Consider the following 132,520-nt stretch of genomic DNA (forward strand, 5'->3'; position numbering starts at 1 on the left):
TCTGGCTCAAGTGGTAGATTGCTTGTCTTGAGCAAAAAAGCCACACCCAAAGAGAGAGACTCAGTGTTTAAGCCCAAGTACCAGCACACACATACTCACAAAGAACCAGCTAGGGACTGAATCTTGAGCTTATAATGCTCTGAAGGATATTTCATATTCAAAATGTAATACTGGGCATTATATTCCAATTTAGGAATTGTAGGGGTGGGGGACACTAAAGCTGACATTCTACCACTTAAGCCACACTTCCACTTCCATCTTTTTGGTGGTTAACTGGAGATAAGATCTTATGGACTTTTCTGTCCAGGCTGTCCTTGAACCACGATCCTCGGATCTCAACCTTCTGGGGTTGCTAGCATTACAGATATGCGCCATCAGCTTCCTTTCCATAAACTTCACTGGTGTGGGACACTCCACACCCATTTATAAGGAGGCTCCGCAGCTGCAACCTTGGATCCAGAATGGGATCCTCTGGAGTAAAAAAAATGAATAAAATCCTCCTCAAGACGGCTGGTGACAGGCTTTGATGTTGGGAATCAGATTTACTCCAGCTAGAATCCTGGAAAACAGAAACGGCTGTTGTGCTGTCTACCGTCCCCACACCCAGCAGGGGGCGCGCGATCTCCCAAGGACAGGTCTAAGAGAAGTAGGATGAGCAAAGGTACGGGAGAGATGACAGAGCTAAAGAGAGACTGAGCGAGAGAGCTGGCGAAGGTGATTTACACCTCCAAGACATTCGTTTCTTTACTCATTCTTTAATCATTCCTTCTGTTCTGGCAGGTGTCAGGTGCCAAGACCGGCTCGCAAAAGGATCGCACATCTCCTTCAAGAACGAAGGAAAGGAGAGCCGCCTAAGGAGTCACAAGACAACCAATCATACATTAGACGCGGGGTAGCTGAGAACACGGCGCTGCGGCCCCGCCCCGCCCCGCGCCGGCGGCTCCCGCAGGCCTGAGGTTGCGCAGGCGCATGGTACCACGTGACTACCGAAGCCCCGCCCCGCCTCCGCCTCCTACGAGAGCGGCCTCAGCTTGCGGCGCCACCAGGTCAGCTGCGAGGCTTGGGCCGTGTGGGCCGGGTGGGCGGGTTGTGGTGAGCTCGGGCTGCAGGAGGCTGGAGGCAGGGTGATGGGTGCGGGGTCCCGGACCAGCGAGAGGCGTGTGAGGGCGAGCGCGGGCCGGAGGCCCGGGGGGCAGCGGCCTGACAGGAGCCCGCGGCCTGACGTGGCGGGGGGCGCGGCAGGAGGGACCCCCGGGCGCGTTCTGTCCGGGCTGGTGCTTTGCTGGGGGCTGGGAGTCTGAGGCTTCCGTGCCGCTGCAGACAGACTGGCCTTGTCGCCTCCGGTCAGGTCCTGTCGCCTGTGGCGGGTCCGAGTGTGGCCTTACCCGGCCGCGCAACGGTAGGCGCTGCTGAGGTGGGACCTGCAACAGGCGGGTGGGTCTTGTCCAAGCTTGCCACCTGGCCTGACTTCTGACCTTGGCCTGAGGAGCCTCAGTTTCCTCAGCCGCGCGTCAGAACTGGGGGTGGTGGGGCTAAGGGCTGCAGACGCAGACGCCAGGCCCGGCTGTCTTTCCCGGTTTTCTGAGTGACGACAGAGATCCAGAGATCCCTCTGTCAGTGCAAAATCACCTGGTCCAAAACGCTGACGATAGATCCCTCCTCCAGTGCAAAATCGCCTGGTCCTGAAGCATCTGGCGTTAGGGTCCCAGTTATTTTAGATACTGCACGAGTTGAACAAACAGACCTGGGCCCTGAAAATGCAGGGGGCATCACTACCTTCAGCCCTGGGCTCCTCCCTGAGCGCCCCCCCCCCCCCCCCGCGCTTTTCCAGGCCTCTGAGGGGCCTGAACCTGAGTATTTAAGATGCTCCAAATCTGCTGTCTGTTAACTCATTCAATTGCAGACCATCGCTCCCTGTGGAAATTAGAACCCACCCTCTCTTTCTGCTCTTCACAAACTGTCTCCATTGCCTTGATCAAGACTAGTCCAGGACTAGGGGGCCTTGAGAGCAGACTACTCAGTAAATGGTAGAGTCGAAAATTCCTTAAAATGCATTTGATTTTCATTTCTACATTTATACGAAAAGTAATTTTACCTTCACGTTGTAACTATTTGGGATAGAAAAATTCCTTTCTGTTTTTCCCAAAAGCTTTAACTGTTCAGAATGGAGGGACCTTGCTTGGAGATGTTACAGATTTGTGGTTGGGGAAGGACTTAGGAAAGGCCTTAAAGATAGAATAAGTCTCTGACAAATGAAAATGTAGATGAGAATGTCAGGGAGTGAGATTCTAAGAGCATTTTATTATTATTATAGAAGGACAGGCATAATCTAGAAGGAATAAAGAAGGGTGTGATATCTTTCCACTTAATGCTTTATTTTACAAAACCTCATTTATTATAAAAATGTACTACTTTAAAAGATAGTTTGTCTAAATTAGCAAAGATATAAAAGAAACATTTCTTAGTGAGCTAGAAGTTGCCCAAATATTTCTATGATTTTCTGGTAGGAGAATAATTGGCACAACTTTCAGGGAGGATAATTTAGTAGCATTCGTTAAAAGTGACAAATACACATTAAAATTAAAATGTCCCAGCAGTTCTGTATCTAGGAATTTTTTTCCTTGGGTATCTGCTGCAAATATGGCACTTCTAAACTTTAATGCAACATTTACTTGTAATAACAAACTATTGGAATTAATCCAAATGACTCACTAGGATTGTTTAAATACGTCATGTTTATCCAAACAATGGGCTGTGGGAGGGATTTGTGGAGGAATGCAGTATGTCTACTGTTAGGTAACAGTTATACTGTATGTAGATATACTGTATCTATACTCCATAGATGCCCTCTGGACAGGTGTTTTGGAGGGTGAAATTGTAACTTTTTTGTGTACCTTCCTTTTTTTTTTAAGTCCTGGGACTTAAACTCAGGGCTCCAACACTGTCCCTGAGTTTTTGTGCTCAAGGCTAGGTCTCTACCACTTGAGCCACAGCTTTACTTCTGTTTTTTTTTTTTTTTTTTTTTTTTGGTGGCTAATTGGATAAGAGTCTCATGGGCTTTCCTACCTCAGCTGGCTTCAAACCATGATCTAGGATTATAGGTGTGGCACCCAGTGAAATTGTAACTTTCAATAGGAGAAGATCTTGTTGGGGCAAAAGAGGGAGGCAGTTAAAATGTTTTAATATAACCTTCTTTGCCTTTTGATTTTGAATCCTGTGAATGTATTACAGGTTCAGAAATATATATAAGAATTTCACTTGGGGGGGGAGGGGAGGATGGGAAGGGGAAACAAGAGGAGGCTACAATGCTTGATAAGAAATGTACTCATTGCCGGGCGCCGGTGGCTCACGCCTGTAACCCTAGCTACTCAGGAGGCTGAGATCTGAGGATCGCGGTTCAAAGCCAGCCCAGGCAGGAAAGACTGTGAGACTCCTATCTCTAATAAACCACCAGAAAACCGGAAGTGGCGCTGTAGCTCAAGTGGTAGGGTGCTCGCCTTGAGCTGAAGTGCTGAGGGACAGCACCCAGGCCCAGAGTTCAAGCCCCATGACCGACAAAAAAAAAAAAAAAAAAAGAAATGTACTCATTATCTTGCCCATGTAATTGTAACCCCTCTGTAAAGTATTTTCACAATAAAAAAAGAATTTCACTTAAATAGTTTGCATTTAGGAACTAAATCAGATAATAATTAGTCTTTTTCTTTAAATTCCCTTTTTCTTTCCTGAAGATAATTATGACCTCAAATTTGGCTTTTATTATTTTAAAAGATTTTGACAACAATAAGGTTATACTATACATATTCTGCAACTTGTTTTCGCTTTCTGTGTTTTCAACTTTGATGGCTAAATCCTGAATTTGCTCATTTTAATTGTTGCCTGTGGTTTGGTTGATGTTGTTGTTGTTGTTGTTGTTGTTGTTGTTGTTGTTGTTGTTGTGTGGCTTGAACTCAGGGCCTGGGCACTGTCCCTGAGCTTTTCGGTTCAAGGCAACTGCTCTACCACTTGAGCCACAGCGCCAGCCACTTCCGTTTTTCTGAGTGGATTATTGGAGATAAGAGTCTCATGGACTTTCCTTCCTGGGCTGGCTTTGAACCACGATCCTCAGATCTCAGCCTTCTGAGTAGCTAGGATATCAGGCGTGAGCCACTGGCACTGGCTTGGTTGACTTTCTTGGACCTAATATGTGTCCACTCAAGGACAGATGTTTTGGTGATGATCAGTGCATTGTACAATCTTTAAAACATCTTTTTTGGAAACAAGGTCTTGGTGTATAGCCTAGTCAGGCTCAAACTTGGGATCCTCCTGTCTCAGCCTCATAAGTGTTGGGATTATGCTCATAAGTGTTGGACAATACTTCTGGCTGTCACATGGATTAATTTTGTTGCACTCTAAGGCTATTCTCCTCCCTAGCAATGAACTTGTTTTATGCCCTACTCAATACCTAACTAAATTCCTTTAATTGTGCTTGACAAATGGTAAACGTGCTTTGCATGCCCAAGGAAGTAGCCTTTAAAAAAAAATAGTATTCATCTTTTCTGTGTGTGTGTGTGTGTGTGTGTGTGCGCGCGCGTGCACACGCATGCATGTGCATGTGCACTTGTGCATGTGCCAGTCTTGAGGCTTAAACTCAGGGCTTGGGTGCTGTACTTGAGCTGCTTTTGCTCAAGGCTAGAGCTCCACCACTGAAGCCACAGCTCTACTTTCTGGTGTCTAATTGAAGACAAGAGTCTCATGCATTTCCTGTCCAAGCTGGCTTTGAAATGTGACCCTCAGATCTCAGCCTTCTGAGTAGCTAGGATTATAGGTATGAGCCACTGACATACTCTCTCTCTCTCTCTCTCTCTCTCTCTCTCTCTCTCTCTCTCTCTCTCTCACTCTCTCACTCTCTTATGTATGTGTTAATATTGGGGTTCAACTCTAGCTCTCCCTTAGCATTTTTGCCACAACTGGTGCTTTATCACTTGAACTATGCTTTCACTTCCAGCTTTTTCTTTTCTTTTTTGGTTAGTTGGGGACAAGAGTCTTGATTTATCTGCCCAGGCTGGCTTTTGGACCTTGATTCTCAGGTCTCAGTTTCCTGAGTAGCTGGGATTATAGACATGAACCCCTAGCACATAGCTTCATATTTATTCTTGCAATGGGTGTTCAGGGAGTAGCTATCATCTGTCCATTCCTGGGTTAGGTGGGTTGCTGTGCTTTATTATGCTCACAGATGTGACTTAGTGCCTATTGATACAATCTGTCTCCACTACATGGTTGGTTGTGGTTTGGGGATAGGAGCCAAGGGTAGCAAATTGGCCATAGGAACTTTGAGGTGTTTATTAGACAAAGCCCTCCAGAAGCCTAAATTTCCTTGTATATAGGTAAGATTGATTCCAGTGGGGTGGGGCATATTTCTGTTATTCCCACTAAGGCGATGGAGTAGAAGCTAGATCCTGACAATACAGACTTGTGTAAGAGGTCTAGGAGGGGCACTGAAAGTATTGAGGGGTTGACAGATACCTCTTTTGGTCTAAGGACTAGCTAGTGTCTGGACAGAAAAAAGATCTTGAAAGAATCCCCCCCAGGTCATGGGGCTTGAACTCTGGGCCTAGGCACTGTCCCTCAGCTCTTCAACTCAAGGCTAGCGCTCTACCACTTGAACCACAGCACCATTTCCAGTTTCTGGTGGTTAATTGGAGATAAGAGTCTCATGGAGTTTCCTGCCTAGGCTGGCTTTGAACCGTGACCCTCAGATCTCAGCCTCCTTAGTAGTTAGGATTACAGGAGTGAGCCACTGGCGCTTGGTTTGAAAGAGGTTTTGAGTGAGGTCACATGGAGGCCAGTGTCTAGGAAGTCAGATGGTATACTCCTGGGGTTGTTCTGGGATCTTCATGCAGTCTAGACAGAAGAGCTGAGAAGAATGAGGCAAGAGTTAGGGAAATCAGTTGGAGCATCATTTCTGTGCTCCTCACCCAGTGAGGTAGCCAATTGAAGAGTAAGAGGGTGGCTCTCTGAATAGGAGAGAGGAGGAGTCAGAACCAGTGGGCTGAAGAACACAAGACTTAGAAAAGAAAAATCCAGGTGCCGGTGGCTCATGCCTGTAATCCTAGCTACTCAGGAGGCTGAGATCTGAGGATTGTGGTTCAAAGCTAGCCCAGGCAGAAAAGTCTGGGAGACTCTTATCTCCAGTTAACCACCAGAAAACCAGAAGTGGTGCTGTAGCTCAAGTGGTAGAGTGCTTGCCTTGAGCTGAAGAGCCTAGGGACAGTACCCAGGCATAGAGTTCAAGCCCCATGAGTGACCAAAAAAGAAAAAAGAAAAGAAAGGAAAAGAAAATGGTAAAACAAACTGGTAGATGTGCCACCTATGAAACTAGGCCAGTTGGCTGGACTAAGGACTGAGCTGGTGGTATGCTTGGAATGAAAGGCTGGGGGTAGGGGGCGAAGGTATGGACTGAGTGGAATAGATGGATCAAAGGAAGTGAAAAGGTGGGGAAGGAAATTGCTCTGGGGTAGAGTTTCTACATAGGGGAGAATTCCAAGCCTGAAGTGGTTATTGGAGACAATGATCTTACGGACTTTCCTGCCTTGGCTGGTGCTGAATTGCGATTTTCAGATCTCAGCCTTCTGAGTAGCTAGGATTATTGGTGTGAGCCACCAATGCCTGGCTTCCAACCCCTTTTATATTTTGAGACAGAGTCTTGCTAAGTTGCCCAGGCTGGTCTCAAACTTGAAATACTCTCCCTAAGTCTCCTAAGTAGCTAGGATTGCAAGCAAGCATCACCATAACTGGCTCAAAACCCTCTGTTTTACTGCAGTGCTGAAGGAAACAAAATAGGATGAAAGCCAAGTAGGATTAGAGCTGTGAAGTAACCAGGAGCTAGAGGATTTGGGGTGATAGGGAAGGCATAGGTGAGCTGATATGAGGCATAGTAGAATATAGAACTAGTGTGTGTGTGTGTGTGTGTGTGTGTGTGTGTGTGTGTGTGTGTGTGTGTGTGTGTGTGTGTGTGTGTGTGGTAAGGTACTACCGCCTGCTCACTCCTTGTCTCTTCTGTCTTGCCAGCTGACAGGGCCGCAGTAGTGAGGGCTGGTGTGGCTGTCAGGATGGCGGAGGAACAGGTGTTCACCCAGCTGTGCAAGTTGCCTACACAACCATCCAACCCGCACTGTGCCAACAATACCTACCGAAGCACACAGCACTCCCAGGCCCTGCTCAGGGGACTTCTGGCTCTCCGGGACAGTGGGATCCTATTTGATGTTGTCCTGGTGGTAGAGGGGAGACACATCGAGGCCCATCGCATCCTGTTGGCTGCATCCTGCGATTACTTCAGGTAAGTTACCCACACCTGTTTTGTTTTGTTTTGTCAGTCGTGGGGCTTGAACTCTGGACTTGGGCGCTGTCCCTGTGCTCTTCAGCTCAAGGTGAGCACTCTACCGCTTGAGCCACAGTGCCACTTCCGGTTTTCTAGTGGTTTATTGGAAATAAGAGTCCCATGGACTTTCCTGTCCAGGCTGGCTTTGAATCGTGATCCTCAGGTCTCAGCCTCCTGAGTAGCTAGGATTACAGGAGTGAGCCACCGGTGCCCGGCTCTACACCTGTTTTTATAAGGATAGGAACACAGGTGATTATTCCTCTACTAGGCAGGTGTGCTGGCTGGCACTAATGGTAACTGATTCCCACACTTCCTGGAGCCTCTCCTGTTGCCTGCTATGGAGATGCAGTCAACAAGTGTGACACAGAAGAGTTTTTCTTTTAGCTGTCTTGTCTCTTGGGCATATTCTTTCTTCAAAAGATAATAATGCTGGGCTGGGAAGGTGGCTCAGTAGTAGAGCACTTGCCTTGCATGCATGAGGCCCTGAGTTCGATTCCTCAGCACCACATAAGCAAAAAGAAAAAAAGCTGGAAGTGGAGCTGTGGCTCAAGTGGTAGAGTGCTAGCCTTGAGCTGAAGAGCTGAGGGACAGCACCAAGGCCCAGAGTTCAGGCCCCACGACCGGACCTCCCCCCAAAAAAAGGATAATAATGCTAATATTACTAATATTATATTATAAAAAGATAATAATTACAAGTAATGTTGCATTTTATAAAATTAGTATTTTGCTGCAAACATATTTTACAAACATTTGTTTTCCTTTACTCTGGTTTCCATCCCCATTTTTATTTAAAAAAAATATGAAGTCTATGGGAAAGTCTAAAGAATAGTAAGGTAAACATGACTATGTATCAGTTGTTAACATTGCTACATTGTTTTCTCTCCACATATGCCACACATACTTTTTAAAAAGATGTTCTAATACTTTACCCCATATCTATCAATAACTCCCTCCTCTATTTATTGTAATACCACCAAAGGGGTCTATGTGAGTCCTGATCAGTCCTCTAGTAGGACTGAAATAGCCAAAACCCAGGTGATTGTTACTGTTTATATATTGTTTTAAGTCACTCCTTCCCTGGCAATGCATCCTCCAGCTCATCTCTCCCATCCTGGGATATTAGCCTCTGGTATTCCCAGTGGCCTCTCTAGCCCCTCTCAGTTGTAATCTCTCTCTCTTTCTTTTGTTGGCCATGGGGCTTGAACTCAGGGCCCAGGTGCTGTCCCTGAGCTCTTTTGCTTAAGGTTAATACTCTACCACTTTGAGCCACAGTGCTACTTCTGGTTTTTAAGTAGTTAATTGGAAATAAGGGTCTAATGGGAACTTTTCTGGATGGGCTGGCTTTGAACTGTGATCCTCAGATCTCAGCTTCCTGAGTAGCTAGGATTACAGGCATGAGCCATCGGCACCTGACATCCTTTTTTTAACTTTAACTTTTTATTATTATTATTATTAAAGGTGATGAACAGAGGGGTTACAATTATGTAAGACAGGTAATGAGAACATTCTTTTTGGACAATGTCACCCCTTCCCTTCCTCTCTTTTTTCCTTTTTAACCCACTTTAATTTTTCATCTCAGTAGGTAGAACCACGTTGAGGGATCTTAAAATTATAGAAGATTTAACACAGAAACAAAAAAGAAGAGCCTATCCAGAGTATAAAGTAGAATGAAGGATGGAGCCATTTACATGTACCACAACTTTTTTTGGGTTCTAATCACTTGAATAGTTTCAATGAAACCCTGTTCTAGACCCCACTTTATTCTGAGCCTCTCAGGAATGAATTATTTTGGGATTGGAGGCTTGACTTAGTTGGTAGAGTACCAGCCAGTAAGCAAAGTGTCAGGTATTAAGTTCAAGTCCTGGTCTTGGAATAACATCAACAAAAAAGGAATGAAGTATTTTCTCATTTACACTCTAGCAATCAGACAGACTGTTGAAAACCCTTCTATTCTAAATCTTACAGGTGGGAACAGGTAAGGAAAAGATGGATATAGACTGTATTAGCTCACAAGATTAGCTCACACTGTAAAAAAAAACTGACTCAAATTGTCTCTTAATCTTTCATATCTCCACAACCATTAAAGCATACAAACTAAACATAAAATAGTACAAAACTAACCATCAGCTTTCAATATAAAAAGCCTCAATAATAGAAAAATTTAGGCTCACTGAAAGTTTTTTAAAGGAATATTAAGTACTAGTGTACTACTTTAAAAAAATTCATAATTCAGTGTTAAGAACATAGCAAGTAACTGTTATTTGACAATTAATATTGTTGAGAGCATCAGGTGCCAGCTATGATATCAAAAATAAGAACCAGGTGACATTGTAAAGGAATCATGTGTAAGTGATATCATCAACTCTAATCAATTTGTTAATATTGATTATGACTTATAATTCATCCTTGCTTCATTATCACATGAAATACTTATAATCTCTAGGTTACTTAATGAAGGACAGCATCCACCATATTGCACAAGAAGAGATTGCCCACATAGATGCTCTAGATCTGTCTGAATTTTTTTTTTTTCCGTCGTGGGGCCTGAACTCTGGACCTAGGCACTGTCCCTGAGCTCTTCAGCTTAAGGCTAGTGCTCTACCACTTGAGCCCTAGCGCCACTTCTGGCTTTTTCTGCTTATGTGGTGCTGAGGAATCAAATCCAGGGCCTCATGCATGCAAGGCAAGCACTCTACCACTGAGCCACCTTCCTAGCCACCATATGAATTTTTTTTTTTTTTTTGGTCGGTCATGGGGCTTGAACTCTGGGCTTGGGTGCTGTCCCTGTGCTCTTCAGCTCAAGGAGAGCGCTCTACCACTTGAGCCACAGTGCCAATTCAGATTTTCTAGTGGTTTATTGGAAATAAGAGTCTCACAGACTTTCCTGCCCAGGCTGGCTTTGAACCGTGATCCTCAGATCTCAGCCTCCTGAGTAGCTAGGATTATAGGCGTGAGCCATCGGCGCCCGGCTTCTGAATTTTTTTTAAACAAGGTATTGTTAGACAGCCCAGGCTGGCCTCAAACTCGCTATGTAACCTAGATCATGCCTAGATCATGACACCCCAGGCCTGGCTATATTATAAGAGTTCTACTTAATAAGTGAGACTCCTGGTAGATGATAGGACTGGCCCTGTACATGGTGACACAAATTGAAAGTTGATGCTCTGGGGTGTTCTTAACTTCACCCAGACATAGTGAAATGGAGCCTCTTGAGTTTCTTTTGCCTAGGCTAGCCTAGAACCTCAATTCCCCAATCTCTGCCTCCCCACCATGTAGTGATTATGTGCTTGAGCCAGCATATTCAGCCCCTACTCTGCCTACTTGCAGATGTGGAATTTTGTCAGAACCTGTCCAAGGCACATCTTCTGAGGACATTTGCCTAATTGTCTCTCATATTTTCCCAGCCAAAGGAATCTCATTCTTTATGCAATGTGCTACAGGCCTCTTGAAGCAGAGAGCCATACTTTCTTGCCCTAGACAGCATGATTTAGGAATTGGATGATCACACTGAATTTTATGTCTTCTTCTGGTAGTGGCTTTCTACAGCATATCTCTCTTTGCTCCTCTGTCCTTACTCTTACCTGCTTCATTCTATGTACATCTGAGCTAGTACCTCTGGCCCCGGACCTCTTTGGTTTTTGGATCCTTAAGACCAAAAAACTCTGTCCTGTATATGGCCCTCTGGGTCATTTCTTCTTCCCTTTGTTTCATACCATTGTGAATTACACAGGACTATTTTGCTTAACTTGATGCCTGTGATTTTGAAAAACTGAACAAAATTGTTGACCACTAGAAAATTAGAGTTGACAGGACTTCACCCTCCAGTCCTAGTCCTTTTTCCTTTTTTATTTTTTGAATAGAATCTTACTTTTGCCTGGCTGGCCTGACCTATGATCCTCTTATTTATGTTTCCCATATATCTGTGATGACAGGTGTATACCATGGTTCACCTTTTTATTGGTTGACATAGGGTCTCAGGAACCTTTTGCTCTGGATAGCCTGCAACTTTGATTCCCCCATACCTGTTTTCTGTGTATCTGTGATTACAAGCCTGTATTCACATACCTGGCCCCTCTAATACCATTGATACTTTCTCAAAAAAAAAAGTGAATTCCAACCCAGGCACAATAGCTTACACTTGCAATATTGGCTACTCAGGAGGCTGAGTTCTGAGGATTGCAATTCAAAGTCAACCTGAGCAGTGAACTCCATGAGACACTTATTTCCAGTTAAATATGGAAAAAGCCAGAAGTACAGCTGTGGTTCAAGTAGTAGAGTGTCAGCCTTGAGCATAAAAGCTCAGGAACAGCACTCTAGGCCCCAAGTGAAAGCCCCAGGACTAGCAAAAAACCAAAACCCAAACATACACATACACACACACACACACACACACACACACACACACACACACACACACACACACACACACACACACACACACACACACACACACACACACACACACACACACACACACACACACACACACACACACACACACACACACAGGATTCCAAAAATTTTTACATCTTGCGTAGCAAAATTGGACAGACAATTCCACATGGAGAGATAAAACTGTAACTTATTGATTTCATTAAAATCCTCAGTGAAACTCTTGTCTTACTGAGTTCCACAGCATTTAATAGAACTTTCTGAGTAGTAGCAAGATGGGTATTTCTCAGAAAGAATGATATAGTTCCATGTTAAGAGAATCTTTCTTAAAAATGTATATTGTTAATCAACCAATAGTGACCTAGCATGTATCTACATACATCTACTGACACAGTTAGCAGGCATATGATAACCTTGAACATCCATTTCTATACTTAAAAAACTTTTTGAATAGATGAAAATATATGTTCAGGGAAGGATCAACTTACTCTATCCTTGCACCTCATTTCCCAACCCATGGTAACCATTTCAATATTATTTTACCATTGTAACCTTTTTTTTTTTTTTTTTTTGCTAGTACTGTACCTTGAACTCAAAGCTTAGGTACTGCCCCTTAGCTTTTTTGTTCAAGGCAGTACTCTTATCACTTGAGCCCCATTTCGGTGTTTTTGGTGGTTAATTGGAGATAAGAGTCTCATGGTCTTCCTGCCCCAGATGGCTTCAAACCCCAATCCTCAGATCTCAGCCTCCTGAGTAGCTAGGTTTATAGGTGTGAGCCACTAGCACCCAGCCAAGTTCTGGACCTCTTGAGGCCTGATACACAGATTTTTGTTGTTGTTTCTGAAATAGGGTCTTACTTTCTCTGGACTAGCCTCAACTTGAAATTGTCCTCTTTCTACTTCCCAAGTAGCTAAGACAATTGTGAACTACTGTATCAGATTGGACATTTAATTATTTTCTTCATTAGCAAATATTAATTTTATAAAGGGGTTTCATTGTGATATTTCTATACATGCATATGATGTACTTTAATTTTTTTGCCAGTCCTGGGACTTGAGCTCAAGGTCTAGGCACTGTCCCTGAGATTCTTTTGCTCAAGGCTAGCACTCTACCACTTAAGCCACAGTGCCACATCCAGCTTTTTCTGTATATGTGGTACTGAGGAATTGAACCTAGGGCTTCATGCCTGCAAAGCAAGCATTGTACCACTAAGCCACATTCCCAGCCCCTGTACTTTAATTTTTTTGCATATATGACTACATTTTAAAAAAATGTTGGTCATGGGGCTTGAACTCTCAGATCTCAGCCTCCTAAGTAGCTAGTATTACAGGCATGAGCCACAGGTGCCCAGCATATTGTTACATTTTTGTAACACAGAAATTATAGCAAAAAAGGTGGGAAATTGCAATATAATGATGGAATACTTGCTTGGTGTATATCCTCTCTGAGGATACTCTCTCATATGCCCATAATGCTATTATAAGTAAAAGTAATCATTTAATGCTTTCATTACATTCAGATTTTACTGGTCATCTCCAAATGTCTCATTTCTATCTCCTCCCTACCTCCTCCATTCAGGGTCCAAACAAGGTTTATTCAGTGAATCTTTTCAATTGTCTGAGATGAAGACTTGAACTCACTTTTTTTTTTTTTTGTCAGTTGTGGGGCTTGAACTCTGGGCCTGGGAGCTGTCCCTTAGCTCTTCAACTCAGGCAAGCACTCAACCACTTGAGCTATAGCACCACTTCTGGTTTTCTGAGTGGTTTATTGGAGATAAGAGTCTCATGGCCTTTCCTGCCCGGGCTTTGAACCATGTCCTCAGACCTCAGCTTCCTGAATAGGATTACAGGCATGAGCCAGCAGCACCCAGCTTGAACTCACTTTTTTTTTTTGGTCTGGTTGTGGGGCCTGAACTCTGGGTCTGGTACTGTCCCTCAGCTCTTCAGCTCAAGGCTAGAGCTCTACCACTTGAGTCACAGCACCACTCCTGGATTTTTTCTTTTTGCTTATGTGGTGCTGAGGAATCGAACCCAGGGCCTCATGCATGTAAGGCAAGCGCTCTACCACTGAGCCAACTTCCCAGCCCTTGAACTCACTTTTTGATGCTTGATTTCACTTGTTGGCTGGTGCTCTCCTACCTACGCCACACCTCCAACTCAAGTGGATCTTTTCTTAAGATGATAGAATCTGTGACAATCCATATGCTCACCTCCTACTCCAGGGGCAGTGCTTCCAGTGTCACCAACCTATGGTTGCCAGCCTGATCCTGCAGGTACTGGGCAAAGCAATTGCATAAGGACTTGTGTACACTAGCACAGTGCTGTAAGGTCTAGACCACTTTAAAGTGCATGAGGAACCCTCAAGCTGTTAGCTACATGTGGAATAAAATACCTGGCAGGGCTGGGAAGGTGGCTCAGTGGCAGAGCACTTGCCTTGCATGCCTGAGGCCCTGGGTTTGATTCCTTAGCACCACATAAGCAAAAAGGAAAAAAGCCGGAAGTGGCGCTGTGGCTCAAGTGGTAGAGTGCTAGCCTTGAGCTGAAGAGCTGAGGGACAGCGCCCAGGCCCAGAGTTCAGGCCCCACAACCGGACCCCAAAAAAAAAACCAAACAAAAATACCTGGCAATAAACTTACCACACATATGCCAGATCTGTAGAAAAATGATTTACAAGGCTTCCAAAAAGACCCTAAGCATGGCTGGACATACAGAGATTTCAAAGATGGCGCTGTACATTAATTTAGATGTTAACCAGTTCCCCACAGGGTTTATGATGAAGGTGGTTTTCTATAAACTGATTCCAAAGTTCAGATGAAAAATGCAAGCAGTGGTCGGGAAATTGTGAAGACAAAGGTAATAAAAGGAGAGTAGCAGCCAGGCACTGGTGGCTTATGCCTATAATCCTAGCTACTCAGGAGGCTAGGACCTGAAGATTGAAGATTGAAGCCAGAGGGGTAGGAAAGTCCAAGAAGCTCTTATCTCCCATTAACCAGCAAAAAGCCAAAAGTAGAACTGTAGCCCAATTACTTGTCAGTTTCATATAACCAACATAATACTAAAAAAATAGAACATGTTAAATAAATATGGTTTCTTCAATGCTTCATTCAGGATGAATGAATTTTAGAACACTGTTACACAATATAAACTTTTGAATTTCAGTAAAATGTTGTAGATAACATAAGAACAGACTACCATATACACTTCACAGCAGCTTGCCCTCAATTTGTCAGATAAGAATCTTCACAATCTACACCTTTAAAACTACTTTCACCAGGCACTAGTGGTCATACCTGTAATACTAGCTACTTAGGAAGTTGAGACCAGGTGATTGTGGTTTGAAGCCAGCCCAGGTAAGAAAATCCATGAGACTTTTATCTCTAATTAACCACCAGAAAACTGGAAGTGGAGCTGTGGTTCAAAGTGGTAGAGTGTTAGCCTTGATAAAAAAAGCTCAGGGATGGTGCACAACCCCTGTGTTCAAGCCCTACTCTTTATTGGAGATACTATGAAGCTGCAATATTTGAGACTGATTCTGGTGGAAGTAATACCAAAAAAACCTAACACCTAGATGGAGGTCTTTGTCTCTGTGGTCTCCAAGAAGGAGTCCACAGACACAGAGGAGAAGTAAAATGGCAAAGGTATATTGAAGAAAAAATAAGCAGAGCTCTCACTAGATGGGATGGGCCTTATGGGAAGGTGCATCTTAGGTGCCTGCTGCAATGGTTAATAAGGTATCTCTAGGAGAGAGGTACATGATCTTTGAGATCATTGGATAGCCTGTGGGCCATATTAGTCTCCAAACCCAATGAGAGGCTCCATGTAGCCTCCACTAGCTCTTCATGCATCATAGGTCTTTTGTGTCCATTCTAGTGCACAATTTCTGAGGGTACAACCAGTCTTCTGTTCACATGCAAGTCTTCCCAGGACAATGGGCTGGGATTCTCAAAGGCCTACATGCACAACAGCTCTAGGCCATGATGATGTGATGTCTAGGGGCCTACATACTGCACTGTTCAAGGCCATTGTGATAAAACCTCTATTAGAGGGGTAGAATCTTAGTAGTAGTCATGCTCTTTTTCTGCTCTCAGAAGAGATAGAAATATAGAGAAACGTTAGGAGGCTCAGAAATAATCACAAATACATCAGGAACTCTGTGATAAAAGTAAATCATAAACTATGGGAGAGGGCAGAGCAACATCGAGATTGCCATCTGTAAGAGCATAAAGTTAGACCCTGGATGTGAGGGCGATCTGGCTGTGACATCTGTCACCCCATTGATGGCCAGGGTTGATTCGGCTGATCTGGCTGGTTAGGCGGGTGTCCCCTTCCTCCCTCACCGCTCCATGTGCATCCCTCCTGAAGCTGCACGCTGGGTGGAAGAGGACGACCATCCCCGATACAGGAGGACCGGTCTTCGGTCAAGAGTATACAAATAGCTGTGCTCCCCTGCTAGAACCTCCAAACAAGCTCTCAAGGTCCATAAAGTTAGACCCTTCTTGCATACCTTATAACAAAATTAATACCAAGTAGATCAACAGTTATTTGTGTTTGTTTGTTTGGAAGGGGGTACTGGGGTTCGACTCAGGGCCTTATGCTTGCTAGAAAGGGACTCTACTACCCAGTCATGCCTCCAGCTCTTTTGTGCACTGATGGCTTATGAGATATCCAAGCATGTACCTGGAACATGATCTAATTATATCTTAGGAGGCTTCCTGTCATAGCTGGAGTGATAAAAGTGCCAATTTCTTTCTATTGAGATGAAGTCTTGTAGATTTTTCTCTTTAGGCGAGCCTTGAACCACTGTCCTCCCAATCTCAGCCTCCTGTGTATCTTAGGAGGACAAGCATGTACCATTGTGCCAGTTATAGGTTGAGAAGGGATCTCAATAACTTTTGTGTCTTGGCTGGCCTGGAGTTGCAATCCTCCTTTTCTCAGCTCCCAAGTAGCTAGGATTATAAGCATGAACCACTAGCCTCTCCCTCTCTCTCCCTTTCTGTCTCTCTGTCTTTGTCTCTCTCTCCTTCCTTCTCTTCCCTTTTAACAGTGCTAGAGATCAAACCCAGGGATTTCACCTATGCTTAACACATGCCCTACCACTGATCAACAGTTTTAATTGTTTTTGTCAGTCCTGGGGCTTGAACTATGGGCCTGGGTGCTGTTCTTGAGCTTCCTTTGCTTAAGGTGAGTGCTCTAACCACTTGAACTGCAGCACCACTTCCAGCTTTTTTGAGTACTTTATTGGAGATAAGAGTTTCAAGAGGTTTCCTACCAAGAGCCTCAGATCTCAGCCTCCTGAGTAGCTAGGATTACAAGTGTGAGCCACTGGTGCCTGACTTTAAGTGTTTAAGATTAAACAGTAAATTAGAAGAAAACATAAATGTTTTCTAATATAATCTTAAAAGGAAGATCTTTTCATAAAATTCAGTGGCAAGGGCACTGTTGACTCATAACTGTAAATCTTAACTACTCAGGAGGCTAAGAGCTGAGGATCATGGTTTGAAGCCAGCTCAGGCAGGGAACTCCCTGAGACTCATCACCAGAAAGCCAGCAGTGGAGTTGTGGCTCAAATTAGTAGAGTTCTAGCTTTGAGTAAAAAGCCCAAGGAAGCACACAGGCCCTGAGGTCAAGCCCCATGACAGACAAAAAAGAAAAAAGAAAAAAAAAATCAAACAAACAAACAAAAAAAACCTCAGTAGCAAGAAAAGATGCTAAACTTGACTGCATTAAAAACAAAGCCAGTGGTGGTTATGTGTTCCTACTATAATCCAAGCACTCAGGTGGCTGAGGTTGAAGAATATTGAGTTTGAGGGTCAATATTGGCTACCTGTGAGCCTATCTCCACAAAACAAAAACATCTGGGTGCCAGTGACTTAATACCCATAATACTAGCTACTCAGGTGGCTGAGATCTAGGGATCACAGTTAAGCCAGTCTGAGGAGGAAAGTACTTGAGACTTTTATCTCCAATTAAGCACCAAAAAGCCAGAAATAGAACTGTGATTCAATTAGTGGAGCACTAACCCTTAGCACAAAAGCTCAGGACAGCATTCAGGCCCTGAGTTCAGACCTCAGGACTGGTACCAACCAATAAATAACTCAGATCATATGGCAGAAAGTTTCATAAAATCAAAAATGGAAAAAAAAAAAAAAGCAGGGTGTTGGTGGTTTACGCCTACAATTCCAATTACTCCAGGGACTGATATCTGAGGCTTGTGGTTTGAGGCTAGCCTGGGCAGGAAAGTCCTGTGTAACTCTTATCTCCAGTGGTTATGACTCATTTTATGGCCTTCAGTCAAAAATGAGAAGTAGAGCTGTGGCTCACAGTGGAAGAGTGCTAGCTTTGAGCAAAAGATCTCAGGGACAGCACCCAGGCTTGAGTTCAAGCCCCACAACTGACCTTAGAAAAGTGGAAAAGAAATCAAAGAAAAGGGCAATTATCTTCCCATAAGAGTCTAATAGAAAACTAGCAAAGATTCTAGAATGTTCAGTAAAGAAAACAGAAATGATTCTTACAGACATGATGAAGTTTTTTTTTGAGTTCATATGTTCCTTTTTTCTTTTTTTATTATTATAAAGGTGATATATAGAGGGGTTACTGTTACATAATCTAGTAATGAGTACATTACATTTTTTTTTGCCAGTCCTAAGACTTGAACTCAGGGCCTGGGCTCTGTCCCTCTGTGCTAAGGCTAGTGTGCTCTACCATTTGGGCCACAATGCCACTTCTGGCCTTTTCTGTTTATGTGGTACTGAGGAATGAACCCAGGGCTTCATGCATGCTCGGTAAGCACTCTACCACTAAGCCACATTTTCAGCCCCAACATTACATTTTTTATTGCACAGTGTTACCCCTTCCCTCTCCTTCAGTTTTTCCCTCCTGTCCTTACTCACAAATTCATTTTCAACATAGTGTCTAGTCTAGTGAGTACCATTGATGCATTTGTTTTCTTCGTCCCTCCTTCTCTCTCTCTCGTGTGTTAGTGAGGCTTGAACTTGGGGGTCTTGACACTGTCCTGTAGTGTTTGGGGGTTTTTTTTGGTCCATCATGGGGCCTGAACTCTGGGCCTGGGCGCTGTCCCTCAGCTCTTCAGCTTAATGCTAGTGCTCTACCACTTGAGCCACAGTGCCACTTCTGGCTTTTTCTGCTTATGTTGTGCTGAGGAATCAAACCCAGGGCCTCATTCATCCAAGACAAGCACTTTACCACTGAGCCACCTTCCCAGCCCTGCTGTCCCTGAGCTTTTGTGCTCAAGGCTAGTGCTCTACCATTGAGAGCCACAGACCCACTTCCAACCCTTTTGATAGTTGATTGGAGATAAAAGTCTCATGGACTTTTGCTGCCTTGGTTGGCTCCAAATCACAATCATCAGATCTTAGCCTCTTGAGTAGCTAGAATTACAAGCAGGAGCCACTCATGCCTAGTCTCTTGTCCTGTAGTTGTTTGTTGTTGTTGTTGTTACTGTTTTGGTTTTCCCTCAAGGCTGCTGCTCAACCACTTGAACCACCGTTCTACTTCTGGCTTTTTTTTGGTGGTTAATTAGAGGTAAGAGTCTCCAGATGGGCTAGGAAGGTGGCTCAGTGGTAGAGCGCTTGCCTTGCATGCCTGAGGCCCTGGGTTCAATTCCTCAGCACCACATAAGCAAAAAGAAAAAAGCCGGAAGTGGTGCTGTGGCTCAAGTGGTAGAGCGCTAGCCTTGAGCTGAAGAGCTGAGGGACAGCGCCCAGGCCCAGAGTTCAGGCCCCACGACCGGACCCCCAAAAAAAAAAAAAGAGTCTCCAGATTTTGCTTCCCAGGTTGGCTTTGAATTGTGATCTTCAGATCTCTGCCTCCTAGTATTACAGGTATAAGCTACCTTCACCAAGTTTATGAGGAGATTTTTTTTTCTGTTTTTATTTTTTGTTTTTGTCGGTCGTAGGGCTTGAACTCTGGGCCTCAACGCTGTCCCTCAGCTCTTCAGCTCCAGGCTAGTGCTCTACCACTTGAGCTACAGTGCCACTTCTGTTTTTCTGGTGGTTTATTGGAGATAAAAGTTTCATGGACTTTCCTGCCCGGGCTGGCTTTGAACTGCGATCCTCAGATCTCAGCCTCCTAAGTAGCTAGGATTACAGGTGTGAGCCACCAGTGCCTGGCTATGATGAGATTTTTTTTTTATCCCATTCCTAATAAGGTTTTTTCCCATCATAGTGATAGAGTCACAGCCAGTTACCTTTCTGGATTATGAGGCTGGGGTTGGAGGCAGGTCCTGTTTTCAGTGTGTAAGGAGAGCATGTGGGCAGCACCATTTTGTGTGAATGTGTCAACTCTTTTAACCCAGTGGCTGCATTAATAGGAATTAAACCTACCAGGTATAGATAGTATATTCTGGGAGTGAGTGTGTGATAAGAAGACATTAGTAAACTGAGTGTACCCCCAAGAAGAGAGGGTTAAACAAATCCTGACAGCCTTTGCAAGAAAGACAAACTATGTACAGCTAGATGTGCTTCCAAGATGTGCTGTTAAGTATTAACAAAAGTAAAGAGCAGAACACAGCTGCCCCTATGAAGGGGTGCTGCCTTGGGAGGGAACTGACAATGTTTGGATTTGAGTCATCAGCATTTCTACCACAGCCTTTTGTGAATTTTAAATCTTGTAACATGCATGTTACCTGGTCAAAACACAAGTAAAATGTACAAATAGTACTTTGACATCTCCAAGTTGCTGGCAGTCATTTTAATCTTTGGTGTTAACCTGGGGTTGGAGGTATAGCTTAGAAGTAGAATACAAGATTGAGGCCCTGGGTTCCACCCCAGCACCATATAGTAATAATAAAATAAACCTTCAGCCCTGGTCACCTGCCCTTCCTTACCTCATAATTCCTAGTCAGTGCCTCCACTTTGTCAATGTTTCACAGATGTCTCATACTGGCTATGCCATAACACAACTCCCAACTGTCCTGTCTATACCAGTTTCTTCTGAATCTCCCCCTGTCCAGCAGAGCACCACTCATCCTGTGGAATCACCGTGTTAACAGGTGCTTTCTTTGCCTCAAGATTGTCTCAGCTGCACCTCTACAGCCACACTGTCCTCTCCAGCACCAGGTTCACCCATAAGAGCAGTTGGGTCACTCCCATATAACTGCTTTTCCTGCCCCTTCTCCAGCCCTTTCTCCAGCCCTCTCTTCTAGTCCAATAAACCATCAGCTCTGGCTACTCTGTAAAATTCCCCTGTAGCAGATTCCAGTTGGGATTTCAGTGCTTATAATATACTGAACTAGAGGCAGGAGGGCCTACCCTCACTTGCCTAGCTCTATCTCACTTTCTGCTTATGTCCTCCTGTTTTGGGTGTCTCAAGTGCCAAGTTCTTTGCCCTGAGATCTGTACACCTGTCATCTCACCTGGGATGACTTTTCCTGCCTGGCAGTAGGAGGTCCTCAAATAAATGATGGTTGCCAGGATGAGATTTGTTCCTTGTTTCCCATTAATTAACATATTATTTCTAACATACTCTGGAGTTGCTGGCTACTGACCTGGGAGCTGTTCCTGTGCATGAAGCAGCAAGCAAGCTGAGCATGGGCCTGGCTTCATAGGGTACATATGGAGCCCATGAAAAGTAGACAGGCAACTTCTAGAATGGTTGCCCAGGCTTGGTCAGACTCTTTCCACAGGCTGATTTACTCAGAGCACAGAGCAGTCAGCATTCCATCAGGCATACTTCCAGCCAGTCTATTCCCCTGCCAGCCCTGCTACCTACACTTAATCTTCTCCGAATGTTCTTTGACTGGTATAATCCTACTGCCTTGTCTCTTTGCTTTGCAGAGGGATGTTTGCTGGGGGATTGAAGGAGATGGAGCAGGAAGAGGTCCTGATCCATGGTGTGTCCTACAATGCCATGTGCCAAATTCTGCACTTCATATACACCTCTGAGCTAGAGCTCAACCTGAGCAACGTGCAGGAAACTCTGGTTGCTGCCTGCCAGCTTCAGGTAAGGCTTGCCTCATTAAGCAAGGCAGACCCATTCCTTGGAGGGCTTTTGCATACCTTTGCTGTTCACGAGCAGTTGCAGTGGCATGGGGTAGGTCAAGAAGACCAGGATGCCAAACAGAAGGAGGCTGTGAAGGTGCCTTTCTAGCCTGGGAGCTAAAGCAGAGCAGCTCCCAGCTCCCCTGGCCAACCTTCCTCTTTTGCCTCCACCCTTTACTCTTTTTTTTTTTTTTTGTCGGTCGTGGGACTTGAACTCTGGGCCTGGGCGCTGTCCCTCAGCTCTTCAGCTCAAGGTGAGTGCTCTACCACTTGAGCTACAGCGCCACTTCCGGTTTTCTGGTGGTTTATTGGAGATAGGAGTCTCACGGTCTCTCCTGCCCGGGCTGGCTTTGAACTGCGATCCTCAGATCTCAGCCTCCTGAGTAGCTAGGATTACAGGCGTGAGCCACCAGCGGCCAGGCTTCTCCACCCTTTACTCTTGTTGTGTCCTTCTGGCCTGGTTTCCCTGCCAGGAAAGAAAATCCAGAGATAAGAGACAAATGGACTGACTGTGTGCTTCTTTGAGAGATAGCTATGTGCTATGGTGTCTGGCAGTGGTGACCCTCTCTAAGACCTGCATGGCATGCAGGCCCTTTCTGCTTACTCTGTTTTTGAAACAGTCTTACTATGATATCTACATTGGCTTTTTCTTTTCTTTTTTGGCTGTGGGGCTTGAACTCGGGGCCTGGGCGCTGACCCTCAGCTCTTCAGCTCAAGGCCAGTGCTTTACCACTTGAGCCACAGTACCACTTCTGGTTTTCTGGTGGTTAGTTGAAAATAAGAGTCTCATGGACTTTCCTATCTGGGCTAGCTTCGAATCACGATCCTCAGATCTCAGCCTCCTGAGATCCTCAGCTAGGATTATAGGCGTGAGCTACTGGCACCGGATCTACATTGGCTTTAAAATCACAATCTTCCTGCCTCAACCTTCTAAGTATTTGGATTATAGCCATGCCTCACCAGATAGGGCCTATCTTTTTAAAAAAACAGTCTTCTTTTTAAAATACTTGTCTTTAACAAGTCAAAAGGTTTTTTTGAGCATTAGTGGTATTTTGGTTTTGGAAGTTGTTGAATCTTAATAGTGTGGGTACAGCCACAGAAAGCTAGGCCTGCTAGTGCTTTTGAGCTGTCAACCAGAGACCTAGTCTAGGTTGAGTTACCTCTTCTCCCTTTCCTTGAAAGTGAAAGGAAATGCTATACTGAGTTGTTCACCATTCTAACTTTTTTCCTCAGATGATTTCATGCAATCATGCTATGACTCAAGTCATAGGAAAACCTATTTGGGGGATGTCTGGAGGCACCATTTAGCACAGGGCCATAGCCCTGTGTCCTGTTTGCAGGTTCCAATAATGTGTTTGTTGAGTTGGTCTGAGCACAACTGGCCTTGTACTTGCTTGAGGGGTGGATGGCATTGAATCAGGACAGGCTTTATAACAGTAGGCTTTCCATGTTCTTGGTTCAGAAATGATCTTTTCTGTTCCAACCTCCCTATCATTGTCACTTTGGGACCCTTACCCAGTTCTCAGGCCTCCTGGTACTGCCTCTCCTTAGCTACTGCAGAACATCTCCCCAGTGCAGTTGAGGTTTGTCCTCCATCTCATCTTCCAGGCCTACCACTCTTCCCTCAGTCTTCCTGTCCTGAAACCATTATACTAATGCCCTAGGCTCAGTACCTCAGGCTCCTTAAGCCCTTCTACCATTCCCTATATCTAAGTTTGGACAAATCATCCTCTCTAGTCTTGTTTGTAGATGTCTCTACTCTCCATTTCCTTTTCCTTCTTCTTTGTCTTGGTTCCCATTTTTCCATTTCTGCCTCTCAGTTGGTCTGCCTTCTCCTCTTTCTCCATGTGTCACTCATGCACACTGACACCAAGTCATCTTTCCAACATTCCTTTCCATCAGCATCAGCTTAGAGACCTACAGGCTTTCTTTTTGGTTTGGCTATTATCTGTGAGAGTATCAAGCCATCTGCTCCAGTGCTGCAGAGGCCATCTTGGGAGAAACAGCTGGCTTCCTGAGTAGCTAGGATTATAGGTGTGAGATATATTTTGTGTTAAGAAGAAAATGGATTTTAAACCTCCCAGTGGTTACTTCGTTAATGATGCTGGGTAAGTCAGCACAGTGTCCCTTGGGATGTTAGGGGACTGGTTCTAGGACTTTCTGTAAATGCCAAAATCTGAGGGTGCTCAAGTCTCTCATATAAAATTTTTATATAACCTATATATATATATATATATATATATAGAGAGAGAGAGAGAGAGAGTTTTTAAATCATCTCTGGATTACTGTAATAGCTAATCCAATATAAATGCTATGTAAATAGTTTCCCTGTGTTGTTTAGGGAATAATGGCAAAAAAGATATCTATACATATTTAGTTAGAGATACAATGTGTTATTTCAAAAAAGATTTCTTGTATATATGTGTGTGTGTGTATACCACATTTTCTTGATCCATTCATCTATTGAAGGGGATCTGGGTTGGTTCCATATCTTAGCTATGGTAAATAATGTTGCAATAAACATAGTTGTGCTGGTAGCTTTAGTATGGTCTTGTTTGTTATCATTTGGTAAATGCCCAAAAGTGGGATTGCTGGGTCATAGAGGAGCTCTATGTGGATACTTTTGAGGAACCTCCATACTGCTTTCCAAAGTGGTTGAACAAGTTTACACTCATACCAACAATGTAGTAGGGTTCCCTTCTGGCCACATCCCCTCCAGCATCTGTTGTTATTAGAGTTCTTCATTATAGCCATTCTAGCAGGGGTGAGGTGGAATCTCAGTGTTGTTTTGATTTGCATTTCTTTTATGGCTAAAGAGGTTGAGCATTTCTTCTTCATGTGACTATTGGCCATTCTTATTTCCTCTTCAGAGAACTCTCTTTAAGTCTTTAGCACACTTATTTATCGGGCAGTTGTTCCTTTGAGGATTTGTTGTTGAGAGATTTAATTTTTTGAGTTCCAAGTATATTTTAGATATGAGACCCTTATCCATTGTATGGCTAGTAAAGATCTTCTTCCAATCCATGGGCTTTCTATTTATTTTGCTAGCTATGTCCTTTGCCATCAGAAGCTCTGCATCTTCATGCAATCCCATTTGTCCAACCTTTCTTTGATTTGTTGTGTTTCTGGGTCTCTATTAAGAAAATTTATATAATTTATACATTTATACAGTTTATACATTTGTTAGGAAATGGAAAGACTTGGAAAAAATTATATTAAGTGAAGTAAGCCAAGCCCAAAGAAACATAGGTCCTACAGTTTCCCTTATTTGTAATAACTAGCATATGTCTGGGACAAGCAGAAAAGGTCAAAAGCTATGTACATATGACCAGATAAGATGATGTTAAGCAAAATGAACTCTAAGAGACACAAGTGGTTTTTCCTTTCTTGCTATTGTTTCTAACATATTTATAAGGTACCATCTGATTTTTTTTTGTTGCTTTGTATGTTCTTCCCCCACAATATAACCCCTGTTTTCATTGTATTTGATGTTAGTATAATTTGGGGAGGGGAAGGGAAAAAACAAAATGTTTAAATAAGGATACAGGTCGACCCATTGTAACAATGAGATGTACAATGAACAATGAACTTTACAATTTAGGAGTGGGGGGGGTGTGTGTAATTGTGGAAATGGGAGGGAAGGGATGGTAGGGGAAAAACAAAGGAGGAGGCAACAATGCTTGATAAGAAATGTACTCATTGCCTTGCTCATGTAACTGTAACCCCTCTGTACAGTATTTTCACGATTAAAAAAAAAAACATAAAAGGGGCTGGGAAGGTGGCACAGTGGTAGAGCGCTTGCCTTGCATGCCTGAGGCCCTGGGTTTGACTCCTCAGCACCACATAAGCAAAAAGAAAAAAAGCAGGAAGTGGTGCTGTGGCTCAAGTGGTAGAGCGCTAGCCTTGAGCTGAAGAGCTGAGGGACAGTGCCCAGGACCAGAGTTCAGGCCCCACGACCGGACCCAAAAAAAAAAATAAAAAATAAAAAAATAAAAAAAAAACATAAAAGATTTCTTTGGGTGATACTAAAATCTGAACTCAGGGCCTTGTGCTTGCTAAGTAGGCACTGTACTACTTGAACCATACTTTGCTTTTATTATTATTCAAATATGATCTAGATTTATTCCAGGGCTGGCCTGGACTGTGATCTTCCTGTTTCTGCTTCTTTGGACCTGGGATGACAAGAACTTGATACTATACCCAGATTTTATTGGTTAAGTAGCGCCCTGCTTGCAGCTCTGAGCATATGAGTGACTAATGGCATGGAGCCAGACCTGGTAAAGCCTGGTGATGGTGTGGGGCTTGTGGCTTCAGCTACGGAGGTCTGGCAGGAGAAGGCTAGGTATATTTTTGGTTCCAATACTTCTGAAGAGACAGGCTCTTCTAGAAAGTCCTAGGGTTAGAGTAAGGAGTATTCCCAGGCCCCTTCCAAACCAGGGATGTCTGTTATAGTGATGGTTGATGCTGTTTCCTGCTTCTCTGGGAGCTAGTACTTTTTATTTAAAGGACAATTAACGTATATCAAGGGTCTGTCTGTGCCAGGTAGTTCCTGTGCCTCATTCTCAACATAGTCCTTCTACTTTATTTCTGTTTCATAGATTAGGAAACAGAGAGAGGAAAAAAATGTAAAAAAAGGAGTGGGGAGAAAAGGAAACAGACTTAAGAATATGCCACATGTCTAAGCTAAGGTTAAATCCAGTCAGTCTGCAAGGTTTAAGTCCCAGTCAGCTGTAGTGTGTCAGGACAGGCTTGGGGTGGTTGAGGAGAATTCCCCCTTCTTTGCCAGCACAGAGGCCACCCAGTTGTGTAAGCTGTGTAATAATAAGCTATATTATTGTTGTTATCCTTTCTCTTATCCCCAGACACTCTTCTCCAGCCCAGATTTCAATGACTATCCTCTTTTGCAGATTCCAGAAATTATCCATTTCTGCTGTGATTTTCTCATGTCCTGGGTAGATGAGGAAAACATCCTCGATGTCTACCGGCTAGCAGAGCTCTTTGACTTGAGCCGCCTGACAGATCAGCTGGACACCTATATCCTCAAAAACTTTGTGGCCTTCTCACGGACTGACAAATACCGCCAGCTTCCCCTGGAGAAGGTCTATTCCCTCCTCAGCAGCAATCGCCTGGAGGTATCCTGTGAGACCGAGGTATATGAAGGGGCCCTGCTCTACCATTACACCCTGGAGCAGGTGCAGGCTGACCAGATCTCCCTGCATGAGCCCCCCAAGCTCCTTGAGACTGTACGGTTTCCACTGATGGAATTTGAGGTCCTGCAGCGGCTGTATGACAAGCTGGGCCCCAGCCCACTGAGGAATACAGTGGCCAGTGCCCTCATGTACCACCGGAATGAGAGCCTGCAGCCTAGCCTGCAGGGCCCACAGACAGAGCTACGCTCAGACTTCCAATGTGTTGTGGGCTTCGGGGGCATTCATTCCACACCATCTACGGTCCTCAGTGACCAAGCCAAGTATCTGAACCCCATGGTGGGAGAGTGGAAGCACTTCACAGCCTCCTTGGCTCCCCGCATGTCCAACCAGGGCATAGCAGTACTCAACAATTTTGTGTATTTGATTGGAGGGGACAACAATGTCCAAGGATTCCGAGCTGAGTCCCGATGTTGGAGGTAAGAGGGCAATTCAGCACCTTGGTCTGAAGGTAACACTGTGATGCAGGAGTTATGAGTTAAGAGGGTTGGTCAGGGGACATGTTTTGAAGGTCATATTGTGGTTTCACTATCAGGTTTTTACATGGGAGAGGTTCACCTCTTTTGCAGGATAAAGTCCAGATAAATTCAGAGAATTTAGAACACACTAGATACATATAGGGTACCAGGATTACTTTCCAGCCTTGTGGGGGAGGGCAGTTGTCAGCAAAATGGGGCTCTCTGGCTGGCCAGGTAAAAGAACAGCAGCCCAATAGAAAGCAGGAGGGAGCTAGTAAGTGCTGCATGGGACAGGTTGCTGCTGCTTCTGTCTTGCTCTCGCTTTTTAAAATTTAATCAATTTTTTTTTGGCACTGGAATTTAAACTCAAAGCCTTGTGTTTGTTAGATACGTAGTCTACTACTGAGCCATCTTTCCCTTTCTTGAGCTCCATTGTGACTCATTTCAGCTTCCTTCCTAGTTTTCTATGTTCTTCTCTTTTAACCACCAGCCTGTGGTATAGGATGTCTTCCAGATGCTACCTGAGCCCACAGCTCACTCAGCCCAGGAGAGTGACAGGCCAACAAACATAGCTAAGTTCCTGCTAAATTTCTTTCTGGCCCTCTAGTTAGCTGAGTAGGCACAAGGTCCTCTAGAAGAAGGCAATTTTCCAACGGGATTTTTTGGACTGCTTTGGTCTGTATACTTCCAATTTTATCAGTTGGCTGGACTGTGATACCAGGGATCCATGTTCCAGGACTCAAAGCAGTGGGTCAGGTCCCCATAGCCTCAGCACAGTTGGCTTCCAAAGGCCTCTCTGCTATGTTGTAATGCATATGGGCCATATGTCTACCCTGCAGGCTGGGGGATAGTGGCATACAGCGAGAGAAAAAGAGAGTGAGGAGAGAGAAAAAGAGGAAGGAGAGAGAGAAGAGAGATTGCCAACCACTTCCAGCAGCCCTGATCTAGGTGCTGACTCAGTTCCTATACCCATTCTGTTTTTTGGGTAAGGATGGGCCTAATCATACCACTTGGAATCAAGTATGGTGATCCTTTCTAAGGAGGAGATGGCCAATCCTCAGGTAGTTTCTGCTCTCTTAGCCCTAGGAAGCAGTAGCCTTTGTTGAACTGAGGCTCATGAGCTTGCTAGTAATGTATTGTGGTTAAATATGAAGGGTGGCAGAGTTCAGAAAGGAGAAAACAACCACCTCAGTTTTCTTCCTTACTGAAAGCTGTTCCCAGTGGGTGTGGTTACACCAGGTTCAGATTTCCCTCTGGTCAAACCTTGAAGGTCTTTTTAGGTGATGTAGTTTGGTAGGTGTGGGGCCAAGGCCACACTTCCCACCTAGAGCAACTCATAGACCTACGAAACAGATCTCTCTGGGATACCAGCCTTTGTCTCTTCCCTCAGGAGAAAGTAGTGGAAGCTGTGTGACCAATAGGGAGGCTGGGCTTTTCTATGGGGTTATATCTGGAGGTGACAGCTGGGGACACCACCTCTCCCTGCACTCAGGTCTCCTGTTATAGAATATTAATGTCAATTTCACTTAAGAGAGTGGTTCAAATTCCCCAACTCTTTACAAATTCCCCTACTCTAAGACCAAAGCTAAACTCTGGATAAAGTTAATATTAGCTAATAATAGTCAGTCTTAAACTCCATTCTTGGAGCTGGAGCATCAACTCCATTGGCAAGATTTGCCTCAAAGGAGCAGGCACTAACAGGGTAAGGTGATTGGAAGGTCACAACCTGATGACCTGCTTGCCAGCTAACCCGAATGCCTGTCATCTCGACAGAATAAGAGCTTCATTTTTTTTTTTTTTTTTTGTTGGTCGTGGGGCTTGAACTCTGGGCCTGGGCGCTGTCCTTCAGCTCTTCAGCTCAAGGCGAGCAATCTACCACTTGAGCTACAGCGCCACTTCCTGTTTTCTGGTGGTTTATTGGAGATAGGAGTCTCACAGTCTTTCCTGCCCGGGCTGACTTTGAACCATGATCCTCAGATCTCAGCCTCCTGAGTAGCTAGGATTACAGGCGTGAGCCACCAGCGCCCAGCAAGAGCTTCATTTTCCAGTGGACTGAAACACTAGTGCTGGGCTGGGGTAAAAAAACACTGGTAGGGCTGGGAAGGTGGCTCAGTCATAGAGTGCTTGCCTTGCATGCATGAGGCCCTGGGTTTGATTCCTCAGCACCACATAAGCAGAAAAAGCGGGAAGTGGCTCTATGGCTCAAGTGGTAGAATGCTCACCTTGAGCTGAAGAGCCTAGGGACAGTGCCCAGGCCCAGAGTTCAGGTCCCACGACCCACAAAAAAAAAAAAAAAAACACTGGTAGTAGGTTGCTTAGCATTTCCAAGGCCCTGGGTTCAGCCTCTAGCTCTCTAAAAACAAAAAATAACTTCCACATGAAGGCAAGTGCTTTGTCCCTGAACTAAGCCCTGAATCTCAAATTTTGAATATTTTAAGAGTTTGGTTCTTTCTCCTTCCCTTTTTATAGCTTATCAGCCTTAGAACCTCTAGGCTTTCAGAATATAAAATATTAGATTTTAGTCTTTGCGTTCTGAGGAGTTTACTATGATGCATCTTAAAGCTTGGATACAGAAACTATATATAAAAATTACTTCTATTAAAGTGAATAATTTTTTGTCTTAGTTTCTATAGTTTCTCATTTATTCTCCTTCTTTGAGTTCACTAATTGCTAAAGTTAAAAGGTTTTATTTAGTTCGAGTTTTGAGAGGTTAAAAGTCCATGATCAGGCATGTATGTGTGTGAGGGTGTACCCCTTGATTTGGCCTTTGTCAGGACAATAGCAGGAGTACATATTAGATCTGGAAGTCACGTTTTGAATTAGAGAGCAGAGAAAGACAAAGAGATCAGAGTCCCATAGTCCCCTTTGAGAGTACATCCCAGGGATCTATAGATCTTCCAGGAGGCCCCACCTCTTAAAGATCCAAAATGCCTCTCAGTACTGCTATCCTACCACCTGGTATTACACGTGAACCTTTGGGGGACACTTAACCAAACTATAACATTTACCTATATCATTCTTTGTACCTTGAGCCAGTGAACACTGTGCATGTGCTGTGCCTGGGAGCCAGTCCCATGTTGCCATGTGCCCTGTCCCTACCTAAAAGAATAACTTGGCTTTTTCTTTAGGTATTTCCATGGCTCTTATTAGTATTTGAAAATACATTTAAAGTTCTAAAAAGTTTTAGTAAACTTTAAAACTTTATATCATGGAAATGCTTGAAGTCCTAGAAATACAGAAGAAAAATAATTTAACAAGAAACAAATTTAAGAAGAACCTAGCAGAACATTTTTGACCAACTTGAGATTTCACCTCCAAGTTTACAATGGTTTTGCAGTCCAATATCTGGACTAAAATGAATACCGTAGTTTATTCAGACTGTTATTACAAATACCAAAGATTGGGTGGCTTAAATACCAAACATGTATTTCGCAGTCTGGATTCCAAGGTCTTGGTTCTGGCCAGGTTTTAGCACCTTCTTTCTGTGTCCTCACTTGGAGGAAACAGTAAGTTCTAGCCTCATCTTCTCCCAAGGGCATTAATACCAACCTGGGAACACCTTCAAAACCTGATTACCAGCCAGGCACTGGTGGCTCACTTCTGTAGTCCTGGCTGAAATTTGGAAGATGATAGTTTAAGCCCAGCTCTAACAAAAAAAGTCTCTGAGATTCTGTTTCCAAAATAACCAGCAAAAAGGCCAGGCTGGGGGCATGGCTTGAGTAGTAGAGTTCCAGATAGGCAAGCAAGCTGAGTAAGTAGGAGACCCAGTATTTAAAAAAAAAAAAAAAGACTTTTCCGGGCACTGGTGGCTTATGCCACCTAGCTACTCAAGAGGCTGAGATCTGAGGATTGTGGTTTGAAGCCAGCCTGGGCAGGAAAGTCTGTGAGACTCTTATCCCTAATTAATTACCAGAAAACCAGAAGTGGTGTTGTGGCTCAAAGTGGTAGAGCACTAGCCTTGACTGAAAAAGCTCAGGGACAGTGCCTAGACCCTGAGTTGAAGCCCCAAACTCTAAATGCTGTCACACTGGGCATTAGGAATTTTATGGGATACAGTCAAGTAGTGATTAAAACTAATTTATGCCTTTCTATGTGTTACTAAAACTAATTTTTAAATATAATTTTATTGTTATGATTAAGGTATTGTACGGAGGGGTTATCATTTTTTTTGGTGGTTGTAGTTGGTTGTGGGGCTTGAAATGTGGGCCTGGACACTATCCCTCAGCTCTTCAGCTCAAGACTAGTGCTCTACCAATTGAGCCACAGTGCCACTTCCAGTTTTCTGGTAGTTTATTGGATATAAGACTCTCATGGACTTTCCTGCCCAGGCTGGCTTTGAACCGCAATCCTCAGATCTCAGCCTCCTGTGTAGCTAGAATTATAGGTGTGAGCCACTGGCGCCCAACAGATAGGTTACCATTTCTTAAGTCAGGTAATCAGTACAATTCAACTGATTTTAAACAATGTCACTCATTCCTTTGCTTTCTTCCAGTTTCCCCCTCCCATCCCTGCCTACAAGTTACATAGTTTATTTTCCACATAGGGTATACTAAATACCATGATTCAATTTTTTCACTCTTCCTCCCTGGATTTCTGTGCCCTGTTTTGCTTCCCCTAAAACAACAACAACAAAAATCCCCAAAACAGCTGGGTGCCAATGGCTCACACCTGTAATCCTAGCTCCTCAGGAGGCTGAGATTTGAGGATCTCAGTTCAAAGCCAGCCTGGGCAGAAAAGTCTGGGAGACTCTTATCTCCAATTAACCACCAGAAAACCAGAAGTGGTGCTGTGGCTTAAGTGGTAGAGTGCTTGCCTAGGGACAGGCACAGGGACAGAACCCAGACCCAGAGTTCAAGACCCATGACCGACAAAAAAAAAGAAAGGGAAAAAATCCCCAAAGCAAAAACAAATAGCTGAGGAACAGTTCGCAGACCCCGAGTTCAAGCCCCAGTGTCCGCACACATGCACACACACATGTGCATGCATACACACACATGTGGACATACACATACAATATTACTCTCTAGAAAATCACTTGTCACACTATAAATAAACCCTTGCTACCCAAAGTGTATATGAGGCATGGTGCTCAGTGTGGGGATCCAGAAAGAGTAAAGGACAGTAGGCAAAGGAGAAAACAAGTGCCCCCTTCCTTAGCTATTTCTCTCAAGGTTCACCACTGGAGCCATAACTCCACTTCCAGCTTTTTGTAGTTAATTGGAGATAACAGTCTCATGGATGTTCCTACCCAGACTGGCTTCAAACCTTGGTTTGATCTCAGCCTCCTTAGTAGCTAGGACTATAAGTATGAGACACTGTCACCCATCTCCTTGTGAGTAGTCATATCCTTTCTTTTGTAACCTACCTTTTTCCTTCTCTCTCTCTCTCTCTCTCTTTTTGGTACCAGCCCTGGGGCTTGAACTCAGGGTCTGGGTTTTGTCCCTGAGATTATTTTTCTCTAAGCTAGAACTCTTCCACTTGAGCCACAGTGCCAGTTCCAGCTTTTTCTGAGAGTGTATTGGAGATGAAAGTCTCATGGACTTTTCCTGCCTGGCCTGGCTTCAAACCACAATCCTCAGATCTTAGCCTCCTGAATACTTATGATTGCAGGTTTGAGCCACCAGTGCCTGGTTCTTCCTTTTCTTCATAGCAGATGGTGCTACCTATGTCAAGTGATACCCAGAGACCCAGGAAAGCAGAAGTGAACTCTGACCACAAGTTAACAAGGACTCTTTTTGTGTTCCTTGTCCTTTATGATCCCTCTGGACAGCTTTTATTTCTGAGGGACTTGGAAATTGTTGATACAAGATCTCTATGGAACCCAAGCTGGCCATAAATTTACAATTGTTCTGCCTTATTCATCTAAATGCTGGGATTACAGATATGTACCCCATACTTGGCTTCCTGTAGGAGCCAGATTATTTTGGGCAGGCAATGCTATCCCATTGGGCAAGTGAGGAAACAGGAAAGTGATGCCTGGGTGTATCTAACTAAACAGAGTAGGTCATAGTCACCCATATGTGGGTTTTCTTTTGGTGGCTGCATATCCTCAGATCCCTGTTTCCTGGCTACTAGGGTGAGGCCATCCAAGACACAGAGGTAAGAAGCATCAGCTACAGGGCACATCTAAGTTGTACTTTGGGCAAAGAATGAAACTGATGTATTTACTGGCCACCACTGGGCACAGGGCAAAGGAAACTCTTGGCTACTGTCTTTGGAGCCAGTTGAAGTAAGACAATTCTTTCTTTCTTTATTTTTTTGTCAGTCATGGGGCCTGAACTCTGGGCCTGGGTGCTGTCCCTCAGCTCTTCAGCTCAAGGCTAGTGCTCTACCACTTGAGCCACAGTGCCACTTCTGGCTTTTTCTGCTTATGTGGTGCTGAGGAATCGGACCCAGGGCCTAGTGCATGCAAGACAAGCTTGAGCCACCTTCCTAGCCCCTCAGATTTATTCTTACTGGAGTTGGTCTCCTATGGAGAAATCAGACCATTTGTCTGAAAGAGACTGTACCTGTAAGAAGCCTTGGTCAAGAGCTGGGCAGATGCTGGTGGCTGGACATCGGTTGTGGAGTAAGATTGGAGCACCTCAGGCTCACAGATCCTAGCACCTCATACCTTTGACTCAAAGTGGTAGAGTAGCTTTGGGCACAAAGAGCTCAGAGACAGTGTCCAGGCCCTGAGTTCAAGCCCCATGACTGACAATAAATAAATAAATAAATAATGTCAGCAAGGTCAGTGACCTCCTTGCCTTGCACCCCTTTCCTTCTCCATGCAGCTTGAGCATGATTCATTAGGCAGCTAGCCAGCAGGCTTTTTGGGCCCAGACAGACTTTTGGGGCCTCCTGTAGCCAGCTCCAAATCTGTTCCAATAGGGTCTTTGGAATCCCACAGCTTCCTGCCCTCAAGAGCCCACAGTTCACATGGGAGTTAGCCTGCCCACTTCCATAGTAGAGAGACATTTGGTGGAGAGGAAACCATAATTGTGGAGACTAGAAAAGCCATGGGGACAGGGAACAGGGAGGGTACCTGCTAATGAATAGTGATAAAACTAGGTATGGTGACACTCACTGTTCCTGGAGTGCACCTGAGCAGACCACATATGATGAAATATTATGGGAGGCCTATGTGCCTATCTGGTGAAAAGCTATAGCTAAGGAACCTTCCTGAATAGGGACAGATGAGATAAGGATGGCTGTAAGAGCAGCCTTTGGGCAGCCTGGGGTGAGCAATTGGGTGAGCTCTAAACAACTCCAAAGGGTATACCTGAAAGGAGCCAGCATCATGGGTGGAAACACAGGATGTTCTGACCACATCTTCCAGGCTGTCTGTGATTAGCTGTAGAAAACCTCCTGGGGTAGCTCTAGGTCAGTGTGTTCTTGTGAATGGAGAGGGGATGTTCAGAGTGGGTTCTGGCATGGAAAACAAAGAGGAGTAGGAAGTGTGGGCCCTGAAGATCAAGCTGCCCTCCAGGTCAGTGACATGCTGTCCTCCTGTTCCTTAAAGGTATGACCCAAGGCATAACCGCTGGTTCCAGATCCAGTCATTGCAGCAGGAACACGCAGACCTGTGTGTATGTGTCGTGGGCCGGTATATCTATGCTGTGGCAGGCCGAGACTACCACAACGACCTGAATGCAGTAGAGCGCTATGATCCCGCCACCAACTCCTGGGCCTATGTGGCTCCACTCAAGAGAGAGGTAAGGAAGCCCTCCAGGAGATGCCTTCTGCTAGGTCGCTTTCCCCAGGCTAGGCACAGAGGCTTGAGCAGAGCCCACCACATACTTCCCAAGATCCTGCACTGTGTATGATATAGAACCTACCAAGGCTCAGCCAGGAAACCAGGGGAGGAGCTGCATTCCTCAGACTGATGTTCCCTCCTCTTAAGTCTCACATGTGGAGGCTGCTATACCACCTTGGCAAAGTAAGCTGTTTAACCCAGTAGTTCCATGTAGAGAAGAAGCTCCCCCTTTACTGTCCACTAGCCTAGCTAGTCTAGTCTAGCTAGCTGAGATGAGCTAGCTAGAACATTTTCAGAAATGTCAAATAGGAGGGACCCTGAGAGAGGAGGGCTCTCAGCAGCCTGCCTCACAGGCCTGGGCTTGGACTTATGCCCCACAAGTCCTCAGAGGAGGATGAGGCCTTCTAGAAGGCATAAAAATGGTTTGAAGTTTTATCCTTTCTAAAAATTTCTTTTTATTAGCATACATTAATTGTATAAGGGGAAGTTTCATTGTATCATTCCTATATATTATATCTTGATTAGCAATTTTGACAGTTTCATTGTTCTATTTTCATACATACAAACAAACCTCAACCATATTCATCCTTTTACTCCCTTTGTTAACCTAACCCCCTCCCGCTGGTGCCACCACTGCAACGCAGTCTGGTTTACTTTCTCATCATTTTGTTTTGTTTTGTATGTATTAATTATACCAAGGGATCTTTATTTTGTTATTTCATGTGTGCATATATTATGTTTTGTTCAGGAAAAACACCTCTCCATTGCTTTCTCTTTCCTTGTCCCTATCCTCTCTTCCAACAGCTATCATTGGGATTATTTATGCCACTAAAGTTTTATTTTATTTTATTTTTTGCCAGTCCTAGGGCTTGAACTCAGGGCCTGCGCACTGTTCCTGAGCTGCTTTTACTCGAGTCCAGCACTCTTACCACTTAAGCCACAGAGTTACTTCCAGCTTTTTCTGTTTAAGTGGTACTGAGGAATCAAACAGCACTCTACCATTGAGTCGCATTCCCAGCCCTGAAATTTTATTTTTTTTATGTTAAAAAAAAATGACATGCAGCCTGTATACTACTACCTTGGTTTATTCCAATTTGGAGACCCTTAAAATTATATTCATTATCAGAAGTGATGCTTTAGGGAAGCACTTTCTCTCTCTCTCTCTCTCTCTCTCTCTCTCTCTCTCAGTTGTGGGGTTTGGGCCTGTCCTCAGCTCTTCAGCTCAAGGCAATCACTCTGCCATTTGAGCCACAGTGCCACTTCTGGTTTTCTGGTGGTTTATTGGAGATAAGAGTCTTATGGACTTTCCTGCCTGGGCTGCCTTTGAACCTCGATCCTCAGATCTAAGCCTCTAAGTAGCTAGGATTATAAGCATGAGCCACCAGCACCTGGTACAGTTCTCGTTTATCCTATGGTTCTGAGGTACTTGAACCATAGTTCAAGTGTGAGATCCTAGAAAGGAAGAAGCCTTGTTGGTCTTAGGTTTCCCAAGGCCCAGCCCCACATTCTGCTGGGGCCAGCCATGCTGTATGCAAAGCACTTGTTACAAGCAGACACCTTTGGGATCTCAAACCTTCCAAAGGCAGAGTCATGTGAGCACATATTGGCCTGCACTGACCTGGTGGCCTTTGAGAACTTTCCACTGCCTGCCATATTTCCCTCACCCTTCCTCAATTTCCTCAGGGACTGAGACTTCAATCCTTGTAGATCAGGACTGGGATCTCCCCTCACCACCCCAATGTGTCCAACTCCTCTACCTAGGTGGCTAGCCCATTCTTGCCATTCCTGCCATTCTCCCAGTTGATTCCTACCATTCTTCCTCCAGGCAGCTGTGGACTTCCAGTCAAGGCCTATCCCTTGCTCCTCAGCTTTGTCAGGGAAAGGAGGTCTTTTTGAAGGGGCACTCCCTAACCTAGTCCTAGAGAAAGGAGAAGGCTTTTCATGGAAAAGTTCAGGATACCCTTGAGGCCTGGTGGATACTATTTGGAATCCATTCGTTTTCTATGCTGAAGGCAGTTGCAGTTCTCCTTCTTGACCACAGAGGGGCAGGCGTGACCTTCAACCAGCTTCATCCTAATGGCCAGTTCACCTTCCATTAGCATGAGTTACTAACCAGTTCCCACATTTTAAATCCTGGAGATCTAATAGTGACAAAAATAACAAGCCTCACCCCTAATAAGTTTTCAGCCCTTACAGGAGATACTATCAGTAACAACCTCCAAAGTCAGTAAATTAGTTATAACTGCAGTAAGTGAGATGGGGCTAAAATAGATGGCACTGGCAATGTGACTGCTAATTCTATCTCAGGGAAACACCTGAAAGCCTTAATCCTAGCACAGGGATTTGTAAGACAGTGACTGCTCCAGGGTGGAAGGCTAGCCTTGATAAAGAAAGACATTTAATCTCTCCTTTTAGAGGGTAGATGCTAAGTGCCCTCTTTTTTAAAAAAATTTATTGTAAGGGTGATGTACAGAGGGATTACAGATACATAAGTAAGGTAATGAGTATATTTCTTGTCAAACATTGAAGATGTCCTCTTGAAAGCATTTTAGAGTTGCTCTGGGGGCCTGAGAACAATCACAGCTCAAGGAGTCTGGGAACACCTTGGCATAGAAATTGAGTATAAGTTAAAGTGAGGGAGAGTATCTCACAGGGCCCCACAGAGAAATTTAAGCTGTGAGGACCTTGCACTGACAGTTGAGATCCTGGGGTGGCTGCTTGAGACTCCTGGAAGAGATAAGTGATAGAGGCTTAGGATTCTCTTTGAAGGCATACAGAAGAGGCCTGGATATGACAGCCACTCTAGTGGGTTGTAGAGGAGTACAGCCATGTCCGCAGTTAAGATTCTGATGACTTGGACACTGGAATTGTAGGAGGTCCCAAACTCCTAGGCCAGGAGTGACTCAACACTGCTTAAAGCCAGGGCAGCAACAAAAGTTTGAAGCCTGAGGCTTGCCAAGTATTCAACCTTCAGGGACAGACCCTGACCTTCAAGTGTTGACTGTTGAGTGGGTCAGAGCTTTCCCATTCAGTTCATTTCAGTCATGCAATATTCACAGTTTCTTGCACCCTATGAAGATGTCTATATACTTATTTACACATATACATAGGAACAATTGAAAATTCATATTTTGTTTTACATAAGATTTTTGTTGTTCTTTTGATTTGGTTGTTTTAAATTATAGATAAATTTTCCCTCTGCCTTGCATTTTCATTTTAGTTCTGCTTTCCCTTTCTTTTCTCTGCAGTCATCATATCTAATCCACAACAACTGCTTTTCAGTTTTTAATCTCTCTCTTTTTTCCTCTTTTTTTGGTCAGTGGTGGCACTTGAACTCTGGGCCTGTGTGCTGTACCTCAGCTCTTCAGCTCAAGGCAAGCACTCTACCACTTGAGCCACAGTGCCACTTCCTCAGTTTTTAATCTCAAATCATAGTTTCTTCTCTTTCCCATTGCTCTTCCCCATTTTTTTTTTTTTTTTGTCAGTCATGGGGCCTGAACTCTGGGCCTGGGGGCTGTCCCTCAGCTCTTCAGCTCAAGGCTAGTGCTCTACCACTTGAACCACAGCTCCACTTCTGGCCTTTTCTGCTTATGTGGTGCCGAGGAATCGAACCCAGGGCCTCATGCATGCAAGGCAAGCACTCTACCACTGAGGCACCTTCCCAGCCCTGCTCTTCCCCATTTATACTTTCCTTCTGTGTATAATTAGAATTGTTCTCTTGGGGCTGGGAAGGTGGCTCAGTGGTAGAGCGCTTGCCTTGCATGCATGAGGCCCTGGGTTCGATTTCTCAGTACCACATAAGCAAAAAGAAAAAAGCCGGAAGTGGCGCTGTGGCTCAAGTGATAGAGCACTAGCCTTAAGCTGAAGAGCTGAGGGACAGTGCCCAGGCCCAGAGTTCAGGACCCACAACCGGACCCCCCCACCCCCAAAAAAAAGAATTGTTCTCTTGCCCATATTTTCTTACATCCATATTCCTCCATCTAGCTGGTAACTAAATTGCCCAGCCATCAGTTGTTCTTTATTTTAGTTTTTATGTGTGTTTATCTGTTTAGTTTTCTTTATTTCACTTTTCTCCTCTCTCAACATATTAACCACATCTTTTCTATTTATCTCATTCCACTTTCTTATTAACCACTTCTGTTCAGCTTAACTGCCACCCCTTCCTTCCCTGTCTAATCTAATATAGCCTAATCTATAATTATTCATTATTGTTATTCCTGCTATCCTTTCTATTACCACCTTGGTTAACCAAGTTCTCTCTAGATCATCAGGTGCACTTTTGCTTCTATATTGATCTAAAGATTTGGAGCCTTGGTGATCTTCATTAAAGATTACTGCAAACACAAGGTTATGGTTTATCAACTGTGATAGCTTTTGCAGGCAAGCTTTTTCACTGGGAGTAAAGAAGAGGTCTGCATACTACCAAGTAAACAGGGAAATACACTAGAACCAATTCACTACCCAGTCTTAGGTAATCTCCAAGAAATCACCAACTTAAAGGACATAGCAGATTTAAACCTCTAGCCTAAAATCTAGGCCCCAGATAAGTAAATCCTAGCAGGAAGTCATAACATTTTAGAATAAAAGCTGGGTTCTGGTGGCTCACACTTGTAATCCTAGCTACTCAGGAGGCTGAGATATGAAAATTGCGGTTCAAGCCAGCCAGGGCAGGAAAATCCACCAGACTCTTATCTCCAATTAGCTACAAAAAAATCCAGAAATGGAGCTGTATCTCAAGTGGTAGAGCATTAGCCTTGAGCAAAAGGGCACCCAGGCCCTGAGTTCAAGCCCTAGGACCAGCACACACAAAAAATTTATGAATGAACAAGACAACATATTCCCCTCAAAGATCAGCAGTACTATAACAAAGGACTTTAATGATAGTGAAGAAGAAATTTCAAACAATGACAAGAATGTTCAATAAAATTAAAGACATGTCTAAACAGTTGAACAAATTCGAAGGGAATCAAACATATGAGTGAACTCAAAAAGAAGTCAAACATACTGAGTATCTTAGCTCAAGTCTGTAATCCCAGCTACTTGAGAGGAGATCAGGGTATTGCATTTCAAAGCCAACCTGGGAAAAACGTTCCGAAGACTGAATCTCAACTATTGGCTGAGTACAGTGATGCATTCTTTTCATCCCCTGTGACATGAGGATGGACCAGTAAGAGAATCACTGTCTAGGCATAAGATGAGACTCTATTCAGAATATAACAATATAACCAGTGCAGCTGGTTCATGCTTATAATCTTAGTTATTCAGGAGTCTCAGACCTGGAGGATAATAATTAAAAGCAAGCCCAGTCAGGAGTCTTTGAGACTCCATCTTTAATTAACCAGCAAAATGCCAGACTGGAAACATGGCTTAAGTAATAGAGCATCTGCCATGAACAAGAAAACAAGTATGGGTCTGGGAAGGTGTCTCAGTGGAGTGCTTGCCTCACATGCATGAGGCCTTGGGTTCAATTCCTCAGCACCACATAAACAAAAAGCCAAAAGTGGCACTGGGGCTCAAATGGTAGAATGATAGCCTGAGGGACAGTGCCTAGGCCCAGAGTTCAAGCCCCATGACTGGCAAAAAAAAAAAAAAAGAAGAAGAAGAAGAAAACAAGTAAAAGTGTGAGGCCCACAAAAGAGTAATGCAAATTGAAACAACACTGAGATTCCATGTCACCTCAGTTAATTTGGTCAACATCATCAATTTGAACAACAAATGCTGATGGGGATGGGGGGGGAAAGGACCTCTATTTCCCTGTTGGTGAGAATGTAAACCGCTCTGGAAGGCAGAATTTCCCTATGACCCAGCCATACCACTCTTGGGCATCTACCCAGAACATTACAAGTCAGGATACAGTAGACACCTGCACATCCATGTGTACTGCTGCACTGTTCACAAGAGCCAACTTATGGAAAGAGCCCAGATGCCCTTCAATAGATGAGTGGATGAATAAAATGTGGTATGTATACATTACCATTAGAAAGAATAAGATTCATTTGCAGGGAAATGGATGGACTTAGAACAAATCATGTTATATGAGATAAGGCAAACTCAGAGACAAATGGTGCATATTATCTCTCATATATGGAAGCTAAATCTAAAATATAACTGGACATGATAACCTATAAAGGACTCTAGGCATTCACACAGTCAGACTAAAGGAGCATACCATTTAGTCTATCCTTAAGGAAAGATTGCAAAAGTGTAACTCCTCTGAACATTTAAAATATTGTTTTGAAAAACAAATTCCAAGTCATACACTGATGGTTCACATCTGTAACCCTCGCTACTCAGGAGGTTGAGATCTGCCAGGCTGGGCAGAAAAGTAAATAAGACTCTGATCTCCAATTAACCACAAGAAAACTGGAAGTGGCACTGTGTTGCAAAGTGGTAGAACACTAACCTTGAGTGAAAGAGCTCAGAGACTGTGCCCAGTCAAGTCCCACGACTGGAAGGGGCTAGGGGAAACAACCACAAATACCAGGAAATGGAAACATGGGCTTTTCTTTGTTGTTAGTGGTGGTGGTGGTGGTGGTGGTGGTGGTGGTGGTGGTGGTGGTGGTGGTGGTGGTGGTGGTGGTGGTGGTGGTGGTATTTATGTTTGCTTTTGAGTTTTTTTTCTTTTTGAGTGGGCTCAGAGAGGGAGGAAAGAAGAAATGAAAGCTATTCAGTATATACTATGTAGAAAACAAACTATAACTTGTGGGCAGGGACAGAGAGGGAAACTGGGGGAAGAAAAGGAAGGGGTAATGTCCCCAAAAGAAATATATTCATTACCTGGCCGGGCGCTGGTGGCTCACGCCTGTAATCCTAGCTACTCAGGAGGCTGAGATCTGAGGATCGCGGTTCAAAGCCAGCCCAGGCAGGAGAGACCGTGAGACTCCTATCTCCAATAAACCACCAGAAAACCGGAAGTGGCACTGTAGCTCAAGTGGTAGCGCGCTTGCCTTGAGCTGAAGAGCTGAGGGACAGCGCCCAGGCCCAGAGTTCAAGCCCCACGACCGACAAAAAAAAGAAATATACTCATTACCTGACTTATGAAATTATAACCCCTCTGTATAACACCTTAATAATAACAATAAAATTATATTTTTAAAAGAAAGCAAGCCGGGGGCTGGTGCCTCAGGCCTGTAATCGCTGCTACTCAGGAGGCTGAGATCTGAGGCTTACAGTTCAAAGCCGTCCCGGGCAGGAATGTCTGTGAGACTTTTACCACCAAATAACCACTAAGAAACCAGAATGGCACTGTGGCTTAATGTAATAGAGCACTAGCCTTGAGCAAAAAAAGCTCAGGGACAGCACCCAGGCCATAAGTTCAAGCCCCACTATCAACAGCAACAACAAAAAGCCCCAAATAAAACAAAACAAAAAAGTGCAGGGCCACAACATTAATACCTATTATTGAAAAGAAAAGAAACAAATGAACAAAATAAAGTAAACAATGTGGGATATAAAGGAGGAAATCACTAAAGGAAATCATGGGGGGAAAATCAAATTGAAATCTTGTAAATGAAGTGCTCAATAGCCGCATAAAAAATGGCAGGGAGGGCTGGGAAGGTGGCTCAGTGGTAGAGCGCTTGCCTTGCATGCTCGAGGCCCTGGGTTCGATTCCTTAGCACCACATAAGCAAAAAGAAAAAAGCCGGAAGTGGCGCTGTGGCTCAAGTGGTAGAGCGCTAGCCTTGAGCTGAAGAGCTGAGGGACAGCGCCCAGGCCCAAAGTTCAGGCCCCATGACCAGACCCAAAAAAAAAAAAAAAATGGCAGGGAGCAGGGCATCGGTGGCTTATGCCTATATTCTAGTTACTCAGGCGGCTGAGATCTGAGGATCTCCATTCAAAGCCAGGCCGGGCAGAAAAGTCCCTGTGACACTCTCATCTCCAATAAAGTTCTCAAAAGAAATTTGAAGTGGTGCTGTGGCTGAAATGGTAGAGCCTTGAACACAAAGAGGCTCAGGGACAGCACCCAGACCCTGAGTTCAAGCCCCAGGATTGTCAAAAAAAAAAAGGCAGGGATTGAAGGTCAGTCAATCAAAAATATTTTAAAAACACTTAAGAAAATAAGAATGGCATTTATAAGAATTTTGGAGCACCATCAAAAGACCAAATCTATGAGTCATGGGTGTCGAAGAGATGCAAACTAAAGATATAGATAACCTATGTTAAAATCATAGCAGAAGCTGGGTACCAGTGGCTCATGGCTGAGATCTGAGGATCACGGTTCAAAGCCAGCCCAAGCAGGAAAGTCCGTGAGACTTATCTCCAATTAACCACCAGAAAACCTGAAGTGGTGGTGTGGCTCAAGTGGTAGAGCTCTTGCCTTGAGCTGAAGAGCTCAGGAACAGTGCCTAGGCCCAAAGTTCAAGCCCCAAGACAAAAACAAAAACAAAAGCAAACAAAAAAACAAGACCCAAGCCAGACTCTAGTGGCTCATGCCCATAATCCTCGCCACTCAGAAAGGTGGGATCTGAGGATAGAGGTTTGAAGCTAGCCTAGACAGAAAAATCCATGAGATTTTTATCTCCAACCAACTACCAAAAAAGTAAAAAGTGGAACTCTGGCTCAAGTGGTAGAGCACTAACCTTGAGCAAAAAATGCTCAGGGACAGCACCCAGGGCTGGCACAAAAAGGGTGTGTGGGGGGAGATATTAAGGTATGACTCAGTGGTAAGAGTATCATCCTTAAGAGTGAAGCTGTGAGGGCTGGAAATTTGGCTTAGTGGTAGAGTGCTTGCCTAGCATTCATGATCCCCTGGGTTCGATTCCTCAGAACTACATAAACAGAAAAAGCCGGAAGTGGCACTGTGGCTCAAGCGGTAAAGTGCTAGCATTGAACAAAAGAAACTCAGAAGCAATGCCCAGGCCCTGAGTTCAATCCCTGGTACTGGCCAAAAACAACAACAACAACAACAAAAAAAAAAACAACAGAGTGAAGCTGTGAATTCAAACCCTACTACCTACCATGAGAGAGAAAAAGAGTGGGGGGGAGAGAGAGAGAGATCTCAAATATCTTAATGATTCACTAAAGAAACAATAAAGATTAGAACAGAAGTTAATTAAGACTTAAAAAAAAAAGAGGGCTGGGAAGTTGGCACAGTGGTAGAGCACTTGCCTTGCATGCCTGAGGCCCTGGATTCGATTCCTCAGCACCACATAAGCAAAAAAGAAAAAAACCCAGAAGTGGCGCTGTGGCTCAAGTGGTAGAGCGCTAGCCTTGAGCTGAAGAGCTGAGGGACAACGCCCAGGCCCAGAGTTCAGGCCCCATGACTGGGCCAAAAAAAAAAAAAAAGAGTGGTGTTGAATGCAGGTGCTCATGCCTGTAATCTTAGGTATGGAGGAGGCTGAGATCTGAGGATTGTGATTCAAAGCCAGCTCAGGCAAGAAAGCACATAAAACTCTTACCTCCAATTAACCACCAGAAAACTGTAAGTGGAGCTATGTCTCAAAGTGGTAGAGCACTAGCCTTGAGCCAAAGAGCTTAGGGACAGCATACAGACCATCCTGAGTTCAAGCCCTACCACTGACCAAAAAAAAAAAAATCAATGAAACAAAAGGCTGATTCTTTGAAAAAAAATAAATAATATTGTTAAACCTCTTTCTAATTTGGTCAAAAGAAGGAACTAAAAGACCCAAAATCAAGAGAAAAACAGAGAAAAAGGATGAGGGTGGTGGTAGGAAACATCACAATAAATACCAATAAAATTCAGATCACTTGGAAAAAATTTATTCAAATAAACTGGAAAAATCTAGGAAAAAAATGAGTATATTTCTAGATGCATGTAGACTAAGGAGAAATAAGTCACTTATGCAAATCTAAAATTGAAGCCACAGTAGTTTACAAAAAAAAAAAAAAAAGAATGTTCAGCCGGGCACCAGTGGCTCGCTCACCCCTGTAATCCTAGCTACTCAGGAGGCTGAGATCTGAGGGTTACGGTTCAAAGCCAGCCCAGGCAGAAAAGTCTGAAAGACTCTTACCTCCAATAAACCACTAGAAAACTGGAAGTGGTGCTGTGGCTCAAGTGGTAGAGCACTCGCCTTGAGCTGAAGAACTGAGGGATAGCACCCAAGCCCAGAGTTCAGGCCCCACTACCAACAACAAAAAAAGAGTCCAAAACCTAATTGTTTCACTGCCAAATTCTTTCAGACTTTTAAAGAATGACTAGCACCAATACTCCTCAAACTTTTCTCCATTAGATTAAGGGCAAGAAATACCAAGTTGGTTTAATCCCCAGGATGCCAGGATGCAAGGATAGTTCAGTACATTCAATGCACATAATCAATAATATACGTAGTCATCTCAGTTGACATAGAAAAAGACTTTGACACAATTCAATATCCTTTGATGATAAAATACCTGAAAAAAATTAGGCATAAGAGGAGTGTATCTGAAGTTAAATGCTACATATGACAAGTATAGTCAACATCATACTAAAGAGAGAAAAAATAAATCATTTCTGTTAAAGTCAGGAATAAGAATGTTCACTCTCTGCCTTTTAACTCATAAAGTACTGGAATTATTAGCTAGAGCAATAAGACAAAAGAAATGAAAGGGATTGAAATAGAGAAGGGATAAGTCAAATTATCCTTCTTTGCAGATGATATGATCCTATACTTAAACACCCTAAGGATTCCACCGAAAAACATAAATCCGATAGACAGTTTCAGCAATGTATAATGATATAAAATCAACACTCAAAGTCATAGTTTTTCTGAGTGGCAATAGGAATATGCTGAGAAAAAAGCCAAGAAAAAAGCCAATTATATTTACAATATCCTCAAAAAATAAATCACCTACATATAAATTTTATTGAAGAAAGGAAAGACCTCTACTATTAAAACTATAAAACCACTGGGTGCTAGTGGCTCATGCCTGTAAACCTAATGACTCAGGAGGCTAACATCTGTGGATAGTAGTTCAAAGCTAGCCTGGGCAGGAAAGTTCATAAGATTATTATGTCCAATTAAACACTAAAAAGAGCCAGATGCCAGTGGCTCACGCCTATAATCCTAGCTACACTGAAGGCCGAGATCTGAGGATCTCAGTTAAAAGCCTGGGCAGGAAAGTCTGTGAGACTCTTATCTCCAATAAAACCACTAGAAAACCAGAAATGGTGCTGTGGCTCAAGTGGTAGAGCACTAGCCTTGAGCTGAAGAGCTGAGGGACAGCGCCCAGGCCCAGAGTTCAAGCCTAGGTCCAGCACAGAAAAACAAAAACAAAACAGTAATTTATAATAACAAAGAAAAAAAACTTGTAAAACCTTAAAGAAAGAAATTGAGTAACACTGGAAGATGTAAAGACCTTCCATGCTCATGGACTGGCAGAATCAATATCAAAGTAACCATAGGGCCAAAAGCAATCTACAGGTTCAGTGCAATCAAAATCTTAATTGTAGCCGGATACCAGTGGCTCATGCCTGAAATCCTAGCTACTCAGGAGGCTGAGATCTGAGAATCAGGATTCAAAGCCAGCTAAAGCAGGAAAGTTCATGAGACTCTTATCTCTAATTAACTACCAGAAAACCAGAAGTGGTGCTGTGGCTCAAGTAGTAGAGTGCTGTCCTTGAGTTGAAGAGCTGAGGGACAGCACCCAGGCTCAGAGATCAAGATCCACAACTGACCAAAAAAAAAAATCCTAATTTTCATTCTTAAAAAAAAAAAAAAAAAAATAGGAGGGGCTGGGAAGTTGTCTCAGTGGTAGAGCGCTTGCCTTGCATGCATGAGGCTCTGGGTTCGATTCCTCAGCACCATATAAGCAGAAAAAAGCTGGAAGTGGTGCTGTGGCTCAAGTGGTAGAGTACTAGCCTTCAGCTGAAGAGCTGAGGGACAGCGCCCAGGCCCAGAGTTCAAGCCCCTCGACCGACAAAAAAAAAAAAAAAGGAAAATAAGTCCTAAAATTTAGATCGAAGCAAAAAGACCACACCATAACAAAAATAATCCTAGTCAAAGGAACAACATTGGAATTAACACAATTCCAGATTTGAATGAACACTATTTGCATAAAATCTGCATACATCCTCCTTCATACTTTAAATCATCTCTCAATTACTACGCAAATAACTGTTATACTATATTTATGAAATAATTACCAAAAAAGTTTATGCTTGTTCACTACAGATATGTTTATTTGGCTATTTTTGACCTGCAGTTAATTGAATTTGCAGTTAAGGAACACATAGATACAGAGCCTCAACTCTATTTGATTTAATATCTCATTTCTTTCATGACCACATCATATTTAGTGTCTGTAGATGGTATCTGCAGACAAATCTGGAAAGCCAGTTCAGCAGGGATAGAGTTGCTTGGCCCCTGGAGTAGGGGAAAGGATGGAGTCCACTGAGGACTGGTCATCATTGCCTGTAAACTCAGGCTTTCTCCCTAATGGCTCTGAAAAGGGTACATTTATTTTCTTCTGGAATCCACGTATTTCCTTTAAGGGCAAAGGAAAGACAAAGGTTGTGTTTAATCTCTACGTATAGAGGTGTTGTCTCCCTTGGGAAGAGGTTGGGTTAATGAATAGTACAGTATTTCCTGGGAGCATTCTCCCCATTGTGTGAGGAGCAAGTCCAGATGTGGTGAAACTTTTTTTAAATATTTTTTTATTGTGAAAATACCATACAGAGGGGTTACAATTACATGAGTAAGATAATGAGTACATTTCTTATCAAGTATTGTTGCCTCCTCCTTTGTTTCCCCTTCCCATCTCTTCCCATCTCCCTTCCCTCCCCCCCACTCCCTGTCGTAAAACTTTTAAGTGTACTCAGGCAATTTGAGATTGTGATTAGCAGCCTCTGGACTGCCCACCTGTTCTATTTGCTGTCTTCTTGCCCATCCCTGCTCTCTTGGTGGCTCTACACAGGTGTATGCCCATGCAGGCACCACGCTTCAAGGAAAGATGTATATTACCTGTGGCCGCAGAGGGGAGGACTACTTGAAAGAAACACACTGCTATGACCCAAGCAACAACATCTGGCACACCCTGGCTGACGGGCCTGTGCGGCGTGCCTGGCATGGCATGGCCACTCTCTTTGACAAGCTGTATGTGATTGGGGGCAGCAACAATGATGCCGGCTACAGGAGGGACGTGCACCAGGTGAGCTGGGGCTGAGGATGCCCACTCAGTCAGTTTAAGGGTGACATGAATACAGTGGAAGGTGCAGGGAGTTGCCATGTGTTTCCTGACCCCATGGACACCTAACTCTCCTGCTGTGGTGTCTTTACTGGGGGAGCGTGTTACAGTCAGTGAACTCTCACTGCCACACTATCATCCCAAGTCCATAGTGCCTGTGATGCTCACTCTTGGTTTTACACATTCTGTGGGTTTACACAAAATAATGAAGGCTAAGGAAAAGCCTTTATACCTGGGCTCCTGCACCACGGGATTTCTGTTTCTACTTATGAATACTTTCTGCCTATTTGTATTCAAAGAGCACTCCAAGCTAGATGTAGTAGTCCACACCTGTGATCCCTACCCTTGGGAAGCAGAGCCAGGAGGATTGCAAATGTGAGGCCATCCTAGACTATATAGCAAGACTCCATTACACATAAAACAAACAGAAGACCATCCCAGGGGTTGCAAGCATGGCTCAGGTGATACCTGCCAATGAGTGATAATTGTCAGATACCAAGTTCAAGTCCTGGTCTCTGACAAAAGAGAGAGGGAAAAAAACCACATCCTGGAATGTTTCTCTCACTGACATTTGTCTAGGCAAATGCTCAGTCTAAATAACCACTACATGCCCCCACCCTCCAACTGGCTGTGAGTACCTCATCAGATTTGGCATTGACTAGTCTCACATCACATGAGTAATATCTGCTTTAAAGAGCTTTTCAAGTATTTTAGATTCTCTCTATAGGTTCACATAGTGGTTTTTAATTGTGTGGTCCCAGATCAGCAGCATCTCTTACCTGGGAACAGCTTTCTTAGGAAAGCAGGATCTCAGGTCCCACTTCAGACTATTGATTCAGAAATTTGGAGAGTGGGGCTGGAGTTTGATTGTTTGCCCCTGGTGAGAATCTGAGTTAGCCTTTGAATTTCCTATTGATGCATAACAAATCACAACAAACTTAGCAACTTCACATAAATTTATTCTTCCTAAGTTTGGCAGATTGAAATGAAAGTTGAAGATGTCATCAGGCTGTATTTCCTTCAGGGAGACACTAGGAAGGATCCTTACCCAGGGTGTACGCTGGTGGTTGTAGGAAGAAGTCCTGGTTTCTTTGCTGGCTGTCAGCTTCTTGAGACTTCTGGACTCAGGGCCACTTCATCTTTAAAGCCAGCCAGAACAGGTTGAGGGCCCTGCCCCTGTACTTCCTATCGCTTCTGTCTGTCTTCCCCTTTCCACTTTTTTCTTTTCTTTTTCTTTTTTTTTTTCTTTCACAGTATAGGACTTGAACTTAGGGCCTTATGCCTGCTTGGTTTGAACCATGTCTTCAGTCCTTTTTGGAAATGGAGTCTTATGGTCTTTTCTGGTTGGGCTGGCTTTGAACTGAAATCCTCCAGATCTCAGCCTCCTAAGTAGCTAGGATTATAGGAGTGAACCATCATACCGAGGTCAAACACACTTTTGAGTTAGAGTATTTCCCATTTACCATAGGACTATCAGAATATAACCCCATCCCCATCATGAATGAATATAATTTCACAGGCCTCAAAAGTAGAAGAGGGTCCTATTCTGTGCTTATAATTGGGAAGACTGAAGTTCTAGGCAAGCCTGGGCAAGAAGTTTGCAAGAGGATGCTGGTGGCTTACGCCTGCAATCCTAGCTACACAGGAGGCTGAGATCTGAGGATCACAGTTCAAAGCCAGCCTGGGCAGAAAGTCTGTGAGACTCTTATCTCTACCTAAAACCACATAAATATCAGAAGTGGAGCCGTGGTAAAGTGCTAGCCTTGAGCAAAAAAGCACAAGGACAGTACCCAGGCCCTGAGTTTAAAAAAAAAAAAAAAAAAGTTTGTAAGACTCTATTTCAACTAGTAAAAGCTGACCATGGAGGTATGCACCTAGCTATGGTGAGAAGCATAAATAGGATTGCAGTCCAAGCCATCCTGGGCAAAAATAGTGAGATCCTATTCAAAAAATTCTCCAGAGGGCTGGAGATGTAGCTCAAGCAAGTGGCAGAGCACCTGCTAGCAAGTGTGAAACCCTCATTCAAATCCTGATGCTATCAAAAAGAAATTTGTTTATTCTACTGAGCCTTACAGCTTAGCAGCAGTATCCTGGCATCTCGGTTGATTCCCTTGAGATATACTGGCTGACTGGAAGCTACAGCTCACTCCCTCTGCCCTGCATCTTGCAAGAGGACCATCCCAGGTACCACCAGTGCACAAAATTTCTAGTGGCTCACACTATAGCTCCTAGCTACTCAGAAGACTGAGATCTAAGGATCTTGGCTTAAAGCCAGCCTGGACAGATAAATCAGAGAGATTCTTTTTTTTTTTTTATTTTTTTTGGGGGGGGTCCGGTCATGGGGCCTGAACTCTGGGCCTGGGCGCTATCCCTCAGCTCTTCAGCTCAAGGCTAGCGCTCTACCACTTGAGCCACAGCGCCACTTCCGGCTTTTTTCTTTTTGCTTATGTGGTGCTGAGGAATCGAACCCAGGGCCTCATGCATGCAAAGCAAACGCTCTACCACTGAGCCAACTTCCCAGCCTCAAATCAGAGAGATTCTTAATGCCCATTAACCTTTAAAAAGAAAGCCAGAAGTGGAGATGTAGCTCAAGTAGTACAGCACCAGCTGTGAGTAAAAAAGCTAAGCAGAAGATATGAGGCTATGAATTTAAGCCCCAGTACTGGTACTGTTTCTTTTGAACATATTATAATCTTTAAATCATCAAAAAGCTGAAAATTTGTAGGCCAAAACCATCATAAGCCGGGCGCTGGTGGCTCACGCCTGTAATCCTAGCTACTCAGAAGGCTGAGATCTGAGGATCACAGTTCAAAGCCAGCCCTGGCAGGAAAAACCCTGAGATGCCTATCTCCAATAAACCACTAGAAAACTGGAAGAGGCACTGTAGCTCAAGTGGTAGAGCGCTCACCTTGAGCTGAAGAGCTCAGGGACAGCGCCCAGGCCCAGAGTTCAAGCCCTACGACCGACAAAAAAAAAACAAAAAACCAAAAACATCATAAACCAGGGACTCTCAGTAAATGGGACAACTTCAAGATCCATATCCTAATCCCACCTGCAAAGTCACTTTTTCCATGTAAGGTAATATCCACAGATTCTAGGCAGGTACTCTACTGCTGGCCTGTGCCTCTACCTTTTTGTGGAGGACAAGGTCTTGCCTATGTTGACCTTGAACTCATGACCTCCTGCCTCTACCTCCAGAGTACTGGATTACAGCTGTGTACCACACCAGATTTGTCTTAATACATATTGGCAAGTTCCTTTCTTACCATGTCACGAAGTAGTGTGGCTTTATCACTGCCCACCAGCATTGGGTTTTGTGATGTTTTTCTTCTCCTAGTGGTTGCTAGTTAATGGTTGACATTTTGGTCTTGCAAGTAGGTCGAACATTTTTCCAAGTCTTTGTTTACAGTTTGGGAGAATTTTGAAGAAAAGAGAAGGTTGATGGTCATGATTCGTCAGCAAGTAACTATTTCCACATGTACCCTATTGGTGATGAGTATGGGGGGGAGGGGGTGGTGAACAGTGGGCTCTATACTCTCCTGTGGAGTGGGGAGAAGCTGGTCCCTCAGAACATGTTGGAAGGAAATGTCCCCACGCATGGGAGCAAGAGGCTGCTGTTGGGCTGGGTAGGCTGGAGGAAGGCTATGCCTGAATGCCAGTAGTGCTGCTCCAAGTGGGGGCAACAGTGGGTCCCTTCTCTGCAATGGTCTCAACACTGGCCCCGTGCTAGTCTTCTAGTGGACTGTCAGAGACTGGTGGGTAACTAAGGCTGCCTGGACAGAAGTGGGGGCTGGTAGCCTGTCCCAGCTAGTGCCCAGTTGACGCTGGCCTTGACTTTGCAGGTGGCCTGTTATAGCTGCACATCTGGGCAGTGGTCATCCGTCTGCCCACTTCCGGCTGGGCACGGCGAGCCTGGCATTGCCGTGCTGGACAACAGGATCTACGTGCTGGGTGGCCGCTCTCACAACCGTGGCAGCCGAACGGGCTACGTGCACATCTATGACATGGAGAAGGACTGCTGGGAGGAGGGGCCCCAGCTGGACAACTCCATTTCAGGCCTGGCAGCCTGCGTGCTCACTCTGCCCCGCTCCCTGCTCCGCGAGCCACCTCGCGGGACCCCTGACCGCAGCCAGGGTGATGCAGACTTCGCCTCTGAAGTGATGAGTGTGTCAGACTGGGAGGAGTTTGACAACTCCAGCGAGGACTAGGGTTCTGGTGCCTGGCATTGGGGAGGGGTGGCAGGGGTTTTGTGGGTAGCCAGGCCAATGAGGCCTGGGCCAAAGCATCTGAATCTGGGATAGTGGGTGGTCCTTCCTCAGGCCCTTGGGGCTTACCATTCCTGGCACCCTTTCTTCACTCCAGCCCTTGACTACCTTGCATATGAGGACTGTTGCTGACTCTGGCTGTGAATTGTGTTATAATGGAAAATGTTCCTGAAAGGTTTTGGTCCTTTGAGGGAGTGACCAGACCTGTCCTCCTCACAGCCTGAGAGGACTTGTGTCACCAGCTGTCTTGGCCTTCTCCCTCCCTGGATCTGGTCCCTACTAGGCTGAGAAGCTCTCTTCTCCAAAAGATCCTGGGAGCTGGCAGCCCAGGTGACAGGGGTCAAAGCCCTTCTTTCTGTGAACAGATTGGCTGGTGAGCAGCTACAGCTGCCAGCACACCAGCAGCCAGGGCCTTCAGGGACTGGGCACTCCCAGGGGTGGAAGGAGCAAAGGTGCATAAAGTTACTTGGGACTGGTTCTAGTGGTGGAGATCCCTACCGCTGGGTTTTTCTGATCCCGTGTTGTTGATAAATTAAATAAAGCATTACACAAAAGATACTAGCTGTTTTCCTGTGGTCACAGCCGGGGTTCTTTATAATTCAGTGTAGTAGAGCACAGGTGTCGGGGTGTCCTGGGGGACAGCTGTGATGTAGGAGCCAGGCCTTTCCTAGGCTGAATGGCAAGAGGTCAGGACCTTGCCTCCCTGCCTCAGAGGGAAGCATATTAAATTCCCTACACTGGAATGGGGTCACTAGGAACCTGGAACCTGCCCTGCTCTGGATTGCAGGATGTTGCCCTGCTTGGTGTTAGAGCACTTTCTGTGGTAAGAAGTTCTCCCAACCAGGCCACTGAACTTCTGGTATCTGTGTCTTCTGCCACCCTTTCTCTACTTCTGCCCCTGGCCAGCCTGTTGCAGGCTACTGCAAACTGGCTGTGGCTTATTACAAGAGAAATGTTCCCAAAGGCTGTGGCTGATACTCCCTAGGAGTGCTTGGGTCACCAGTCTTTTTAGCCAATTCCAGTTAAAAAATATTTAAGGAAAACCAGGCACCAGTGGTTCACACCTGTAACCCTAGCTACCCAGGAGGCTGAGATCTGCGGATTGAGGTTAGAAGCCAGCTACAGCAGGAAAGTCAGTGAGATACTTACTGTCAATTAACCACCAGAAAACAGGAAGTAGCACTGTGGCTCAAAGTGGTACAGCCCTAGCCTTCAGTGAAAAAGTTTAGGGACAGTACCCCTAAGTTCAAGCCCCACAACTACAAAAAAAAAAATGTTTTAAGGGCTGAAGTTGGGGGTTCAGTAGTAAGGCACTTACATAGCATGTGCAAGGCCCAGGGTTGAATCCCCAGAATTACAAAAATCAAATCAGTGTGGGGCAGGGCAAAGTCAAATCCTACCCTGAGAGTCTAGAAATGGAGCCTCAGCAGCTGGGGAGGAAAGCCCCATGGATCACTGGAAGGGAGCATGAGGCACAGTCCTGATTGGGGGAATCTTGTATGGGCTTCTCCCCACATCCTGACTACATTTCCTGAAGGTTTACCAGATAACTTTTGGGCACATTCTCTGTCTCAAGGCTACATCTGTGCAGCATGTAGGACCTTCCCCTAACCACCTTTACAGGTAACTCTCTCCACCTTCTTTGAGCCATCAGGCATAGCCCATGTCCTGACACTGATAGGCTGGATAACTTGCACCACCTTCACCAGTAGGCCACTTGGCCCTGAGCCACACAAAGCTTTATTCCATCTGAACATCTTCCCCTCCTGCCTGCTACCGGGTCTGCACCTGCAGGCTTCTACCCCACCCCGCAGATGATGGAAGCTTCCTAAGACTTCCTAAGGATGGAGACTTTCTCTCCCATCAGCTGAACAGAGCATGGGTCTTTACACTGGCATTCTGTCACTGAAGGAGAGTGAGTGAAGAAACAAGCTCTGGCCTTCCCTTTCTGGTCGCTAAGGGCTGTGGGATGGAGACTCTACCCTTGGGATAGCTTGTGTAACCTTCCTCACTTTCTTGGGTCTTGAGGAAACATAACATAACACACATTGGGGCGTGTGCTGATTCCTGCTGAGGTTAAGAGTGCTTTGGCTGGGGCTAGATGGCATCCAGGCCTGCCATTGTCACATGTGGAGGCCCTGCTCAGTATGTATGGCTACCATCTCCTTCCACACCTAGGCCTTGGCGGCCCAGCCTAGGCCTTCTAGTGTGGCCAGGCTCTCAGGCTCTGCTCTCATGCAAAATCCTCTGACCATTCAAGCCCAACTCCTTTTGGAAGCCATCTGGCCAGAAATACCCGGCCAGTACTGGGCTTTTTAGTTTGTCTGCTCAATGAGCAGTCATTTATGAGCACCTGTGGACCTATAGTTTCTTCATTCTGGTGTCTATCTGGAGCCAAGCCAAGGCAGGGGATGAACCTGGGTTCTACCTATGCTTAGTCTCCTGCTGGGGGTGTGGGCTGCCATGGTGACAAAGACAGATGAGGAACCTGCCAGTGACAACACTAGTCAGCAGCCACTGCAAGGTGAATCCCATGCAGGAAACTGACTGAGAGGAGGCTTGGGGACAGCCTTTGTCCTGAGGGAACCAGATGACAAGGATAAGTTGAGATCTGAGCCACTGAAGATAAATGATTCAGATTCTGTTCCTCACAAACATGAGGGATGAGTGGGGAGTAGATCTGGAGGAAGGGGTGAAATTAACATGTTGTGGTGTCTATGCGTGAACTTGGTCTAGCTGAGGTGAATGCCTCAGCCCAGGGAGTCACTGCCTATAAAGCCAGTGCTCACCTAGCACAAACTGCAGCTACATGAATCTTGCTGGCCTCTGTTGGCATCAAGACTGAAGGGAGCGGCCCCAGCCTGGGAGGGCACTGCTGAGGTCAGGACTGTGCCCAGGCTGAGCTGCCCAGAAGTGGCTGGACTGTTTACTTGTCCCAGAGAAGTGTTTGCATTCATGACCACATTGGAAGGATTTCCCTTTCTTCCCTTTTTACCCTGCCTCCTTCCTGCACCAGCCCAACTAAAGAACTGAGTGACAAGCCCTAGCTTCTCTACTTCTTGCCCTGCTCCTCATCTCACCCTTCACTGCCAGCCTACAGCTGGTTAATGCCCAGAGTCTTGAGGCCTGTCAGAGGCTCTGATTCCAAGCTTTATCCTCTAGCCACACTCTGTATATTCCTGTAGGGCTTTTAATGTGCATGTGCCTGCTACCCAAGAGAAAACAGATGTTCACTCCCTGCTTGGGCTCACCTTAAATCCTAAAAGGCAAACTCTCCCTTGTTAAAACTGACTGCTCTCAGGAGCCATTGATGTTTCCCATCTCATCTCCCTGCCTTGAGGACCTAGTGTGGATCTCCCTCACCACCAGAGCTCTGCTGTTCTTCAGATCCAAGGTTCCCACTTAGTCCTTGGCTCCTGGGCCTGTGCTTTGCCCTCAGCTCCTCTCTCCTCCTGCCTCTCCGACCTATGCTATTGTAAACCTAAAAGGTTCACTGCCCACTCTGTGAGTCACTGACTCAAGAGTCAGTCAGTGGCAGAGTAGAGCAGGGTATCCATGGCTCATTCCTGTAATCCTGGCTACTCAGGAGACTGAGATCTGAGGACTGCAGTTTGAAAGCAGCTGGAGAAGGAAAGTCCATCAGACTCTTACTTCCAATGAATCAGCAAAAAGGCAAAAGTAGAGTTGTGGCTCAAGTGGTAGAATGCCAGCCTTGAGCAAAAAAGCTAAGGAATAGCACCCAGGTATGCCCTGAGTTCAAACTCCATTACACACACACACACACACACACACACACACACACACACACACACACACACACACACACACAGAGTGACAGAAGACCTTTACTGATCACATATGGGCAAGCTGGAATACAAGGAGTTCTGACTCTAAAGTTCTTTCTTCCCCAGGGGTCTCAGAACTAAGCTAAAGCAAGAGACCTGGGGTGGGGAGGGGGTTCTCTTTAGCACACCATGTGGGAACCTGGATGGGTACTAATTCTGTAGCAAGTAGCTTCTCAGACAAGCATGTGGATATTATTTAAGGTCACCGGACTCTCTCTTGGTTTCTACAAATCTGAAGAGGTTACTGACTGAAGAGAAGTTAATGACTGAAAGTTTCTTGGTCTCCTCCTGATAAGGTTGACTAGTGGTTACTTGGGGAATGAAACCCAGATTTTTTTTGGGAAAAGTTAACCCATTTTTGTGACTTCACTTTCAACCCACTTAGCTTCATTGGAGGGGTTTCCACTCTCCAGCCTCCACTCTGCCACCTGCACCTTTCCATGGGTGGAGGGCAATAGCAGCATTCATCTAGGCTCCCCCAGTTTGTTTTCACCCTTGACTAGGACTGCTGGCTTTCAGGTCTCATTTCTGTCTTCTTCTACCTTTACCTTTCATATCCTATTAGAGCCCATAGCTAGGCCAGTCTACCCCCATCTCTCGCGTCCCCGCAGAGATCCTCTTTTCCCAGGCCTCTGGTCCCGACCAAATCTAGCCACAGGCCTGGAACATCTTGCTCAGTCGGTTCTTTTCGCACTCTGAGTTCAAACCCCAGTATACACAAGCTGGACTGCATACTGGGGAACTACAATGGCTTCGCTCCCAGGGCCACCTTCCCCTGGCCAGTGCCTAAGCACGCTGGCGTGGAGGGGGGTTGGGGCATCGCGCCGGGTCCCCCATCCCCCTCCCCACCCGGGGCTGGGCCGCGCAGTGAGCGCGCAGGGGCGGCTGTTCCCGTGGATGTCTGGAGAGGCAAGGAAAAGGAGCGGGAACTAGGGGCTCCGCTGGCGGGCCACCACTGCCCCTCCCTCTCTCAACACTTGGCGGGCCTCCTCCAAGTTCGCCCCTAAGTTTGTGAGTGGCCAGGTGGGGGTGGGGGCCACGCGGAGGGGCGGCGGCGCGGCCGGAGGGTGGGGTCTGGCGCACGGGGCGGGCGCTGCCGCCTGGCCGGCCGCGGCTGGCCCAGGATCAGGGAGCCGATGTGGAATTTCCTGCCCGGCCCGGCGCCCCTCCTGCCGCCCCCCGCCCGGCCTCGCACTCCGCTTCCGGCCGCTCTCGCTGCGGCTGCACCCGCGCCCACCCGCGCCTGCCCCGCGCCGCATGGAGGGCGCAGGGTCCCGGGGGGCCGGGCCGGCGCGGCGCCAGGGAGCCGGAGGTCTGTCGCCCCCGTCGCTGCCGCCACTGCTGGTGCTGCTGCTCTGGCTGCTGCCTGGCCCCGCGGCGCCCCAGGAGTTGAACCCGCGAGGCCGCAACGTGTGCCGCGCGTCCGGGTAGGACCTCAGCTCGCCTGGGGAGCAGAAGGAGGGAGACGCTCGGGACTAGGAGGGTGGCGGCGCTAGGCATTGGTGGTTGGTTGTGGGGCGCCTTGGATCTCCCTGTGTCACACGCGTGGGCCCCTTCGATCACCCTCGCCCACACTGGCTTCCTTCCAGACAGACCTGGGCCCTGCGCCACGACGGTGCATCCAAGGATACCCTGGACCAGAAGTCACCTGAGGGGATAACCAATGCCATAAACCCGACAGGGGGGTGGGGGGAGCTGTGTTGTGTTGTGAAGGCCGTAGAGGAGAGGGAGAGAAAAGGCATTCCAAGCAGAAGGAACAACGTGCAAAAGCTCTGGGCACGAGTGGTTTGAGCCTGGAGTGGGGTAAGAGGAGAGGCGAAGGAGGAAGGATCCAGAAAAGTTTTGAGACAGGCCAAAGGAAGGACAGTTTTTTTTTAGGAAGAACGGGTAAGGGTGGGAGGATGGTTGGGGAGGGGGGGGCGGGGGAGGGTGATCATCGAAGAGTCAGAGCTCAGAGTGGATCAGAAATGGAAGCCAAGAAGACAGTGATGGGCCGGGGGGCCTGGAGGTTGTGGGGACTCGTGGCGACTCCCGGGGTGGCGACAGGAGATGTGTGGAGGGGCGACAGAGGTGGGTTGCTACGAGGCGCCCACTGGGGAAGTCGGTGTGGGACAGGCCCAGTCAGAGGACAGCGGGCTGGAGGGCTTTTCGTGGTGAGCAAAGCCAAAGGCAGGACGCCAGAAGTGGGCACTGGAGTGTGAGGCCGGGGCGAGGGCATGGGCTTCTGCACCGGGACGAGGAGGCGAGTTGGTGGATGTTGAGGGGTGCCGCACCCGCGGGCAGCTGGAGAGGCAACGGTGGGACTCTGGGCTGGATCCCCTCCGGACGCTCTGGATGGAAGGGCGGGGAAAGGCCGAGATCCGGTCCAGCGGCTGGGGGTGTGGGGGTGGAAATCAAGGTAGACAAGGGGCTACTCGGGGGGCCGCGCGGGGTTTCCAAACTGGGGTCGGGAGGCGCACAGGCCCCTCCCCCTGCGAGCCCCGCCTCCGAGGCGGGGGCCGGCCTGGCTCGCCATCTGCTTCGCATCGACGCCGCCGCCACCGCCTCCCAGGCCTCCCCAGCCCCAGGAATGCAGCGGCGGCGGCGGCGGGCGGGGCCGAGCCTGGAGAGGGGGAGGGCGCGATGGTCGCCTGGCTCTGACTACGCGCCCAGGCCTCGTCCCGCGACGGGGCCCCGTCCGGGGATGGGGATCTGGTAGCGGGATGGAGCTGCTGGGAGCTGGAGCGTGGGATCCCTTAAAGCCCCCGGTCCCCTTGCCAGAAGACCTCCCCAAGACGCCAGGCTGTGTCTGTAGCCAAGAGCCTGGGTTTGCATTCACATCCTGGTGCTAGTTCTTCCCAGCTGTGTGGACCTGGGCAAGTCCTTCAGTTTTCTGGGCTTTGCTCCACATCTGTAAAATGGGGTCGGTGATGGAGCATTACTTCATGGAGGAGTTTGGAGGGGAGGAGTTTCTGTGGTTTTGTGGGGGAAGGGGAGGGCTCCAAACAAGGACAGTCACTTTGGACACTGCCTACCTGGATTCTGGACCCTCCCTTTTGTTATTGTGGCCAGAGAGAAGGGCTTGCACTCAGCCAACAAAATGCTGTGCTCCTAATGGGTGAGGAGCCTGTGTTACTGAAGACCCAGCAGCAGATACCAAACCCCTGTGCCAGGGACAGAGGAGACTACCAGCTCAGGAAGCAAAAGTGTCTAGACATCTAAGAAGGCCTGGGAGAGAGTTGTTGAGTTTGGGGTGCTACTTTCTATGTGATGATTTGGGGGAAATCCACTGAAAAGGTGGTGAGTACACAAATCCAGAGGCGAAAGACACCCTAGCGGTGTTCCAGACAAGGACCCAACCCAGAGGCTCCTTGGAATCACAGTTAGGAGTCTTGGGGCTGCAGAGCCCAGGGAAATGATGGAGGAGAAATAGAAACCACAGTTCACCCACTTTTCTGAAGACCTGGACTTCTTCTCTGAAGCCTGTGGTCAAATGAGGTTTGCAGAAGCAAGTGGTTCTGACCAGGCTTGGCTTCTAGGTGGCAGGCACTCTGGTGGCAGAAGGGCAGAAGCTGGGGTCAGCCAGAAGACAGACACTATGAAAATAGGAGGTGGGTCTTTGGAGGCTGGGATAGGACAAGGGACAATCAGCTCCCCCCACCAGATGTGGTTGGGAAGAGAAAGCAGGTGTTTCTCAGTGGCTCTAGTGAGGATAGAGAGGAGTCAGGGGTGTCTCCTAGAATCTTGGCCTCCCAACCTGGAAGGACCAGTGTGACTTGAGGTAGAAAAGACTTAGAATACAGAGGAGGTCAGTTTTGAGACACTCTTGAGTTCTCCCTGTGGTGACATTGTCCAGTAGACAGTTGGATTTTCGAGTCTGGAATTGAGGAGGTCTCCAAGGAATTGTTGTTTAATGTGACCTGGCAAATTCCTTGAAGAAGGTAAAGGTAGGTGGAAATGAGGACTGGAGAGATGGGAAGTTTGGGACAGAACCAGACAAGAGGGGTCCTGGGGCAGGAAGAATCAAATAGGTGAGGTCTCTAGTGGCTGCATGGCTAGTAGAAAAACCTCCCTGGGTGATTTGGGAGCAATCCAGGCTATGTGCAGATGCAGTGAGCTACATCTCAGATGAAATCACAGCACATTTGCATCATGACAGGAACAGTGGTCTCTAAAGGGGCAACCCACAGCCTGCCATTCTTGTTGCTGTGGTCTGGTTCCCTAAGTCTCACCAACTAGAAAGCAAGCTGGAAATGTGCCCTGTACCAGCTGTCTTCTCTATCTCATCTTCCTAAGATCTTTGACCAGTTAACCTACCAGCCCAGCCTAGCCTTACTGTCAGTCTTTCCGAGGAAACTCTTGTGTTTGGTGAACCCAAATAGGCTCTGTCTGTTGGTAGTGTCAGCTCTGCTGTGTGAGGCCTGGATGCCAGCCATGCTGAGAATGACCAGCTGTACTCAGAGGCTTCCTCAAGCCTACTTGCAGAATCCCCGAGGTCTACATGGAACTAGAGAGCAGATAATCACATAAACTACCACAGCCATGGCAGAGCTCTTAGAAGATGTGAAACATTGCAGTTGGCTTCCTCCTAATCTTTCTGCCAAATCCATAAGCCATATTCTTATAGGTAAGGAACATACAGCTCAGAGAGGTTAAGCTCCTTGCTGAGGTCACATAACAAGCAGTAGACCTGGATATCAAACTCAGTTGGCTGTGGCCATAAAAGCACAGGCTCCTGGTCACAGCATCCTGTATCAGGCTATCCAGGGAAAGGGGTAGTCAGTGCTTCTGAGTCCAACTTAGCAGTTCATCTGGCCGGGATTCTTAAAAGAGGAACAACTTTATATATATGTATGTATATATATATATGTGTGTGTGTGTGTGTATATATATAGATCTCCATCTTGAGGCCAAGGGTCAGGCAGAAGTGACAGGGGGATGAGCTGGTAGGCTCTGTCTGCAAATGTGTTGTTTGAAGCCTCTGGGTCAGGATTGGGTAGGTGAGACAATAAAAGCAGGAAAATCCAGGCTTGTTGTGTGTTTTAGTCTATGATTTCCTCTGTGTGTGCGTGTGCGTGTGCATGTGTGTGTGTGTGTACAAAGTAAAACCCCTAGTTCAGGGTTTTATTGATCCTGTTCACCAGGTCTCACCTTTGGCCTGGCAGAGAAGTAGCTCATTTGGTGAGGAAGGGACTGTTATTGGGCCTCAGAACCCTGACCAAGTTGGAGGCGTCTGAAGTCTGGGTGGCATGTATAGGACATGGTGAAGGTAGCTTGGTTTTTCCCTTCAGCCCTTCCTACTCCACCAGCTCTCCAGGCCCCCTCCCATCACATCCCGGTTCTAGATTTCTCTGAAGAGTAAATGGATGCTCTGTTCTTGTAGGACTGAGGCAAAATTTTGTGTCTGATGGGATTGTAGGATCCAGCAGCCTCGTTGGCTGTCCTTTTTCAGCCTCTACCCTCTAAAAAACCTGGGCAGTTCCATGACATCCACAGTCCCCAGGTATCTCTCTAACCACTATGGGTTTTCACCTGGCATCGGTGTGGTTTTAGAAGCCACGACACTCTGAAATACTATAGTTAGACATTACCTTCTAGGCCAGGTGTTGGTGGCTCATGCCTGTGATCCTAGCTACTCAAGAGGTTGAGACCTGAAATCAGAGTTTGAAGCTAGCCAAGATAAGCAAGTCTATGAAACTTATCTTCTGTCAACCCCTCCTCCCCCCCAAAGAAAGCCATAATTGGATTGGTAGCTCAAGTGGTAAAGTGCTAGCCTTGAGGAAGACAAAAAAAAAAAAGCTCAGAGACAGCACCAAAGCCCTGAGTTCAAGCCCCAGGACTGGCACAAGAAAAAATGTAATAGAGCTGGGCACCAGTGGCTTACACCTGTAATCCTAGCTATTCAGGAGTCTGAGATCTGAGGATCACGGTTCAAAGCCAGTCCAGGCAGGAAAGTTCGTGAGACCCTTATCTCCAATTAACCACCAGAAAACCAGAAGTGGTACTGTGGCTCAAGTGGTAGAGTGCTAGCCTTGAGCTGAAAAGCTGAGGGACAGCGCCCAGACCCAGAGTTCAAGCCCCACAGCTGACAGAAAAAAGAAAAGAAATTACCTTTTAGGGGCTGGGTGTGTAGCTAATGGTGGAATGCTTGCTAGCATGTGTGAGGCCTAAGCTCCACTTCCACATGGCCAAAACTGACAGAAAAGAAAAGAAATTACCTTCTAGGGGCTGAGTGTGTAGCTAATGGTGAATGCTTGCTAGCATGTGTGAGGCCTAAGCCCCACTTCCACATGGCTAAAACAGAACAACCAAGATCTTCTACTAGAGTAATATAATACCAAGTCCTTCATAATAAAACAATAAAGGGACTGGGAAGGTGGCTCAGTGGTAGAGCGCTTGCCTTGCATGCCAGAGGCCCTGGGTTCGATTCCTCAGCACCACATAAGCAAAAAGAAAAAAGCTGGAAGTGGCGCTGTGGCTCAAGTGGTAGAGCGCTAGCCTTGAGCAGAAGAGCTGAGAGACAGCGCCCAGGCCCAGAGTTCAGACCCCACGACCAGAGGGGGGGGGGGGGGGGAGACAATAAATACAAGTAGATTCATCAATCTCCCTTTCCTCTACCTCAACTCCTACCCTGGCACCCCAGGCTCTGTTTTACTTATACCTTATGCTCATGGAGAACTCCCATGTTCCCTTGTGCCCCTCTCCCTAGCAGATAGATGACCCTTCCCCCTTCTGCCCCCCCCCCCCACGAGCCTCCCCTGAAAAAGAACTGTGTACACAGCCCATGTTGCTTAGAGGCTGCCATCCACCCTGATGCTTAGCCCCACCTGGGCATCCATGTATGTCTATTGGTTCTGGTACCCTCCCAGTCATTTCACAAGGGAGTTACTAACATGCAATTGGCCAGGCCCAAACCTTAAGAGATGACCTAGCCCCTGTTCAGGGGTCCTGAGACTAGGATCTGCTCTCTAGCACCCCTGCCCCCTTGTGCTGCACCTTCTGGAACTCAGGACTCCTTTTCTCAGCCTAGTGTCCTGCAGGAGAGCACAGGGGAGTTAGGTGGCATGGGAGAACTGGGGGAGCCCTTGTAGGTAGGTAGGACTGGAGATGAGCTGTTTGTGGTACTATTCCTTTTCTGCCCAGGGTCTACTTCCTGAGCACCAAAACTTGAGTCTTCCACATCTGTAATGGCGCCCAGCACACATCAAGGCCATAACTACCTTTCTAAGGCAGTACCCAGGGAGGCCACGTAGGGACTGGCTGGGGGTGGGAGGAGGGTGGGGAGAGGGGAACCCCAGTGCAGATGAAGATTAGGGAAGCGGTTGTAGGGAGGAGGAAGTCAGGTCACGCTCAGTCGTCCTTTTTCGGCTCACAGTCCCCAGGTGTTCACGTGCTGCGCTGGCTGGAGGCGGCAGGGGGACGAGTGTGGGATCGGTGAGTTCTTCATCCTGGGAACTGGGGGTGGAGGGCTCGAGGTGGGGGGAGCATGTGCCCACAGCTCGGCCTGGGTCCTCCCGCAGCGGTGTGCGAAGGCAACTCCACGTGCTCAGAGAACGAGGTGTGCGTGAGGCCGGGCGAGTGCCGCTGCCGCCACGGCTACTTCGGTGCCAACTGCGATACTAGTGAGTGCGGGGTGGGGAGGGCACTGGGCGCCTGCGCTGCACGCTGGAGAGACGGGGCGGGGTCTAAGCGAGCTTCGGGGCGGGGCGAAGTCTGTCTCCACTACGGTATAGAGTCTTGGCGTTGAGTCCCCCTGAAGTGACGGTGGGAGGATGCGGGCGGGGACGCCATCCACGCAGAAAGTGGAGGCTCCCACTCCCGCGTCTTTGCAGAATGCCCGCGCCAATTCTGGGGTCCTGACTGCAAGGAACGGTGTAGCTGCCACCCGAACGGGCAGTGTGAGGACGTGACGGGCCAGTGTACGTGCCACGCGCGGCGCTGGGGCGCGCGCTGCGAGCATGCGTGCCAGTGCCAGCATGGCACGTGCCACCCGCGGACCGGCGCGTGCCGCTGCGAGCCCGGCTGGTGGGGCCCGCAGTGCGCCAGCGCCTGCTACTGCAGCGCCACGTCGCGCTGCGACCCCCAGACCGGCGCCTGCCTGTGCCACGCGGGCTGGTGGGGCCGCAGCTGCAACAATCAGTGCGCCTGCAACTCCTCGCCCTGCGAGCAGCAGAGCGGCCGCTGCCAGTGCCGCGAGCGCACGTTCGGCGCTCGCTGCGATCGTTACTGCCAGTGCTTCCGCGGCCGCTGCAACCCCGTGGACGGCACGTGCGCCTGCGAGCCGGGCTACCGTGGCAAGTACTGTCGCGAGCCATGCCCCGCCGGCTTCTACGGCTTGGGCTGTCGCCGCCGGTAAGCGTGGGGAGGAGGGTCCCGCCTGCTAGGAAAGCCGAGGGGGAAAAGGGCGGGCCGCCGAGGGGGGCGGGGACGAGGGGGGTTCCCGCTCCGCCCCACTTCCTGACCCCGCCCTAGGTGCGGCCAGTGTAAAGGCCAGCAACCGTGCACCGTAGCCGAGGGCCGCTGCCTGACCTGCGAGCCAGGCTGGAACGGAACCAAATGCGACCAGCCCTGCGCCACCGGCTTCTACGGGGAGGGCTGTGAACACCGCTGCCCGCCCTGTCGCGACGGGCATGCCTGCAACCACGTCACTGGCAAATGCACACGCTGCAACGCGGGCTGGATTGGCGACCGGTGAGCAGCCCGTGCCTCCCTCGACCCAGACATGCAGCCTCCCCGCATCAAGGCCTGCCTTGCCCCCGAAGGCCCTCTGCGGAGGACTCTCGGTTTGGGGTCCTTTCGCTTCTGTTTCCGCTGATGCCTCTTCTCGTTGCAAGGTGTGAGACCAAGTGCAGCAATGGCACTTACGGCGAGGACTGTGCTTTCGTGTGCGCGGACTGCGGCAGCGGCCACTGTGACTTCCAGTCAGGGCGCTGCCTTTGCAGCCCTGGTGTCCACGGGCCTCAGTGAGTGTCCTCGGGATTCGTAGGGGTTAGAAAGTATGTGCCGGACACGGGGGGCTCCATCCAGACCTCAGGGACAGACAAGGTGGGACCCAGGCTGGACTCTCCGTCCTTAGCCCCTAACTCAACTAGGGAGTGGCAAAGAGTTTGGGGGTAAGTTTCCTGCCCTGATGTGGTACCAGGATGCTGTATAGAGAGTAGGGACTAACATTTAGTCAGCAGTCTGCACTGGCAGCCCTTCTTCCAACCCACACAACAGTTAGCTCCAGAAAAAGATTCTGAGGCTGGGTGACAACCCTTCATCCTCCAGATCTGCTCCTACTGAGGGCGCACACAATCACTTCCAAATTATTGATCATCCAGTGTGTGCCTGGCCGCAGGTAGGAGTGAGCTTCAATCCCTACATAATGGAACTGGATAGCCAGGCCTGGGCCTGCTAGCGGCTGGGGTAAGGGAGGGGAAGCATTTCCGTGGGCCTCCGTGGCTCCGTCTCACTTAGAACCCTTGCAGCTGTAACGTAACATGCCCGCCAGGGCTCCACGGCGTGGACTGCGCCCAGGCCTGTAGCTGCCACGAGGACTCATGTGACCCGGTCACTGGTGCCTGCCGCTTGGGTGAGTGCATGAGGGACATCGGGTTAGGGAACACGGGGGCTGTTGGTGCCCACACTTACCTGGTACACCCGCAGAAACCAATCAACGCAAAGGCGTGATGGGCGCGGGCGCGCTGCTCACCCTGCTCCTGGGCCTCCTGCTCTCGCTACTCGGCTGCTGCTGCGCCTGCCGCGGCAAGGACCCCGTGAGTCGGTGAGGCCCGCCCCCCACTCTCCACTTGGCTCAGGCCACACCCTCGCGCTTTCTGGGCCCAGACTCCGCCCTCCACTACCTCAGCCCCATCCTTAAAGCGCCCGGGAAGATCGAGCCTCCCCTCCCAGCCCCTCCCCTTCGCTCAGGCCCTGCCCCCGCAGGGAGCTTTCGCTTGGAAGGAAGAAGGCTCCACAACGCCTGTGTGGACGCTTCAGCCGCATCAGCATGAAGCTGCCCCGGATCCCACTTCGCAGGCAAAAGTTGCCCAAAGTCGTAGGTAAGGATGAGAGCTCGGAGTCTCAGGAGAAAACACCTCCCTGCGCAGGAGGCTTCTGGGAAACAGGTGTGAGGGGACCTTAGGGATAAAGCGTTTTTTAATGTTTTAAAAAATGGTTTTCAATAAGAAAACATTGTTGGGGCTGGGAAGGTGGCTCAGTGGTAGAGTGCTTGCCTTTCATGCATGAGGCCCTGGGTTCGATTCCCCAGCACCACATAAGCAAAAAGAAAAAAGCCGGAAGTGGCGCTGTGGCTCAAGTGGTAGAGCGCTAGCCTTGAGCTGAAGAGCTGAGGGACAGTGCCCAGGCCCAGAGTTTAGGCCCCACGACCGGACCCCCCCCTTAAAAAGAAAAAGAAAAAAGTGCTATTGTAAAGGTGATGTACGGGGTTTTAATGTGGGTGAGCTTGGAGGAAGTGTGACCAGAGTGAAGGTGTGCCCCACTTGCTAGGGGCATGGCCAGAGAACCATGCAGGAGTCCTAGATGCCAGAGCAGATGTGTGTGTGAGGGGGAGGCATGGGGCGCTGTGAGTGGTTGCATTAGCGTTGTGTGAATGACAGAACTGTCAAGCAACCCAGCTGAAGGATGGTACAATATATACATCCTGATGAGGAGCTGCCAGGAATGCACAGGGATGTAGAAATGGGAACATTCTGTCCCAAGACCCACTCTCCTTCTTGGATTCCCACCAGTGCTCTGAAGCCCTTCCAGGGAAGTGGCAAGCTGGTTCTTTGCCCTCCCCACCCCAAAGGCCCTCAGGCAGGTGTCTTGCTGCTCCTTTCTGTGCTGACACACAATGAGATGGACTCTCTGTTTTGCACTTGTTTCTGAAGATAGATTGGGGGGGGGCGGTTGTTCAGGCTATTGCAAAGTTAAGGAGAACGCTGAGGAAAAACTCTGGTTTACAAAGCAGCATGACATCTATGGACACAGGTGCAGGGCTTGTAGACAGAGAAGGCCAACACAACTCTGACATTCATCAATGTGGGGTCTGCATCCCTGAAGGCTAAGCCTATGGGATACAGGCAGCTGAGATGGGCTCAAAAAGGTATGCTTCAAGGCTCCCCAAGTTCCACAAAATAGACTCCAAAGCATAGCTTTGAAACCCTGGTGGTCCAATTCTTTACACCTGTCTTTTTTTGTGTGTATTGGTACTAGGACTTAAACACAGGGTCTGGCACTTGCTTCTATTTTTTTTTTCTCAAGGTTGGTACTCTGCCACTTGAGCTACACCTCCATTTCTAATATTTAGCTGGTTAACTGGAGATAAGAGTTTCACAAACTTTTCTGCCCAGGCTGGCTCTGAACCTTGATCCTATAACTCCTGAGTAGCTGGGATTATAGGCCTGTGCCAGCAGCACCTAGCTCCAGTTATTTCTTTCTAACCTTTATCCACACTTCAGCCCAACCTTTTCCAGCTCCCTGTCTGCACATACCTGCCTTCCATCATTACATACATTGTCCCTTTTTAAATTCTAGTTTGCTGCTATCCCTACCTGTTAAGTTTCTTGCCCTGCCTACAGTCTTACAGAAGAGCTGGTCTTTATCATTTCATTCACAATTGGCTAATGAGAGCACAGACTGGGGCAAGGCTGAGCCCCTGGCAACTCTGCCTCACTCCTTCCCAGTGGCTCATCATGACCTGGACAACACACTCAACTGCAGCTTCCTGGAACCACCCTCAGGACTGGAACAGCCTTCACCTTCATGGTCCTCCCGAGCTTCCTTCTCATCCTTTGACACCACAGATGAAGGCCCTGTGTACTGTGTCCCGCATGAGGGTGAGTATGGTCTTGTTTGAGCATCCTTCCAGCACAGCGAAATGTTCCTAAGATCTCTGCTAAACAGGATTGCAGACAGGGAGCAAGGCCAAGGTGATGCTGGGAACTGGGGGTTGGCCAGAGCTCCAGCTGCAGTCAAGCCTCTCTACCATTCAGCAACCGTCTGGGGTGGGGTCTGGGGAAATAGGTAGGCCCTCTTGTCACTACACATAGATCAATTTCACCTCTAGGGGAAGCCAGACAGAAATTTCTGGACCTGGATAGGGAGTGGAAGGCAGATGGGAGTGGACCCGTTGGGTAAAGGGAGGCCACCTTTGCCAGCAGCCTCCAGCCCACTGACCTAAACACTGAATAGCTGGAAAGCTGGCCTCTCTTTTCTCTTGGCCATAGCAATGAGTGACCTTGGGCAGGTGCCTAATCTTTGAGCCTTAGGAGCCTTCTTAGAAAAGAAGGAGGTAAATTTGATGATGGTGCCTCCTGAGGTTGGGGGTCTGGTGGGCAACAGGTACAAAGTCTGCACAAATCTGGGCTTCAGCCCAGAAAATGTGTCCATTTCTCCAGCAGTCAGTAGCACACCTTGTGGCTCTAAACTGTTTGTGGTTGGTGACATGAGTATGCCAGGCTCACCTAAATGCCAGGGCGACATAGCGATAGCCCAGCTCTGGTTTGTGAAGAGGGAAAGTCACCTTTGGAGGTGGTGATCTGGATGCCTTCTTCCTTCCTTAGAGACCGCAACCGAGAGCCGAGAACCAGAGGCCACAACCTTGCCTACTGACGCACCAGCGCCTTCCCCGGCGACCTTGACCACCCGGGCGTCCGCAGAGGAAGCAGCGCCCCTCCCGGCGTCCTCTGACAGCGAGCGCTCAGCGTCCAGTGTGGAGGGGCCTGGCGGGGCGCTGTATGCACGCGTAGCCCGGCGCGAGGCCCGGCCGGTCCGGGCCCGAGGTGAGGCTGGGGGCCTGTCGCTTTCGCCATCGCCCGAGCGCAGGAAACCGCCGCCACCCGACCCTGCCACCAAGCCCAAAGTGTCCTGGATCCATGGCAAGCACGGAGCCGCCGCCGCCGCCCGCGCGCCCTCGCCTCCACCTCCGGGTCCTGAGGCTGCACCCAGTCCCAGCAAGAGGAAACGGACACCCAGCGACACGTCGGCGCGGCCCCCGGGGCTGGCCGAGGAGCTACCAGGTCTGGCGGCGCCCTCACCGCCCCGGGCTCGAGCTCGGGGTCGCGGACCCGGTCTCCCAGAATCAACGGACGCCAGTGGTCCTCCGCGCAGCGCGCCCGAGGCCGCCTCCATGTTGGCGGCAGAGCTGCGCGGCAAGACTCGAAGTCTGGGTCGCACGGAGGGAGCGCTCGTAGCCCAGAGCCCCCGGGAGAAGCCGGCGCCGCCGCAGAAGGCCAAGCGGTCAGTGCCGCCCGCCTCGCCGGCCCGCGTGTCCCCTGCGACGGAGGTTATAGAGCCAGACAAGGCGGGGTCTGGCACGCCGGCCAATGAAACCCCTCGGAAGAAGATTCCCATCCAGAAGCCGCCACGCAAGAAGAGCAGGGAGGCGGCCGGAGAGCTGGTTAGGGTGGGCGCTCCCACTCTGTAGTAGGCGTTGGGCCCCATCGCGCCCACAGCTGCTTCCCCTGGCTTAGCACCATGCTTGCCACCCTGAGCTCCGCGTCCCCGTGTTTCCCACGCAGCCTGGGCATTGACAGCCTTTCATTGGCCAACCCCCTCAGTGGCAGGGCGGGAGGCTGTGATTGATTGGCTCAGGCTCCAGCAGCTGCTTCTTGATTGGAGCAGTGCTCAGGGGCAGTCGTCCCCATCCTATTGGTCGAGGCCTGACAGGCGCTTAGCAGGCTACTCCCTTCCCATTGGCCAAATTATAGAGCTCTTCGAGCAACCCGTGTCTCATTGGCCAAAGTCAGGAGGGTTCTGCCTGGAGACTGCCTCCTACAGTAGGCCAAGCGTACTCTTGGCTAGGCTCACCATCTTATTGGCTGAGGCCCCGAAGCCCTTCTGCCCCGGCTGCCTCTCATAGGCCAGGGCCTGGTGCTTCTGGCTAGAGATCCCTTTCCTTGTAGGTAGCTAGAGGCTACCACTGACTGGGCTACAGGGTATCTGGTTGACCAGTCTGGGGAGGAGGGCTGGTCTCTGCTCCTTAGGGGACTTGGAGCCCTGTTGCCTGTGTCACATCTTCCTTCTCCTGTGCCTGGTCCCTTGGCTGTCAAGCTGGTTTTGATGGCCTCCCACCATCCCACATGTCTTGGAAACCCCAGGAGTGATTCCAGTGGCCTGAGGAGATGTATTTATAGGCCCCCAACAGGGCTGCTCCTGTCCCATCTGGGAGCCCCAGGATGGGCTCCTCTTAGCAGGGGCTCAGCCAAAGCTTTCTTAATAAAGTGCCTTTCCCCCCTTCCTGTGCTTTGATTGCTTACTTCCTGCAGACTTTGGCCAAGATGTACCACTAAAAACCCTGCATGTGGCCTGAACTCATTACCAGGACCCTTTCCTCCAAATCCAGCCTTGGCACCCTAGTATGGATCTCCATGGTTCATATAGATAGTGAGCCATCCATCGTGTGTTTGTTTGCCAAGCTTATGAGGCCCTTGCCCAGGCCTGCCTTGTCCTAAACTGATTGCCTGGGAGGAAGGATGGATTATAACAGATGGAGGAAGCAGGGACCCTTGATTGGAAAGGACAGGTGATGGGGCTTGCTTCTGATCTGAACCTTTCTCATAAGCTGTCACTGTTAAACGTGGAGGTCAGAGCTGTTTGGGGTGGGCCAGAGGCCAGGGCCAAGGGGCCAGTGGGCCATGGCTGCAGCCTCAAGCTGGGCCTCATGTGGCATAAACAAGAAGGTCTGTTGCTGCAAGGGGTCCTGCTGTCCCTCTCAATGAGCTCCTTGTCCTCAGCCGGAAACTCCTTGGCTGCCCCTGCCTTCTGGAGAGATGGAAGGGGGCGGGGGAAGAGGGGAGCCAGCCTGGCCTAGAGCCACTCTCCATCCCTCCAATCCTCTACTTCACTACTCAGAGGCTTTGACCAGACCTTACTCTGGCCTGATCATCTCTGATCATTTGTCTCCTAGCCCCCATCTGTACCTTTCTGTTCCTAGCAGGTCTCTAAACTGCTTAGGAGAAGAGCTGTCTTATTGCTTCTTTCTTCCTTTCTAGCCTGCCTTCCCTTCCTTCCTTCCTTCCTTCCTTCCTTCCTTCCTTCCTTCCTTCCTTTCCTTCCTTCCTTTTTTCTTTCTTTCCTTTCCTTTCCCTTTCCCTTTCCCATTCCTTTGTCTGGAACTCAGAGCTTCTCACTGTCTTGCTTACAGCTGGTGTTTTACCACTTGAATTATGCCTCTGGTCTAACATTTTTGCTGGTTAAGTGGAGATAGAATCTCATATGCTTTTCTGCCTAGGCTGGCTTCAACCCCTAATCCTCAGAATCTCAAACTTTTGAGTAGCTAGGATTGCATGAGCCACCAATGCCCAGCTCCTGGCAGCACTCTTGCCATTAAGTCAGATAGTTCATGAGGTTACACTGATCACTGATAGGCTCAGCCACCTTAGTGGAAGTAGCCTCCTATCATGAGGGGGGTAGTGGGAGACACCATGCATCTGAGCAGTCCTTGTGTCTGGCAGAGTCAGGTAGCACGTGTGGATCACAGGCTGCTTGTTTCTGGGTCACACAGCTTTTCTTGAGCTAGTGAGGCACATTCCCAGCAATGGCCCTATTGCTGTCTGGCTTCAAATCCATTCAGGCCCCAAGTCATGTGCTACTTGGGTTAAGGACACAGGCACAAGGTTTGCCAGGATGGGACAGATGCTCAGCTGGACTCAGCAAGCTCAGGACAGAGACTTGAGGGATGAGCAGCACAGTGGCTCAGGCTCTGCCCTTCCAAACTATGCCCCCCCTCCAAGAGCCATCATGTCACCCCATGCCTCTTTCTGACCCCAAACCCCTAGCTTGGGCTCTGCCACTCCCAAAGCTTGGAACAGCATGATTTGGGGAGTCCAGTTCTATTTCTCTCTCAAACCTGGAAGCCCCCCAAGCATCTGAGGTTCAGTCTTGAGGAGCTCCTCTGTGAGTACTTCCCAGAGCAGGGACTCCCCTTCAGCAGCTGCCTTCCCCTCAGGAGGGCCCCCTCCACCATAGTCTGCCCTCCCCAACCCACCCACATGTCCCACCCCCTTGGAACTAGAGCAATGCCAGCTCCCAGGGCAGGCGCCACAAAAGGGAACCGCGGCTGCTGGAACCTCCGTTGTCATGGGGACAGGACCACAGGACCCACATCTGGTAGCGATTGAGGAGGAAAAATTATGAGTCGTGGAAAACGCAAATATTTTTTTGTAGCACAGAGCACAAAGGAATGTGGGGACTGGAGAAGGTCCTGGGTCCAGTCTGGTTTCCAGCATGGATGGAGGCACACATCACACAGAGAGGCTGTGTTGCACAACGTACACACACACACACACACACACACCATAATGCATACACAGCCAAACCAGTAGTTGCTAACCCTGTACACACACACACACACACACACACACACACACACACACACACCATAATACATACACAGCCAAACCAGTAGTTGCTAACCCTGTAGACACACACACACACACACACACACACACACCATAATACATACACAGCCAAACCAGTAGTTGCTAACCCTGTAGACACACACACACATACACACACACACACACACACACTCACTCACTATGGAAACATCAGCATGCTCAACCTGAAATACACATATTCATACATACAAACTATCAGAATCCCCAAAAGACAAAACAACATACAGTCACCATGGACCCAACCCCCACCCCACAACTGGACCCAAAGAAACAAAGAAGCACAACTCACTGAAACAGAAAAGCTACATACTACATTGTACAATTTACTCAGACAACACAGGAACACAAAGACAAATATATATTGAAGTACACATACCTCATCAGGACTGCTGAAAACCAGAAACAACACACAAATGGACTATCTGAGACATACAGATTCCCAGCAAAACACAAACACACACATACTTCTTTTTCATTTTCTTTTTTTGTACCAGCTTGAACTCACGGCCTGGGTACTGTTCCTTAGAATTTTGCTCAAGGGTAGTCCTCTATCACTTGAGACAGTTTTACTTCTGGTTATTTTGGTGGTTAATTGGAAATAACAGTCTCATGGGCTTTCCTGCCTGGGCTGGCTTTGAACTGTGAACCTTAACAACTCAGCCTCGTGAGTAGCACAAGTCACTAATGCCTGGCTTATATGCAATTCTTCACACACTGAAACCAGAGACAAGTCCTGGTCCCATTAGCACCAGACACAGAAACATGGAACAAACACATCAAACACACTCACCAAACACATCACATAATATGCCATCACACACAAAACATCCACTTAGGGCTGGGAAGGTGGCTCAGTGGTAGAGTGCTTGCCTTGCATGCATAAGGCCCTGGGTTCAATTACTCAGCACCACATAAGCAGAAAAGGCCAGAAGTGGTGCTGTGGCTCAAGTGCTAGAGTGCTGGCCTTGAGCTGAATACCTTAGCGGCAGCACCCAAGCCCAGAGTTCAAGCCCCATGACTGATTAAAAAACAAACAAACAAAAACATCCACTTACACATTCAGCAACACACCATCCTGCAAAATGAGTGTGTGCACACACAAAACCTGATGCACAATCACCAAGAGGCACACTCATCCCATAGACAAATAGAAACGCAGACAGCCAGGCACTTGTGGCTCACACTTGTAATCCTAGCTACTCAGGAGGCTGAGATCTGAGGAATGAGATTTGAAGCCAGCACTGGTGAGAAACTTCATGAGACTTTTTATCTCCAAGTAACCAACAAAAAGTGGTAGAGCACCAGCCTTGAGGAAAAAAGGCTAAGGGACAGCCACCCAGTCCAGAGTTGAAGCCCTTAGTACACACACACACACACACACACACACACACACACACACACACACACACACACCCCTGAAACAAGGAGAGCACAGAGATGATCATTTCCTCTGAAACCCACTCATTGTAGCAGACCTCCACCCCCCACATAGGAGGACACATGATGGAGACCAATTCACAGTCCTCCAAACCCGCTGAGTGCTGAGATCCATCAAACCTTGGAGGTAGGGATGAGAGCCCCTGACTGAGAAATGACCAAGCCTGAAGGACTGCCTTGTCTATATGAAGACTCACTCTGAACAAAATGTGTCTGGTGGATTTCATGTGTCTGCCATGGCCCGCATCAGAGGCAACAAGGGGCCCTTCCTGTGAGACACTCCTTACTGTGCATTTCTCATTCTTGTTTATTTTGTTTTTAGGTAGCACCGTGAAAATTTGATTTCGGTTCGTGTGGGTGCACGTGTGTGTGTGTGTGTGTGTGCGCGCGCGCGCGCGCTGAATTTAGGGTTTTTGGGCTCTCCCTTGGCCTTTTCACCCACAGCTGGCACTCTACCATTTGAATCATGCTTCTACTCCAGCTTTTCAGCTTTTTTCAAATTGGCTAAGTGGAGATAGAGTCTTGCAGACTTTTCTGTCTAGGCTTTGAACAATGATGCTTAGTTTTGAGCCTCCTGAATAGCTAGGATTATAGGTGGGAGCCATTGTTGGCAGTGCTCGGGATCTCATGTTGCTAGGTGAATGATCTAGCATTTGAGCCATGCCTCCAGTCACTTTTGCTTTTAATTTGTTTTCATATAGTTTTTCCTTTCTTTATTCTTTTATGCCAGCCCTGGGGCTTGAACTTAAGGCTGGAGTAATATCCCTGAGCATTTTTTGCTCAAGACTAGGACTCCACCACTTAAGCCACAGTTTTACTTCTGACTTTTTGGTGTTTAGTTGGATATAAGAATCTCATGGAGCCTGGTGCTAGTGGCTCACACCTGTAATCCTAGCTACTCAGGAGGCTGAGATTTGAGGATCACAGTTTAAAGGCAGCCCAGAGAGGAAAGTCCATGAGACTCCTATCTCCAATTAGCCACCAGAAAATCAGAAGTGGAGCTATGGCTCAAAGTGGTAGAGTGTTAGCCTTGAGCATAAAGAAGTTCAGGGACAGTTCCCAGGCCCTGAATTCAAGCCCTATGACCTATAGAAGAAGAAGAAGGAAGAGGAGGAGGAGGAGGAGGAGGAGGAGGAGGAGGAGGAGGAGGAGGAGGAGGAGGAGGAGGAGGAGGAGGAGGAGGAGGAGGAGGAGGAGGAGGAGGAGGAGGAGGAGAAGGAGAAGGAGGAGGAGAAGGAGGAGGAGAAGGAGGAGGAGAAGGAGGAGGAGAAGGAGGAGGAGAAGGAGGAGAAGAAGGAGGAGAAGGAGAAGAAGGAGAAGAAGAAGAAGGAGAAGGAGAAGGAGAAGGAGAAGGAGGAGAAGGAGAAGGAGAAGAAGAAGAAGAAGGAGAAGGAGGAGAAGGAGGAGAAGAAGGAGAAGGAGAAGAAGGAGAAGAAGGAGAAGGAGAAGAAGAGGGAGAAGGAGAAGAAGGAGAAGGAGAAGAAGGAGGAGGAGAAGAAGGAGGAGAAGAAGAAGGAGGAGGAGGAGGAGGAGGAGGAGGAGGAGGAGGAGGAGGAGGAGGAGGAGGAGGAGGAGGAGGAGGAGGAGGGAAATCTCATGGACTTTTCTGTTTGGGCTGGCTTCAAATTGCAATCCTCAGATTTCAGCCTCCTGAGTAGCTAGGATCTGTAATCCTGTAATCCTCACACCTGTAGTGTGAGCCATTGGTATATTCAGCTTTCAGATAGGGTCTTGAGCTTTTGCTCAGACTAGTCTTAGACTGTGATCCTCTTATTTGTACCTCCTGAGTACCTGGAATCACAAGTGTAGGCATCATGTCTGACTTGTGTGTGTGAACGCATGTATATATGTGCATATATATGCACACATATATGTGTATACACACACAATATATACATGTCCATATATCAATTGTACAAAGGGATTTCATGGTGATCTGGTTGATTTTTAAAGAGGGTCTTGTTAAACTTTTTGCCTAGGCTGGTTTTAAACTGCAATTCTTCTTTCTCCACATCTCCCAAATAGCCAGGCAATCTGAATTTCTTGTATGAGTGATTATCTTTTTTTTTTCCCTCCTAGATGTGGGACTTGAACTCAGGGCCAGGGTGCTGTCCCTGAGCCTTTTTGCTCAAGGTTATCACTCTACCACTTTGAGCCATAGCGCCACTTCTTTCATGATCTGTGTGTGTGTGTGTGTGTGTGTGTGTGTGTGTGTGTGTGTGAGAGAGAGAGAGAGAGAGAGAGAGAGAGAGAGAGAGAGAGAGAGAGAGAGAGAGAGAGAGGAGAGAGGAGAGAGTCCTGGGGTAGAACATGGTACCTGGGCACTGTCCCTGAACTTTTGTGTTCAAGGCTAATGCTCTACACTTGAGCAACAGTCCACTTCTGAATTTTTTGATGATTTTTTGGAAGTAAGAGTGGCATGGGTTTTGCTGCCTTGAGTGGCCTCAAATGAGGATCCTCAGATCTCAGCCTCCTGAGTTGTTAGGATTGCAAGCAGGAGCCAGCAGTGTCCAGCTTGATGATCTTTTTAAAGGCTTATGGTTTCAACAGGTCTTGCCTCTGTTGAGTAAGTATGTGTTTTGCTTGCTTATTTTGAGCTGAGATCCATTAAGGAATTTATGTCAGCAGCCAGTTTCTTACTCTTGTAATCTTACTTACTCCGAGGGCTAAGATCCACAAAACAAGGGTTGTAACCAGCCTGGGCAGAAAAATCGGCTAGATCCATCTCCAAAATAATCAACTAAAAGCAGGGTGGGCTGGGCGCTGCCTGTAATACGAGTTACTCAGGAGTCCCAAGCAGAAAAGTGTGTAAGACTCTTAGCTCCAATTAAACAGCAAAAAGCCAGAAGTGGAGGTATGGTTAAGGTTACAGAACACCACCCTTGAGTGAAAAAGCTAAGGGCCAGGCCCCGAGCTCAAGCCCCACTATGAGCACTAAAAACAACAACAACAAAAACCAGGGCTGGAAGCAGGGCACAGAATGCCAGCTGAACAAACACACCAAGCAAGTGTAAGGCTGAGTTCAAATCCAGTGCCCTATCACACCAAAAAAAAAAGGATTTATGGATACTGTGGTTGGTTTGGAGATGTGGCCAGCTGAATAGATGGATAGAGATGCGCTGTCACAGGGTTGAATTGACAGCAGTATGCATAGGAAAGCAATATGTACAATTCATTTGCTTCAAAACATGGCCTGTGACAGTGCCAAGGCCCTCGATCTCCCTCCCTCCCCCAAAAAAAGGACAGTGAATGAATATATGGAGAATGAATGGCATGGGGCAGAAGGACAAGTGGGGACAATTGGACAGAGTATCAAGGTGGGAGAAACCTTTGACAGGGGTACAGAAGGCCATGGAACCGTGTATGTTTACCTTTGGGAACAGGCTCATAGGCATGATGCAGGCATCACCTTAAGTGATACCATCAACAGGGTGAGGCAGCTGCAGGACAGAGGTCACTTGGTTGTTTGTCAAGAAGATGGTTGGAGCTGGGCCCCGGTGGCTCACTCCTGTAATCCTAGTTACTCAGGAGGCTGAAATCTGAAGATCATGATTCAAAGCCATCCTGGGCAGGAAAGTCCATGAGACTCTTATCTCCGATAAACCACTAGAAAACCGGAAGTGGCACTGTGGCTCAAGCGGTAGAGCGCTCACCTTGAGCTGAAGAGCTGAGGGACAGCGTTCTCAGGCCCAGAGTTCAAGCCCCACAGCTAACAAAAAAAAAGAAGAAGAAGAAGAACCCCTGCTTTCACTGTATTTGATGTTGTTATAATTTGTGGAGGGGAAGGGAAAAAACAAATCGTTTAAATAGGGATACAGGTGGACCCACTGCAACAATGAGACGTACAAGTCATTATGTTGAAAACGAACTTTACAACTTTGGTGGGGGGGGGGGAGGAGGGGGAGGGGGAGGAAGGGGAAACAAAGGAGGAGGCTGCAATGCTTGATAAGAAATGTACTCATTATCTTGCCCATGTAATTGTAACCCCTCTGGACAGTATTTTCACAATAAAAAAAAGAAAAAGAAAGAAGAAAGAACAAAGAAAGAAAGAAGGGAAGGAAGGAAAGAAAGAAAGAAAGAAAGAAAGAAAGAAAGAAAGAAAGAAAGAAAGAAAGAAAGAAAGAAAGAAAGAAAGAAAGGAAGAAAGAAAGAAAGAAAGAAAGGAAGGAAGAAGGAGAAAAAAAGAAAAAAAAGGTGGTTGGGCTGGAGTGTGGCTCAGGGATAGAACGCATGCGTAGTGTAGGCAGGGCCCTGGGTTTCATCCCCAGCACTGCACGACAGGAGGGGGAAATTCTAGGTCAGAATAAGGTCACGGATCCCCTTGGTTTGTGATAACCTTGGGCTAAATAATGGAGCTAGAAACAAGCCTGATCAGAGAGTCACAGAAATCTTTCACTGTAGCTGAGTGGTGACAGGAGTGTTTCCTATAGGGAAATATTCCAGTTCTTTCTATTACAGTCAAATGTGCTTCTTGAGAGGCAAGAGACATGTACTGACCATTCATTCTAGAGGCTCCAGTAGGCATTCCGAGCACACTGCTGCCTCCTGTGCCTACGACATCCTTGCAGATTTTGGACAGGCCGTTGGGATGTGGTTGAAAACTAGCAGGTGAGGTAGAAGTGGTCTCCTTGCGTCACCTAGTGGTTATCTGTGGCAACATCTTAGCCGATACTGGGTACCACCACCTCTGCTGAATTACATCAATTTCATTGCCTGTACAGCCAAAGGGGGCCTGGTTGAGGGAGTGTGGGGTCCTAAACTCATGTTATTCCCTAGAGTAGGCATACCCAAGTGGAGAATCCAGGAGCCAAAGGGGAAGGATTTGCATGAAAGTGCTATAACCCGAGGTGTCAGGCAATCTTTGATGAATATATTGCTGAATTGGACTGTGAACATAACTCAGAGGGTAAAACAATGTTTGCCAAATAAGTCCTGAAAGTCCTGGGCTCCTTCCCAGACCAGAAAAAAAAAGATCCTGTGTACACTAGTAGATGTATAAGAAGCAAACAGGGGCCAGGTGCTGATGGCTCACACCTGTAATCCTAGTTACTCAAGAGGCTGAGAGCTGAGAATGGTGGTTCAAAACCAGCCCAGGCAAGAAAAAACATAGATTCTTATCTCCAACTAACCACCAGAATGTCAAAAGTGGTGCTGTGGCTCCAAGTAGTAGAACACTAGCTTTGAGCTCATTGACAGCCACCAGGCCCTGAGTTCAGCTCATGACTGACAAATAAACGAATGGATAAATAAATAAATAGAATTGAACAGGATTTTGAGCACTATGTGTAGTGAAAAGCGTTGTAACTAGGCTATCTTCTTTCCAGATATTGCTGGAGACAAGTTCTTCCAGCACAAGTGTGCCACCTGGTGGGTACCAGAGCAAGGTGAGTGATGGGCCTTTAGAAGACAGTGTGATGGCCAAGAAGGGAAATTCTCACACATACTACATGGATGAGCCTCATTAAGTAAAAGAAGGATGGCTATGTCAGATGGCCAGTGCGTCATACCTGTAATCCTAAGTACTCAGAAGGCTGGGATCTGAGAGCCCCAGTTCAAAGACAACCCAGGCAGACAAATCCAAGAGACTCTTTGTTTTTTTTTTTAGGTTGGGGGACTGAACTCTGGGCCTGAGTGCTGTCCCTCAGCTCTTCAGCTCAAGGCTAGCATGCTACCACTTGAGCTACAGCGCCACTTCCTGTTTTCTGGTGGTTTATTGGAGATAAGAGTTTCTTGGACCTTCCTGCCCGGACTGGCTTTGAACAGCAATCCTCAGATCTCAGCCTCCTGAGTAGCTAGGATTACAGGCATGAGCCACCCATGCCCAGCCCAAGATACTCTTATTTTGACTTAACCAGCAGAAAGCCAGAAGTGGATGCATAGCTCAACTTGTACAGCACTAGTTTTGAGTGGAAAAAGCTAATCAAGAATGTGAGACCCTGAGTTCAAGCCCCTGTACTTATACAAAAAAGGAGGAGGAAGAGGAAGGACTGCTTTTTTTTTTTTTTTTTCCAATCTGGGCCTGGGCACTGTTCCTTGAGCTTCTTTTGCTCAAAGTTAGTAAACTACCACTTGAGTCACAGCATTACTTCTGAGTGGTTTATTGGAGATAAGAGTCTTGTAGAGGGGCCGGGAAGGTGGCTCAGTGGTAGAGCGCATGCCTTGCAAGCCAGAGGCCCTGGGTTCGATTCCTCAGCACCACATAAGCTGGAAAGAAAAAAGCCGGAAGTGGTGCTGTGGCTCAAGTGGTAGAGCGCTAGCCTTGAGCTGAAGAGCTGAGGGACAGCGCCCAGGCCCAGAGTTCAGGCCCCATGACCGGACCCCCCCCCCCCAAAAAAAAAAAAAAGAGTCTCGTAGATTTCCTGCCTGGGCTGACTTTGAACCATGATCCTCATATTTGAGTCTTCTGCGTAGCTAGGATTACAGGCATGAGCCACCAGTACTTGGCAAGAAGGACTACTTCTACAGCTACTCTAAATAGTCATATCTGAATGGAAAGTAGAATTGTGGTTGTCTGGGGCTATAGATGGGAGCTAGTGAGAGTTTCAGCTTGTGATGATAAAGATTTCTGGAAATAGATGGTGATGAATGTACTTAATGTAAACTATGTGCTTAAAATAGCCAAAATGAGCTGGAGCTGGTCACCAGAGTTTCAGGCCTGTAATCCTAGCTACTCAGAAGGTTGAGATCTGAGGATCACAATTCAAAGCCAGCCTGGGCAGGAAAGTCCCTGTGAAACTCTTACCTTCAATTAACCACCCTCAAAACTGGAAGTGGCACTAGAGCTCAGAGTGGTAGGATGCTAGCTTTGAGCAAAAAATCTCAGGGACAGTGCGTGGGCCACGAATTCAAGCTTCATGGCTGACAAAAACAAACAAGCAAGCCAGAAGTGGAGCTGTGGCTTAAGTGGGAAAGCATCAATCTTGGGCTAAAATGCTAAGGGATAGTGCCCAGGCCCTGAATTCAAGCCCCAATACCAGTACAAAAAGGAAAAAAAAATAAGATGAGCATAGTAGTGGCCCATGCCTGTGACCTTAGATATTAAGGAGGCAAAGATGGGAAAGATCAATGTTCAAGGCCAGGTTATGCAAAAAAGTTTGTGAGACACCACCCCTTCTGCAATAAAAAGCTGGGTCTGGGGTACATGCCTGCCATCCCAGCTACCCAGTGAGTAAAAAGACGAGTATCTCAACCCAGTTCTTCTAAAGATGAGACTTCATGTCAGAAATAATGAAAGCAAAAAGGGCTGGGACACAACTCAAGTGGTAGAGAACTTGTCTAGCAAGCATGAAGTCCTGTGTTCAAACCCTAGTATGCACCACCCCCCAAAAGTCAAAATGGTGAATTTTATGTGATGTATATTCTGCCATGAAAAGAAAACTAGAGCCAGGCACTGGTGGCTCAAGCCTGTAATCCTAACGACCCAGAAGGCTGAGATCTGAGGATTGCAGTTTAAAGCCAGCCTGGGCAGGAAAGTCCATGAGACTCTTATCTCCAATTAACCACCTGAAAACCAGAAGTGGGGCTGTGGTTCAAAGTGGTAGAGAGCTAGCCTTGAACAAAATAGAGGGACAGTGCCCAGATTCTGAGTTCAAGCCCCTTGACTGACAAAAGGAAAAGAAAACTGAAGAAAAATAGTGAATGCAAACAGAGACTGTTGAAATAGGTTCTGTATGGAACATTGTAAGCAAACTATAACCCCAAATATTAGCCCCTTGAAACCTAATGGGGATATATCATGGGGGTGCTGTTGCCCTGAGGGCTAGCAATAGAGCGAATTAAGTAGTTGAATAAAATACAGAGGGGTAGTCGCCTATTCTCTTCACTCATCTATGTAAACTTTTAATTTATATTATACCATACTAATCATTTTAGGACATGGACGGGATTCTAGAGTTCTGTTTGAAAAAATATGGGGTAATAGCCGGGCGCTGGTGGCCTGTAATCCTAGCTACTTAGGAGGCTGAGATCTGAGGATCACAATTCTAAGCCAGCCCGGGCAGGAAAGACCGTGAGACTCCTATCTCCAATAAACCACCAGAAAACTGGAAGTGGCGCTGTAGCTCAAGTGGTAGCGCGCTCGCCTTGAGCTGAAGAGCTGAGGGACAGCGCCCAGGCCCAGAGTTCAGGCCCCACCACCGGACCAAAAAAAAAAAAAAAATATGGGGTAAACTTTTATATTCCAATCAGAGCCTTGATTCTAACATTGAGAAACGCAAGAGGAGAGGGAGCCAGAGTACTGGGCTATTTGACAAAGCAGTTAAGTGTATGTCATGGGACTCCATTTTTAATTTTTGTGACAGTACTGGGTCTTTAACACCGGGCCTTGTACTCCTCACTCAGAGGAGTGTGGTTTTTTGCTGTTGTTTTGTTTTTTGTTTTTGGGGTCATGGGGCTTGGACTCTGGGCCTGGGCACTGTCTCTGAGTTTTTTTGCTCAAGATTAGCACTCTACTACTTGGAGCCACAGCACCATTTCTAGTTTTCTGGTGGTTAACTGGGGATAAGAGTCATGGACTTTCCTGTGGGGGGTGGTTGGCTTCAAACCAGGATTCTTAGATCTCAGCTTTCTGAGTAGCTAGGATTACAGGCATGAGCCACCTTACTCACTCAGTTTGTTTGCTCATGATTGGTCCTATACCACTTGAGGCACACCTTCAGTCCAGCTTTTTGCTAGTTAACTAGAGATAGAATGTCTCTGGGCTAGCTCTAGATTAGGATCCTTGATTTCAGCCTCCTGTGTAGCTAGGATGAAAAGTGTGAGTCACCAGTGTCCAGCTCTAATTTGTGTTAGTGCCCTTAGAATGTAGAAATTTCCTTCCTTATAGTTAGTGGAGTCTGGGAAAATGTGTCACTGAAGACCAAAAAGGTTTCTGGGTAGGTGGAAACCAATGGACCACTAAGTTTGTACAAAGTATTTTCTCTCAGTGGTAGGCAGGGTCACACTGTGCAGCACTGGGTGGCTACCATTGCCTGAGTTCAAGAAATGTTACAGGAGCCCATAACTTGAGATTTTCAGTTTGGATGATTTCTATAACTTGTTTTAGAGAAGCTCTTTGAAGTCTTACTCAAAATCTGATTTCAAGGTGCCAATATTGATTGAGGTGGAGTGAGGATGTATGGCCAAGGAAGTTCAGAAATGGTGACCATGTCTGCTTTTGATGGCTATAACAAATATTTAAGATAACTTATAGAGAGAAGAGTTGCCAGGCATTTGTGGATCATGCCTATAATCCTAGCTTCTTAGGAGTCTGAGATCTAAGGATTATGGTTCAAAGCCAGCCTGGGCAGGAAAGAGGAGGTGGGGAAGAGGGGGGGGGGAATTATTTACAGTCATAATTTTCTTTGAAAAGTCGATGACCAGGCTGGGAAGGTGGCTCAGTGGTAGAGCGCTTGCCTTGAAAAGTCTATGACCAGGCAGACCTGTTGCTTACAGACATCTGGGAGAGGAGCTAGAGGGAAATGACAGACAGCATGGTAAAACAAAACCTCTTACCTCGTGGCAAAGAAGCAAAAGAAAGAAAGAAGAAGCTAGATGTCTGTAGCTAACACCTGTAATCCTAGCTACTCAGGAGGTTGAGGTCTGAGGATCATGGTTTAAAGCCAGCCCAGGCAGGAAAGTCCAGGAGACTCTAATCTCCAATTTACAAGCAAAAAGCTCCAAAATTGGAACTGTGGCTCAAGTGGTATGGCACCAGCCTTGAGTAGAAAAAATGATTAAGGGATAGTGCCCAGGTCCTGAGTTCAAGTTCCAGGACCAGCACCAAAAAGAGGAGACAGACAGACACATAGACAGACAGACAAAGAAGAGGGGCATGAATGGTAGAAAGAGTCCTATTAACTCATTTGAGGACATACGACCCAATGACCTAAAGACTTCCCTCCCAAGATGTCCCACCCCTTAAAGGCCCATTGCCTCCTACACCACCCCAAGGACCAAGCCTCCAATACATGAACCTTTGTGAGGAAGGCAAGAACTTACAAAACATAGCATTTTGTAGCTGGGGGCTGTGGCTGTAATCCTAGCTACTCAGGAGGCTGAGATCTGAGGGTCGCAGTTCAAAGCCAGCCCAGGCAAGGAAGTCCATGAGACTCTTATTTCCAATACACCACTTGGAAAACCGGAAGTAGTGCTGTGGCTCAAGTGGTAGAGCGCTAGCCTTGAGCTGAAGAGCTGATGAGAGACTGCGCCCAGGCCCAGAGTTCAAGCGCCATGACCAACCAAAATAAAAACAAAAACAAAAATCACAGCACTTCGTTTCCTTTTCTTGTCTCTTGTCATGTTGCATTAGCTAGGTCTTTTAAAATGATGTAGTAAAGGAATTGTGAAAAGTGATGTCCTTGTCTTCTTCCTGATCTTAGCAAGAGAGGTTTTATTTTCTGATTATTCAATAGGATGCTAACTACATTTTTTTTTTCTTTTTTTTTTTGTCGGTCGTGGGGCTTGAACTCTGGGCCTGGGTGCTGTCCCTCAGCTCTTCAGCTCAAGGCAAGCGCTCTACCACTTGAGCTACAGCGCCACTTCCGGTTTTCTGGTGGTTTATTGGAGATAGGAGTCTCACGGTCTCTCCTGCCTGGGCTGGCTTTGAACCGCGATCCTCAGATCTCAGCCTCCTGAGTAGCTAGGATTACAGGCGTGAGCCACCAGCGCCCGGTCATTTTCTTTTTTTTTTTTTTTAATGCAGATGGTCTTTGTCAGCTTAAGGCAGTTTCTATGTCTAGTTTGTTGGGAATTTTATCATGAATGAGTATTGATTTTTTTTTTTTTTTTGCCAGTTCTAGGGCTTGAACTCAGGGCCTGGTTACTGTCACTGGACTTTGTTTTTTTAACCTCAAGTTAATCATTATACCACTTTGAGCCACAGCACCACTTCTAGGTATTTCTGTTTATGTGGTACGGTGGAATCAAATCCATGCTAGGCAAGCACTCTAGCACTAAGCCACATTCCCAGCCCTGAGTATTGGATTTGTTAGGATGGTTTTTATGTCCCCATTGATATAACCATATAGTTTTTCTTTGGCCTGCTGATGTAATTATTACAATTACTTTCTTTTTGCCAGTCCTGGGGCTTGAACTCAGGGCCTGGGCACTGTCCTTGAGCTGCTTTTGCTCAAGGCTAGCACTCTAACATTTGAGTCAGAGAGCAACTTCTGGCTTTTTCTGTGTATGTGGTACTAGGACTTGAACTTAGGGCTTCATGCTAAGCAAGCACTACCACTAAGCCACATTCCCAGAGCTGATGAGAGACTGCGCCCAGGCCCAGAGTTCAAGCGCCATGACCAACCAAAATAAAAACAAAAACAAAAAACATAGCACTTCGTTAAAAATATTCAAAATATGCTGGGCACTGGTGGCTCACACCTATAATCCTAGCTACTCAGGAGGCTGAGATCTGAGGATCATGGTTCAAAGCCATCCAGGCAGAAAAGTCCATGAAACTCTTACCTCCAATAAACTACTCAGAGAAAGCTGGACGTGGCATTGTGGCAGAATACTAACCTTGAGCAAAAGAAGCCCAGAGACCCTGCCTAGGCCCTGAGTTCAAACCCCAGGACTGGCACCAAAAAATTCAAAACATATTTAAAATCAGCCATGGACACCTAGAATAGATCCTACTTGATCATATTATTAAGTTACTTTTATACATTACTTGATTTAATTTGTCAATTAATTTTTTTCTCTTTTGTTGGTCATGGAGCTTGAACTCTGGGCCTGGGCGCAGTCCCTCAGCTCTTCAGCTCAAGGCTGCTGCTTTACCACTTGAGCCACAGCACCACTTCTGGTTTTCTGGTGGTTTATTGGAGATAAGAGTCTCATGGACTTTCCTGCCCAGGTTGGCTTTGAACTGTGATCCTCAGATCTCAGCCTCCAGAGTAGCTAGGATTACACGTGTGAGCCACTAGCTTCCAGCTCAATTTGTCAGTATTTTATTGAGGACTTTGTCACCCATATTCAGAGAGATGCTGTGCCAGTACTGAGACTTGAACTCAGTCATTGCAATCTGGCTCAGCTTTTCCACTCAAGGCTGGTACACTACATTTGAGCCATGTTTCCACTTTGAGCTTTATGCTGCTTAACTGAATATGAGTCTTTCGGATTTATCTGCCTGGTCTTGCTTAGAACCTCAATCTTTAGAACTCAGCTTCCTGAATACCTAGGATTACATGCGTGAATCACTAGCACAGGCTTTCAATCTCTGGTTTTAAGATTTTTTTTTTTTGGGTCTGGTCATGGGGCCTGAACTCTGGCACTGGGCGCTGTCCCTCAGCTCTTCAGCTCAAGGCTAGCGCTCTACCACTTGAGCCACAACACCACTTCTGGCTTTTTTTCTTTTTGCTTATGTGGTGCTGGGGAATCGAACCCAGGGCCTCATGCATGCAAGGCAAGTGCTCTACCACTGAGCCACCTTCCCAGCCCCTTAATTTAAGATTTTTGCTGGATTCATATCTTTTTTTATTTTTTTGGTTGTGGGGCTTGAACTCTGGGCCTGGGTGCTGTCCCTCAGCTCTTCAGCTCAAGGCCAGTGCTCTACCATGTAAGCCACAGCGCCACTTCTGGTTTTCTGAGTGGTTCATTGGAGATAAGAGCTCTCGGACTTTTGTGCCTGGGATGGCTTTGAACCGTGATCCTCAGATCTCAGCCTCCTGAGTAGCTAGGATTACAGGCATGAGCCACCAGCACACGAGTCTGCTCTTATCTTCTGAAAGATATTAATATAATTTCTTTCATAATTGTTTGGTAGAATTTACCAGAGACTCCATCTAGACATGGTGTCTAATTAATAACCTTCCAAAAGATTTTTGTTTTACGCTAGTCTTGATGCTTGAACTCAGGGCCTGGGAACTGTCTCTGAAGATTTTTGCTAAAGGCTAGTGCTATACCACTTGACTCACACCACCACTTCTGGCTTTTTTTTTTTTTTTGGAGTAGTTTATTGGAGATGAGAATCTCTCACAGATTTTTCTGCTTGGGCTGGCTTTGAATCATGATCCTCAGATCTCAGTCTTCTAGGTAGCTAAGATTATAAGTGTGAACCACCAGCACCTGGCACAAAAGATTTTTAGTTATTGATTAATTAAAAAGTAGGCCTAGGGGCTGGGAAGGTGGCTCAGTGGTAGAGCGCTTGCCTTGCATGCATGAGGCCCTGGGTTTGATTCCTCAGCACCACATAAGCAAAAAGAAAAAAGCCGGAAGTGGCGCTGTGGCTCAAGTGGTAGAGCGCTAGCCTTGAGCTGAAGAGCTGAGGGACAGCACCCAGGATCAGAGTTCAGGCCCCACGACCGGAACCAAAAAAAAAAAAGAAAGTAGGCCTAGGTAGGGGCTAAGTGGCTCATATATCTGTAATATCTGAGATTCATGATTTGAAGCCAGACTGGACAGACAAATCCACAAGACTCTTATCTCCAATTAACCAGCAAAATGTCTGAAGAGAAATTATAGCTCAAATGGTAGAGCACCAGCCTTGAGCAAAATAGCTGAGGGACAGTGCTCAGGCCCTGAGTTCAAGACCTAGTACAGGCACACAAGAAAAGAAAGAAAGAAAGAAAGAAAGGAAGGAAGGAAGGAAGGAGAGAAAGAGAGAGAGAAAGAAAGAGAGAAGGAAGAAGGAAGGAAGGAAGGAAGGAAAGAAGGAAGGAAGGAAGGAAGGAAGGAAAGGAGAGAGGGAGGAAGAAAGGGAGAGAGGAAGGGAAGGAGGGAGGGAGGGAGGGAGGGAAAGAAGAAAAAGAAAAAAATCAAGATTCTTTTAGGACGAGGGACAAAAGGCATATAAAACAATTTTTTAAGAAGGAAGACCAGACTGGGCACTGGTGGCTCATGCCTGTAATCCTAGCTACTCAGGAGGCTGAGATCTGAGGATCACAGTTCAAAGCCAAGCTGGGCAGAGAAGCCTAAACTGGAAGTGGTGCTGTGGCTCAAGTGGTAGAGTGCTTGCTTAGAGCTGAAGAGCTGAGGGACAGTGCCCAGGCCCAGATTTAAGGCCCACAACCAACAACAACAAAAAAGAAGGATTATCAGGAATAAAAATATGTTCAATCCCATTGGTTATCAAAGGTGCCACTTTCAGCTGATTATGTTAGCATATGCAGGGCAGAGAGCTAGCATGTCATCCGGGACCCACAAATAACTTTCATTTTAATTTCTATAAAATAAGAGGAATTAATGTGATAATAATGAGTCAAGTCAATAATGAATCAATGCAGATGCAGAGTGTGACTCTTCCTACTTGTCATGGAGAAAGGAGCTGCTACCATGTGGCCCATGTATGAGAGGCCAGGGCCTGGGCACCTCGAGCAAGGTAGCAGCACCATGTATGCTGCATTGACCAAGTTGCCCTGGACCCTCAACTTCCAAAAGCCCCCTCTCACGACATCAATGAGCCAACTTCCCATCCGATTAATACATGTTTCCCTCCCTCCTTCTCTCTCCTTCCTTCCTCTCTTCTTTCTTTCTCCTTCCTTCCTTTTCTTCCTTTCTTTTTGGTCTTTTTTTTTTTTTTGTCAGTTGTGGGGTTTGAACTCAGAGCCTGGGTGCTGTCCTTGACTCTTACTCAAGGCTACTGTTCTACCACTTTGAGCCATAGCACCACTTCCAGTTTTCTGGTGGTGAACTGGAGATGAGTCTCACAGACTTTCCTGCCCAGGCTGGCTTTGAACCACAAACCTCAGATCTCAGCCTCCTGAGTAGCTAGGATTATAGGTGTGTGCCACTGGCACCCAGCACCTTCCTTTCCTTTCTTTTTTTTTTTTTTTATTGTGAAAATACTGTACAGAGGGGTTACAATTACATGGGCAAGATAATGAGTACATTTCTTATCAAGCATTGTAGCCTCCTCCTTTGTTTCCCCTTCCCATCCTCCCCCTGCCCCCCCTTTCTTTTCTTTTTTCTTTCATTCTTTCTTTTTCTTTGTCAGTTGTGGGGCTTGAACTCAAGAGACTGGGTGCTTTCCCTGACTCTTGCTCAAGGCTAGTGCTCTACCACTTCAAGACAAGGGCCACTTCTGGTATTTGAGTGGTTAATTGGAGATGGGGACTTTTCTGCTCTGGCTGGCTTTGAACCATGATCCTCAGATCTCACCTTTGTGAATGGCTAGGATTATAGATATGTGTGAACCACCAGAACCCAGGAAGCTTTTTTCATTGAGGTGGAAGCTAGGGGATTTTTTGCCTGAGATGGCATGGAACCACAGTTTTCCAGATCTCAGCCTCCCCATAGTTAGGAAGACAGGCATGTATAGCAAGGCCTGGTTCTGAAACCGATTTCTCAATAATTCAACTTGACTTATTGTATGAATTATTATATGCTTTCAAAGCATACAACCAAATGAAACAAACCTTAATCCCTTAAGATGTGCATTTCCTTTGTCTCAAAATCTTCACTTCTAGAAATCTACTCTTAAGAAGTATAACTTGGCCCTGAGTTCAAGTCCAGATATGGACATACACTGCATGCACATACATTAACTATAAGGCAAAAGGGGCTCTTTGAGTAACATAATTAATGATAAGGAGTAAAATAACATGTACATCTAAGAAAAGAATATCCAATAAACCAGCATGCTGCCATTTAAACTTATAACAAGGACATTTAATTATTTAGGGAAAAGAGAGTTACACAGCTAAGTGAATAAAGAAAAAATAATCTAGGCCGGGCGCTGGTGGCTCACGCCTGTAATCCTAGCTACTCAGGAGGCTGAGATCTGAGGATCGAGGTTCAAAGCCAGCCCGGGCAGGAGAGACCGTGAGACTCCTATCTCCAATAAACCACCAGAAAACTGGAAGTGGCGCTGTAGCTCAAGTGGTAGAGCGCTAGCCTTGAGCTGAAGAGCTGAGGGACAGCGCCCAGGCCCAGAGTTCAAGCCCCATGACCGACAAAAAAAAAAAAAAAAAAAGAAAAAGAAAAAAAATAATCTATAAGCCCTTTTGGGGGCAGTACTGGGGTTTGAACTCAGGCAAATTCTCTACTACTTCAGTCATGTCTCCAACTCATTTTGCTTTCTTTTCTGTTTCAGATAGGGTCTTGTGCTTTAATCTGGGCCAGGCTTAGACCTTGATCCTTCTACCTCTGCCTCCCAAGTAGCTAGATGAAGTTGCAGCCTGCACCCCTATGCCTGCACTCCACACTATCATTAAAGTATTGTAAAACTGTTACATGAGCTCGGTGCCAGTGGCTTATGCCTATAATCAGGAGGCTGAGATCTGAGGATCACAGTTTGAAGCCAGCCCAAGCAGAAAAGACTTTTTTTTTTTTTGCCAGTACTGGGCTTGAATTCTGGGCCTAGGCACTGTCTCTGAGCTCCTTTTTCTCAAGGCTAGCACTCTACCACTTGAGCCACAGTGCCACTCTCAGCTTTTGCTGAGTAGTTATTGGAGATATGAGTCTCATGGACTTTCCTGCCTGGGCGGGCTTTAAACCACAATCCTCAGATCTGCAGATCTCAGTCTTCTAAGTAGTTAGGATTACAGGCATAAGTCTCTGATACCTGGGTCCCAGAGACTCTTATCTTGAAAAAACTACTCAGCATAAGGTAAAAGTGGTGCTATAGCTCAAATGGTAGATTGCCAGCTATGAGCACAAAGAGGCTCAGGGACAGGGCGCAGGCCCTAAGTTCAAGCCCCAACACTGGGGAAAAAAAAGAAAGGAAAAGAAAAAGAAAAAACAAAGTTAATGCATCAAGGTGCAAAGAATTCCTGGTGTTTTATTTTCCTTAAGTTACACTTTTCTAAAACATGGTTATTTTATCTCTGTAATTTAAAAAAGTTCACAGAAAAGCATTTTTATTAACTATATCATTCTGTACAAAACTCAAACTATTACCATGGAGAAAGGCAGCTCATATTTGCATAGGATTAGGTAGAAATAGATTGCAGATTAATATCCATGAAACGTGACTTCAATAGTTCAGTTTCTAATGCTATAACTTTATGATGGTGTTCAAGTGACACATTCAGTAGAAACCATACTTTGAATTTTGCTTTATTCTTGGGCTAGTGATTATGCCCTTTGATTCTCTCTTAAATGCCAGGCAGTGTCACTGAGCTGCAGCTCTCAGGGGGTCATATGATCATGAGGGTAAACAATCATATACTACAGTGTCATTCTTTAAGCAAAAGTCAGAAGTGGAGCAGTGGTTCAAGTGACAAAGCACCAGCCTTGAGCCAAAAAGCAAAAAAAAAAAAAGCTAAGGAACAGCACACAGGTCCTGAGTTCAAAGCCCAGTATAGGCACACACACAAAACATGTTTTCAATCTACAGTGGGTTTATCAGGACAAAACTTTATCTTAAATGCTGGGACATTTATCCTGTCTTCGTGTGGGTGGAGCATGGGGATAGAGGAGGGTTGCTGTTCCCACAATCCACTGTGCGATGGCATGCAGTCAGCTGCCGTACTGAGGCCTATAGAGGAGCCTTCCCTCTGACAAACTAAGTGGGGGAAGCCGGGCGCTGGTGGCTCACGCCTGTAATCCTAGCTACTCAGGAGGCTGAGATCTGAGGATCATGGTTCAAAGCCAGCCCAGACAGAAAAGTCTTCATGAGACTCTTATCTCAAAAATCAGAAGTGAAGCTGTGCCTCAAAGTGGTAGAGTGTTAGCTTTGAGCAAAAGAGCTCAGGGACAGTGCCTAGGCCCTGAGTTCAAGCCCCATGACCAACAAAACAACAACAAAAAACTAAATGAGGGAAAGGAGAGGTGATGGAGGGTGCTGGTAGTGTGAGGTACCTGCCTTGCACTAACCAGTGAAGGCCAGCTTCTAGATACATCTGCCCCAGGCATGTGCCCACCTTCCAAGCCAGGATACGCTAAGATTCTCTTGAGGGCTCTCAGTTTGGGATCAGGGATTAAATGCCAAGGTATGATGTTGTTGACACATGAAGATGCGGTCACAGGAGGCAGGGCAATGCTGGTTCTGCCATGGGGACCCACTAGTTAACTCACTGCAGCTCTAGCCCAGAGCTACTTGCCTGAAGCAAGTCTGGGAAATCTGCTTCATTCCAAATACCTACCCTCTAAGATTCTTCTCCCCTCCAGTGGGGGTTGTACTGTTGGTAATTCTTGTTCTATTATTACTCTGAATGTAAGTTTACAAGGGAATCCCTAGCCGGGTGCTGGTGGCTCACACCTGTAATCCTAGCTATTCAGGAGGCTGAGATCTAAAGATTGTGATTGGAAACCAGCCCAGATAGAAAAGTCCCTGTGAGATTCTTATCTCCAATAAACTAGTCAAAAAAGTCAGAAGTAGTGCTGTAGCTTAAGTGGTAGAGTAGAGTGCTAGCCTTGAGCACAAGGAGGCTCAGGGACAGTGCCCAGGCCGAGTTCAAGCCCCAGGACCAGCAGCAGCAGCAGCAACAATAACAACAACAAAAATGGAAGGGCTGGGAATGTGGCTTCGTGGTAGAGTGCTTGCCTAGCATGCATGAAGCCCTGGGTTTGCTTCCTCAGTACAACATACACGGAAAAAACTGGAAGTGGCGCTGTGGCTCAAGTGGTAGAATGCTAGTCTTGAGCAAAGCAGCTCAGGGACAGTGCCCAGGCCCAGAGTTCAAGCCCCAGGACTGGCCAAAAAAAAAAAGGAGGAAATTACTGATGGAAAACCATAACACTATTCAAAGACTGCACACCTGAAATGTCTTTTTCTTTCTTTCTTTTCTTTCTGTGTGTGTGCCAATACTGGGGCTTGAACTCAGAGCCTGGGTGCTTGCTGTTCCTGAGCTTCTTTTGCTCAAGGCTAGTACTCTACAACTTAAACCATAGCTCCACTTCCAGCTCCTTTTTTTGTGATTAATGAGAGATAAGAATCTCACAGACTGGGGCTGGGAAGGTGGCTCAGTGGTAGAGCGCTTGCCTTGCATGCATGAGGCCCTGGGTTCGATTCCTCAGCACCACATAAGCAAAAAGAAAAAAGCCGGAAGTGGTGCTGTGGCTCAAGTGGTAGAGCGCTAGCCTTGAGCTGAAGAGCTGAGGGACAGCACCCAGGCCCAGGGTTCAAGCTCCACCACTGGACCCCCCCCCCAAAAAAAAAAAAAAAAAAAGAATCTCACAGACTGTTCTGTCTCAACTAGCTTCAAATCCTGATCCTCAGATCTCAGCTTCCTGAGTAGCTAGGATTACAGGTGTGAGCCAACGGCCCAGAATATCTTTTTTTGTCTGCGGGCTACACCTTCCTTGTTAATGACCTCCAATCCAAGGAAAACAGGATGGAAGCGACTGGAAGTGGTCAGCTCTAACGAGGGGGTGGGGGGTGGGACGGCCGTGGAGCCTTGGCTTGTGGGTCTCATCTGAGACCAGAGACCAGGCCTTGCAATGGGAGTCCAAAAACATAGAAGCGGTGAAGGCTCCTTAGGGATGGTGGAGCTCAGGACAGCTCCAATGACCAAGGGCACCCTCCCTAATTGCCCGCCTTACTTCCCAGCGGTGAAGTCCTGCTAGGTGGTGGCTGCACCACACACAAGAGCTTTGCCACATCCAGTGCATTCACGGCATCCACATCCCGATCGCCTGTGTCCTCCGTGCCTAGCAGGTCTCCAGGCACATAGTAGGTGCTCAGCAAGTGGCCGCCCAGCTGCAGGGAGAAGGGTCTCTCTGCAGCATGCAGCCTCTGGTGTTCCAGGAGGTGCGAGCTCCAGCCGAAGGCCTCGCCGCATTGGCTACACTGAAAGGCTTTCTCCCCGGCGTGGACCTTTTGGTGCTTGATCAGACAGTGGTTCTGGCTGAAGGCCCTGCCGCACACCGGGCACTTGTAGGGCTTCTCCCCGGTGTGGACCCGCTGGTGCACGATGAGCGACGAGTGGCAGCTGAAGGCTTTCCAGCAGGTGCTGCAGTCGAACGGCTTCTCTCCAGTGTGCACCCTGCGGTGCACGATGAGGTAGGAGTGCGAGTTGAAGGCCTTGCCGCAGTCGGTACACTTGAACGGCTTCTCCCCGCTGTGGATCCGCCGGTGCACCACGAGGTACGAGTGGCAGCTGAAGGCTTTGCCGCATTCGGGGCAGGGGAAGGGCTTCTCCCCGGTGTGGCTGCGCCGGTGCAGGGTGAGGCGCGCGCGGCTGCGGAAGGCCTTGGCGCAGTCGCCGCACTGGAACGGTTTGTCCCCGCTGTGGGTCTTCTGGTGCGCGGCGAGGGACGAGGGGCAGGTGAAGGCGCGGCCGCAGGCACTGCACTTGTGCGGCTTCTCGGCTGAGTGCACGTGGCGGTGGCGGGTGAGGTGCGTGCGCTGGTTGAAGGCCTTGCCGCACTCGCCGCACGCGTACGGCTTCTCCCCGGTGTGCACCCGCAGGTGCATGGCGAGCAGCGAGCTGCAGCTGAACGCCTTGGCGCATGCGCCGCACTTGTACGGCCGCTCGCCCGTGTGGATGCGGCGGTGCACGTTGAGCGACGAGCGGCAGCTGAAGGCCTTGCCGCACTCGCCGCACGAGAACGGCTTCTCGCCCGTGTGGCGCCGCTGGTGCTCCACCAGGTTGGTGCTCCATGGGAAGGCTTTGCCGCATTCCCCGCACGTGTAGGTCTTCTCGCGCCGGTGCCAGCGCCGGTGCAGCGCCAGGGCTGCGCTCTGCGGGAACGCCTTCCCGCACTCGGCGCACGAGAACGCGCCAGGCCCTGCCACCGCCCGGCTCCGCCTCCTGTGCTCAGGCGGCGGTGATTGCCTTGACATGGCCGATCGCAAGTCCTCGGTGCCTGGGCACTCTCTCTGGTGGCCTTGGTCTAGCTCCCGGGTGCCCTGGGCACCTGGGGGGCATCTGACAGGTGAGTGTCCTCCTGCAAGGTCGGTGGGCGTGGCGGTGCGGGGACACTGGCCGGGGGTACGCTCCTCGGACCCACCGTGTCCCCAGCTCTCTGGGAGGATGATGTCCCCTCGGGGCACAGCCTCCCAGGCCTGTACCCTGCCCACACTGGGCCTCTGCAGCTGCTCCAGAAGCCACTCCTGGGCCATTTGTGTTTTGCATTTGTTCTGCTGTGCATAGTCCTCCTCCTTCATTGTAGGTTTGGGTTCCCATTCTGTAAGAGATCCAAAAGGGAATTTTCTATGAGCAGGGGGAAGGGTGGCCTGGGAATCCCAACTGGAGACACCAAGAGAGACAACGAGCTCAAATATATGACACAAAGGGTCAAAGAAGACACCCAGGTAAACTATGCACAGAATCAGCAAGGAAGGAAAAAGGAGAAAACCACAAGGAGCGAGGAAGAATGTGAAGATGCAGTGAGATGGAGAAGCCATGGAGATCCCCACAATGAGCAGCCTCACTGAGTAACAAGGGGCTGAGAAAGGGTCCCCTCAGGGAGTCTGGGGGTCAAGATACAATGTCACTCAGTGATGGACTGCCAAGTAGCCACAGCAGAAATATCAGGTACTGATGTATACTTGTCTAAAGAAATAAGCACCAGGCACTACTGGCTCATGCCTGTAATCCTAGCTACTCAGGAGCCTGAGATCTGAAGATCAAGATTTGAAAGCAGCCAGGGCAGAAGAGTCTGTGAGACTCCAATAAACTATTCAGAAAAGGCGGAAAGTAATGCTGTGGCTCAAGTGGTAGGTCACTAGCCTTGAGCGAAATGAAGGTTAGAGACAGCAGACAGCATCCGCACCCTGAGGGCAAGCCCCCAGCACAAAAAATAAATAAATAAAAGCATTCTCTCCAACCCAAGGTAAAGCACACTAATCCCAGCTACCAAGTAGTTGACAAGTCTGTAGAAGGTGAGTACAACAAAAAGAAGGCGTCAGGCGCCGGTGGCTCAGGCCTGTCATCCTAGCTACTCAGGAGGCTGAGATCTGAGGATCGCGGTTCAAAGCCAGCCCACACAGCAAAGTCCACGAAACTCTCATCTCTAATTAACCACTAGAAAACCAGAAATGATGCTGTGGCTCAAGAGGTAGAGTGCTTACCTTGAGCTAAGAGCTCCAGGACAGTGCCCAGGCCCAGCGTTCAAACCCAATGAACAACCAAAAAAAAAAAAAAAAAAAGAAGAAGGGGTCCAGGTTAGGGAAAAAAGAGGTATGGTAACAATTAGGGCTGATGGAATGACAGCATCCATAAGAAGGTATACTATATAACTAGTAACAAGCACATCCCAACACGTAGCACAGTGGTTCATAAAACCAGTGAAATGGCGAAGTACATGGCCAGTCCAGGTGTGTGTTTTAAAAACATACCTATCTATGGATTCATCCCACAGTACTTTTGGGATTGGTACCAGGATCTCTCAGACACTAAAGATCAAATGGCTGGATGCTCCTGGCTGATATCTATTATCCTAGCTACTCTAGAAGCTGCGACTTGGTGAATCAAAGTTCAAAGCCAGCCAGAAAGTCTGTGAGAGGGGTTGGAGTCATGACTAATTGGAGCCTGCCAATCAGCAAAAGTTTCAGATACCCAGTTCAAGTCATGATCTCTGATAAAAGAAAAAAAAAAAAAGTCTGTGAGACTCCATCTCAAATTAACCAGCAAAATGTCAGACAGGAGGCAAGGCTCAAGTCATAGAGCATCAGCTAGGAACAATAAGCTAACTTGAGTTCCAGCCCTAGTATTGGCCCAAATATACAGACAAACCTACAGATGCTCAGGTCCTAAATAAAATGGTACAGTATTTTATACAACATACACATGTCCCCTGTATTTATTTTTTTGGTGCCGGTACTGAGCCTTAAATTCAAGACTTGGGCAATGTCCTTTAGCTTTTTCACTCAAAGCCAGTTCTCTACCACTTGAACCACAGCTCTACTTTTAGCTTCTTGGTGGTTAATTAAAGAGAAATCTCATGGACTTTCTTTGAACAGCAATTCTCAGATCTCAGTCTTCTGGGTAGCTAAGATTATAGGCAAGAGCCAGGGGTACCTAGCCTATGTGTACACTTTAAATCATGTCTAGATGAATTAGAATACCTGATCCAATGTAAATGCTATGTAAATAGGTATTATACTATAGTGCTAAGAGAATATTGGTAAGAAAACAGTCTGTACATGTATAGGGCAGGTGACATTTATTTTTTTTAAGTATTCTGAGTTGAGGTTGATTGAACTTGCAGGTATAAAACCTGCACAGGTCACCAGGCACCAGTGACTCACATCTGTAATCCTAACTACTCAGGAGGCTGACCTCTGAGGATTACAGTTCAAAGCCAGTTTGGGTAGAAAAGTCCCCATGAGACTCTTATCTCCAATTAACCCTCAGAAAACCAGAAGTAGCATTGTGGCTCAACATGGTAGAGCACTAGCCTCGAGTGAAAAAGCATAGGAACAGTGCCCAGGCCCTGAGTTCAAGCCCCACGACTGACAAAAAAAAACCCTTGAGCTGGGAAGGTGGCTCAGTGGTAGAGTGCTTGCCTTGCATGCATGAGGCTGTGGGTTCGATTCCTCAGCACCACATAAGCAGAAAAAGCTGGAAGTGGCTCTGTGGCTCAAGTGGTAGAGCAATAGCCTTGAGCTGAAGAGCTGAGGGACAGCGCCCAGGCCCAGAGTTCAGGCCCCACGACTGAGAAAAAAGAAAAAAGATACCTGCACAGGTGGCAGGCTGGCTGTTTGGAGGATCACCTGAGAGGCAATGGGAAGTAATACACAGTTATCTTTGAGTGGAAAGATTCTGGGGCATCTCAATTCTCTGTGCTATCCTAATTCTTAGGATACATAATATCTGAGTTGAACAAAACTGTGATTTTTTTTTTAAGGTAATTTTGGCTAGATGGAGAGGCTAGGATGTGAACCAAAGGTGGGTTTATTTTCTCTTTTTGTGTGTGTGTGTGTGTGCTTGCACTGGGGACCTGGATGCTGCCCTTTAACTTTTTTGCTCAAAGATGGCATTCTACCCCTTGAGTCACAGCTCTACTTCCAGCTTTTTTTTTTTTTTTTTCTGGTGGTGGGGCAGGCCTGAACTCTGGGCCTGGGCACTGTCCCTCAGCTCTTCAGCTTAAGGCTAGTGCTTTACCACTTGAGCCACCGTGCCACTTTCGGCTTTTTCTGCTTATGTGGTGCTGAGGAATCGAACCCAGAGCCTCATGTATGTGAGGCAAGCACTCTACCACTGAGCCACAGAAATTTCTCTTTTTGAGAAACAGTCAAGAAGAAGCCATGCCATTTCCTGCTTAGACCTACCTACAGCTCCCTTTCAGTCACAGAGGACAGGGCACCTCACATAAACCTAGCTGTAAGTAAGGCACTGATGGTTCATGCCTACAACCCTAGTTACTCAGGAGGCTGAGATCTGAGAATTGCAGTTCCAAGCCAGCCCAGGCAGGAAAATCCCTGAGACTCTTTTTTTTTTTTTTTTCTTGTCAGTTGTGGAGCCTGAACTCTGGGCCTGGGTGCTGTCCCTCAGCTCTTTAGCTCAAGGCTAGTGCTCTATCACTTAAGCCACAGCGCCACTTCTGGCTTTTTCTGCTTATGTGGTGCTGAGGAATCGAATCCAGGGCCTCATGCATGCAAGGCAAGCCACCTTCCCAGCCCCCTGAAACTCTTTTCAGTTAACCACCAAAAAGCTGGAAATAGAGCTTGACACAAGGGATAGAGAGCTAACCTTGAGTGAGAAAGCTAAGGGACAATGCCCATGTCCTGAGTTCAAGCCCCAGTGCTGGCATAATATCCCTCCCCAAAATACAGATGTATTTCTGCCTCTCACCATCAGAGGCCAGGTGCTTGTTTAGCCAGTTTTGCTCACTGCTGTATTCCCAGCACAGTTCCTAGCGTATAGCTAGTGCTTAATAAATGTTGAGGGGACGGAGGGTTTATCAGGATATGGGGAAGGCACAGATGGGGCCTGAGCAGTGGGACCGAGGAGGAAATGAGAAATGTTATGGGGAGGGCCATATAGGTGGGGGGGGGGCAGGCGGGGATTAAGGGGACTATCACCCTACTCACCTGGACAAATCCCTGTATGGACTTCTCTGTACACCCTCCATGGCTCCTCACCTCGTTCCAGGTGGCAGATCACATCTGGCTTGTGGACAGGAGGCCCTGCTCATGGGGAGAGAGGGGTGGTGCTAGGTGGGGCTGTAGCTCTGGGGCCCAGCTGAGCTTACACATGACCCTTGGACAAAGACAAGGTACTACAAACTATGTGCCATCTCTAAAGGACAAGGAGCCCTCTGAGCCCCAAAGTGGCGAGGGCTTCCTGTCTAACAGGCAGACCCAATTCATAGTGCACACTCTGAGAACATCTTCCCTTTTTATCTCCTAAGGAAAGTTCCAAGCAGATGGGTTTTAAGTATCATTAGTCATGGCTGGGCACCAGTGGCTCATACCTGTAATCCTAGCTACTCAGGAGGCTGAGCTCTCAGGATCAAGGTTCAAAGCTATCCAGGTCAAGCAAGCCCATGAGACTCTTATTTCTAACCAACAAAAATCTGGAAGTGGAACTGTGGCTAAAATGACAAAGTGCCACTAAGGGAGAACATCCTGGCCCTAAGTTCGAGCCCCAGTCCTGGCAGCAAAAAATAAAATGAAAATAAATTTCAAAAAAAGTATCCTCTATGGAAACAACCTAGGTGCCCCACCACAGATGAATGGATCCAAAAATTGTGGTATCTATACACAATGGAATATTATGCAGCCATTAGAAATGACAAAATAATGGCATTTGCAGGGAAATGGATGGAGCTAGAAGGAATCATGTTGAGCGAGGTAAGCCAAGAACGAAGAGACAAACGGTACCTGGTCTCCCTCATAAGTGGATGCTAAATCCAAAAGGTTAGTGATACGACAAAACTAACAGGACTTAAGAAACAAAGAACTCCCGCTCATCTGGTTGAACCACTACTAAATATCCTCATGCTGCTGATCACAAATATGGTATATAACATGTGAACACTGTTATATATTACAGACTGTGGTAGACAATTTGCTCCAGGGAAGTTAGAATGAACTTGTGACTTTGAAATTATGTAATCATTTAATCACAATCAAAAAAAAAAAAAAAAAGAACCTCGGGGAAGGGAGGGAGGGAGGGGATGGTAGGGGGAAAACAATGGAGGGGGTAACAATGTTCAAGAGGAAGTGTACTCATAACCTCACTCATGTAACTGTAACCCTCTGTATAGTAGCTTTACAATAAAAAAATAAAATAAAATAAAAAAAAAAAAAAAAAAAAAAAAGTATCCTCAGTCCCCTTTCCTCCCCTCAACAGGGCTTCCTCCCCTCGATGTACCTGCTCTGGTGCCACCACAACTCCAAGCCAGGATGCTGTCAGCTACCAGCTGCACTGTGGGAACTTCTGGTATGGTTGAGCCCCTAACCCTAGTTGTCCTGAGTCTGAGACCATGTTTCCTAAGTCATGCCATGTAGGATACCAGAAGTAGTGCTGAAGGGTTCCTCTGTAGCAGCTACCACATGGAAGGAAGCTGAAAGCAAAGTTGAGCTTTGGTGGAGGGAGGCATATTGGCTCACCGAGGGCAAGAAGGTTCTGGTAGTTCTCCAGCATTACATCCCGGTAAAGGGCCCTCTGAGGAGAGTCTAACTGACCCCACTCCTCCTGGGTAAAGTCCACAGCCACATCCTTGAATGTCACTGATTCCTGAAATGACACACACATTCTCACTCACCCAGGATGTGAGGGATTCTAGGTCCCAGATTGCCTCAAGTACGCCATAGATAAATGCCCTGTGAGAACAAAGCGAACATCAGCCGGCCTCTGAAACACAAAAATCTGACCATGGCTGGGCTAAGGGCTGGGAACAGGTCGGGAGCTGAGAACTGACCTACACTCCTACCCCACTTTCTGTACTAGAAGTAAGAGCTAAATGGATACGGTGACCCTGGCTACTCTGGGGGGCTAGAGTCTGCAGGTGGCAGGGTGAGATGGTGTGCTTTCTGGGGTTGAGAATTCCAAAACACAAAACTTCAAATAGCCAGGCACTGGTAGCTTATGCCTGTAATTCTAGCTTCTCAGAATACCGAGATGTGAGGCTCCTAGCAAAAGCTAGCCCAGGGAGGAGAGTCCATGAGACTCTAAACTACCAAAAAGTGGTGTTGTAGATCAAGTGGTAGAGCACCAGCCTTTAATGAAAAAGCCAAGGGTCAGTGCCATGAGTTCAAGCCCTAGTATTGGCACAAGAAAAAGAAAGAAATCAAAGGATCATCAATCTTCTAAATCTTTTATGATCCACAATCTCTTTCCAAAAGAGGAAAATTCTTCCACACTTAGCAGCAGATCTTATGGCCAATCCCTAGTGGATCATTGCAGATTCTCTAAACTTCTAGGAGCCTATACCCAGGAATGCACCGCCATTACTCTTACCCAGTGCTTCCATGCACCCCTGCCAGATCCCAGACTGGTAAACTCCCCCAATATGCTCTAGATCTGTACCAGATCCTGGGTGATAGCAGAAGTGGGCAAAGTGACCTCCCACTAGATTGAGTTCCACTAAATTCACTTCTCAAGGCTCTGAACACAACTTCTGGACCTCGAGGGCCTGGTGGACTAAATCTGGCTGACAAGAACATTCAGGAGAGTTTGCCTTGTGTCCACCTGCTGGAATCCAAATTATCTTCAACTAGAGCTGTTGTTACCCAAGAGAACAGGATGCTAGGTCTGGGGCAATGGCTGCCTGCATATCCAAAGATGGGCAAGGAATGTGCACATCCTCTTCATGAAGGAGAGAACAATGTTACTTACCTCAGCTCTGGCTTCCAGGAGACCTCTACTGGATTTATCCTCTGGCTTCTCCTTGGAGAAAAGAGCAAGGTTCTGAACAGAAAGGCCTGGGGACAGAAAAAGGAATCAAGAAATGGGTCGGATCTGCCCACAACCAAGGGGTCACGGCTGACTTAAAGCCCACCCACCGCTGGCACAGTGAGGAATCAGAGAGGAGGCAGGTCGGGGGGCGGGAGAGAGCCCCCAAATCTGGCACAACCTAGTCCAACATCAAGATGTAATTCTGTTTCTCAGCTTCCCTAGGCACTTTAGTAAATGAGGAAAACGAGGTCGTTCTTTTCCCTTCGCTCTTGAGAGTGGGGAAGGGCTCGGGACGAAGCGGATCTCCTGGTGTTTCTGACCTGTACGGTGTGGCAATCTCAGAAGCCAATCCACAAACCTACTGACCACGGGAGCCAAGCTGTACCTGTAGCCTCGGGCGTCGGGGCTGGGGTTTTCATGGCGACCCTAAGCAGCGCTTCAAGAAGGAGTGAGCAGATCCGTGACCTCGCGGACCCCAGGTCAGGTCCAGAGGCTCGGGTCGCGCTGCCGGGGCTCAGGGAGGACGGCCTGGCCCGCAGGGCGGCGACGCGGGCCGTACGCGCGCTCACAGCGCCCCCGGCCGCGGACGCTTCAACGACACGCTGCACCCCAAACTAAACACACCCCATCGTCCTCTGCAGACCACACACGCCCCCATCACCCCGTCTTTCTCTCCTCGGAAGAACACTGGGAAGACAGGGTCAGGCTTTGAAGCTAGTAAGCGAGGGGTACGGCCCGCAGAGATCGTCCGCGGGACTGCCCAGCCAGCGAACCACACTCCGGTGAAAGCACTAGCGACCACCACAAAGAGCAACCCCGCGGCCGACTCAGGAAATGCGCATGCGCACAATGGATTCAAACTACATTTTCCAGGAGCCTTTGCGCCGCACAGGCGGCTGGCCTATTTCCCAAGAGGGTGATGGAGTCCCCGCCGAGGAGAAGCACAGGCTTCTGGGAAATGTAGTTTAGGGGCACTACAGCGCAGGCTCTGAGCCCTCCTGGTTCCTTGCTTAAAAAAAAAAAAAAAAGCTACGCTTCCCTACGGATTACAGTTCCTGTGGATGACTGCGCAGGGGTCAATTTGCGTTTGTAGGAGACCGGAGACTAAAAGGTTGGCATAGTCCTGTATCCTTCCACACCTCCAGACTGGGAGAGTGGGCTCTCACTCGGATCTTCCTGCAGGAAAGGCTCAGCCTCCTGGCTTTAGGAATACTGACAGGCCAGCCCTCCAGAGTTTCCCAGGAGTCCTGTCGCTTCGGAGCCACACACCTGAGACCTGGGGGGAATGCCCCCTCACAGGACAGATAGCCCCAGGCGTGGCCCTGGATCACAATCTACCCTCAAGACATTGGAAACCATGGCCTGCATGGTGGCCCAACCTTGGCACAGTGGGTTTTTTGTTTTTGCTTTGTTTTTATTTTGTTTTGTAATAGCAAATTAAGATTAATAGATTTTGCCAGAGAACCACGCAGACATCCAGGTACAGAGAACAAAGAAAGGTTTATTGCCAGCAACTGGACCTGCAGGAGCTCTTCTCACAGGAGTAAGAAGCAGCACCGGCTATTGTCTGGGGTGATCTATATAACCCAGGAGGTTTAGGAGGGGCTAGAAGGGGCTAGGAGGCGGAGACCCTGGTGTGGACATGTGGGCCAGGGGCTTCATCAGGGCTGACTAGGATTTATGGCTGCCATCCAAGTAGGGTCCTGCAGCTGCCCCGACCTGAAGGTCACTCCAGGGGGCTCTTGTTGCCTTATATGGTGGTAGCTGCCCCAGAGAAGTACCATCCCAAAGTAAAGGGGGATGGAAGTTGATTATTTACTGCCTATACTTCTTGGGCCTAGTGTTGCATAGGAAGAGAGCATGCTAAGTTGTGGAGAAGGGAGGGAGTGGACTAAGCTATAGGAAGAGACTCATTTAGCTAACATTTTGTTTTTGCCAGCCCTGGGGCTAGAACTGAAGGCCTGGGCTGTGTCCCTGAGCCTCTTTGTTCTCAAGGCTAGCACTCTACCACTTGAGCTACAGCGCCTCTTTCAGCTTTTTCTGAGTAGTTTATTGGAGAAGTCTCATGGACTTTCCTGCCCAGTCTGGCTTTGAACCTTGATTCTCAGATCTCAGCCTTCTGAGTAGCTAAGGTTATAGGTGAGAGGTCATGAGAAAGAGTCACCCTACTGAAAGTGTATTCCTTTCTTAATAAATTTTCCTGCCACTACATTTGTTTTCCCTGAGTTCTTTTCTCACTATGTGCAAGGACTGAGGTAGATAGCAGTACTGACTTTCTGGTAATGTTTGGGGTTATCAGTTGGATGACTTCTTGACTCACATCAAATATGACTATCTCTGACTCCAGTCCACTGTCAGGTAACTCACTGACTCCTCCTCTTTCAGACATTTTCCTTTTACCCAGAGTCTCCTACTTTCTTGTTTCTGACCCAGATCTTTTCTTGTGTTTCTGGTATCTATCACATCTATTTCTATAGGAAACAGATCCACCTTCCCCACTTCTGTCTCCATGTTTGCTCCTCTCTGCAAGCACTTTTCTACCATTTGCACTCTGACTCTCTTTTCCTTACCCAATTTTGTCTTTAGGCAGCTCAGCTAGGCATGACTTGCTTTGAGATTGTTTTCCCCCATGTACTGCTACTTGCTTTCTTTCAGGGCTATTAATTGCCAGGTGTTTCTTTCTTTTACCAAATATTCATTTGTCTCTCCTATCTGCTCTTTCCCTATTAGATGCTGTTTGAACTGATTCTGTTCCAATATTATGCAAAGCTGTAGTTGTTTGTCCCTGGTTAAAAAAGTAGAGCCAGTGCTGGTGGCTCATGCCTGTAATTCTAGCTACTGATGAGGCTGAGATCTGAGGATTGCAGTTCAAAGTTACCCTGGGCAGGAAAGTCTGTGAGATTCTTCAATGAACCACCAGAGAACTGGAAGTGGCACTGTGGCTCAAGTGATAGAGTGCTTGCCTTGAGCTGAAGAGCTTAGGAACAGCACCCGGGCCCAGAGTTCAAGCCCTACAAACCACCAAAAAAAAAAAAAAATAGAATTTTATCCAAGTAATCTCTAGAATTCCTTTTACATTAAATATAGAAGACCTCTGAGATAATTATCTATCTTCCAATATCCCATCCAGAATGTGAACTTTCCATTTTACTTTACTCTTTACTTTACTTTCTATTTTTGCTTTAGTCTTCTGTTTATAGATCTCCCCTCTCCTCAATCTTCTGGATAGAACTAGGTTTTTTTAAAAATAGATCCTTACCCCAGACAAAACTTATTCCAAGTATGACTTTCCACCATTATTAAGACATTTCTTTAGGGCTGGGAAGATGGCTCAGTGGTAGAGCGCTTGCCTTGCATGCCTGAGGCCCTGGGTTCGATTCCTCAGCACCACATAAGCAAGAAGAAAAAAGCCAGAAGTGGCGCTGTGGCTCAAGTGGTAGAGCGCTAGCCTTGAGCTGAAGAGCTGAGGGACAGCGCCCAGGCCCAGAGTTCAGGCTCCACGACTGGACTCAAAAAAAAAAAAAGACATTTCTTTAGTTGTTGGCTTACTGGATCTTTTCAAGGGCTTCCCTTCATGCTATCTCTGATTCAATGATATGAAACACTCTATTCCTTGAGAAATATCTAAAGATTTATAACTAATATGCTAGAATAAATAGAAGCATTAGGAGGAGGGCTGCAGAGTGTGTGTACTGCTTCACCCTATAGGGCAATAAATAGAATGTATCCGCACATTACTACTAAGTGTTCCCCCAAAGTTTGCCTAGATTGTGGCCTAGGGAGAAATCCTTCCCTCTGCCTAAGCCCAAGGTTTCAAAATTTCATGGGAGCTGGGTACCAGTGGCTCATGCCTGTAATCCTAGCTACTCAGGAGGCTGAGATCTGAGGATCTCGGTTCAAAGCCAGCTCGGGCAGGAAAGACCATGAGACTCCTATCTCCAATAAACCACTAGAAAACCGGAAGTGGCGCTGTGGCCTCAAGTGGTAGAGCGCTCGCCTTGAGCTGAAGAGCTTAGGACAGTGCCCAGGCCCAGAGTTCAAGCCCTGCGACCGACTCCCCCCCCCCAAAAAAAAAAAAAAATTCATGGGATTGTCTCTCAAGTAAAGGATGTTCTGCTTAGACAACAATGAAGACTCCTTCCCTTTCTTCTCCAGAGGCCAGGCTACCCATTCTCACAGACTCATTCTTGGATTGTATTCTCTTTTTTCTTTTTGTTTGTCAGTCGTGGAGCTTGAAATCAGGATCTGAGTGCTGTCCCTTGCTTCACTTCCAGTTTTCTGAATCTGCCCAGCCTGGCTTAGAACCACAAAGTTCAGATCTCAGTCTTCTGAGTAGCTAGGATTACAGGTATGAGCCACCAGCTCCAGGAGAGGCTAGATTTCTTGATCTCACAGTGTGTAAGTTAGCCAGGCCATATTACAAAGAATTCAATTCAAACCAGGTGCCATGAGACTCTATCTTCAATTAACCACCAGAAAACTGGAAGTAGCTCTGTAACTGAAAGTGGTAGGGCAATAGCATTGAGTGAAAGAGCTCAGGGACAGTGCCCAGGCCCTGAGTTCAAGCCCTATGACTGACCAAACAAAAGTCTAGGGCTGGGAAGGTGGCTCAGTGGTAGAGCGCTTGCCTTGCATGCCTGAGACCCTGGGTTCGATTCCTCAGCACCACATAAGCAAAAAGAAAAAACCTGGAAGTGGCACTGTGACTCAAGTGGTAGAGCGCTAGCCTTGAGCTGAAGAGCTGAGGGACAGTGCCCAGGCCCAGAGTTCAGGCCCCATGACCGGACCCAAAAAAAAAAACAACAACCAAAAAAAAGTCTAGCCTCAAGACAGCACTCTTACTTCTCCCTCCCTCCCATCTTCCTTCCTTCCTTCCTTCTTTCCTTCCTTCCTTCCTTCTTTCCTTCCTTCCTTCCACCAGTCCCAGGGCTTGAACTCAGGACCTGAGCACTGTCCCTGAGCTTCTTTTGCTCAAGGTTACCACTCTACCACTTGTGCCATGGCGCCACTTCTGGCCTTTTCTGTTTATGTGGTATGGAGGAGTCAAACCCAAGGCTTCATGCATGCTAGGCAAGCCATCTATCACTAAGCCACATTCCCAGATCATACTTGAAGTTTTCTGCTATAATGCCTCCAAATAGTCTGAATTCCCTTTTGCCCAGAACTTCATGCATTTCTGCAAGATATGGACCTTCAAAAGAGAAAATAGATAGGTCTTCTCCTGTGCATGACATTCTAGATGATACCCAGCTCTCTTGTGTACCTGTCTTCAACCTGTATAGCCCTTTGGTCGACTAGCCTGTCTGTCACTAGTCAAAAAAGTGGCTTGTGCTCTTACTTTCTCTGCAGATCCCACTGGAACTCTTTAAAGACTTAGCTGTTCTACTCTGTGCCCTGAGGGAAAGTTTTTCACTCTCCTTTTTGTATTGCTGATTAAAGATCACAGCAAATCTGTTTTTAAGCCATAAGAAAGAAAAGGACATTCTCACTAGTCTGGAAAAGCTTTTTAAATTAATTTCATTGCCTTCAGCCTCTGGGGGACCCCAATGAGAAAAAAAATCCAGTTTGTTCATGTGTTCTTTGTTCTGTGCTTATATGTTGAGTATTGCATGGCATATATATATATATATATATATATATATACATATATATATGTGTATATATATATATATATTTCATATGAAAGTGTTTTGGAGAGCTGGGAATGTGGATTAGTGGTAGAGTGCTTGCCTAACATGCATAAAGTCCTGGGTTTGATTCCTCAGTACTACATAAACAGAAAAGGTCAGAAGTGGTGCTGTGACTCATGTGATAGAGTGCTAGCCTTGAGCACAGAGAGGCTCAGGGACAGTGCCCAGGCCCTGAGTTAAAGCCCTAGGATTGGCAAACAACAACAACAATAAAATAAAATATTTTGGAAAAATCAGTGATCATGGACTGAACAAGCTGGGGAAAAATGTTTGTGTCATGACTGGGCTGGCACACTTTTACCAAGCCAACTATAGTAGCCATCTCCACCTTGATGGCACCACAATAGCAGACACAGGGTCTGCACCATCTCGTTAACTTCTAGGGAAAATTCTACTAACCTAGGGCTAAAATATAAACTAATAAACTTGCTTATACGTGATATATATATGTATATATATATGTATGTGTGTATATATATATATATTTTTTTTTTTTTATTTTTCTGGGCCTAAGGCTTTTACTCTGGGCCTGGGCACTGTCCTTGGCTCCATTTCTTCAAGAGTAGCACTCAGAGGCTGGGAATGTGGCTTAGTGGTAGAGTGCTAGCTAGCCTAGGATGCATGAAGCCCTGGGTTTGATTCCTCAGTACCACATACACAGAAAAAGCAGCAGTGGCACTGTGGCTCAAGTGGTAGAATGCTAGCCTACCAAAAGAACACTTTAGTCTTGTCATGCCTAAGCCAAAACTCTGTATGTGTTAGAGAGAGAGAAAGAGAGAGAGAGTCTAAGGATGGTCCTTAGACTCCTATTTTACAGTTAATAGAAAAACTATTGAAGGGCTGGGAATGTGGCTTAGTGGTAGAGAGCTTGCTTTGAGCAAAAGAAGCTCAGGGACAATGCCCAGGCCCTGAGTTCAAGTCCCAGGACTAGAAAAAAAAACACAAAAAACTATTGTACTCTCTCTCTCTCTCTCTCTGTCTTTCTTTGTCTCTCTCTCTTTTTTTTTTGGATCTCAGCCTTCTGAGTAGCTAGGATTACAGGTGTAAACTACTGGTGCCTAGCTAACACTATTGTACTCTTAAAAAAAATAGTTATCTTGATCTAGGAATGTGGCTTAATGGTAGAGTGCTTGCCTAGCATGCATGATGCCCTGGGTTGAATTCCTCAGTACCACATAAACAGAAAAAGCCAAAAGTGGAGCTGTGGCTCAAGTGGTAGTGTGCTAGCCTTGAACAAAAGAAGCTCAGGGATAATGTCCAGGCTTGAGTTCAAGCCCCATGACTGGGGGAGAAAAGTTACCTTATTTCAATCAGTTCTAAACAAAATATAGGCTTTCAGAAATCAATTCAGGCAGGGAGCTGGTAGCTCATGCCTGTAATCCTAGCTACTCAGGAGGCTGAGATCTGAGGATCATGGTTCAAAGCTAGCCTTGGCAGAAAAGCCCATGAGAATTATATCTCTAATTAACCACCAGAAAACTGGAATTGGTGCTGTGGTTTAAGTGGTAGAGTTGAAGAGCTGAGGGATAGCACCCAGGCCCAGAGTTCAAGCCCTATTATTGACCACAAAACAAAACAAAACAAAACATTTCAGGCTTAACCCAAAGCAAAAAAAAAAAGAAAGAAAGAAAGAAAGAAAAAGTAGGACATTAGAATTGAATAACAATTTAGATCTTGGGAACTGATTATTTGGATAAATCATAATATGTTTCGATCTGTCACAAATTTACTTTGGATTCAACTTTTCTTTTTTTCTTTTTTGTTGGTTGTGGGGCATGAACTCTGAGCCTGGGTGCTATCTCTCAGCTCTTCAGGTCAAGGCTAGTGCTCTACCAATTGAGCCATAGCACCACTTAAGTTTTCTGGTGGTTAATTAGAGATAAGAGACTCTCAGACTTTCCTGCCCAGACTGGCTTTGAACCATGAGCCTCAGATCTCAGCCTCCTGAATAGCTAGGATAACAGGTATGAGCCACCGGCGCCCAGCTTGTCCCAGTTTTGTAATAACAATTTTGTTTTAAAAAAATAGGAGGCCAGGGGCCAGTAGCTTACGCCTGTAATCCTAGCTACTCAGGAGGCTGAGATCTGAGGATCACAGTTGAAAGCTAGCCCAGGGAAGGAATAATCCTTGAGACTCTTCTATCCAATAAGCCACCAGAAAACCGGAAGTGATGCTGGTGCTGTGGTTCAAGTGGTAGACCACTAGCCTTGAACTTAAGAGCTTAGGATCCTACCCAGGCCCATAGTTCAAGCCCCATGACCACAAAACAAAATCAAAGCAAACGATCAAAACCCACAAGCAAAAACAAAAATAATTTTTTTGTTAATAGGGCTATGATGTAGCTCAGTGGCAAAGTACTTGCCTAGCAATTGCAACATCATGGATTCAATCCCCAGTGTCAAAAAAGAAAAGAGGAAAAAAAAATGCAGTTAAAAAATAACAACTAAAATTATTATTATTATTATTTTTGGGGTCCGGTCGTGGAGCCTGAACTATGGGCTGGGCGCTGTCCCTCAGCTCTTCAGCTCAAGGCTAGCGCTCTACCACTTGAGCCACAGCGCCACTTCCGGCTTTTTTTCTTTTTGCTTATGTGGTGCTGAGGAATTGAACCCAGGGCCTCATGCATGCAAGGCAAGCACTCTACCACTGAGCCACCTTCCCAGCCCCCAAACTAAAATTATTAATAGGGCTGGGTGTCAATGGCTCATGCCTATAATCCTAACTACTCAGGAGACTGAGATCTGAGGAGCACCATTCAAAGCCAGCCTCGGTAGGAAGTCTGTGAGACTCTTATCTCCAATTAACCACCAAAAAGCTGTATGTGTAGAAAGTGGAAGTAGAGCTGTGGCTCAACTGATAGGGTGGGACAGCACCCAGGCTCTATGTTCAAGATCAGTGAAAGAGGAGAGAGTCAGAGTCAGAGACAGAGACAGAGACAGAGACAGAGAGACAGTGAGACAGAGGAGCTCACAAACTTTCCTAGTTAGCTTCAAATTAGGATCCTCAAATCTCAACCTCCTGAGTAGCTAGGATTGTAGATGTGAATCATTGGCACCTAGCTCTCTCTTCTTACAAAGCTGTCAGTATTCAATCATGAAGAGCTCCCTCTGGTGACTCTACTTCCTCCTAATCACCTCCCAAAGCTCCCACTTCTAACTAAACACTATATTCAGATAGTTTCCATCCCCTTCATTCCTCACAATGGGGATTAAATTTCAATACAAGGACCATCAGAGGGCATACTTGCACCACAGCACTGAGTATTTAGTCTGCACAGTTTAGATTGTCACCTGGGCAGAAGTTGATGGTGTAGCAGCCTGTATCAGCAATCTCAACTCAGATTGTCAAGGATTAAAAAAAGAAAGAAAGAGATCAAATTAAAATCAATTGAGAAAACCTCCACCCTAAATCCTACATGGATTTAGAGATAGACAGTAGTGGCATGCAGGCCCAGTGGTGCTGGCTGGCTGGAGGGGGAAAGCTCAGGGTAGGTGTCAGATGTGGCTCTGACACAAGGCTGGATCCTATGGATTTCTGGGCATGCAGCAGCCAGTCAGACACACGGCCACACAGGCACACACACCCAGGGATTACAGACATTGAGTTTCTATCAAAAATGAGTCTCACGCTATTACATATATACCTGAGTTAGCACTGGCCCATGGAGTAGATAAAACTATTTCTTGGATACCAAAACAGGCTAAAAAACAATTGGGAAGGTGGCTCAGTGGTAGAGCGCTTGCCTTGCATGCATGAGGTCCTGGGTTTGATTCCTCAGCATCACAAAACCAGGGGGAAAAAAAGCTGGAAGTGGCGCTGTGGCTCAAGTGGTAGAGCGCTAGCCTTGAGCTGAAGAGCGGAGGGACAGCACCCAGGCCCAGAATTCAGGCCCCATGACCGGACCCCCAAAACAACAACAACCAAAAAAAAAACAATTGCCAGGGTTAAATGCTAAAATGATTTTTGTTAGAGTTAGTCTCTGCCAGAAAACCATGCAGACATCCAGGTACAAAGAACAAAGGAAAGGTTTATTGCCACTAAAGGGATTGGCAAGACCGTTTCTCACCAGGTGAGAGGAAGTGAGAAGAAGAGCCAGATATTGTCTCAGGTGACCTTTTATAACCTCCAGGATTTGGGGATCTCTTGCCTTATATGGTCATAGCTAGCCCACAGGATGCTGTCTCAGGGAAAAGGGGTAGGGGCTGATCATTTGCTGCCTTTACTACCTGGGCTTAGTGTTGCCTAGGGAAAGAGCAAGGTAAGTCACAGGGAGGAGGCTTCTGGACTAACATCTTTTTTTTTTTTTTACTGGAGCTTGAACTCAGGGCCTCACACTCTTGCTTGGCTTCCCTCCCCCCACCCCCCCCCACCCCAAGACTAGCATTCTACCACTTAAGCCATACTTCCTCTTCTGGCTTTTTGCTTGTTAATTGGAGTCTCACAAATTTGTCTGCCTAGGTTGTTTTAGAATTGTGACCTTCAGATCTCAGCTTCCTAAGTAGTTAGGCTTTTGTTGTTGTTGTTTTGTTTTGATGTGAAAGATGGGGCTTGGAATGTGGCTTAGTGGTAGAGTACTAGCCTGGCATGCAGGAAGCCCTGGGTTCTATTCCTCAGAACCACATAAGCAGAAAAAGCCAAAAGTGGAAGTATGGCTCAAGTGGTAGAGTGCTTGCCTTGAGCACAGAAGAGGCTCAGAGACAGTGCCCAGGCCCTGAGTTCAAGCCCCAGGACTGGCACAAAAAAAAAAAAAAGAAAAGAAACAAAAAAAGTGAAAGATGGCTGAGCCCTGGTGGCTCATGCCTCTAATCCTAGCTGCGGAGGAGGCTGAGATCTGAAGATCAAAGTTCAAAGCCAAACCTGGCAGAAAAATCTGTGAGACTCTTATCTCCAAATTACCCACCAGAAAACTGAAAGTGAAGTTGTGGCTCAAAGTGTTAGAGAGCTAGCCTTGAGCAAAAGAGCTCAGAGACAGCACCCAGGCCCTGAGTTCAAGTCCCACAACCGATCCCTCCCTGCCCCCACAAAAAATCAGTTCTATACAGATACGAGACCAAGCAGTAAAAACAAAACTTTTGACTTTCACATGAAAATGTAGGATACTGTTTTTGTTTTATTTTGTTTTGTTGCCAGTCCTGGGGCTTGAACTCAGGGCCTGGGCACTGTCCTTGAGCTTCTTTTGCTCAAGGCTAGCACTCTATCACTTGAGCTGTACTGCCACTTCTGGCTTTTTCTGTTTATGTGATACTGAGGAATCCAACCCAAAACTTCATGCATGCAAGGCAAGCACTCTACCACTTCATTAAAAATCTAACACCGCTCAGCTGCATTCCCAGGCCTAAAATACTGTTTGCTGGTAAATATTAAGACAACTTTTATTAAGGCAGAAATATGTGCTAACAATAAATGATTGTTAACTTCAATCACATTAAAGTTCAAACCTTCTGTTTAGTTAGGTGCCAGTGGCTCCCTCTTAATCCTAGCTACTCTGAAGGCTAAGATCTGAGGATAATGGTTTGAAGTTCTTGAGACTCTTTTCTCCAGTTAACCATCAAAAAGCCAGAAGTGGAGCAGATGCCTCAAGTAGTACAGTGTCATACCTGAGTGAAAAAGCTCAGGGCTAGGGCCAGGAATGTGGCTCAGTGGTAGAGTGCTTGCCTATCATGCATGAGGCCCAGGGTTCTATTTCTCAGTACCACATTCACAGAAAAAGCCAGAAGTGATGCTGTGGCTTAACTGGTAGAGTGCTAGCCTTGAGCAAAAGATACTCAGGGATAGTGCCTAAGCCCTGAGTTCAGTCCCCAGGACTGGTAAAAATAAAATAAAATAAAAATCTCAGGGACTGTGCCTATGTCCTCAGTTCAAGCCCCACGACTGGCATACACACGCACAAAAAACCTCTGTTCAGAGACAATACATAAACCATTTACAGGTAGAACTGAGAAGGGAAATGTGTACATATATACACAAAGTAGACAAAAGAAAGCACAGTAAATACCTAAAATTTTCTGACTAAATAGCAATTACTTTTGGGGTAATATTTGACTGGAAGGATTTTTTTTTTTTTGTCGGTTGTGGGGCTTGAACTCTGGGCCTGGGTGCCATCTGTAAGGTCCACTCCTGGATGGTTCCTGGATGGCGAGCAGACTCCTCGCAGCAAAGTCTCCGCCCAGTACCTACGTTACCTAGGCAACTGGCACACCTGGAAGAGGTCACATCTGCATCCGCTGAGGTCACATATGGATTCGATGTGGCCCTACCCTAGATAAGGCCTAGCCCAGGGCCAGACACCCTCTTTCCCAGGCCTTTCCCAGCCGTGTGATGTGCCAACATGGCCTGGTGCCAGGTGGAACGATGAATAAACCTACCCCTTACCTGAATACCACGTGCGTGGTGCTGTTCTTTTTTTTTTTTTTGCTGGTCGTGGGCCTGAACACTGGGCCTGGGCGCTGTCCCTCAGCTCTTCAGCTCAAGCCACCTTCCCAGCCCGTGTGGTGATGTTCTTACTCAGCCTCTTTTTAAAAACCTTACACTATCCTTTAGCTCTTCAGCTCAAGGAGAATACCACTTGAACCACAGCACCACCTCCAGGTTTCTGGTGGTTTATTGGAGATAAGAGTCTCACGGAGGACTGGGAAGGTGGCTCAGTGGTAGAGTGCTTGCCTTGCATGCAAGAGGCTGTGGGTTTGCTTCCTCAGCACCACATAAGCAGAAAAAGCACAAGTGGCGTTGTGGCTCAAGTGGTAGAGTGCTAGCCTTGAGCTGAAGAGCTGAGGGACAGCGCCCAGGCCCAGAGTTCAGACTCCATGACTGACCAAAAAAAAAAAAAAAGAGTCTCACAGTTTCCTGCCCGAGCTGTCTTTGAATTGATATCCTTAGATCTCAGCCTCCTGAGTAGCTAGGATTACAGGCATGAGCCACCAGCACCCAACTGGAAGGAATTTTTTTTTTTGGTCCGGTCGTGGGGCCTGAACTCTAGGCCTGGGCACTGTCCCTCAGCTCTGCAGCTTAAGGCTAGCACACTTGAGCCACAGTGCCACTTCCAGTTTTCTTCTTTTTTTGCTTATGTGGTGCTGAGAAATCGAACCCAGGGCCTCATGCATGCAAGGCAAGCGCTCTACCACTGAGCCACCTTCTCAGCCCATGGAAGGAATTTTTTGGATGCAGAAAATACACGTTTTGATTGAGGTGTTTATTAGATGATTGAACATAAATGTAAAAGTGCATGTGAACTCTGTGTGTATTATACTGTATGCAAGCCACTAAAAACATGTTTTTTTAGATGGGCACCAATAGCACATGCCTGAAATCCTAGCTACATGGGAGCTGAGAGTTGAGGATCCCAGTTCAAAGCCAGCTCGGGCAGGAAAGTCCATGAGATGCTTATCCCCAATTAACCACCTGAAAAATTGGAAGTGGTGCTGTGTCTCGAAGTAGTAGAACACTAGCTTTGAGTGATTAAGGTCAGAACAGTGCCTATTCTCTGAGTTCAAGCCCCATGACTGACAAAGAAATAAAATAGGGGCTGGGAAGGTGGCTCAGTGGTAGAGCGCTTGCCTTGCATACATGAGGATCTGGGTTCGATTCCTCAGCACTACATAAGCAGAAAAAAAAAAAGCGGGAAGTGGCGCTGTGGCTCAAGTGGTAGAGCGCTAGCCTTGAGCTGAAGAGCTGAGGGACAGTGCCGAGGCCCAGGGTTCAAGCCCCACGACCGGACCCCCCCAAAAATAAAATATTTTGTTGATATCAGAGATTGAACTCAGTGCTTTGTGCTTGCTATTTTGGTGTCCTACCACTTGAGCTTTGCCCCCAGCCTCTTTGTGCCTTGGTTATGTGTGTGTGCGTGCGTGCGTGTGTGTGTGTGTGTGCATGCGTGCGTGCGTGTGTGTGTGCGTGCGTGTGTGTGTGTGCGTGTGTGTGTGTGTGTGTGTGCGTGCGTGCCAGTATTGGAAATTGAATTCAAGGACTTGCACTCTCACTTAGCATTTTTGCTCAAGGGTGGCACTCTACCACTTGGCCTATATCTCTACTTTTTGCTAGGAATAAGAGAAAATAAGAATCTCATGGATTTTTCTACCCAGGCAGGTTTTGAACGATGATCCTCAGATCTCTACCTCCTGAGTAGCTAAAATCACAGGCATGTACCACCAACACCCAGCCATGCCTTGGTTATTTTTGTTTTATGCCCCAGACAGCCTTGGCTGAGATTCTCCTACTTATGTTTCTCCATGCCACTGGGGATGGCAGGCCTGGACCAGTGCACCTAGTCATTGTACTTCCCTTAAGTCTTATCTTAATTAAATAAAGCATAATTTAATAAGAAAAAAATAACAATGGAAACATAGAAGTCATGAACACTTCTGCAGAAAGCAAAAACCATAAGTGATCAGCAAGCATTCTAAAAGATACTTAACCTTACCAGTAAGAAGGAAAATTAACACACACACACACACACACACATTAAAATGTCATTTTACACCTACTTGACTAGCCAAAAAAAAAAAGCAAAACCAGAATTCTGAATCAAGACATCCTTGCAGCTAGGTATGGTAATTCATAATTGTAATCCAAGCTACTTTGTGGAACCAGAAGGATCAAGAGTTCAAGGCCAGGGGCTGGGAAGGTGGCTCAGTGGTAGAGTGCTTGCCTTGCATGCATGAGGCCCTGGGTTCGGTTCCTCAGCACCACATAAGCAAAAAGAAAAAAGCCGGAAGTGGCGCTGTGGCTCAAGTGGCTAGCCTTGAGCTGAAGAGCTGAGGGACAGCGCCCAGGCCCAGAGTTCAGGCCCCACAACCGGACCCAAAAAAAAAGAGTTCAAGGCCAGTCCAGGCAAAGATAGCAAGACCCTATCTCAAAAACAAATGTTAAGAAAGAAAAAGGCTTAGGCATAACCCAAGAACACCAAGTGTGAGTTCAACCCTCAGTACTGGGTTATAAAAAAAATTAAAGTAAAAAATATATATCCGTCTGGTGCTGGTGGCTCATGCCTGTAATCCTAGCTACTCAGGAGGCTGAGATCTGAAGATCTCAGTTCAAAGCCAGCTCGGGCAGAAAAGTCCATGAGATTCCTATCTCCAATTAGCCACAGAACACTGGAAGTAGCACTGTGGCTCAAGTGGTAAAGCACTAGCTTTGAGCTGAAAAGCTGAAGGATAGTGCACAGGCCTAGAGTTCAAGCCCCACAACTGACCAAAAAATAAATTTAAAAAATATATCTGTATCCGTCAAACCATGATGAATTTGGGAGCTGGGAGGCAACTTGCCACATTCTCTAATATTTACATAAACTACGAAACACCAACTCTATACCTCAATATATTCTGAGAAATTCACATACGGGCCCTACAGGATGAGCAAAACAAACAAACAAAAAAACCCTGGAAATGATGCAAATGTCCATCGATAAAAATAATCCATTGAAATGTTACACAATGGTGAAATGAACTATAGCCACATAACAAGATCCACACTCAGTAGGAACACTTTTATAGCACGCAAAGGCAAGTAGAATCAAGTCACATGTGGCACACAGAAATAAATCTATAAAAAGCCAGGAAAGCCAGACGCCAGTGGCTTACACTCATAATTCTCTAGCTACAAAATAACCAGCAAAAGGGCTGGGAAGGTGGCTCAGTGGTAGAGCTCTTGCCTTGCATGCCTGAGGCCCTGGGTTCGATTCCTCAGCACCACATAAGTAAAAAGAAAAAAGCCGGAAGTGGCGCTGTAGCTCAAGTGGTAGAGCGCTAGCCTTGAGCTGAAGAGCTAAGGGACAGTGCCCAGGCCCAGAGTTCAGGCCCCATGACCAGACCCCCCCCCAAAAAATAAAATAACCAGCAAAAATCACAGCTGAAGGTGTGGCTCAATTAGTAGAGATGAACTTATGAGCAAAGCAAGCCAACGGAGGATATGGTAGTAGTGTGTGTGCACACACACGTGTACACACGCACACTCACACACACACACATGCCAGGCACCAGTGGCTCATGCCTATAATCCTAGCTAGTCAAGTGGCTAAGGTCTGAGGATCACAGTTCACAGCCAGACTGGGGAAGGAAAGTCCTTGAGACTCTTATCTCCAATTAACTACCCAAAAAAGACAGAGTGCAGCTATGGCTCAAGTGGTAGAGAGAGCCTTGAGCACAAAAGCTCAGGGACAGTGCCTAGGCCTTGAGTTCAAGGCCAAGAACTGGTGTGGGAGCGCGCGCGCGCACACACACACACACACACACACACACACACACACACACACACACACAAGTAAATCATGACAAGCAAACAGGTCCCTGTACAGAGGAGGAAGAAGAGTCATTAATACTAAGGGGAAGTTCATGATTGAGAAGCTGATTCCTAGGTGTTTGTTATGGATGCTTTTAGCTTAGGTAGATGTTAGGTAGTGTTTTGTGTGTTATCACATTACAGTAAGCACATAATAAAGAGAATAATTAACCACCTTCAAGACTGGAGACAGGAGGATGGAGAGAAAAGACCTTGGTGGGGGGTTGGTTACAAGGTCACGGAACAATGTCTGCTATGAGCTGATCTATAAATCTGATTCAAACTTTAGCTCCAGGTCTATCTCTGCTCTGCCTCACTCCCACCCACCAAGGTTCAGTGGGGTGGGTGGGAATTGGCAAAAGCTCTGCTTCTGTGAACACCCACCCGTGGGGCTACAGTGTCCTTCTCTCTGTGGGTGAAGCTTCAACTTTGCAACCACAAAATGAAGACAGAGGATTTCAAACCTCAAATGGGCTGGGGAGGGTCCTGCCCTGGTTCAGACGCTTCAAAGCACTAGGCTGGATATGCAACCAGCCCCACAGCTCAGCCCCACTATGAGGAAGAGAGGCCCAAACACACCCCTAAACAAGCCCCTAAATGTGAAAGGCAACAAAAGCTGGGCATCAGTGGTTCATGCCTGTAATCTTATCTACTCAGGAGACTAAGATCTGAGGATCCCGGTTCAAAGTCAGCTCAGGCAGAAAAGTCCATGAGACTCTTATCTCTAATTAACCATTCAAAAAACCAGAAGTGATGCGGTGGCTCAAAGTAGTAGAGCATTAGCTTGAGCACAAAAGCTCAGGGACAGTACTCAGGTCCTGAGTTCAAGCCTCACAACCAACAACAACAAATAAAAGAAAGCCAACAATGTCTACTGAATGCTAAGCCCGGGGCAGACAACTTCTTTCATAAACAGTGGACAAATTTTGTGTGTGTGTGTGCTGGTTCTGGGGCTTGAACTAAGAGCCTTGCACTCTTGCTTGCTCTTTTTGCTCTACCACTTAAGCCAAACCTCCACTTCCAGCTTTTTTTCTGGTTAACTAGAGATAAGAGCCTCTCAGAAGCCAGCTACTGGTAGCTAATGCCTATAATCCTCGCTACTCAGGAGGCTGAGATCTGAAGGTGGTGGTTTGAAGCTAGCTGGGGCAGGAAAGTCTGTGAGATGCTTATCTCCAATTAACCACCAGAAAATCAGAAGTGGAGCTGAGACTCTCAAAAGTGGTAGAGTGCTAGCCTTGAGCACAAAAGCTCAGGGACAGCATCCAGACCCTGAGTTCAAGCCCTGTGACCAGACCCTCCCCCCCCCCCCCACACACACACTCAAAGAGTCTCTCAGATTTGTCTGCCCATGGTGGCTTCAAACCATAATCCTCAGATCTCAGCCTCCAGAGTAACTAGGATTACAAGAGTGAGCCACCGGCTCCTGGCAGTAGACAAGTATTTGTTATGCATGTTTTGTGCCAGCTCCTTTCCCAGAGGGCATAGGACATAAGGAAGTCCCTGTCCTAACCAAAGCCTGGATACCAAAGCCAAAGGAGGACAAAGACCACAGTGTCAGGAAGAATTACAAAGAGAAAAGAGCTCCAAGCAGCGAGACACAGGGCCAGCATGGAGAAGGGCAGAGAACACAGGAGGCCCTCGAGGGGTAGCAGGAGAACTGTCCTCAGCAACAGGATGTGCATAAGGCCCAGAGTGGGATCTGACAGGCAGGTGAACGTGGGCATATGTCAGTGTCACTGAGGGCATAGTCACGTCCTCTGAGCAGGCTGATCTAGCAGAATGGACCAGGTTCTTCTCCAGGGTCTGGTCATCTTGGAGATGGCTTTGGCCCAGGGACTTCAGCCTCACAGGCAAAGGGGGATGAGGAGCCACTGAGAGACCCCTATACTGGCATGGCATAGCCTTCCATGGTGTCTCCACACTGCCCAGCAACCATCTTACATGCTGATGTTCTTTGGTCTCCAGGGTAAAAGGAATCAATTGAATGACACTCTTTCAAACAAGCACAGTGAGGAAGACTCCGTTCAGATGCACAGTATGAGAAGCAGGAACTGAGGCAATGCAGTTTTACAGTGGGAAGTGAACGATTGCTCCCTCTCCATTATCCCAGGCACATACAGATGCCAGGCAAAATCCCAGGTATGTGCTAACTTGCTTGATGGGCTGGCAGGGCAATCCACATAAGCCCAGCTGTAAATATCCCATTGTGGGCCCAACTGAAAAGACCTCCCTTGGCCTAGTGGTTTTTTCATTAACCTCTGCCTCCTTGCTCGGACCTCCTATAAAAACCCAGCTCCTGTCCCAACTCTCGGGTACAACCTCCACACCCCTGGGAAGGTCTGTGTCCTTCGCTGTTCTTCAATAAACAGTCCTTGTCTCTGGATGATTGAGTCCGGCCTATTTCTTTTCCATTCTCTTCCATTTTCCCAACAGGGAGAGATGGCACTCAACTCTGACATGGATGGCTGAAGGGAACTTAGGGCCAGGGAATATGGCAGGCTAGTGATGGAAAGTAAATGAGAGGTTTGAGGTGTTGTAGCTGGAGGCAGGCCAGGCGATTAGATATCACCTGAGGGATGATGGAGGCCAGAAAACTGATTGAGTAGGGAGGGTGGGCTGTTGGGGGAGGGGACTTGTGCTAAATGACTTGGCAGGGTTCTTGCTAAAACTGGATTTTAAAGAGAAATGCATAGATGGGCCTAGAAGACAGTTTAGGTGATGTGTTGGGAGCTTGTATCAAGTTTGAGCAAGCAAAGGAGCTCTACCACTCCCACCTATGGTGGGGTGGGAAGATACAGCGTTACCTACTTGGTTGTACAGATGAGAGGGGACTGTCAGGAGGCTGCCCCTCAGAGCCCACACAAATATTGATGGTCCCATGTCCCATTCCCATCTGGGGCAGGCTCCAGAGTTGAGGCCCATGGCATGGCCATGGCATGGACTGGTCAGGGCCACCTCAGTCCAGACATTCCTGGGGTATATGGAGGGTGCAGCTGCTGACGCCAAGACCAGGCAAACAAAGCCATTACCAGTTAATGAAGTCATTAAGAAGTCAGACAAGGTCGTTACTGTGTAATGAATTACCTCCCCGCCCCCCACAGAACCACCTGGTCTCAGCTCTATCCAGAGTGCCATCAGAAGGTGAGGGCGCAAACAGTGCCAGAGCCCAGAGGCATTCCAGAGCAAGATGTGCTCCAAGTTCAGTCCCCATAGGAAGCCCCGGACCATGCCATGAAGCATGGAGCAAGTCACTTCTCTCTGACTGCTTCTTTTTATTTTTGACTGTCCTGGGGCTTGAACTCAGGGCCTGGGCACTGTCCTTGAGCTTCTTTTGATCAAGGCTAGCACACTACCACTTGAGCCACCATGCTACTTTTGGCTTTTTGAGTAGTTTAATGAACTTTCTGGCCCAGGCTAGTTTCTAACCATGATCCTCGATATCAGCCTCCTGAGTAGCTGGGATTATAGGCATGTACTATCAACACCTGACTCTCACTGCTTCTTTGAACAAAGCCTACCTATAGCCCAGGAGTCCAAGAGGCTGGATCTCCCAGAATTAATAAACTTGCCCACCACGTAGACACACACTCCCTCCCACCTTCCTTCTGCTGCCCTCATCATCTCCCGACCATTTTAGACTCATCCAGGATGAAACAGGATGGAGAGATGAGGCAATAGGGAAATAAAAAATAATAAATATTATCATGTGCTGTTGGCTCAGCCTGTAATCCTAGCTACTCAGGAGGCTGAGATCTGAGGATCATGGTTCAATGCCAGCCCAGGCAGGAAAGTCCATGAGATTCCCATCTCCAATAAACCACCAGAAAACCAGAAGCAGTACTATGGCTCAAGTGGTAGAGCACTAGCTTTGAGCTGAAGAGCTGAGGGACAGCGCCCAGGCCCAGAGTTCAAGCCCCACAACTGACAAAAAAAAAAGAAAAGAAAAAAAGAAAGGAAGGAAGGAAGAAAGAAAGAAAGAAAGAAAGGAAGGAAGGAAGAAAGAAAGAAAGAGAGTGAATCATCATTATCTCGAGGCTTTGTTTCTTCATTCCTATTGCCTTCATGGGATGTCTCCCTCTTTCCTGTCTCTCCCTACTTTCTCCTGTTTTACTAATACAAAGCCCTGTGAAACTTTGACTCCAAAGGTTTTTCTTTTGGTGAGATCCCTTGAAATGCTTCCACCATGGGTCTCAAGTCCCTGTGATTTGCATGGAAACAGAGGAGCCAAGGGACTTCTTTTGTCCTCCTCCTCCATAACACTTTGACAGGTGGGGAAACTAAGACAAAGTGAGGGCAGGCAGCAAGCATGGGGGTTCCTGGTTGCCATGGCAACAAGACTTGGACCACTGACTGTCTCACAGACACATACATCTTCATTAAGCAGCATCCCAAGACTGGCAATGATCTTCCCTAGGGAACAGTAAAGGTGCTGATCTAGATGCTGATAAAGCTGGCACAAGGTTCTGATAACTAAGGGGGCTCATCTAGCAAGCAGGGCCTCCTTCTCAGTGCATACGCACCATAGTGCCCAGAAGTCTCACTTCCAGACTATTCAATCTATAAGGAATCTGTGCACAGCATCCCAACAGATATGGGCATGTACAGATTTATGTGTGCTATATATATATATATATATATATATATACACACACACACACACATCAATCCATCCACAGAATTCCAACTTAACCTGGAAATACTTTTTTAAAAACACAAAACAAAACAACAAAAAGGTCCTCAGCTATACAAAGCCCCTTGGGTCTCTGGATCCTTGCTTGAACCAGAACAGATCAGACATACTAACTAGTATTCCCTGTCTTCTGTATCCCTCCCCTGGGGTTCTCTACCAGCCAGTTCACAGATCCCCCTCCAGCTCAACCTTGAGGCTTTCCTCTGCTCCCCAGAGCCAGCCCAGGAATTAATATTGTGCCAGACTCAAGTGTTTGTCTAGACCCTGCCTCCCCCAAACTTCATTGGCTGAACTTGGTGGTCAGACATGTGGAGAGACAAAGATGTGCCTCTACCTCACAGGTACCAGAGAGATAGTAAAGCTGCAGTCATATCTGCTGCTCCCTTCCCCCTCTGGCCAGCCAGCTTCCTAAGGCTGCTCTCTCCTGAGAGGCCCCCAAAAGCTTCCCCAACATGGTTGAGTGCTCTCCTGGCTCCCAGATGCCCTCAGGCTGTGGGAAATAAAATTCCCTGATCCTGGTGGTTTGCAGGACTTTACGGCAAAGAGTGCAATAGTAATCACTAGTGACGAACAACTGCCCCACAGGAAGATTGCCCCATTCAGACCCCTTCCTGGAGTGCCAAGTTTTCTGTGCCAGGTCCTCCTCCTGCATTGTTAATGAGTGAATGAGAGGCCCTGGGTCCTAAAAGAAGATCCTGCCTAAATGTACAGAGCTGGAGCCAGGGGTCAGTGGGGACATCACACAGCCCACCAGCCCGCACCTCCACTGTGTCTGGCTCAAGGGTCCTCAATACAAGTAGCTACCAGGGTAGGCATGGTTCCTGGAAAAGCCAAGGAGGCAGGGCTGGTGGCTCATGTCTATAATCCTAGCTATGTATGGATGCTGAGATCTGAGGATTATGGTTCAAAGCCAATCTGGGCAGGAAAGTCCATGAGGCTCTTTTCTCCACTTAAGCGCCTGAAAACTGGAAGTGGAGCTGTGGCTCAAAGTGGTAGAGCACTAGCCTTGAGCAAAAAGCTCACAGACATTGCCAAAGTCCTGAGTTCAAACCCCATGACCAAAAGAAGAAAGGAAGAAAGAAAGAAAGAAAGAAAAAAGCAAGCAAGCAAGCAAGCAAGCCAGAAGACAGGCCTGCTCCCTCTTTCCTCTGTCCTTCTCGTTTTGCCCCTGCCTCTGCCCATCCCTTCTATCCATTCCCTAAGGCTAACATCTCTGCTCTCCCAGCCAGCCTGCACATCCCACCTCACCCCACTCTACCCCAGACATCAGCCTCCACTTGGCCTGCCACCACTGCTGATGCCTGGGCCAAGGTCTCCACAACCCTGCACTTGAGCTTAGGAGCTCAAGGGTGGGCATCACCCTGCATAAACACCTGAGTATCCCATCGCAGAGCCATCATGGGCCTCCCTTCCAAGTCACCTGCTACAGGTGGGTGATCAAGGAGGTGAAGATCCTAGATTCATATGAGTCGCAAATGAAAAATCGAATGAAGGTACTCTCTCTGTCTCGCTCTCTGTGTCTCTATCTCTGTCTGTCTGCCTGTCTTTCTGTCTCTGTCTCTCTCTTTCTCTGTCTCTGTCTCTCTCTCTTTCTCTGTCTCTGTCTCTCTCTCCCAAAGTGGCAAAACAAGGAATTTAACTGAGAGAAAGTAGCTGGAGTGCTGGGTACTCATGCCTGTATCCTAGTTACTCAGGAAGCTAAGATCTGAGGATCATGGGATCATGGTTCAAAGCCAGCCCAAGCAGGAAAGTCTGTGAGACACGTAGCCATCTAAAAACCAGAAGTGGAGCTGTGTGGCTCAAAGTGGTAGAGTGCTAGCCTTGAGCAAAAAAGCGCAGGGACAGTGCCAGGCCCTGAGTTCAAGCCCCATGAATGACAAGAGTAAATAAATAATAATAGAAAAGTAAGCTTGTACTAGATGGTTTAAGAGCAAGCATGTGATGAACATTTTTAGTTTTTGTTGTTTTTCTTTAAGGTCCAAGACTGGGACTCAAACTTGGTACCTGACACTTTAGCTCATTGGCTGGCCTTCTACCAACTGAGCTATACCTCCAACCCTACATTTTCAGTTTTTCTAGAGTAAGAGTTTAGACGTTCATAGCAATGATAGTGGACTGATCTTAAGGAAATGAGGGATCATAAATTGAGGCAGATTTTTGGAAAGGATCTCCCCACGTACAAGGATATCATCCTGTAATTTTGTACATGTATGAGATGCAACTCATATGCATGTAGCCTTAAGTACAAGGCTCAGCATAAGGATGTATTTGTTTCCATGGTGCAGGTACCTCAGTGGGATTAGAACTGACCCAGAGTTTTTCTGTTCCTAGGGAGAAATCTTAACTGCAAACTGATCCTCAAGAAGGAGTGCTGATGGGATGAAGTAGGGAGGAGATGGGACAAAGGGGTGTTCCTGGGGCATGACTAGTTGAGCGGGTTGGGACCAGCATTCTTTCCCTGTAGTTAATCTGCTTCCACTTCTTCCTAAGAGATGAGATCTTCACATTTTCTTTTTTGGTGTGCAGAAGGGATAGAATGATCTTTTTCTGTAACTTCATTGCTAAGATGGGGCTGTAGACCACATCTATCATGAATTCAGTCTCTCATCCTTCACTGTCTCCAGGAGGAGGAGGAAGAGGTTGGTTGTTCGATGTTTGCACTGTTGTCCTGAGTAATTGAAACCATTGAGGGAGAGTTCAGGCACTTTGAACAACAGGTTGAAATTGTTGTCAGAGAAGAAATTGTCTTATGTATGAGTATAACCTGGCTCCTGAGGACTTCAATAAGAAGATACAGCAAGCATGGTCCAAAACTGAAGAAAATGAACAAGAGGATTAAAGGAATAATAAATGACCACAACCATTTTAGGAGCTGGTTCTGAAAATGAATTGTACAGCTAGGTATTGGTGGTTCATACCTGTGAATTCTAGCTACTCATGAGACTGGCAGCTGAGGATGGAGATTCAAAGCCAGCCCCAACAGGAAAGTGTGTGAGACTCTTATCTCCAATTAACCACCAAAAACAAGCCAGAAGTGGAGCTGTGACTCAAGTGGTAGAGCACTAACCTTGAACAAAACAGCTTAGGCCCTGAATTTCAAGCCCTAAGCCTCAATCTCAGATCAACAAGAAAGTCTTTGGAGTGGAACAATAGCCAGCCATATAACATTGCAGTAGGGCTGAGTTGAACATCAGGCCTGAAAGTTTTTCCTACCCTGATCAGGGCAAATAAGCAAGAGAGTGAACCAATTTTCTAAGTTCTCTTGACACAGTTTAGTCAACAGCTTTGACTAAAGTTCAGATTTGGTTGGCTCTTTCTACCTTTCCCTAAGGCTTGGTGTCTCCAGGCAGAGTGCTGGCAGTAGTTAATTCCCAAAGTCCTGGCATCACCTTGTAAGTCCTGGGAAATGAATGCTGGGCCATTGCCAGTTGGAATGCTTTGACGTTATCCAAACTTGAGAATTATTTTTATTTTTAAAGAGGACTTTTACTACGTCTTTGACTTCCTTCTGGCTAACTGCTGAATTTCCTGCTTTTCATTCTCCATTTAGTACATAACTACTTTTCTCCATGAATCATTCACAATCTAGGTGCAGTAGAAGCTTGTCTGTCAGGTCTGACTTGTTAGCAAAGGTTTGTAAGATCACTTGCTTATTATATTTTGACCCAGAAGAGGAGCAGGTTAACCTAGAATAATGAAAATTTATGTGAGAATGCCTGATCCCCAATTTTGCAAGACAGGTCATAGATATTTGGTTTTTCCATCTACCCCAATTACAATGTCAGTATGAGAGAATTTCTAGGTATTTGCTTACCCAGGATGTCTAGGATTATTAAAATTTCCTCATAGGAGACAGAGTTTTTACAGGGGCTGCTAAGAGTGTTTCGGTACTTCTCAGTTTGTTTCTGAGTGTGTCTTTGTAACTAGAATCTTAGCTGGCTGGCTTTCACCCTGAAGGCAGGAATAATCAAATCTCCAATGTCACATTTTCTCTCCCATTTCTTAGGAGTAGCAAACACAGACTGGCAGGGGCCACTGAGCAACCCCTCATGAAATGCCATGGCTTTTTACATTCGAAGCAGTTAGACTTTCTGGGCTTGCCACTTTCTCCCTCTGGGACAGCCTCGGGCCTCTGAGGGCTTCCCTAAACATGGTAGCCACAACTCTGGCTCACCTTTCCCCTGTATCTGGTCCCTATTTTTGCTCCCCCAATTTATGGTTGTTTCGTAGTTTGTGGGTCTAGCTTAAGCCTTTGGAGCTTCTGTCTCATGTCTGAGGCTGATTGAAGGGAAAAAATGCTGGGGCCTTAGAAAATGCGAAGTGCAGCAGATTGCCCAGATGAACTAGGTGTTCCTCCAGGACAAATCAAAGGCTAATGTGAGGCTTTCGAATCCAGATGCAAATCTGGATCCCCTAATATATACTTAATTACTTAAATTGTCCTTGTACCATTTGGTATCAGCCACTGATGAGGGAGGATCTGAACTCTAATGGGACCCTCTAACCCCGCCACCTCTAAGAGTGGCAATAGAGCTTCAAGTGTTTGTGAATATGAGTAAGAGACAGGTGACCCTCCAAGAAGGGAATCAGCAAGGATGTTTATGTCTTCCTCTTTTAGTTTTCTCTTTTCTGACAGAAGAGAGGTTCTGGTACAGGCTCATTAAGTACCTAGATCTACTTCCCCTTTTTCTTACAAGAGAGATCTAATTGCATGATGGTATTAACACTTAGATTCTCACTTGGGGAGTCTTTTTTTTTTTTTTTTTGGTCAGTCATAGGGCTTGAACTCAGGGCCTGGATGCTATTCCTGAGCTCTTTTGCTCAAGGCTAGCTCTCTACCACTTTGAGCCACAGTGCCACTTCTGGTTTTCTGATGGCTAAATGGAGATAAGAAGCTCCTGGACTTTCCTGCTCTGGCTGGCTTCAAACCCAATCTTCAGATTTCACCTCCTGAAGAGAAAGGATTACAGGTGTGAGCCACCAGCGTCTGGCCTGGAGGGTCATTTTTCATGTTCCCTTAGCTGATAGCAGGTTCAGGTTATATTTCAGTAAAAGATGAGGCAGTTCCTCAAGGTACAGAGATCAAAGTGGTGCAAATGCTTAAAATACTGCTAAATGGAGATTCTGCAGGAATGGAACCAGATCCCTCTGTATTAGGAGGGAAGGAAGCAAGCCGGGGGCAGGTGACATCCCTATTACATCTCTGGAGGAGAAGCAGCTCCAGGAAAGTAGAGTAGAATCTTAATTATTAATCTGGAAGATCAGTAAGTCTAGAAAGCAGGGGAGGAGTTGCTACCCCTATTACTAACCCAGAGAAGCTTCTAGAGGACAGCTCCAGAAAGGAAAGTGAAACCCTCTATGACTAATATGGAGGGAGTCCTAGGGTCCCATCAGGTATCCCCTTCTATGACCCAGGATCTGCTGGAATTTTATTACAACCAGGTAGAAAACCCCATTGCAATGCTAAATCCTGACTCATGAAGAAATAAAAGGTGACCTCTAAGCCTAGAAGGTTTAACTCTTGGGGTCTCTTTACTAGAGGTCAAATACCTGCAACCAGGAGAGGGATAGAATCCCTGTTGGGTGTGGGTTACTTCATTTGTCAGTCGGTATCCTACAGAGGCTATTTACCATTCAAAGTGGTCTACTCAGGTGAATACTCAGCTAATAGCATCAAGGATGATATTTTAGGTAGCATAGGAAAGCCTGGAGGAGAATGGGTGATCATGAAGTAAAAATCCCATATTCTTGGCATCTCAAACAACTGAATACACCACACACACACACACACACACACACACACACACACACACACACAGAGGGGCAAAGCAAACAATTTAACAGAAAAAGTAGAACATCAAGGGAAAACAGTGGGCCTTAAGTAGTTCAAGAACAAACAGTTTTCTAGCATTCAGGAATGCTATGAAATAGTTTATGGTAATGATCATGGGCTGATCTTAAGAAAATAAAGGACACCCATCAGCTGCACTGGACATTGACCAAAATGAACTACTAAGTAACTCAACGGCAGCGATGGGAGGGAGGGAACAAGTGGGAAAGAGGGAACAGCTGATGCTATGCAAAACAAAAGAAATGTACATATCACCCAATGTGGAAGAAATAACTGTATTGCAAAGCTCATAGAACTCATAAACCTTATAGACCCCATGATAGAAAATTTGCCCCATGAAAGTTAAAATGTGTTTGTGACTTTAACTAAGCATCACTATCCCACAATACTGTGAAATTTGGGAGATTATGTGGCCACTTAATCACAATAAAAAAAATTGAAAACAAAAACAAAAAAAACCCCACAGCATCTGAAACCCAGATCCTGTCTCTGCTTGTTCTCAGGGGAATGTTTTCAGGGCCCCACCCTTCCATGACAGCAAAACATTTGCAGACCTCAAGGCCCTCCTACAAAACTCATAGTGTCTTCTCAGAGCACCAGCCTATAGCTGAAGTCACACAAACTTTTTTTTTTTTTTGGTGGGGCTTGAACTCTGGGCCTGGGTGCTGTCCCTCAGCTCTTCAGCTCAAGGCTAGCGCTCTACCACTTAAGCCACAGTGCCACTTCTGGTTTTCTGGTGGCTAATTGGAGATAAGAGTCTCACAGACTTTCTTTCCTGGGCTGGCTTTGAACCATGATCCTAAGATCTCAGCCTCCTGAGTAGCTAGGATTACACGCTTGAGCCACTGGTGCCTGGCTTTTCTTTTTCTTTTTCTTTTTTTTTTGTGCAGGTTCTGGGGCTTGAACTCAAGGCCTGGCTGGGTACTATTCTTGAGCTTTTGTACTCAAGGCTGGTCATCTACCACTTGAGCCATTAACTCAAGCTAATTAGAGATAGGAGTCTCACAGAATTTCCTGTCCGAACTGTCTTCAAACCTCGATCCAAAGATCTCAGTGCCCTGAGTAAGCTAGGATTACAAGCGTGAGACCCCAGTACCCATCCAGATCTTCCTCTTTTTAATCATAGTGAAGGTGTTGGGGACCAGCCCCAGGCCTCCCATGTGAAATAAGCACCCTCTCCTTGGGCTTCCTTCAACCCCATTTCTAAGCATTTTCAGCAATAAAATCCATCAATGTAATGAACTGATCCTGCTGATTTAGTAATAAAAACATAACTTCATAAAAAAAGAAAGAAAATGAAGGACATAATTGGGTAGATTTTTTGGGAAAGGATCTGCCATGCATAAGGATGCCTTGCAGTTTTGTATATGTATGAAATGTGACCCATATGCGTAACTTCAGTAGGGGAATTGTGCAAAGGGCAGGCTAAGAACACTAACATTTCCATTGTGCAGGAGCCTCAGTTTTGTTAGAATTGGCCCAGAGTTTTTCTTTTTTTTTTTTTTTTTTTGTCGGTTGGGGGGCTTGAACTCTGGGCCTGGGCGCTGTCCCTCAGCTCTTCAGCTCAAGGCGAGCGCTCTACCACTTGAGCTACAGCGCCACTTCCGGTTTTCTGGTGGTTTATTGGAGATAGGAGTCTCACAGTCTTTCCTGCCCGGGCTGGCTTTGAACCGCGATTCTCAGATCTCAGCCTCCTGAGTAGCTAGGATTACAGGCATGAGCCACCAGCGCCCGGCGCGGCCCAGAGTTTTTCTACCCCTCTGGAGAAGTCCTAACCACAACTAGACCACTAATTACGCGAATGGCCATGGAAGGAACTAGAGAAGTGATAGAACCTAGGAGATAGAACTCATAAGTGTGTCCTAGGGTAAATTGGTTTCAGCATCCTTTCCTTGTCACTAACTTGCTTTATATCCTCCCTCCTTCCTGTACAAACCATGGCTCTGGGACACTCTGCCTCCAGGGTAAGGTCTCACATCTGCAGCCCCAACCTGAACTCCTGGCAAAGATTCAGCCTGAGCCAGGCACTGGTGGCTCATGCCTGTAAGACTATCGACTCAGGCGGCTGAGATTTGAGGATTATAAATCAAAGCCAGTCGGAGCAGGAAAGTCTGTGAGACCACCAGAAAACAAGAAGTAGTGTTGTGGCTCAAAGTGGTAGAGCACTAGCCTTGAGTGAAAAAGCTCAGGGACCACACCCAGGCCTTGAGTTCAAGCCTCATAACAGGCAAGAGAAAGAAAGAAAGAGAGAGAGAGAGAGAGAGAGAGAAGGAAGGAAGGAAGGAAGGAGGGAGAGAAAGAAAGAAAGAAGGAAGGAAGGAAGGAAAGAAAGAAAGAAAGAAAGAAAGGGGGAAAAAGATGAGCCTGTATCCCAGCCTGTCCATAAACCTCCTAGACAGGAGCAGCAAGATCAAACTAGCCTTTGCCCCTTCCAAGCTCCCTGATTTCTCACACTCCTATCTGCTGGTCTGCAAACCTAGAGTCCCACCTTCCCACCTCTTGACTTCCATGCCATTCCATCCCGGGATCTTAGGATCCTCCTGCACTTCATGGGTGCACACTTGGATGACAGGAGGCAGAGCCCCTGGGTCACACAGCCTGACTCCGGCAGACCCGGGGAAGGACCTAGGACTCTTGAGGCAGCAGCATTGGGGTTGGTGTGGGGGTATGGTTAATGAGGCTCTAGGGATCCGCAAAGCCAGATGCTGAAGGCCCCTGGGGGAGCAGGTGACTCAGCGGGAATGGGGGAGGGGAGTCTGAGAGGTTGAAGAACACCAAATTCTCATCTACCCTCTGCACCTTCCATATAGCTGCAATGAAGGAATGAGTGAAGTAAAGGGAGTCAGTGGCTTTCTGAAGTGGCTGCCCAAGAACAAGTCAACAGCATCCCTTAGTCCCTGTATATACATACACATAGCCAGACACTCTGTGCCAGCCTCCATGCCCTCTAGGGACCTAGGTTCCATCAGCTGTCTTACAGTTTCTCTATCCAGCCCACCTGGCTCTATGCCAGTCCCTCCTTCCTCACAATTTGCTGGGGAGGCCTCAGAGCCAGAGCACCCAGAGTCCTAACTAGCCCCTAGGGATGCGGTGCAAACAACATGCCTGGTGGGGAGATGCTGCCCTTTAGAGGGTCTCACAGCCCACCATGATGGCATAGAATGAAGGGCATGTACAGAGGGAGTGAGAATAGGGTGTTCAGGGGAGGGGTTCTGCAGGGACAGCTAGGAGGGCCTAGATGCCTAGATGAGAAGGTATACCAGTTGGCTAGAGGACATGAGAGAAGTTGGTGAACACCCAGGACGTGGTCTTGGGCCTCCTGTTCAAAGGCCACCCTAGCCCTCGGTTCAGAGCCCTCACTGTGGTTGAATAGCCAGCTATACAAGAGGCTGGCATAGGAGATCACTTGAATTCAGGAATTTGAGGCCAGCTTGGGGAATGTAGCAAAACCCCACCCTGTCTCACAACAAAAGGCTTGTGGTTGAATATTAGTGGCTTATAACTTTAAACCTATTCTCTCTAGAAAAAAAAACTCACTAGACTCCATCTCTAAAATAACCAATAAAAAGCAGAGCTGGAGGCATGGCTCAAGTGGTAGAGAGCAGCAAGAAGGACAAACCTTGGGACCACCAACCAAATAATAAAAATAAAAATAAAAAGGCTATGAGCTGTGCTAGGATAAGGGACTTGTGTTACCTGCTATGGGAATGGGTGGTCAAGAAAGGCCTCTGGAAGCCGAGTGCCAGTGGCTCACACCTGTAATCTTAGCTACACAGGAGACTGAAATCTGTGGTTCAAAGCCATCTCAGGCAGGAAAGCTTCTGAAACTCTTTTTTTTTTTGGGGGGGGGGGGGTCCGGTCGTGGGGCCTGAACTCTGGGCCTGGGCGCTGTCCCTCAGCTCTTCAGCTCAAGGCTAGCGCTCTGCCACTTGAGCCACAGCGCCACTTCCGGCTTTTTTCTTTTTTTTGCTTATGTGGTGCTGAGGAATCGAACCCAGGGCCTCATGCATGCAAGGCAAGCGCTCTACCACTGAGCCACCTTCCCAGCCCTGCTTCTGAAACTCTTATCTCCAGTTAACTACCAAAACAAAAAAGCCAAAGTGGAGCGGCAGTTCAAGTGGTAAGGAGCTGGCCTTGAGAAAAAGAAAAACACAGAGACAATGCCCAGGCTGAGTTCAAGTCCTGGCACTGT

The 132,520-nt window shown here is 47.0% G+C and overlaps 3 protein-coding genes across 6 annotated transcripts; 2 read left to right on the forward strand and 1 right to left on the reverse strand.

Annotated features, from left to right (window-relative positions):
* The first annotated feature begins 974 nt into the window (after window positions 1-974).
* Klhl22 (kelch like family member 22) lies at window positions 975-53,088 on the forward strand. Of its 3 annotated transcripts, none has more exons than XM_042666151.1 (7): window positions 975-1,046; window positions 7,048-7,315; window positions 21,543-21,708; window positions 26,654-27,372; window positions 34,913-35,105; window positions 47,998-48,231; window positions 52,110-53,088. In XM_042666151.1, exons 2-7 carry the CDS (start codon window positions 7,089-7,091, stop codon window positions 52,473-52,475), a joined length of 1,905 nt encoding a protein of 634 aa, XP_042522085.1. In that variant the 5' UTR covers window positions 975-1,046; window positions 7,048-7,088; the 3' UTR covers window positions 52,476-53,088. The 3 variants fall into 3 exon arrangements, with proteins under 3 accessions (XP_042522085.1, XP_042522088.1, XP_042522087.1); XM_042666154.1 differs by lacking the exon at window positions 975-1,046 and adding an exon at window positions 1,071-1,092; XM_042666153.1 differs by lacking the exon at window positions 975-1,046 and adding an exon at window positions 1,074-1,156.
* Window positions 53,089-57,537: 4,449 nt separating this feature from the next.
* On the forward strand, window positions 57,538-70,580 carry Scarf2 (scavenger receptor class F member 2). 2 transcript variants are annotated; one of them, XM_042666149.1, is made up of 11 exons: window positions 57,538-57,804; window positions 63,732-63,790; window positions 63,877-63,978; window positions 64,189-64,708; window positions 64,829-65,047; window positions 65,191-65,319; window positions 65,827-65,930; window positions 66,005-66,122; window positions 66,284-66,399; window positions 68,026-68,178; window positions 68,905-70,580. In XM_042666149.1, exons 1-11 carry the CDS (start codon window positions 57,635-57,637, stop codon window positions 69,765-69,767), a joined length of 2,553 nt encoding a protein of 850 aa, XP_042522083.1. In that variant the 5' UTR covers window positions 57,538-57,634; the 3' UTR covers window positions 69,768-70,580. The 2 variants fall into 2 exon arrangements, with proteins under 2 accessions (XP_042522083.1, XP_042522082.1); XM_042666148.1 differs by having other exon boundaries at window positions 57,635-57,804; window positions 66,269-66,399.
* Window positions 70,581-93,278: 22,698 nt separating this feature from the next.
* Znf74 (zinc finger protein 74) lies at window positions 93,279-102,261 on the reverse strand. Its single transcript, XM_042666150.1, has 5 exons — window positions 102,211-102,261; window positions 101,766-101,851; window positions 100,538-100,664; window positions 99,014-99,109; window positions 93,279-95,163 (listed from the first exon to the last, which is right to left on the reverse strand). Exons 1-5 carry the CDS (start codon window positions 102,242-102,244, stop codon window positions 93,560-93,562), a joined length of 1,947 nt encoding a protein of 648 aa, XP_042522084.1. The 5' UTR covers window positions 102,245-102,261; the 3' UTR covers window positions 93,279-93,559.
* Between the last annotated feature and the right edge of the window lie 30,259 nt (window positions 102,262-132,520).

This window comes from Dipodomys spectabilis, unplaced genomic scaffold, assembly GCF_019054845.1.
Source record: "Dipodomys spectabilis isolate Male_0828 unplaced genomic scaffold, ASM1905484v1 ptg000363l, whole genome shotgun sequence".
Lineage (NCBI taxonomy): Eukaryota > Metazoa > Chordata > Mammalia > Rodentia > Heteromyidae > Dipodomys > Dipodomys spectabilis.

What these genes read in the sequence shown, in the direction of transcription:
- Klhl22 (XM_042666151.1), top strand. Translation starts at nt 7,089, where the DNA reads ATGGCGGAGGAACAGGTGTTCACCCAGCTGTGCAAGTTGCCTACACAA. An exon ending in TTGCTGCCTGCCAGCTTCAG is followed by an intron (nt 21,709 to 26,653) that starts GTAAGGCTTGCC and finishes CCTCTTTTGCAG; the next exon opens with ATTCCAGAAATTATCCATTT. An exon ending in ACAGGAGGGACGTGCACCAG is followed by an intron (nt 48,232 to 52,109) that starts GTGAGCTGGGGC and finishes TTGACTTTGCAG; the next exon opens with GTGGCCTGTTATAGCTGCAC.
- Scarf2 (XM_042666148.1), top strand. Translation starts at nt 57,635, where the DNA reads ATGGAGGGCGCAGGGTCCCGGGGGGCCGGGCCGGCGCGGCGCCAGGGA. An exon ending in GGCTTGGGCTGTCGCCGCCG is followed by an intron (nt 64,709 to 64,828) that starts GTAAGCGTGGGG and finishes ACCCCGCCCTAG; the next exon opens with GTGCGGCCAGTGTAAAGGCC. An exon ending in CCTGGTGTCCACGGGCCTCA is followed by an intron (nt 65,320 to 65,826) that starts GTGAGTGTCCTC and finishes GAACCCTTGCAG; the next exon opens with CTGTAACGTAACATGCCCGC.
- Znf74 (XM_042666150.1), bottom strand. Translation starts at nt 102,244, where the DNA reads ATGAAAACCCCAGCCCCGACGCCCGAGGCTACAG. An exon ending in CCCGACGCCCGAGGCTACAG is followed by an intron (nt 101,852 to 102,210) that starts GTACAGCTTGGC and finishes TTCTGTCCCCAG; the next exon opens with GCCTTTCTGTTCAGAACCTT. An exon ending in CCAGAACCTTCTTGCCCTCG is followed by an intron (nt 99,110 to 100,537) that starts GTGAGCCAATAT and finishes CCCCATGAGCAG; the next exon opens with GGCCTCCTGTCCACAAGCCA.